Here is a 138,387-nt window from a genome sequence, read left to right as displayed (position 1 = left end):
TAAGAGCAATGGGGAATAAGAACTAAAACACACACAGACATACAGACGTACAACATAAAACAGAAAGCTGGTATCCAGACGACTGCACATTCCTGGCGGGAAATGTGAGCGCCTACCTGAGCCAGAGCGTATATTTTATTAGGTCAGTACAAGGAAAAGACTCAGGTAAAAATCAAGCTTTAACAATTCTTGATACAAGCTGAAAGGAATGAGGTTTGGTGGGCTAATTGTCCTAAGGCTAATGAAGCTTAATTACAACAAACACATCAGTTCTGGAATCATCAAGGCACACAGGACACCTTATCTAAGGTATTGATTAATTTGGCATCACGGAGTCTCCTAAGAGTTCTGGTACTTTATCTAGTTTTGCATCAGGGGGCTGGTATGCAGACACAGCAGGTTGTATTCTTCAAGGAGATGTGAGAACAAAGGTCAAGACACCAGGTACTGGGAAAATTATGGTTGTGCAAACTCCTTCATGGAGAGGCTGTGCAAACTCCATTATTTCCAGTCTAGAGTCATGCCTGGTCCCCAACAACTGAACCCTGGCCATAAAAGTGCCAAGATGGGCTTGGTACACCTGACTCTTGGTCAGGCTACCCTGCCTGCTTCCTTTGGGAGTGTACAATTGTTTACATCTAGTTCCACTGTAATAAAACCTAGCTTTTGCTTAAATAAACCTGTTCTGTTAAAGACTCCTTTGTGTATCCACCCTAAATACTTTCTTCAATGAGTGCAAGGACTTGCCATCTGTTTCCTCTGACATTTTAGCAACTGAGCAGGGCACACTTGGGGTGTCACAGATGCAGAAGTAAATGCCTGGTAAACTCATTTGTCTTTTTTGCTAACTTACGACTAAAATTTGTTTTGAGCCCCTGCCTTGGAGATCTTCCTTCTGAGATTAAAGCCAAAACTGTCACACATTGCAGTCACAGGTCAGACATTTCAATCTCATTAGAGCTGGGTGCCAGTGGCACAGGTAGTTACTCAGGAGAGAGATCAGGAGGGTCATGATTCGAAGCCAGCTTGGACACACAGTTCATGAGACCCTATCTCAAAAAAACCCATCACAAAAAAGGGCAGGTGGAGTGTCTCAAGGTGTAGGCCCTGAGTTCAAACTCCAGTACTGCAAAAATAAATAAATTAATTAAATACATAACTAAATAAATGTCACCAGGATGCCCAACACTTGAAAACCCTCCTCCATGACCAGATATGAGGGTCACAGAGTGAGATCCTCCAAATTTATGCTTCCCACCATAACTAGGATGACAGGTACATGCACCACACCCAGCTGTTGGTTGAGATGGGGTTTCAGGAACTTTATGTCTGGGGTGACCTGGAACAGATGCTCTGGATCTCAGTCTCTCCAGCAGCTGGGATTATAGGCACGAGCCACTGGCTACTGGCTCTGCCACATTTTGACCTCACTTGTTTCCTGACTTTTTTCAAGTCCTCTGATGGATTTTTTAGTCCACTCTACCTTACATCAACCTGTTCATCTCATACCCATTTTGCTACTGTTTCCCTGGTGGAATTGGAAGAAAGTGTGGTTACTCTTGCCATGTGGTAATCAGACATTTCCCTGCAGGGCAACACCTAATTTGCACTGAACATTGGAGTACTTTGTTCCAACCATTGAGGTGCAGAGAACAATGATTTTCTCTCATGGGTTTGTCTTGTACTGAACCCAATCTTTTGCTATCAAGTCCAAAAATGTGGCACCATTCCATTTGGACTGTGAGCTCCAGGAAGTCCAGGTTTATCAAAAAGCTGGAATAAAACCCTTATAGATCAGATCCCTTCCTTAGCAGCATTGGCTGTTTTCAGCTGGCAAAGATGAGTTTCCACTGGGTCCCACTGGGGACCTAGCACATTATGAGATCATGTATCAAGAGAGACATCAGCCTAGGGAAATTCACTTTGGACTCTCAGGGAGAGCCCAGAAAGGCTCAGGCTAGTGGCTGCCAGGTTATACGACAGACTCCAGGACTCTAGAGTCAGTGAGATGGGGTGGGGGGAAGAGGTTGCTCCCCTTGTCATCAAAGGATGGATGAAGGGGCTCCCACAGCTTCCCAGCATCCACACAAAATCACAGGTCCTTGAGATCCACAAACATGAACATTTCAAGGTGTCTCACAAGAAGGAGTCTTTCAAGGTAGAAGTTTTAGCCAGGATTTATTTTAGTATAACAGGATAAAGTATAGACAAGGTTGGGGGGAAGAATAAAAGAAACATTTCCTGTTCCCCAGGAAGGAAACGAGAGCAAAGACTCAAAATGGTGGTTCAGTATCTGTGGTCTTATGCTCTCCTGGAATGGGAGAATCCATGTCACCAGAAGTCTAGTGACCCTAACCATCAGATAATGGTGCTGAGTGCCCAAGGTGGGTGCTGTTTATTATTGTAAAGTATGGAGATGTTACCTAGGTTACCCAAAACAGAGAGACAATAAATGAGCTTTAGGACTTGCTTCTGCCAGACAAGCCTTTCCCTCTACCCATTCAAGGATCCTTGCAGCTTGTTAATATCTCAAAGAGGAAAACAGAAACAGGTAGTTCCTCTATGTCTACCTCTTCCTGTAACTTAGCATCTAAAAGGAGTAAGAAGGGTGCTTGCTGCTCTGGCTCTCCAGTCTTTACTTCTTTGTGCCAATGTGTGAGCCTGGTCCTTTAAATACTTATTAAAATAATATAATTTCCCTGTCTCCTTGAGGCAGGAGTAGGATTAGAGAAAGTTTGGGACTCTTAGGAAAATATTACATTTCAGATTGACCATGTTCTGGTTCAGGGATGAAAGAAAAACAATCTTTTCTATCAAAGTATATGTCACCCTCTTAGATTACTTAAAATTCCTCAGGTCGCCATCTTAGGTGACTCGAGTTGTATAAAGGGTTCCTGTTTCTTCTGGATTCTTGTACAGTCCCATTGCCTATGAAAATTGCCCACCAAATTACATGCCCTAACCCATACCCTAAGCCTTTTAGCTAATTGAGAAAGACTGTGAACCTTTGACCTGGACAAATCCCAGGTGAGGGGCAGGTACAACTGCATCAGGGATATAAGGAGAGGCCACTGTCGACCATTTTGTGCTCATGTGTCTGCTCAGCTGGAGCGAATACGAGCTTGCACCCTTTTGATCAAAAGAAATTGCCTTACCTGCACACCTGCACATGTTTATTGCAGCCCTATTTGTTGCCATTTATCAGCTGGACCTGGGTGACCAGAGCCATAAAAGATGGGGGGACTACTGAGTCTTGCTCAATAGCCACTTTAATGAAGATCATTTCTGCTTTTTATAAACTTCTTTTTCACAGAGAGCATTTGGTCAGAAAAAGCATGCCGAGTATTATGTGTCAAGGTTACATTAGCACAGGGAAGCACAGTTAAAAATTAACTCTTTGTTATGTCTCTTTTAAAACGGGAACAGAGAGGCAGGAGAAGCACACAGTTAGCATAACCTTCTTATTCACATCTGAAGGACATGAAGCCATCTGGGGAACCTTAAGCACTGGACGTCTAGGTCTGAGACTTTTGCCTCAGTTCCTTGGAGCTTTCTCACAAGGCCAGATGCCATATCACACAGGCACAGTCCCACTGCTGACTCCGACAATTCCCCCTTTTTTATTTTTTAAACATAGTAATCCCAGTGTGACTGTGGCTCCAGAAGTTTTGTAAGATTTTAATTGTCGTTGGAGACAGGAGTATCCTATACAAAAAATGACAAGACAAACAGTAAAGGTAATGTTAGAAGGAGAAGGAAATATTAGCACGGACATTGGTTTTAAAGGATCAGATCTTGTTAGAAATGCAGTCTGTAATCATGACTTAAAAAATTGTAATTAATTTCCAGCAACAGGTGTTAAAGTCCAAGGGCTGTCCAGGGCAGTATCACCTTCTAAGATAGAAAACAAATTAGTAAGTTTATAATTTGGTATACCTAAAGAAGGATGAAGCCAATTAATGTCTCCTAGTAACTTTTGAAAATCACTTAGGGTTTTTAATGAGTCTCTTTGTATGGTAGATTTTTGAGTCACTCAACTGAAAAAGAGTAGTAGTTTGTATTTTTTCAGGAGCTATTACCAAACCTCCTGCTTGTAAAGCTTTTTGTGTGGTTTCAAAAATTTTTTGTAATTGTTTAGAACATGCATGAGAAATTAAAATGTCATCCATATAGTGGATGATATATGCATAAGGAAATGTTACTCTAACAGGTTGTAATATTTTTCCTACAAAATACTGACACATAGTGCAGGAATTAGTCATACCCTGTGGCAGCACTGTCCATTGATATCTTTGTAAAGGTTCTTGCTGATTTAAGCTAGGAATGGAAAATGCAAACCTTTCCCTATCTTTGGGATGTATAGATATAGTATAAAAGCAATCTTGTAAATCTAAAACAATCAAAGGCCATTCTTTAGGAATACATGCCGGAGTAGGCAATCCAGGTTGTAAAGCTCCCATAGTTACCACAGATGCATTTACATTTCCTAAATCTATAAGAAGTCTCCATTTTCCAGATTTTTTTCTTAAAAACAAACACTGGGGAATTCCAAGGAGAAAAGGAAGGTTCTATGTTTGTGCTCCTAATTGTTCTTGAACTAATTGTTTTAAAGCCTGTAATTTTTCATTATTCAGGAGGCCACAATTAAAACATTTGGCTGTTTTTTTGTTTTTGTATTGCCATGGTTTCTAAAGCAGCAACTCTGGCTTTATGGTTGAAAGTACCTACATTACAACAGGCCTTTAAATAGTCCATAATATCACCAGTCTCCTTAATTGGTCGAATAAGACTTTGGCAGTCCTCATTAGCATTATGAAAAGCCAATTGACATAGTAGGATTTTTTGTGTTTGATCTCCCCTCACCTGCTTTTCTATGGACTCCTCTAATCTCCCTTTAAAATCAGAATAAGATTCAGTTGGCCCTTGTTGTATTTTTATATAGCTGCCTTGATATTCTGTTCCTGTATTAATTTTGTCCCGTGCAGCCAAAGAGACATCACGCACATGAGGCAAGGCAGCAGGGGGTATATTTTTAAACTGATGGGCTTGTGACAGCCAAGAACCTATACCAGTCAGCATCGCATATGAAATAGCCCCAACATTGCCTTGCTGCCCTAAAAGTCTAACTCTTTCATGGGCTTCATCAGATAACTACATTTTCCATTGCAGAACTCTGTTGACAATAATGTCATTTTTTGCCACAGTATGAAAATCACACGGAATCCACCCAGCGTCATTGCTCCATCCTGCCAAATATTCTCTACAAAAAGGAGAAGCAGGACCATAAGTTGCACAAGCCTTTTTAAAGTCTTTTATAAGATTCATATCCAATCTATTATAAGTGCTATTGCCATTCATATTAAACATAACAGGAAACAGCAATTGCAATTCATGCGGCCATGGGGGGATGGGAATGCAAGCTGCTAATGGAGGGTCATTCTTTCTTTCCAAGCCCTTGTCAGGGCAAATATGTAAATAATGCATTTCCTCTTCAATGTTTCCTGTTTCAGGATATTTATTCCAATCCTCTCCTCTGGAGGAGGAGGATAAAGATCAGCAGTTTCTCTCAAGGAGCATTGCAATTGCCGGTGCTGCAAGCAGCAGCGGTTTACTTTTGGTTTCCTCCAGCACAGTAAAGCCATGACTAAAGCACTTTTTACTTTCCTTAGTGATGTCTTCCATATCTCCTTCATTTAATGTATATTCATGATGGGACGCAACAGTCTCTTTTTCTAACTTTTCTTCCCTTCTCTCTCCCCCAAGTGTAAGAATTACAGATTTAACCAGAGCCCATGTTACCCAAAAATGAACATGTATCTTTTCTCCCTGTCTTTATGCCTTTTCAACATTTTTACATGCTCACTCCCAAACTTCTTCATCTAAAGTACCTTCCTCAGGAAACCAAGGATTATACTCACAAATTACTTCTAAACAATCCTTCAACTATTGTTGAAACTCGAGCTCCTCCTCATAATAAAAAATGATGCACGAGTGAAAGAAAAGACTGGACTCTGCACTGATTTTGCCCCATCTTGTCTCACTTACCTCCTTCTGTGAGGGTCTCTGCGTCACTGTCAAAATTATCCTTCAGGTCCCTGTGTAGGGCACCAGCTGTTGCCATTCGGCTGGACCTGGATGACGAGAGCCGTAAAAGTTGGGGGGACTACCGAGTCTTGCTCAATAGCCACTTTAATGAAGATCATTTCTGCTTTTTATAAACTCCTTTTTCACAGAGAGCATTTGGTCAGGAAAAGCATGCCGAGTATTATGCGTCAAGGTTACATTAGCACAGGGAAGCACAGTTAAAATTAACTCTTTGTTATGTTTCTTTTAAAACAGGAACAGAGAAGCAGGAGAAGCACACAGTTAGCATAACCTTCTTATTTACATCTGAAGGACACAAAGCCATCTGGGGAACCTTGAGCACTATTGTTTTTTCTGGATGTCTGGTTCTGAGACTTTTGCCTCAGTTCCTTGGAGTTTTCTCACAAGGCCAGATGCCAAATCACACAGGCACAGTCCCACTGCTGGCTCCGACACTATTCACAATAGCCAAGTTATGGAAACAGCCAAGATGCCCCAGTACTGATGAATGGATCAAGAAAATGTGGTATCTATACACAGTGGAATTTTATGCAGCCACGAAGAAGAATGAAATGGATGGAACTGGAGAACATCACCTTAAGTGAAGTTAGCCAGGTGCAGAAGGCCAAAAGTCACATGTTTTCTCTCATATGTGAAATATAGACCTGATACAAATACAGTAATTCTATGAAAAACTGGCCATGTTAAGGGAGGTCACATACAACAGGGAGAGGATCAAAGAAGGAAGTTAAGAAGGTGAATATGGTTGATGTATTCGCTATAAAAGAATGAATATAGAATTTTAAAACCAGTTAAAACCATCATAAGAAATGGACTGACATAGAAAGAAGAAAAATAGAGGAGATGAATCAAATTGGGCTATAATACATATACATGGAAGTACCCTATGTAGCTACCTTAAAAAACCAAAAAAATGTCATTTTTTTCTTCTTCTTTTCTTATACAAAATGGGAACAGGAGGGCAAAACAGGTCCTGTTTGGGGGTGAGGGGGTTGGTATCAGTGGGAGAGGGGAAGAAGTGTGGAAATTGTAAAGGAGGGTGAATATGGTGCAAATACTGTGTACATATGTAGGTGATTGGAAAAATGAAACTATTCCAGGAATGGGTGGAGGGAGATGAAGGAAAAGGATGATGAAGGAAAAGGGTGGAGGGGGTGAATTCAAGTATGATATAGTTGATATATTGTAAGAGCTTTTGTAAATGCTACAATGCACTCCCACACAGCACAATTAAATAAATAAATAAAAACAAATGAAAAAATTAATAAAAAATAAACAAAATACCTGAGACTTAGCATAAATGCACATACAGAGTGCCTCATGCTGTGTGACAAGACCTTGTCAATCAAACCGTCAAATACCCTAGTCCATCTTGCAAAGACCACCCAGATTTTTCCTGCAGTTTGCCCTTTCAATTTATAAAGGCCTTTTAAGACAGAGATGGGGGGGTGGTTTCTATTCTCCTGACTGGGTTGCACCATTGCTTTCTCTTATAGTGCTTTCTCCTCACCTTCAATAAATATACTATCACTTTCACTACATTGTCAAGTCTTACCTGAATTCTTCTCTCATAGGACACAAGTGCCTAGGAGTCTCTTGACCAGAGTGTTCAGAGAGCACCCATCCAGTAACAGGTCAATGACCCCTTTACAATGAGGGACAATGGAAAATACAGGGAAAAACTAGGTAGAATCTCTGAAGACCACATCACTTTGTACAGGTATTCGGGGACATAGTTGTCACCTTTGGTTGTGTCTGGAAGGACTTAAGTGTGCTCGCCTCCCATTGTTGCTCTCCTGAGAAGCAGCACCCCATTTGGGATGCTGCACAACAGCTTGCTTATGACCAGCATGCAGTAAATGATTTCTTTCCCTTAGGGTAACCACCACTGAGCCCTCTGGAAATTTCAGTCAAATCAGGGCAACGAAGATGGTTATAAACAAGCAGGGCCAGCTGTCTTAACAATGATCTAGTATCTCCGGAAAGGCATGAGGAGATGTGCCAACAAACAGGTTAATGTTGACAAAGTAGGAGAAATTCAGGGGCCTAATGAAAACCTGCCCCTATTTATTTATTTACTGGGGTTTTAACTCAGGGCCTCATGCTTTCTAGGCAGGCACTCTACCACTTGAAGCCACTCTACTAGCCCTTTATTGTGTTGGGTATTTTTGAGATAGGGTCTCTTGATCTCTGCCTCCCCAGTAGCTAGGATTACAGGTATAAGCTACCAGGGTCCAGCAAACCTAGCCCTCTTTAGGGATGAGCATATAGAAGCCCTTAGAAAGTATTCTAATATAGAACCTGACTATCAACAAGGCCTAATAATTCTGGGAACCCACTTTCTCAGTCAGCTCCTGATATGTGCTGAAAGCATCCAAAGCTGGCTTTGGGTCCACAGACTCCTCCTAACCAACTGATGAAGATTGCCTTCCATATTTTCCATAACTGGGATCAGGTAGAGCAGAAACGGAGAGAGAGAAATGAAATACTAAGGGCAAGCCTGATTTGTGGCTGACTGGCAAGATATCTTGATACCTCCAGATCACCAAATGAGACACCCTCAGAAGACATGTGGAATGGGTGCCTGCTATATCTGCCAGCAACCTGGGCACTGGAGCCAAGAGTGCCTGCAACGACAACCACCTCTAAAAATGCTCTGCTCTATCTGCAAGTAAAAGGGGCACTGGATAAGGGATTGCCCCCAGATCCTAACTGGATTGCCATGTCTAACTGAAGATGTGACATACTCTCTTGACCCCCTCTATGATCAGCCACAGCAGAGGGGAAGAACTCTGGGTGAACATGAATGTGTCTGGCAAGCCCACCTGACTTCTTACTGATACAGGGGTCTTTTCAGTTTTGTTTTCTCACTCTGGACCACTGTCTTCCAAACATTGCAGAGTGGTGGAAATTGACAGAATTAAGACCTTTATCACCAGGAACTTCTGTCCAAAAGGCAGGACTCATTGCTCTTACCAGGGCCCTCAAATTGACAAAGACAAAAAGATAAACATTTATATTGACTCTCAACTGGAATCTTATTGTGAGATCAGGGTCTGAAGTACTGACTAAGTCATAGCTCTTTTTGGCTCAATGGCAGAGGTTTCCCGATTCACAGCCGAATTTTTTGTCTCATGAATGTGAGGAATTCAGTCCATGGACAATGAAGGGTGAGCGCAAGAAGTTTATTAAGAGGAAGGTCAAAGCTCCCATGTGAGACAGGGAGGGGTCCTGAATAAAAACCTAGAGGTTTTATTCATTTACCTGAGAGCATTGCTCAATCTCTATGCTGATTAGGTGTGCAGGAAGCAGAATTCCTGTTGCCTGTGCCTACAAAGTTCTGATTGGCTGTGCCCTTTAAGCCTTGAGGTTTGAAGTTCCTACTAGTCCTCAGGTAGTGTCCTCATTCTGGTCTGTCTTGTTTTTCCTTCTTTCTGCCCATTAAGGTCACAGGGATGTCATAATGGAGTTTTCCAGGGGGCCTATACTGTCTAATTTTAGCTAATTGCTAGCCTACTTGAGCTACTTGCTCAAATCTGAAAAGCCTTCCTAATGACACATGCATGCAGCCATCTAGAGGGAATGAGAATTTTTAAGTTGCAAAAATTCTCCTATTAAATATGGACCTGAAATTTTGGGCTTGCACCAGGCAATCCAAGAACCCAAAGAAATGGCTGTCATCCACTACCGGAGTTACCAGAGAGAGAATTCAGAAGTAACACAAGGGAATAATAAGCAGATAAAGCCACTAAGATAGCAGCACTCACACTAAAACTTGAAAGCAAAGAAACAGCTCACTTTCCCTGCAATCAGGGTTTATCTATAAAATTTCCACACAAAAACGTGATCAGGCTTTAAAAACAGGGATGTAACATAAATTCTTCCAGTTGGTTAGAAAGGAAAGGGATTCTCTTGCTCCCCTAGTCCCTCTGATGGAAGGCCATTAAGATCTCTTGTCACCTAGGCCAAGAGGTACTGTCTAGATGACCAGGAGACTCTTTTCCAGATTAGACATACAGGACACAATTAAAGGGTGAACTGTACCTGTGTTCTGTGTCAGAGCAATAACCAGGGCAATCAAGCAAGCTCCACCACTCCATCTCCTATCCCCAACAGCCTGACCAAAGTACAGGAACTTTTCCAGAAGACTGACAACCAGACTTTACTCAGGCCCCTCATTGTCAGGGATGAATCAAACCTTTCCAACCCACACTGAAAAGGCTACTGAGGTTCCTAACTGCTTGCTCAAAGAAATTATACCTAGGTTTGGGCTACCAAAAGCCCTACAAAGTAACAATGAACCTGCCTTTATATCTAAGATCATACTGTCAGGGATAACCTATTCCTGACACTTAGGCCTGAGACCTCAGTCTTTCATGAAGGTGGAATGAGTTAACGAAACCCTAAAGAAAACTGTAGCCAAGCTATGCCAGGAAACCTCAGAATCTTGGCTTAGGATGCCTCCCATTGCTCTGTTAAGGGTATAGCTTTCCCCTAAGGCCAACATATATCTTAGAGACTTTGAAATGACCTACTGAAGGCCTTTCTTGACTTCTGACTTCCTGATAGATCCAAGCTTTCCTTCAAGATATCGCCAACCAGGGGAAGATGCAACAAGCAACACAACAATATGTCAACCAGGTCTTCCCAGACCAGACTCTAGTGCTTACATATCTCCACTTCAAACTGGAGATCTAGTCCTTGTCAAGTCATACAGGAACAAACACTTGGGACTGCAACCTGTTTGGGAGGAATCACACCAGGTAATTCTAAGCATCCTGATGGCTATTAAACTGAAGTACCTTCACAGCTGTTTTCGTTTACCTGGGGTCAAACCCTACTTTCCAGGGCCTGATCCCAAAGAGACCAGATTCCCAATTTCCTAGAGCTATGAGCTGACTGATGATTTCAAGCTACAAAGAAGACAGTTAACATCCTCCACAGAAAAGTGAAATGCAGAAAAGGGACAGCTCTGTTTTGTTTTTCTTTGTCTGCAGTATAACTGTGCTTCTTATCTTCTGTCCACCTGTGCTTGCTCCCTGAGACATTAATTTGCTTCATTTGTTCCACTCCAAACAAGCAGGCTCCATAAATCATGAAAAGTCTTCTTGTTCTCTGGTGTATCCTCACCTCTGCCTTTGCTCTTACACATCCTTGGTTCCATCTAGTCTGACATGCTCACTCCTTCCTAAATGGAACACAAAATCATGCATCCTGTTGGATCTGAGTTGGTTCCTATTCAGAGATGACCTACATGGCCATTCCAGCCGTGGAAAGGGTTGGACCCTACTCCCCTCCCCAGGCTCACCTCAAACTTGAATTTCATCCGTGTGGCAGGGAATCCTGGGACCTAATGCATTGTCACAAGAAATATGGAACAAGATCCCCCATGTCCCTATATCCTTACATTGATCTGCCACCAAGATTATCTATTCCTGGATGAGGCTCTCCAGCGATTACTCTTTTCCTTTCTGCCTAAAACCAAGTCAAACCCAAAGAAAGTCTTTGGGTTCACTTAAAGAAAACATTGCAAAATAATTCTCTGAATAAATAGTTCTGGGTCCCCAACTTATGATCAGTATATACCTTTCTCCTTCCATGCCGGAAGTCTCCCCTATTGCAACAATCCAAGATCTGTCACTCTGTTAAGAAAAGACCATTACAACACCTCTACCAAAACTGAATTCTGTGACAAGCAACTGCCAGTCGGCTGATCTTCTTACTCTATCCAAGCAAAGTCTTCAAAAATTCAAAACTGTTATTTGTTTAGCTCAAGTGTCTTGGCCTTTAATAGCCTTATTTATATTTCTTGGATTTACTTCTCTATGGGAATAATGTCTACTTAACCTTTCCACCTCGAGGGTCGGGAACTGTTCCTTGCAATACATGTCTCTCTTCTCACAGGAGAGACTCCTATGTCTCTTCCTCTGACTTTATCCTTCTTCAGTATCCTGATATCAACTCAGAGCTATCCAATTAATACCTTTTCTTGTTGCCATGGGAATCACAGCAGGAATTTCTACGGGAATGGCAGGAACAGTTTCGGCATCAATGATATATTCCAATCTCTCGAAGGAATGAAGCCTTAGGATCTAGGAAACTGCCACGGCTCTATTGATTTTACAAGACCAGATTGGCTCCGTGACACTAGTTGTTCTTAAGAACTGCTGAGCCATGGACATGCTTACAACAGCTCAAGGTGTTACTTGCCTCTTCCTTCAAGAAAACTGTTGCTTCTATGTTAACAAATGGGTCATGGCCCAAGACAATGTAAAGGATGTACTAGATCAAGGAGCTCACCTGAAAGAACAGACTTCTACAGGATGGTGGTCTTCTCTGGGGTTGTCATGGAACATCCTTAGATGGCTCTTCCCACTCCTGATACCCTAACCTCAATACCTCTAACATTGATTTGGGGCCCTATAATAGCTTTCACTTGCAGTTAATTGTCCATGAGAACTTTCAACCACTTCCTCCAGTGGAATAAACATCAGGCCATAGTCCTTAGGAATAAGCTGTCACCATCTTTTACTATTTGACTGTATCTTCCCCACCCAACTAACTAGCAAGGAAGATGGACCCTAGGTAGGGTCTACACCATTTTCAGCTTGAGGAAGCTATAGAATAAGAGTTTCTTCCCTTCCCCTCTGTTTTGTAAGCATATGAAAAGATTCATCTCCCTTCAGTGGGGAATGATATGTGGTAGGCAGGTAGAAAGGGAATAATAATAGCCAAAGAAGCCAGGGAACAGGTACAGCTCCATACCTGTGTACATTTTGCCAATTATCCTGTTCCACCATTGTCCTGAAGTAATGGTTGATTTTGGTTGAAGCTACTTCTCTGGTACAACAGCAAATGGTCCTCAGACACTAGATCACACAGCTCACCTGAAGGAACAGACCTCTACAGGATGGTGGTCTTCCAAAAGGACTTTCCCAACTCTAGAGGTTAGCCAGAGGCTTCATTTGCATCTCATTATGTTGTGGTTTCATGCACACACCTCCACTCAAATTGCCATCATGGTCTGAGGACACCTTATTAGGGAAATCACTCCCAGTTCTCTGGTTCTTGAAGATGCCCTCACATTTCTTGAAAAACTCCACAATTATGCATAAATCCTTAGCATATTCTTTAGCAATAATTATTAAATCTTATCCCTAGGCCTCAGGACATTTGACTGCTTAGTCAAGCTGCCTGCCCTCAGTTTCCTTTGGGGGATTACTATCACTTTATAAATACTTCTGCTATAATAAAATCTAGCTTTTACTTAAATAAATCTGCCCTGTTAAAGACTCCTCTATGTGTCTCCCCCTGAGTTCTTTCTTTGACAGGATAAAGGACTTACCCTTTGTCTGTCTTGACATACTCTTTCTTTATTCCTTCCATCCTTCCTTCCTTCCTTCCTTCCTCCCTTCTTCCCTTCCCTTCCCTTCCCTTCCTTCTTTCTTTCCTTTCTTCTTTCCTTCCCTCCCTCCCTCCCTGCCTTCCTTCCCTTGGTACTGGGACTTGAACTCAGGACTTACATCTTGTGCCACTCCATCAGCCCTTATTTTTTGTGATGGGTTTTTTTGAGATAGGATCTCAAGAAGAAGGGGAGGTGGACCCAGTCCCCTGCAGCCCCAATAATAGTTACATGATTTTGTGAAAGGGGGCCCACTGGTTGGGTCACAACTGAATGCCTGTGCCCATGTCTACCATGAGACCAACAGGATGGCCCTCTATCTTTATTTGGACCTTAGGCTCCCAGGGGCCCAGTAAAATGGAACCCAGTCCATCCTATTCCTCCTCATAGCCTTCCAGGGCTGCCAGCCCAACAATATTTTCCTCCCAGGGGCTGGCTTCCCTGTGGGTGGGCTGATATTTTCCCTCAACAACCCGACCTCTGCCCCTGGTCTGGCCCTTGGAGGGACCTCTGTTTTGCTCATGTTCATGGCTTTTTTCCCTTCTTCCTTAATGCCTCCCAATAGTGCCTCCTGGTATGGTTCAAGCTGCAGGTAGCCTTAGTCATCATTAGGGTCCCAGTGGGGGTCTTCCTCAGGGAACTGAACCTGGGCATAGGCTTGGACATGTAAGATGTGAGCAGGGGTCTGATCTTCCAGCAATTTTAGAGCCACCAACATTATATGGCATTGCTCTTCAGTATTGAATAGAGGCAGAAGAAGCTGTTGACAGTCTGTCCAGGTATATTTGTGAGTCTGGATGATAGATAGCATCAAGTCAATCAGAGCCTGAGGCTTTTCCATGAAGGAGGGGTATGATGCTTCCGGTTTAGGAGGTCTGTGATGGTAAAGGGTTGGTAGGCAAATATCTGTCCTGCTCCTTGTATTTGATTATCCTAGTCATAATACATTGGGCCTTGGACCTCCCTCAGGGGCATTTTCAGGGTAGTGGGAGTCTGAGGAGAGAAGGGGTCCTCATGGAGACTAGTTAGATGCTCCCAATTGAATGGGGGATGTGGAGTGAGAACTGGTGGACTCAGAGTGGGCATGGGGTCCATAGGACTTGGGAAGGTCAAGGGAGTTGAGGCCCCAGGGGCTTCTGGGCCATATTTTACAGGTGTTGACTTCCCTTGGGTTTCCCCATTCAATGTTGAAGGCAAGGGTGTGGAACTGGGTGCCGGTGGCCAAGGTGGATAAAGTGGTACACAGGGCAGTGGCGTTTCCTCAGGCTCCTCGGCCAGTATAGGCTCGTTTTCTCCCTATACTTGGAAGTTTTGGCGCCCTAGCTACCATAATCCTACAGTTCTCCTCCAGTCAGGGCCTTAGCCATGTGAGTTGGCTGAGGACAGCATCATGCCAGCAATCAATGCAGAGAAACTTAACTGGCTGCCCAGGATTCCCTACAATGACCCTATAAACATCATTAACCACAGTTTTGTTTAATGACCATTTTTGGGGACCACCCTACACCAGAAGCAGGCCAACCTACCTCACAAAGGGCCTTAAGCTTGTTAGGAGCTAACTCCATAGTCTCCATTAAATCTCTTTTTAAACTGTTCAACCATACACACCAAGGGAGTGTTTTTACTCTGATTTCCACCCATTTCCTCCTGTTACCAGACATCAAGACAGACACAAAGGAGTAGAGGTTTTAGAGGAGAGATAAGGGATCCTCTCCTCTGACACACAGGGGAGAGCAATACGTCACTCACTTTGTCTCCAGCTGTGTCCCCCACAGGAACTTTAGGTGCCTCTTAGCCATAGTGAGTCCATATAAACCCTGGACCTGAGGCCCTGTTAGGGCTCACCCTAGATCATATGAGTTCGCCATGGACTCGAGGTTCAGGACTCTGCACTCACTTCATAGCCAAGCTACGTCTCATTCACACATATTCACAAGCAGGCATTCAACGTTTCCTCTCTGCTCCCAGCACCTAGGAGTCATGGTTTCACTTTTGCTCATGATTACTCGGGTGACTCTGGGAGGTGATCAGGCTCCCTTTCTGCCACTTAGGGGCAGGCCTAATATTTGAAGCCGGGTTCTTACTCGTCTGACAGGCCATGCTCCCCTCACTGGTTCCTGTGCCTCCCTGGGTTCTGTTGTGCATCTGAGGCCTTCACCCCGGCCCACCAGGAGGATGAGTCCCTCCTCTGGATCAAGCCATCTGTTGGTGCCTAGTGGGATCACTTCCCCCAGTGAATGGGGGATACACCCCAGTGACAAGGAAGGTGAAAAAACACCATCTCTGGATCACAGACAAAAGCCCCTGGAAATGTTCAGGATACTCAAGGATGGGGAAACAGCACACTGAGGCGATTCAGCAGAAAGCAGCATTTTATTGTGCTGGCACAGACTCAGCAGACTCATATCCTAAGGCTGAGCCCTGAGAACAAAGGGGCCTTACCTAATATACCCTTGCAAGCAGATTATAGAAGCAAGAAGTAAGGTTTAACCCACATATGATTTCATGTAACTCTATTGGCTACTTCACACCCCCCCCAACAAGTGCTATGTGACCTTCTTTACTTCACATTAGATTCTTTAAGTTTTATCTCTCTGCAATGCCATCCCCTCCCCCCTGCTACATTATCAGAGCACAGACTTGCTTGCTTCTTTTCTGGCCCTCCTCAAGCTACATAGGGGTCAGGTGGACCCAATAATTTATACACTGTAAATCTGTATCTGTATTCACATTCTAGTCTCATGACTTCAACCATGGCTTCAGCCACATAGGCTGGTCCTAGAGGGGACTTAACACTCCCAGCCCCTTCTACCTCAATTAAAAACTGGTGCCTGGGCAAAAATAATTGTTGTTCAAGTTCTCACTCTAGAGACAGCTGGCTTTCAGTCCACTGAGAATGTTTTTCTTCCCTAGTAAACTTTACTGTCACTTTCACCACACTTCCTGTCCTGCCAGAATTCTTCTCTTGCCATATGTATGAACCGAAGTAGATATCTATGCTTTCTGGTAACAAATCCATTGTTAGTGGTGTGCAAGTTCTCTCTCTCTCTCTCTCTCTCTCTATATATATATATATATATGTATATATATATATATATATATATATATATATATATAATGTATATATATATAATGTATATATACACATTTGTCTATGTTGCCCAGGCTGGCTTCAAATTCTTGATCCTCCTGCCTCAGCCTCCTGAGAAGCTAGGATTATAGACATGGGCCCCAGTGCCTGGCTTGAAGTTTTGAGTAAATGGCAGCCCATCCCCAGCTCATTTATCTCCTAATTTCCTGTCTCAACAAGGGGGTGGCCTCTTCCTGCTCTTCCTGCTGGCTTGGGCCAGTTTCAGCTCTTGCCTCTCTTTTCTCAGTCCCTACATCTGGTTAGCTAAAACAGATGGAGCCCCTTACTGTGACAATCTTCTGTTAGCACAGGCAGCTAGGTAGGATGAGCAGGAATGAGGAAATGCTTGGGCTACAATATTCCATTTCCAGATGGCCCACACCCTGTACCAACAATTAAGATAATAGTCCTATAACCTCATTATAGAGCACATTTCCCATATCAAGGTTGTGCATGCCACTTAAGGGTATAATGACTGCTATATGACCTTCCACTGTCAGCATTAAATCAGGAAGGGCAAAGAAGACGATTGACTGGGAAGGGCAAAGAGGACCAAATGCCCAGGCATAAGCCTTACCACATTGGATAGCCATTTTGCAATCAGCAAACCATTTGGGGAGGGACTATAAGGAGAGGGCTTCAGTTTCCCACCACCTACTAACCTCACCCTATAGACTAACTAGTAAAACCACCAAGCCCCAACACCTTTGAAGCAGTTGGCCCACTGCCCTCCTCACCCCTCAAGATGTAATTATGCTTTGCTAGAAATCACTCTTTGCTATCTTCCTCTTATTTTTATATGTTTATTTATTTATTTTGCAATTCTGGGTTTTGAACTCAGGGTCTACACCTACAGCCACTCCAGCAGCCCTCTTTTTGTGAAGGGTTTTTTTGAGATAGGGTCTTGTGAACTATTTGCCCAGGCTGGCTTCAAACTGTGATCCTCCTGATCTCTGCCTCCTGAGTAACTAGGATTACAGGCATGAGACACTGACATCCAGCTTATCTTTCTACTTTCTGTGGTCTTAGACATTGCAACCAAAGAACTGAGGAACATCCAGAACACCAACAGTTGTTGTCACTGGTAAACAGAAATTCCAGGTTCTTATATCCTATGTGGATACACCCAGGCAGGATATGCAGATGTAGTAAGGCCAATGATAAAAGTTTATTAAAGTTAGGGAAATGAGTTACAAGAGCCATCGTGGGCCAGGTGGAAGCTGAAGCAGAGAGAGCTCTGTTTCAAGGCAATTTTAAAACCATGCTCACCTGTGGGATGGAAACACTTAGGTGGTTCCAGAGCACCACACCAATAACGGCAAGCGGAGAAGGGTTTGGGTGGTCCCCAGGCTATGAAGGTGGATTACCCCGTGCATATTTGCAGTTGAAAAGGAGGGAAGGAGAGAGAAAGACAGAAAGAGAGAGAGGCAGACAGGGGGAGGAGGAGGGGGAGGGATAGAGGGAGGATGTTCAATCTGAACAATCTGAAATACATTATGTTAAGATGTTAAGTCATATATTTGAGTCCCAATTTTTTCTATTTTTAGCCTGCCTCACAACCGCCAGTGACACCTCTCATCTTTCCCCTTTCTACTCCCACTGCTGTTCTGCACTCCATCACTTCTTTTCCCAGCAGCTCCATCACTGTTTTTTTTCTATCCATTGCAACTGGTGTAGACTCACACATGAGCTGCAACCTTCCAACCCACCTTCTCCCACCATCCTGTGGTTACTGTCTGACACCAGCTTTGTCCCCTGTGCTTATGCCTGGCATTTTATGCTTGCATAGTCTCATAAGGGTTAGAAAGGTAAATTTGAGTAATATGTACACACATTTTTTTTTTTTTTTTGGTGTTTTGAGACAGAGTCTCAGTATGTAGTCCAAGCCAGATTTGAACTTGCAATCCTCCTACCTCAGTCTTCTAAGTGCTGGAATTACACCATGTGCCACCATACCTGGTTTATATTACATATATGTGAGCATAAACATATTCTTCTGGAAACAAATAGTAATATTTTCACATCAATTGGTTCAGAAGTAGGGTTTTACAAACTAATATAAGTTTTTTTAAAAAGGGTGAGGGGATATGGGCTCTGAGAAGTTGAAGATGTTCTCTAAAACCCCTTTGTGCCTATATGACACTGAATTGTGCTGCCTTAAGACTCTCATGTTGATGTCCTGAATTTGGAGATAGGACCTTTAAAGAAGTAGTTAAGTTTAAATGAGGGGTGGGATCTGAGCCAATATGAAGTGTCCCTTTAAGCAGAGACACCAGAAGTAAATGCACAAAGCCCATGTGAAAACCCAGCTGAGAAACCAAACCTGCAAGTACCTTGATCTGGGTTATCATGGGTTGTTGTCGTTCATTTTGCGTAGTACAGTAGATTGAACCTAGGATTTTGCACATACTAGGCAAGTGCCCTACCACTGAGCTACATCTCCAGGCTGACACCTTGATCTTGGACTTCTAGCTTCTAGAACTATGAGAAAACAAACATCTGTTGTTTAAGCCACCCAGGCCACTGCATATTTTATATTTTTTCATGGCCACCCTAGCTAATATATAGCCTGAGGCCAAAAGAACTGGTACTTTTAATGCTTAAGAGATACCTAAGGTACAACACTATAAAATATGTAAAAATATGAGGAAAACAGAAAGGTTATAGCTACAAGGGAGTTAACAAGTTTCTGATCTAGCCACAGGCAATGGTTTGAAAACAGAACAGAGAGGAAAAACACATTAGTCAAATGATGCTGGAAGCTTTGGATCCCATGGATCATATTAGCATATCTGTTGTGGTTTGAATATGGAAAGTCACACACACGCTTGTTAGGAAAAATGCCACTCACAAAGAAAGCTCATGAGAAAATTCTCATGTCCATAGAGGAAAGTTTAATGGCAGGCCCCAACTGCCAGGCAGGCCGGGGAAAAGATGGCGCAGCCCAGACTCTCAGCAAAGCGTGGCTTTTATAGAAGGGGGAGGTTAAGGAAGTTAGTACAGGTGCAGTAGTCTCTGGTAGGGGTGGGGCTGTCTTAGAGCACAGGAATTTGTTTAAGGGCGGGGCTGCCATTTTGGCCGATTCACAAAATGGCGACATTATTGTTCTATCATTCCCCCATTTTTTCTTTGTTAATGATGAGGGTAAGGGCTGAGGATCAGGAATTGGGGCAAAGCATCGGTCTCTTTAGCTGCTTCCTGCTGGCATGGGTTGCTGTATGGGGCAGGATCCTCAGGCTCCTGTGTCCTGATGAGGGCCCTCATAGCAGTTCTCTGGATGGTTTTGGAGAGGTTGGTATCCCTGGAGGTACAACTGGTTAAACTTTTGATTAGCAGTAGCAGACATATAGTATGATACAAGGGAGGAAGCTTAAGAATAGGAGAGCAAGAAACATAGGCATTAGGATGGGCATTGGCCAGGAGAACTGCGGTGAAATGCTGTTCCCTAGACAATTTCAAGAGTCCTCCAATTCCCTTCTCCATTTTTCTAATTGTTTCTTGAGAGGTGCCACCATTGGGAGAACCCAGAGTAGAAGATCCTTTTTGGAGAACAAGATGCCCTGGTTTAACAGAAATTGTTATAGGTGGGGCAGGATCTGGTCTGCATGCTCTCTGAGAAGTTCCCTGAGAAGGCAGGTAGTCAGCCAGAGGAGCAGAGTCTGTTGGAGGCAAGTTTTCTAAGAGAAATGGGTGGCCATACATTATTTAAAACCCAAATAGGAATATTAGGAGGAGCATAAAAAGGTGTCTGCTCAGGGACTGCATACCTAGGGATCTAAATTCTGCAAAATCCTGTAATTCCCAGGAAAGCTGTAAGCTGTCTTATGGTATGGGGGTTGGGAAACAGAAAAGTGGGTTGATGCATTTATGACTCAGGGAGTGAGTCTGTCCCTTTAAGGCCACACCTAAGTAGGTGACCTGTGGGAGGCAGGGGCTGTCAGGATTTAAATGTAACACTCTTGAATAAAAGAGAGCTTTAGCTCAATATTTTATATAAATTGACACTTTTAACTTTCTAAATGTTTGTACCATATTTAGATAAAGTATAACATAACACTGTTATAAGGTGGTCATTTAAGACACATAAGCAAATATATAAATGAACTCTGATTTAGTAGTACTTAAAGCTTGACAAGATCAGCAGAAAACACAAATAATTTCTTTGATAAAATCTTTCTCTGTAACAGTGTTTTGTAGACCTTACTCAGAGCAGAACAATATTAAGATAACCTTGTTATTTTATAGACATAGAGGATTTGATTTCAGTTTGACACGACCCTAAAAATCTTTTAGGCAACCCTTAGATTATACTCAACTTTAACTTTATTACACACTGAAACTTTTTTATTATACACTTCTAAAACTTACTTAGACCTTTATATAACATACTAAACCCTTTGATGGCTTATCTTTATCCCTCCTATTTGAAACAATCTTTAGGACAAATCCTTCTTTACAAAATCCTTTCTCATCTAAAAACACTTCTTTTTCCTTTAACTTCTCAAAAAAATACATTCACTACCTATCTATATGCTTTCCAGTTGTTTACTTTGTAACTTGTATTTTAAAATTAACTTTTATAAGAATTTTAGGCATAAGGCCTCATCTCCCTCAGGCTTGAGGGGATATTCTTTTGGGTGTGGAAACTGTGAGGGATTTTTGAGTTTTATTTGAATAGGGAGGGCCGTCCTGGCTCACCCTACACTCATCTCATCAGTCCATACTGTGGAATCTCTTTGTTCCTGAAGGAGGAGGCAGCAGAGATAGCTGCCTGGGGGGAGGAGAACTTGAGAGCTTTTAATTGAGATAGTAAATCCCATCCCAGCAGGGACACTGGAGTTTTAGGTACTATGAGAAAAGAGTGACAGAAGAGAAGGTCTCCCCAAGAGCAGACCAGGGGCCAGGTAAACTAGCACTCTAGGGGCTTGCCAGATTTTCCCCAAATGATAACTTTTGTCATTGGACCAGGGACCAGGAGAAAAAGGTAAAATGGAGAAATGGGCTCCACTGTCTAGGAGGAAAGTGACCTTTCATTTCTCTACCATTATGACTACCTGAGGCTCCTCAATATCGATATTAATAAGTGGAGCATGAACAGGAGGCTGGGACCCATCAATCCATAGGAGGTGGCACCTCTCCTTCCATCTGGAGATGGGGGCACTTAGAACTCCAGTGGTTACCCTTGCAGAGGGCAGGGTCCTGGTTGGGGGCAGGGCTGTCTCCTGGGTTGTCCCCCCTTAAGCTTTCTCTGCAGAAGTGCCCCTCCTGTCCACCATGGTAGCAAGTTCAGGATGCAGGCCCCAGTCAGGTGGGGCCCTCTCTGAGAGCACCAATGAGACCATGGTGTCTCTTATCTTTTCCTCTCCTGTTAATAAGGTCCCAGACATACAGACATGGCTAGCTGGATTACTTGGTTCAATGACTTTTTCCCTTCAGCCACAGTCTGAGTTTTTACAAATACCTGGGGCTGACTGTTAGAAATTTATCTTTGAGGAGAACCTCTCTCACCTGTGACTCTGGGTCCACCATGGTATGTTTTCTGATAGCCTCCTTAAGATGTTATGGAAAGGTAAGAGGATTTTTTTTTTTAGGTTGTTGCTGTAAAGTAAAGTTGTTATTTTACATTGACACCTGACACTCTGGAGAGCAGGTCTCTGAACTGTTCTGGTCCTCAGTTTCCTCACTAGAAGAATGAGGGATCTGGTCTAGGTTAAACTACGTTTTTCCACTATGAGATGGCTGAAAGTGACATTAATGCCACTTATCTTCCTTACTATTTTTTTTTATTTAGTAATATTGGGGAATTGAACCCAGGGCTTTTTACATGCTGGGCAGACATTTTTTCATTGAGCTACTTCCTCAGTCCCCAATTTTTTTTTCATTACTTTGGCTGTACTGGGCTTGAACTCAGGACTTTATGCTTGTAAAGTGGCACCCTACTGCTTGAGCCACATAGTCATTTCCAACCTGAGTGGCCTGGGCCAGAGCCCATTGCTTTTCTAATTAGGATAAGAGTCTGGTCTAGTAGAAGCATAATATCCTTTCATGTCAGTTGAAAGGTTTGGATCACAGAGATAAAGGCTTGAATGTATTTGTCTGGGAATCAGTACAGCTGTTTAGATATTTTAAAATTTCCCCTAGATCTGATAACTGAAAGGGTACATAAGACTTGCCCTCTTCCTACCATTGCCTATTGAAGAGGGAAGCACTCATTAACAGGTTCAGAGTATTGGGGTGGCTTAGAAGGTAGAAATTTGAATAGGAGACCTCAGTTTACTTTTTTTATTTTATAGAAAAGGTCTAATTGGAGTATGGTATTGTCATTTAAGGAACCCTGTGAAGGTCACTTCTCTTGGTCACCCCAGGCATATTGAGGCCAGGCCTCAGTACAAAGCTTTTAACATCTACAAGCCAGAAGACTGGAAGGAGCAAATCTCATCTAGAAAGAACAAAATGCCAGGATCCTGTCTTTTAGCTAACAGCAGGCAGCCTCTTTAATAAAGGCTACTTTTTTAACAAAGAAATAAATCATTTGTAAAGTTAGAGAAGGGCAGAGGGCATTTCAGACCAATAACAGTACCATATGGGACAACTAGTGTTAATATTTGGAGGGAAAAATTTATGTTGAGGCCCAAGGTATAGAAAATTTTAAATGAGAAGTTTAGAGACCACAGTAAAGTCTATTTTGTTATTTCTGGAATTATAACCTTGAGCTAACAATTGGCTTACAAGGGCTGGGTCTGATGCCCCAAGGTATGAGGTGGGGCTAGGAGCAGGGTGTGTGTAAGGCACCAATGCTCTCCACACACACCAGGGACAAGCAAGCCTGTCTGCCTAGGCCTGATCCTGCAGCCTGTCACCCCTCCCCCCTTCCAATGTACTCTGTGCACATTTATTCTAGGGGAAGTGGTGGTGGGCTGCAGCCATTGCCACGTGTGGCTGGTGGCCCAGGATGTGCTTGGTCCTCTCTATGGATTTTCTTAGCTATGGCAGGCATTTTTGCTGTGTCCAGGAGCTGGCATCCTGTGCACGAGTGCACCTGTTTTCCCGCCTCCCCTTGTGGGGGCGGAGTTAGGGCGTGAGTGTGGCAGCCACAGTTTTTTGTAAAGCAGCTGATTTAAAGTTACTTTAGACTGAGAGGCCTGGCAAACTAGTTGGAATAACTTAAGTCATTTTGTACCATGTTACAAGTTTTTCATGGAAGGCAGGGTCCTAGTAAGCTCAGGGAGGGGAAGGCAGACAGAGACAAAGGACAGGCGGTGACACTGTGGAGGAAGCAGAAAAGGTGTCCTGACATCTTAGGTAAGGGAGGGGAAGGCAGAGCCTGGAGGCATAACACACCCCTGAGGGATCAGCCATCACCTGTGCCTCTAGGTCACTCCCATTGACTGGTACTGGAACACTTTCAGCAAAATGAAACCTCCACTCTCCAGTCACTGTCTTAGGAAAAAGGGGCATTAGATGCAGGGAGGGGGGAAGAGAAGCAGTCATCAGATGATATAATCAAACAGAACTCCACGAATGTAGCATGAGGAGTACCTGATTATTCTGGGGCTTGGTCTCAGCCCACAGGAAGAGAGCATGAGCTCTCCCAGAGCTGGAACCGCCTTGAGGCCAGAATTGACAAGGAGTGGCTTGCTTAACTCCATGACAGGGAAAGTTTTTCAGGAAGATAGGAGTAGATAGGTATGGTAAGCAGTGCAAGAAGCCTTTTACATGGGGAAGGAGGAGGTTTGGGAGAGGAATTGGTTGATTTAGAAACTGGTTTACAGCCTAATAGAATCTGTGCAAGGGAACAGGAAGTACACAGGGAGGGTTGACACAGAGATAGAGAAAGGATTGGACGTAGGAAAGTTCCTTCCATTTGCCAGCACGCTCACAGAGATTGTATAAATCCCTTAAAATATTGGGATTGAAAGTGCCATCAAGTGGCCATTTGGAGGCATTGTCTAATGGGTATTGGGGCCGTGACTGATTACAGAGAAAAATGAGCTTTTGTTGCTTAAGATCAGGCGTGAGGCGTAGGGGCCCAAGGTTGGCCAGGAGACATCCCAGTGGGGAGTCTGAAGGAATTTTGGACAGTCCAAGTCCCCTGGTGAAGGCCTGACCTGAGGAGAGATATGGCGGGCATCCCCAAAATATCAGGTCCTCAGGAGAGAGAGAGGAATGTGGAACACAATGCCCAGAGGGAACGTCTTCACCATGGGGGTGGGGGGGGGTTCCACAGTCCCTAGTGGGGAACCCAGTTCCCAGGGACAAGAGTGAGCTGCAACCTAGTGCTAGGGTTTTTGAGGAAATGAGAGAGAGAGACCACAGCTCAGCATGCGGAGGATTCACCAAGGGAGAGAGGACCTTGAGGGAAGATTGGCCAGTGGTGGACAGCAGTTGGAGGCGCGCTGGGGTGGAAGAACTTCCCTGTGAGCTAGTGAGGGAGCAGCGTTTTTTAGGATCAGGAGTCCCGGTAAAGCAGCTCAGATCCTGGAGGAAGGGAATGGGAGTTGAGAGAAAGAGAGAGAGAGACTGGGATGGGGTGGGAAAGGTCGGGAGAACAAGGTCAGTGCCAGGAACTCCACCTGATCCGAGTCACTGCACCACATTAGGAAAAACGCCGTTCACAAAGAAAGCTCACGAGAAAACTCACGTCCATAGAGGAAAGTGTAATGGCAGGCCCCAACTGCCAGGCTGGCCGGGGAAAGATGGCACAGCCCAGACTCTGGGCAAAGCGTGGCTTTTATAGAAGGGGTTGGTTAAGGAAGTTAGTACAGGTACAGTAGTCTCTGGTAGGGGTGGGGCTGTCTTAGAGCACAGGAATTTGTTTAAGGGCAGGGCTGCCATTTTGGCTGATTCACAAAATGGCGACATTATTGTTCTATCAAGGTTCAGGTATTGAATACTTGGTCCCCAGCTGGTGGTCCTATTTTGAGGTGTGTGTGTGGTGGAGGGAGTGGTTCCGGAAACTTTAGGAGGTAAGACCCAGCTAGAAGTAGGTCACTGAGGGAAAGAGTCCTTAGAGGTACCTTGTCCCTGGCCCCTTCCTGTGTCTCTGCTTCCTGTCTATCATGAGGTGAAGAAGGTCCTCTACCACATGTTCCAGCCATCGTGATGTTCTGCCCAAGTGCATGGGGCCAAGCAACCATGGGCTGAATCCTCTGAAACCATGAGGCAAGACATATCTTTCCTTAAGTTACTCTCTCAGGTATTTTGTCAGTGACAAGTAACACAACATTGTACACTTGTGTTCCAAGGAATAGAAGAAAAAAATGGGTTTCATGGCGAAATTAGGTTTGGAAACAGCAAGGTAGAACAAAGAGAAAAAGGTTGCTTCATCCTGGATTTCGTGGAGCCTTTCTGAAATCTATGAAGCTCCAAGCAGGAGAAATAGCATACAGGATTTCCCAAACTAATCCCATCCTTCATCTGTGAGCCACTGTAACAGTGATTCTTCCTTGGATCATATTTCAGAGCTGATGGAACAAAAAGAACTTGGCTCCCTTGGACATCCCTTATGTTCTGGTCCATGTGAGCCAGAACTCCACGTACAGCTGTGGTGCCCCACAGAGGGGGCAGTGATGTAGTGGGTAAAAAGTGCAAGGCCGTTAGGGACTAAATGCTGTGTCCTGCCCACAATGTGGTGCTATTGAGAGAGGGCCTTTGGGAGGTGATTAGGTATGAGGCCATAAGGGTGAGGTCATAAAATAATCATGAGGTCATGATTAGTGTCCCAGATACTAACCTATTCAGACTTGTTTTCTCATCCATAAAATAATGACAGATTATGCATAAAAACTAAACTAAGTGAGGATCTGGTGTGGGATGAGCTCACAACATGGGTGAGTACTCAATGGAGAATGAGTTGATTGGGTGAGCCCTCAGTGCTGGGTGAGCACATGGTATGGGGTGATCCTCAGTGACAGGTGAACACCTGGTGCAGAGCGGGCAGGTGAGGACTCAATGCCACTCAGTTCATATAAACCACCACACAAAGAATCAGTCAGTCATAAAACAGCTTTCCCCACCATTGACAACTCTCAATAATTTCAGACAGATGAGAGTAAAGGAAAGTCAGAAACATCAGTCACCGTTTTCAATTTCTTTCTCACTTTTTTCTCACTGTTATCAATTTCTCTCTCACAAATCACCCTCTCCTCTTTCCAGAGAGGTGAAGTTTCACCTCTGTTCACCTGGGGCAGAAAGGCAGGAGTGCACTCACCTCCTCCCCAGCTCCTTTTAGGGAGATTCAGCAGGCCGGCCTAGCAAGCCTGAGGTCACCTTCATAAAGAGCTGAGTTATTTGCACTTCAAGACCTCTTACTGGGTTGGGGGTATAGCTCAGTGGTCTAGCATTTGCCTAGCACAAGGGAAAAAGCCCTGGTTCGAACTCCAGCACTACAAAAAGACACACAGACACACACACACCCTTTACTACCAAATAAAAATGACACAGAAAGTAAGAGAAAGCTTTATTTTCAGTCACTGTCCTACTTTCACCTAAGTGTTGCCAACAACTGGATGGGATGTTTCTCTACATCCCTTGACACCTGAATTGTTCAATCATCAACAATCACTAGTATATCAGCTTAAGGAGTAAACAAGGAGCTTTCTTTAAGGCCACAGGGTACACCTCCATGTCTGCATCAGGTAGGAAGGAGCAGGCAGAGGGCTGAAACAGCACTCTTCTGCAACTGCAGCCTCATCCCAGGATCCTCCAGGATAAAGAGGAAAGAAAATTTTGTTTTCCTGTTTCTCAAAAAGGAAAAATCAAGCAAAGTTTCTGAAACACAACCTTACGGACACAGCTGTTTCACACAGTGTTCCAGCAGTTTTCCTCTTAACGTCCGCCAGAATTTTTACACCAGGGTTGAATTAGATAGAAGAATTAACTGAACGAGCCAGGCGCCGGTGGCTCATACCTGTAAGCCTAGCTATCTGGGAGGCTGATATTGGGATGATTACAGCTAGAGGCCAGCCCAGGCAAAACAACCACAGCAAAATGTACTAGAAGTGTGGCTCAAGCAGCAGAGTGCCTGCTTTGCAAGTGTGAAGCCCTGAGTTCACACCCTGGTTCCACCAAACAAACAAAAGAATTAACTGAACTAGAAAAGGGAAAGTCTACTTCAACAAAAAGCTGTCTTTAGACATAACTCCAGTGACATGAATATTAACAATACAGCACCTTTCGACTCACACTATCCTCTGTGCCATCTGTTCTGGACACATAGGCATCTTGGTCCCCAAAGGCAAGTACTATGAAGTGCCTGAATGCCTTAGGAGCCCTGGAGCTCCTGCGGCCCTTTGGGTAGCAGCAGGGGTTGGCACTGTGGGCACCACCAGGTGAGCCTCTGGAACCCATCTGGGGGCCCAAATGCCTCCTTCAGGACCTGGTGTCCAGCAGGACACTGTTCCTTCTGATAGATCTGTGTGTGACACTGCTTGCCCAGAAACTTGCCCTGAAGCCAGTCTGTACTGAACTCCAGAACGTGATTCACGAGGGCCTCCAACTTCAAAGAACTCAGGAGTGAACCGAGAGAGAGGGGATGGATCCCAGCTCTGTACAAGGCTTCGTTCTTAATGATGTTCCCTGAAACAAAGCAGGAAGAGGATGAAGGAAAAGCACACATACCACCATGAAACCATCCAGAAGTCAGAGCAAACGGGTTGGTATGAGAACAGTAGGACACAGCAGGAAGACCTGGTACCAGTGCTGTCACTTGATGGGGCTCACGGCAGAGCAGTATCTCTGAGTTGAATCCCTGTCTGTAAAATGGGCCTTGTTATTCTTACCTTAAAGGTTGTTCTGAAGATGAAATAACACTCATGTGTGGCCCATGTCACAGCAAAGCGGTTTTAGCAAGGGCCTTGGCACCTACTGCCTGGATTTTTGTTGTTGTTGTTGGCTTTGGGGTAGGACTGGGGTTTGAACTCAGGCCTTCATGCATACAAAGCAGTGCATAACTGCTTGAGGCACATCTCTAGCCCTTCTTGCTTTGGTTATTTTGGAGATGGGGTCTTGAGAACTGTTTGCCTGGGATGGCCTCAAACTGTGATCTTCCTGATCTCAGCCTCCCAAGTAGCTAGGATTATAGGCCTGACTGCATGAATTTGAATCCTAGCTCAACCAGGTCCTGCCAGGTCAACTAGGTCCTGCCATGGGGCCTTCCCAAATTCTTCAGACTCTTTAAGCATCAGGTCTCACATCTGTAAAACAGGCATTTCTTACCTTGCTTTTGTGGGCAGTAAATAAGAATTCAAGATCATTGAGCAAGCTGGGGGTGTAACTCAGTGGTCAGTACTTGGCTAACATTCATGAGGCCCTGAGTTTGATACCCAGCACCAAAAAAAAAAAAAAAAAGCTGAGCAGAAAGGCTGGTACACAAAGTTAATACATATTCACTATGAATTAAAATGTCAAGAGAGATGCCTGTTACATGAAAAGAGATTAGGAGGCATTATTAATGATTTTTTTACTCCTGCCTCATTCTCTGTGAAGCCACCCTTGATCCTTTCTTCCGGGATCAGTATTCTTTTTTTTTATTTTTTGGCAGTACTGGGGTTTGAAATCAGGGCCTCTACCACTTGAGCCATTCCACTAGCCCCAAGAATCAGTATTCGTTCTTCAACCTCTGCTTGCACTTTCATAACCAGTCTTAATACCTGTGAACGAGTCTGATTTGCTGGGCTATGAACTGATGATCTTGTTAAGGACAGAAGGCAAGTCTGCCAGAGGACAAAACCTTCAGCATATTTTGTGGGAATGGATGAAAGAAATGACTCATCTTTCCAAGAGTTTGGTAATCACATTCTTGGTTACACAGTTTCCCTCTAATATCCACTGGCAGCTCATCTGGACTCACCCCGGCTGCACCACTCACTAGCAATGTGTCCTTTGCTGTTTCCTCCTCTGAATAAAGGGAAAGCTAACACATCACTAACTTATGAGCAGCAGTGAGGATGGGACCTGTACCTGAGGTGATGGAGCCATGTGAATATTGTTATGCTATTAGCGCTCAATGTACATATTCAGAAGCCACTTCTGGAAGTCTTTATTTCCAAGGTTCTCACATGAAAATGCAAGCCCAGTGCTAGTAAGCCAGTCCTCCGTGGCCCTCATGGGATAAGCTGTAGCAGGTAAAGTCACACCTTAGATATGGAGGTGTCTTTGTCATTACCAGCCTGCTTCAGCAACCAGTTGTGCTGGCACTTATTTTGGGCCTGCTGTGGGGAATGAAAGGTATATTCTCCTGGAAATGAGGCCAGATCACTCTTGTGGTCCAGCTGGCGCAAGAAGCCATTATACTTTTTCACATTGTCCAGCTTTCCTCCTCACCTGAAAATGCTCAACTTCACTACTCAGATCAACTGAAAGCAGAGAGAAGGAATTTGCTTCTTCCTCATGGCTTCTAAGAGCCTGACTAATCTGAAGCCTATCTGTGTTTTGACAGCAGGAAGCTCTAGCCACTGAGAGCAACATCCATTAGTGAAAGCCCTCCTCTCTGCTAGTGAATGACAGGAAGGACTTCAGTGCCTGGCAGACCCTGGCCCAACACCTCCTATGTGCCAGGCACCACACTAGGTGGTGGAGGACACGAGATGAATGAACACTCTTGGTTACAGTTTCCCTCTAATATCCACTGGCAGCTCATCTGGACTCACCCTGGCTGCACCACTCACTAGCAATGTGCCCTTTAGGAGATCAAGCTCTAATACGGCTGTCAGGAGGCTTAGAGTGGGCAGTCCAATCAGGATGTGAGTGCTGAGGCCAAGAGAGAAGTTAAGAATGTCTCATCTAGCCCCCTCAGTTTAAAAGTAAGGGAAGCTAAAGAGATTAAGTGGTCTCTAACAAGGCTAACAATGATGGTACAATGAGAGGAGGGGGACTTAGAGCTTGTGACTCCCAGTCGAGTGATTTTTCCATTATGCACCTCTGTGGGACTCGTCTCTTTTCCATCAGTCATACCTAAGCCTGAGAAATATCTCTGGTCCAACAGCGTGTAGCACACAGGCTGAGCCTGGCGCAGAGCCTCCATGGCTTGTCCTCGATGGAACTCCTTAGACAAGATGTCACAGGTGGGCTCCACGACTGGGGAAGGGCTCCAAGACATCTGGCAATTATAAAATGCCAGGAAGCCACCACCACCAAAGTGCAGGACCAACCTGGGAAGAAAGACAGATCACAAGTACATACAGTTACCATTGTATAGTCAGTTTACATTCACATTTGATGACCACCATAAAGTCAGGGCACATATGCATTCAACAATCACTGGATACTTGGATCACAGGTACCTACAACAGCCACTGTATGGTCAGGTCACACACAAACACATGCCACCTACTGCATAATTAGATCACATGTACACACAACAATCATTGTGCAGTCCAGTCAGATATACTCACAACTGTTGTACAGTCAGGTCACATGTACACATAACTACCACTGTACTGTCAGACCACTCACATACATTATAACTATACAGTTACACATACATAACTAATACTGGACAGTCAGATCACTTGTACACACAACCACCATTGTATGGTCATGTCACATGTGAACACTAGTCATCACAGTTAAGTCACATGCATACATGATGACCATTGTACAGTCAGGTCACACTGTACACAAGAGAATCACTGTGTAGTCAGGTCACATTCATATGCAAAGGCTACTGTAGTCAGGTCACATGTAAATACCTTGTGCATTATGAAAACAGAACAATGAAACTTGTTGAAATTGTTCTAAGAAGGCGGAGAGTGGGCATGAGTGAAGAATGATAGAGGGGGTGAACCTAATTAAGATATATCGTAAGGACATATGTAAATGTCACAATGCAAATGTATCCCCCCATACAATTATTATATGCTAATTAAAAATATTTAAGGACTGGAGGCGTGGCTCAAGCAGTAGAGCACGAAGCCCTGAGTTCAAACCCCAGTCCTACCAAAAAAAAAAAAAAAACATACAACAGCCACTGTACAGCCAGATCACATGTACACAAAATGACCACTGTTCAGTCAGGTCACATACACAGTGACCACTGTACAAGTCACATATACATAAAACTACCACTAGGCAGGTCACACACACATACACTGTATAGTCAGATCACAGGTACGCATAGCATCCACTCCACAGCTAGGTCAAACATACATCCAGCTTCTACATGTCAGTTCTGATTAACCTGCAGAAGCTAAGGTCCCAAAAGAGAAAGCGATGAGATGACTGTGTCAGAATTATAGACATCTCAGGATAAATGGAATAATTAAAACATATGGATATATTTATTTTATTTTACTTTTTCTGGTTATAGCAATACATGTTCACAGAAAACAGAAAAGTCTGAAGTTCAGAAGGTGTGGCTATGTGAACAAAACGGGGGCTCATTAGAGAGGAAGACAGAGAAATGACTGCAAAGGAGGGGCCACCTCAAGTGCCCCATCCTGGAGACGCAGCTCTGCATACTCCCAAGCCTCCCAAATGCTGAGGACAGGGCAGAGACCTCACAAACTCCGATAAAGAAATAAAGGGCTACTGTGCAGAAGCAGCTAATCTGATGGGGGCTGCCTTCACCTGTGAAAGAGCAGAACCAGAAGAGCCACATCCCACATGTGTGATGTAATTCATGGCCTGGGGGCATGACAGACAGGCCTTGATGTATGTACAGTGCCTCAGGTAATTGCTCAAGGAAAAATACACTGCCAGAAAAAATAAATCAGAAAGGATCTCAAGATGGGGAGATGAAGAGCAGCACTGATTTTGTAATATGTACCATGAGACTGTGATTGTGATAGTGTGACTAAGAACTGTGATTCTGCTGATAGAAAAGCATTCCGGAAACAAAAGATACCCATTTCAATGTTATTTAATATTATTTTAGCTATTATATAATAATATTATTTAATTTAATAACCTGGAATTTAAATCCCAAACTAGTGCATCAAAGACCTTAAAGAAACAGACCTAAAATAAATGAAAATTAAATGGAAAACAAACCTAAAACTAAGTGGAAAAAACTGAGGCGAGCAACCTGAACACTGAGGGGCATATGAGCATCAGAAAAGCAGAATTCAAGCAGGGGTTGTAGCTCAGAGTACTGTGTGTGCTTAGCATGCACAAGGCCCTGGACTCAACTCCTAGTGTAAAGACAGGGGATGGCCATACCGTTTATGAGGATGCTACCAGCCTTGAGATCTTGGAGAGTAACACATAAAACACAATGTTTAGAGATACAAGGAGAAATTCATAAAACCACAGTGACTCTGGACCCTCCAATGCCTTGCTTTCCAATTTTGACATATTTTGTAAGCAAAATACAAGCAAAGAGAGAGAGCGTCTGGACTAGCAAAGGATTAATCTGTTCTTAGCATGTGCAGAATGTTTTACTCTCAAAATTAAGTATGCAAGACACAAGCAAAGATCACTGATGTGTTTGGCCACACTCCTCAATAGATGCCTAAGGTAGACAATTTACAGGTTGTAGGTTCTGACCATATCCAGTTAACAGTTTTAAAACAAACAACAGCTGGGTATGGTGATGCACACCTATAATTCCAGCACTTGGGAGGCAGGGGTAGGAGGATCAAGAGTTCAAAACTAGTCTGGGCTACATGGAAAGACCTTGTCTCAAAAACAGAAAAACAAGGAAAAAAAAACAAAAAACAAAAAAAATTCTAAACACCAAAACATTTGGAAATTACGAAATATTTTTTCATATAGAAACAGTAATATAAAGGTAACATTATGTACTTGAAAGACCAAGAGAGCAGTCCATTTTTTTGGGCCCCTGGGGCTTGAACTCAGGGGCTAAAACTCAGGCAAGTCTAATAAAGAAAAAAGAGGAACAGCCAGGTGTCAGTGGTTCATGTCTGTAAGCCGAGCCACATGGGAGGTCGAGGTCAGGAGGATCACAATTTGAGGCCAGAAAGACCCCATCTTCAAAATAACCAGACAAAAATGTACTGGAGATGTGGCTGGCTCACGTGGTTGAGCACCTGCTTTATAAGTGTAAAGCCCTAAGTTCAAACCCCAGTCCTACCAAAAAAAAAAAAGGAACAAAGCAAGGTATAAAACATGGAAAATAAGAAAACAATAAAAGATTAAAATATAAGAGGTATATGCTAAGTCCATGACAACAACTGTGAATACCACAGGTGAGCTGTTTATGGAGGGCAGTCCAATTCCTCTGAGGTGAGTAACTCAGGAGCCAGCCCTGTACCTGCCTTACATAAGTGAGACTCCTAGGGTCTCTGAGAAAGAGATCCTGACCCTCTCTTCCTCTGGATGCCATTTTTTTGGGCGGTACTGGGGCTTGAACTCAGGGCCTCATGCTTGCTAGGCAGGAGCTCTGCCACTTGAACCACTCCACTAGACCTATGGATGTCTTCTTGAGTAGGTGTAAAGCCTGGCACTGCATTTGCCACTTGCAGCTGCTCTAAGGACACAACCCATGTGTGGGAAAGCACAAAACTGGGAGAGTCTCAAGAACAGGTTGCCAGAACCTTGGAACGGAGTCACCTGCAAAGCTGCCTCCCTCTGACCTTCCAATATGTGAGCTAAAGTCTCCTGAGCTGTCCACATAGCCTAAAGCATCCCAGGGTCCCCACATCATGCCATATATAAAGACTACACTTTGAAACATTAAAAAAGATAACACTGTAGAAAACAGCCAAGCATGGTGGTGCAGGCCTCAGGTCTCAGCACTTTGGAGGCTAAGGCAGGAGAGCGGACTACATAGTGAGACCTATCTCAAAAAACCAAAACCAAAACATAATTAAACAAAAAACTCTTGAGCAAATTAAACTCTGGGATAAAACGGGCCTTCTTTAGTAAGAGGAATCTTAAGAGTGATCAACACCGATTATTGACTTCCTAAAGAATAAAAATCCTAAATGCCAAAAAGCTTCATACACAGAAAGGAATCAAGATCGAAACAATCCTGGCAACACACATCACAAAAGTTACCAGACTTAGTACATAAAAGCTCCAACCAACTGACAGCATTTACACGAACAACCCAATGACAGCGAGACTTCAGCTAAGCCAGCACTTCTGTGAGGCCCTAAGGATGTTCATTCTCTTCAACTAGTAATTCCTCTTCTGGGAACTGACCCTAAGGAAATAATCCTAAGAACAGATGAAATTTTATGCACAAAGCTATTGTTCTCCCGAGAAAACCCTGTTCTTAAATTCAGAGCACACAAGTCAAGTTATAAAATGTTCCTCTGAGACCTTCCACCCTCAAATGCCAGGTTTGTTGGGGGAAAAAAAATGTCCTCTTCTCTCAGCTACCCCAAGGAGTTATGATCCAATTCTGAGTATAGACCAGTCATCTAGTTCCTACTGTGGCCTCTTTTGCCTCCTGGACACAGGGTGTAGGCCCAGCAGGCTATATATACACCAGTGTGAGCCCCCACCCCAGCCCAGTGCATGCTCTGTCACAGTGGGGGCCACAAGAATACTGCAGAGCCTGCAAAGACCCCACTAGGCACACAATTACCTGGGCACAGGGTCCTTCCAGTCACCTCTCTTGTTGGCTTTCTTCGCTCTAGAGAAGTTGTTCACCCAGACACTGCCAAACAAACCAAACTTGACCTGCAGCCACCTCCGGCCACCTGCTGTAGGGCTGTCTCCCAGATACTCAGGGGCACTGAATCCACTGGGATCAGACTTTGTGGATGGGGTGGAGCCAGCAGAGATTTTCTGACTGTTGGACCCCAAGGTCAGCTCTGGGTCCACATCCTCTTCCTTCTGAGCTCCTTGCTGTAAAAACTCTGGCAGTGAGTGGCTGCCAGGCGACCCCATTTGTTCATCTGGATCAAATCGAAGGAATAATTTCTTTCCATGCACCTAGGAAAAAATGAACACTGATCTAAGCCTTAGAGACCCAGAAAGGGCCTGAAGGCTCTACAAACAGCTGATTGCAGACTCCTCAGCCTGAAGCTTTGCCAAATTGCATTTTTGGGCCCTGCCTTTTGCTCTTTTGCTTCAGTGCTGTGGGCAGTTGGCACATGTCTTCCCAAGTGACTGAAAGCAACAGGAGTGATTAGATTAATATTTCAAGACTAGCCTGGCCTACATCATGAGATCTTGTCTCAAAAAAGAAAAAAAAGTGGACACAACTGTTCAACAAGTGGTAAATGGATGCCATTCATCATAAAATGTAGTACATTTACATAATGGAATTTTATTCAGCAGTAAAAAGAAATAAAGCATTAACACATGCTACATTAATGAACCTGACATTATATGAAACTAGTCACCAAAGAAACATGTATTACACGATTCTAGGTATATGAAATGTCCAAAAGAGGCAAATCTACAGACAGAAAGTAGACTAGTGGTTGTTGTGGGCTGGGGTGAAATGGGGAGTGACTGCTAAGGGGTACTGGGTTTCTTTTCAAGGTAACAGAATATATTCTAAAATAGAAATACTCAAATATTCTAAAATCTGTGGTGATGGCTGGATAACTTAGTGAATTACACACCTTAATGGGTGAATTGTATGTTACAAAAATTACATCTTATTAAAGCTGTTAAGTGTTTTGTAATCGGTTAAAAGTATGTAGTGGGGTTTGATCCCTATATCCACCCACCCACAAACAACCATGCAATAACTACCCACCTCTGCACTTCCCACTGTGAGGGCAACCTCTGGGTTATACGAGCCCCTTTCTGAGTCTATTGTGAGTAGTCAAACACAATTCTCATACAGAAAATGGAGAACTGACAAGGAACATGCCAGAAAAACACCTGGTAGAGTGAAATCAATCTTTTCTTTAGCACACCCAAGTCCCTTTTCCTGTCTGTAAGTCACTGCTTCTCAGATTGAAATGCTTTTCCTCTCATTGAGTTCATCAAATCCCCTTCTCCAAAGTCCAACTCAAGCCCCACCACCTCCAGGCCACAAAGAACCCTCAGTGTGTGTGTGGGTAGGCCATCACTGGGGCCTTAACCTCAGCTCCACTCCTCCCCATTTAGCCATGTGGCCAGTTTCCCTGGATGTAAGTCTTTCCTTCCCAATACAATTCTAAGTTTCCCTGTGACAGAGACCCACTAACAGAGGGAGGCAAGATGGGGTCCCTCTCAGCACTGCCAGGTAGCTCCTGGAAGCCACCTCCCCAGGCCTCTCTCAGGGTTACTGCAACATAGACTTCTGCCTGTTTACTGGGAAACCTGCTCCAACTCCATCTCCATTTCCCCTACCACACATTCTTCTGTCCACGTATCCATTTGGTCTCCCATCCAAGTACTAAGCAGGCCTGACCCTGCTTAGCTTCCAAGATCAGACGAGATCGGGCGTGTTTAGAGTGGTATGGCAGTAGAACACATATCCATTTGGTCATACTCTGAGCACCAGCTCTGTGAGAGGCAGTGTCACAAGCGCTGGAGGTCAGAGACTAGGGACCTAATCCTGCTCCTACCAACCTTGAAGAAATCTGTACAAGGCCATGTGTTGGACGGTTGGGAGACCAGAACCCCTAAACTTGGACAATTTTCTGAGCCTCAGTTTCCAAATATTTAACTATGGTGAAGGTCTGTGAAGCCTCTTTCAGTCTGAGAATAGTTTTGTAGCCTGTCTCTCTCTCTCTCTCTCTCTCTGTGTGTGTGTGTATGTGATACTAGGATGTAAGAACTACCAATTATTGAGTGCCTGTTATGTGGCAGGTATAAAATCTACACCTACAACAGGTAGATGGTTTATCTCCCATTTTACAATAGAGTTAGTTAAAGCTAAGAAATAGAACTTGCTTAAGAGCATGCAGCCGAGAAGCAGCAGAGTTCACTGAATTCCCGTGCAAACATTTACTACGCACTTATGTGCTGGGTTCTCAGCTAAGTACTAGAGGCACAAGGTTGGTATGGATACACCCCCTGCCGTTTCTCTGTAGCCTCCACTCAACATGCAAGACAAACTTGGCAACCAGGATGAAACCAGAGGGAGTAAGGGTATCCTGAAAGCACAGAGGAGTCGTTTCTCAGGTGTAAGCCAGCAGGAGAGGTGAAGTGGAAGCCAGAAGACTGACTAGGAATTACGGTAACCTTTAGGGGCAGGGAAAGGGCAGAGGTGGGAGAAAAGGAAGACCTGCCCATGCAAAGAAGCAGCCATCCAAACAATGGGCAAAACCCCCTGAGCTGCAGGCAGCTGGGATGAGTGAAGACAGACTCGAGGCTGGGTATGAAGGTTAGAGAGGAAGGCAGGGGTCAGGCCACAGCGAGCCTCTTGAGTCAATTCTGATTCTTGCTTAGAACAAAGTTGGGCATGTTTGAACCCAGCTCTGCACTGATGCTCTTTCTTTACTTCCCAGCTGATTCACGGGATCCAATGGATCCTAGCTAAGAGTGCACATCAGGCTTTCTCTGGACTCTGAACAGGGGTGTCCAGCCTGTGCCTGTGTGCTCTTCACAGTCCATAGTAGTGTGACTTCTGGCTGGGCAATATGGCACTGAAAGACCATGGTACTGAAAGTCCAGTCCTAGCATGATCATCCTGGGCTCATGGAATGGGGACAGTATAAGACATCCTTGACAGGGGAGGACATGCTGAGGAAGCCAGTGCACCTGAGGGAGCCCCAGGAGCCCACCCACAAGAAGATGCCAAACTTACCTGGGCATCCTGGAGCCACAGAGACTGAAGAGTTGCAGGGTGTAGCTTCTGACTACTGCCCCCTGTCTTGACCACCTGCTGGCCCACAAAGGGGGAGACGAGGTGGTGAAATTTCCTCACAGATGGCCCTTCTGGCATCCCTGCAGGCAGAAGTGGGCAAAGAAGGCCACTGGCTTAGCTCCTTCCTCTCTAGCATGTCTGACACTGCCAAGCTCTCAGCAGACAGTTTTTGTCACCAACTTTAAGCGTATATATGGCCAAAAATGGAGCACAGCGGGGAGGGTGAGATCACAGGTCGAACTTTGGCAGTGTGAGGGCTAGCTTCTCAGGAATGGAAAACTTCCCAGCCCCTCACCTTCTTCATGCAGCAAATACCTATTAAGCATCAAAAATGTGCTAGGCGTTATATTGCAGGCATCATCCAAAGGCAGTGACAGCTGGCCCTTGTCACTCTTTGCCTGGACCTTGAGCCCCTAACTCACCTCCAGGCTTTCTGTCCTCCTTCCCCATCCTACCCCCAGGATAGTCATTCCCACCCTTTGCTGCTGACTCATTCCCCCAGAAAGTGAACCATCCCTAGGTAGGGGAGATGCATATGAGGTGACCTCCATGCAAACAGAGCTCAGAACTGACAAGTGCAGAACCAACCAGGTGAGTTCAGAGCAGGGAGGCTACCTCCAGTGTTAAGTACCTGACCATGGAAAGCAGCTGTAGCCCTTTGAGGGCCATGCAAGGCTTCCCCACCTACCCCAAACAGCCAAGATCACTGAGCGTGGTCTACACCTGGACTTTTCTCTACATAGGAGTCCCTCAGCCTTACCAAGACGCTAACCTACCAGCACAAGATCCTGTAAGTAGCTGGCTAGTGGTAATCGTTGATTGCAATGATTCTAAACGACACACTTTAAAAATTATTTTTTAAACTGCAGAAATGGGGATGCTTCTTACATCCCACGCATTCTCACAGTGCATCTTCAATTCCATGGCACCTTAATTTCTCTGAGTCAGGGAAACATTTTCCCTACTGAGACTTTCAAGGGAAAACTGCTGGGCTGGAAGGTTTGCCAGACACAGCAGAACCGTATCAGCTCCCAGCCTGCCTCTGCAATGCACCCAAACCCTAAATCTTTCAGCTCCTGAACCCGTTTCTCTTAGATATTCTGATGGAGAGGGATGCAAATGAGAACCGAGGGCCTCCTGTGCGGCGAGATCGCCGCCCACCCTGGCGCCCCTCCCGCACCGCGGGTACCCTTCAAGTCTCCAGGCTGGGGAACGGGCCTGCGAGGGCCTCGGAGCTTGTGGCCGCTGTCCCCTCAACAACGAGGGGCTGAGGAGCGCTCCCTAGCTCCTTAGGGGGTGTGGGGGTGGAGAAACGGGCGCGAGGCTCACTAGGACCCCCAGGAAAGACGCGGGACGCCGTGGCCCACAGACAAAAACGAAAGTACAGTCCGGGTGTGGGTGTCCTTAAGTTTTAGACAACGGAGTTTTCACTACGGAAAAACCGAGCTATCAACGCGCACGTGCGGCGACGCCGGGACTCGGGGGGCGGGGAGGCCCGCGAGCCGTGCGGCCCGCTCCGCGCAGGGCAAGGGGATCAAGGCGGCCCCCGTCGGCCGCAAGGGGACTGCACTCACCGCCAGAGCCCCGCCGCGCCGCCGGGAGGAGGGGCCGCGCTCGCGAAGCTCCGCCCCCGGAGAGCGCGGGAGGCGGGGCCCCCGCCGAGGCCCGAGGGAAGGGGGGAGGGCGGGCTCCGCGCTCAGCGTCACCAGGACATTCTAGGGCAAAGCCGATGCTCTCCGAATACCACGGCCTCGGATGGTGCAGACCGAGGCGGGTCTCTCTGTTCTTCCAGCGCCTTCATGAACTTTTCAAAGGGGAATTTTTTTTTTACTTTGTTATTTGAAGATTGTTATTTGAATTTTCACTGTAAGAAATTTGATTTGAAATCGTGCGTTAAATTTTATGTGAAAGAATAAAAGCGATAGAATTAAGAGAACACCTGCTAGGTGTCCCGGTTCCCTGAACATTGCTTATTTCCTGATAAGTGCTGGCTCTTCATGTCCTTGGAAGAACTAACGATATTTTTATCTTTTTTGTTATTGTTAGTACTGCAGTTCGAACTCAAAGGCATCCTGCTTGCTAGCCGGCACTCCATCGCTTAAGCCACACCTCTAACCCAGCATTTATCTTTGAATACCTTCGGACTTTATTCAGTGTGCACGAACCACCTGGAAACTGCTTAAATGCAGATTCTGACTCGGGCAGGGTCTTGCTATGTAGCCCAGGATGGCTTCGAACTTGTGATCTTTCTGCCTCAGCCTCCCCAGTGCTGGGATCACAGATGTGTACCATTACACCCAGCAGATTTCCACTCTTTAGGAGACATAGGGATGGGTGTGAAGACCCCCGTTCTGGAGTTCAATAGACTTAGTTCGTATCCTGATTCTGCTTCCACTAGTTCTGTGGCCTTCAACAGCCCCTTAAAATTCATGGTCCATGTCTTCATGTACAAAATGTGATGCGAAAGTATAATTATTTTCTGTGGCTGGATAAAGCTACTAATAGTGTCTGATATGCAGTAATTCTCAATAAGTAGTAGGTGATTTTTTTTCTCAAAGAGTTTGGGGCTGATCTCAGATTGAGCTTGAAAAATCAGGCTACAATGGAGATGGAAAAGGAAGAGAGTGCGGGCGCCCCCACACGGTGATACATTAACTGCAAGCACCATGCCGGTGTCAGTCTCTGAGCAGCCTTCCTAGTAAGGGCAAGTGGTAAATATGCGCCAGCTCTGTGTCATTAGGCCAGTTCTTTGAATGGCAGGACAAGAGGATTTGACCTCTCAGATGATCTCTGAGATCCCTTCATGATCCGTGAATGAAACAGTGAGCTCTTTCAATCTAGACTTCCTAGTCCTGCTAGCAGCAGAGTTGTTTTCATTCTGTTCCACTCAACTTTCAGACCAGCTGTTGGAGAATTCAGTGACACTAACTTCCCCAACCCTTTGCCACTTGTCTCCTATACTCCCATAGGGTCTAGCCTTGTACCTTTCGAAGGAAGTTTACATGAAATTCTTCAGCCTTGTCCTTGGATGACAATGTTAACAGATTTTCAGCTGCAGAACTTCCCTGCAGCTAAGAGCCCCTTCAGAGGCCTTGACAACTTCTCTGAGACAGGCGGACTGCTAGGTTTCACAGCTAGGCAGGAAAATTTACTCTGCCCAGCATGTGCTATGCAGCACCATGGCACTATAGACAGAGCTGAACTGGTCAATTGGACAGACCCAGAAGCCCTTCACCAGAACCTCAGAACAATGATGCTGAAGTGGGGGATGAAGAAGCTTCTAGAGGCCATAAAACCCCTAAAGTGATGAGTGGTTTGCAAACTCTCATGTCATGTGTACTTTTCTAGGGAAAATGGGCACAACTTCTGTACATTTGCAGAGAGGTCTGTGACTCCCACAAATTACAGAAATGACTTACTCTGAACATTCTGTACCTGGGGCCCTGCAGGAAGCCCCAGAGTTTTTTAGTTCCTTCTAAACCTGTCAGCCCAGTTGGGGAGCAAGGGAGAATGCCAAGGTCATGAGGTGGGTTTAAGAAAACAACTGAGCCCAGTGAGGGTGGCTCATTCCTGGCAACCATCACAGGCTGTTTACAAAATAGGAAACATTTACAGAGGAGGATGCCAAGGTGCCTAAAGCCACAGTTGGCCCATGGACAAACATGGCCTAGAAGTCAGGTGTTAGAATTCCCAGGTAGGGGCACTCATTCCCCCTTATTTGAGGAATCCACAGCAGAGAGTTTTGGGTACAGAATCCCTCCCAGGTGTGTGTCAGCAGGGACTCAGAGATATACCTGTAAGGAACCCACAAGCTATTTGTCTTTTTTTGGGGGGCACTGGGGTTTGAACTCAGGGCCTCATGCTTGCTAGGGAGTCACTCTACTGCTTGAGCCACTCCACCAGCCTCCTGCAAGCCATTTGTAAATAGTCCCCAAACCCCTGTGTTACTATCTATCACAAGACCATTAACTGAAGCAATGCCTCTGCCTCACGTGGAAACTCAGCTTAGTGATCTGGTTCTTCTGGTTTCCCTTAGCAAAGATGAATAGTTGGGTTTTATTCTTTCAAAAATTGAGAGCTGGGATTGGTAGCTAGCATCTTTAATCCCAGCACTTTGGAGGCTAAAGCAGAAAGAGCTGAAGTTCAAGGCAGCCTGGGCTAGATAGCAAGAACCTATCTCCCCACTCCCACCCCCAAAAAAGAGGTGTCGTTTACCAGCGATGTTATTTTGTTTATTTCATTGTTTGTGGGACTGGAGTTTAAACTCAGGGCTTTGCGCTTCTACCACTTGACCCATGCCTTCAGTACATTTTGTTCTGGCTATTTTGGAGATGGGGTCTCGTGAATGTTTGCCTGGGCTGGTCTCAAACCTTGATCCTCCCCATCTCAGCCTCCTGTGTAACTAGGATTGCAGGCATGATCCACCAGTGCCCCACCATGCAGTTATGTTTTGGTGTGTGAAAAACGAGGAAATCTCAAGCAATTGTGTAGCCTGGGAATAATGGTGGGGGTGGGAGAGGGACAGAGGGAACTCAGGTTGTGATAAGCCTGAGGCTGCTTTAGGAAATCTCCAAGTAAAGGTGCACAAGATTGAGGGTGTCATGAAGGTGGGGTGTGGATCTGATGGTTACCTAACCTACCACAGCCACACCTGGGGACACCTAATACAGCCACTCCTTGCACTGAAAGGCATGTTATTAGATGGCAGAGTCCCGGTCCTAGGCCCACACAGGATTCTGCTGTTTTTCCTTTCTCATCCCATCTGTCCTCCATTCCAGTTCAACATTTTCAGATTATCAGACCCTAGAAATGTCAAGTATTTTCCATTTTTACCAAGTTCTTTTTTTTTCCCCATTTATTCAGTATGTGCGTATCATTTTTACCAAGTTCTAAAGGAAAATGACAGGGAAAGTTCAATCGCAAGTTCTTCATCTCCCATTACAACTTACTTCACTTGAGCAAATTCATCTTCAAGACAAAGATGCAGGACTTGTGAGTGCAATCTACCAGCACTGCAGAACTCAGTTGCTCCCCTACTAACACCTGACAGGCAGAGATTTGCTGACCAGGGATTTCTGCAAGTGCACTGATCTGAAACTGGTTAGAGCTGCCCATGCACCAGGTTACATACCCCTTAGAAAGCCAGTGGTATGTGGGTGACAGGGTCTCACTTATCTGTCTGACTTGGAAGGGGAGCTATTCCTTTTCCATATCTGCAGGGTCTGTCTGCTAGCAACAGGCTCTTTGGGATTCCTCTGTGTTCTCATTAACAGAGGACACAGCTGTGGAATCACTGCTGTATAAAAGTAAATGCTGTCCCACAAGTGTCAGCCAGGGGCTAGCAAGGCACAGGCCAACCAGAACAAAACTAGACTTTGGAACTGAGGTGTATTCTAATGTTGCCTTGGGTTTGATCATTTTGTTCTCACTCCTTTTTGAATAAAGAACCTTTTTGCAAATGCCACTGCAACAACTATCAAGAAGGAATGCAGAAGCAGCATGCAAGCCAGAGGTTATAGGGTGCCTACATCCCCCACAGGGTAAAGGAACAGAAGCCACGGTAACAGAAAGGGAGCAACAGTGCTAAGGGGCAGGAGGACCACAGAAGGGCAAATTCCTGGAGAGTCTGATTCCCAAGCTACACCTTGAAGTTTCTGAGACTGGCCTTTACTTATGGGTGACACAGATTTGTGTTGTTACAGGGTGCTGCCATATTTGTGTTTCAGCTTCAAGTAAGAATGAAGTCCAGTCAATCCCACAGGGATGGAATCAAGGCATGTCCTTAGGACCATTGCTCCCCTCTCCACATAATTATAAGATGAACCAAATAAGCAATCCTGTCACCTCAGATGGTAAAGCCAAAATGGGTAAGGAGACAAAGTTTCAGCCTCCTGTCACTGGGTGAGCATCATTTGCCCCTTTAGGGCCTGTTTGGATTAAATCGTACAGGAAAAGCAGAAGACGGCAGGAGCTCTTGGGGCCACTCTCCAAGACACATCTTAAACCAGGAGGCACTGGAGAGATCATCCAGCCTCCAGGTGAATGGAGTCTCAAGTTTCCACATGGGGGCTATAAAAATTCCCATCTAATAGGGAAACACCTGCTGTCTACCTAAGAAGGTGGAGACAGCATCAGTTAGCAGTTGGTCCAACCCTATCTAGAAGCTAAAGCCTAGAGGTGGCCTGTCCAAGGTCTCCTGTTAGAGCAGGGCTGGGATGAGCATTCTTCTTACCAACCACCACCACCTCAAGGTGCCACTGCCTACAAGATGAGGAAGAAAACTGGCTAGAAAAAGCCTTGTGAGTGGATCTACAGAGAGGCACTGGACCTCCCAGTAAAGATCACTGAGGAAGAGGTGAAAGAGGAATACAGATAAATTTATTAGTTAAATACTGATTTTACAGCCATTTCACCTTAAGACAATGTTAACAGGTTTGTGGAGTAGGGAAGATAGGGGAGGGCTGCCTTCAGGGAGAAAACAGTGTAAATGATGATTAAAACAGAATCTTGGTTCAAAGATATTCTCTGCTACGGCCAGGAGGATCTGGGGTTGGGGGCTGGAGGTTTGGGGGAGGATGGAGTAATGCCATAGTCAGATACAGCTCTATTGATAACAAGGACAGGAAGAAGTCTTCACGAGTCCCAGTGAGCAAAGGAGAAGAAGGCCAATTCCAGGACAGCTCCAAGGGGGACATCCCTCAAGTCCCTCCTCAATGTCTCCTGTCAGTCACCTTCTTTCTTTCCACAGGTTTCTTCGAATTTATCTTGCAAACTCTCTAGCTTTTCAGCTCTTGGATAAAGGCTTCCTGCTGGGGAAGGTGCAGGTCCAGGTACTGGTGGACTCAGGCTGCTGTCAGGCTAAGAGAGCAAGCAAGGTGGAGTCCTGGGAGCAGGACAGCACCCACAGATGACCTGTAGAAGGACCCCGAGGCAGAGATGAGTGTTACCAAACTTGCTTTAGCAGCAGGTTTTGTTCCTCCTTGGAACCCCTCTGTGTGGGGTAAAAGAAGGATCGTTGGGAGCAGACCCGAGGAGCACTGTTTGGCTACACTACTGAACTCTTGTTTGGCAGAGGGAGGGATGTGTTCAGGCTGAAGGCAGAGCCGAATCATTCCAAGTAACAGAGGGGTTTTTATGTAAGAGGCCCTGGCAGGGCTGCCAAGCTGTGATTTGACGGAGCAGTCCTGTGCATTCATGCAGGGCCCTCTCCTTCATCTCCCCAGGACAGGCTCAGTAAATCTGCATTGCACCCAGTATTTGTGCAGTCAGATGTGGCACCGGGCATGCAGGGAAGTGCCATGCCTCAAGGGGAGTGTTGGGCAAGGACAGGGCTGCCTGGAGGGGCCAATGCATCCAATCCATGCCAAACAGACGCCCTGTGAAGATGCAGATTGCAGCAGGGTCCTGGAGCCTTGGACTCTCCAGATGTTCTTGGGCCTCCAGTGCTCTGAACACAACGGAAAAACCACCGCCTTGGCCACAGCGGTGGAAGGTAGGGGAGACGGACATCTTGTCCCTGTCAGGGCAGTGGGGTGGAAAATAAGAAAGAAGTCTCCAGCTCCACAGAAGAGATTGGGTGTGCTTGCAGCGAAGGTGGGCTCATCTATGTCAGAGCACAGGCTCTTTTTCTAGCCCACACTGGAAATGTTATCTGAGGAAATCCAGCACCCGGTGCCCCTAACCCATTGCCGGCTTCAAGTTCTTCCCAGTTGTTCTTCCCAGCTGTTCCCAGACAGAGGGGGCAGTCCAGGAGCCCCAGCTTCAGTCTTGGCTGGCCCCCAGGTCCCAGGTCTGAGCAGGAATTTGAGGAGGGAAGGAGGGGAGATTACGCAGTGATTATGTCCCCGTGACTATCAGCCAACACCAGGCTATTCCAAGAGTCCTGCTTGGAGGTGGCCTGTGGTGACTGGCTGACAGGAGATGCGTAGCCTTGTGGGGAGAGCTTTAGGGCAGAGAGGACTGGATGGATGGAGGGTCCGTGTCCAGACACCGCACTGACTGAGAATGTCTGAAAGGTAGAAAGCACAGTGAGGCCGATGGGATTCTCTTAGAGGGATAGGAGGGCAGGGCTGGGGAGGGGGGCAAGGAAGTAAGCCCTTCTCTCTGTTTCCACCCCTATGATAGGGATGCAAGGGGTCTGTGTGACTCACCAGCAGCCCCTGAGTACAACATAACCAGGGCTGCGACCCAGTAGGTTTGCTAATGCCATGGTTTTTCAAAAGGGTCTAATAGCCACAGCAGACAGTTTCCATATTCTTATCACTATCTCCATGTCAAAAAAGAGGCTGTTCTCAGTCAGGCACCGGTGGCTCATGCCTGTAATCCTAGCTACTCAGGAGACAGAGATCAGGAAAATAGCAGTTCAAAGCCAACCTGGACAATAGTATTTTTGAGACCCTATCTCAAAAAAGCCTCACAAAAAAGGACTGGTGGAGTGGCCCAAGGTGTAGGCCCTGAGTCCAAACCCCAGCACTGAAAAAAAAAAAAAGAGGCTATTCTTCTGGAAGGCGCTCCTGGCACTTCCGGTTCTATGGAAGCAAGTTCTCCCAGGTTCACTCCAACAGTTAAAAGCTCCTTAGGAAGTGGCATCTCTCAATCAAGAGTAGAGAAGAGATCAGAGCAGCAGGAGCAGCAGGGTGGGTGGGACTGTGAAGGGAGACTGACAGGGAAGCAGGAATGCCATGATACTATCAAGAAGGGCATGCGGCCACTACTGGGCCACCCTCGGAGTCACATGAATCTGGATTTCGTGAAAATGGCATCCTGCCTGTCACTCATTACCCCAACCTTCCCTCTTCACTTTTGAAGGCTGAACCTATGCCAGCATAGGTTCTTCCCTTCCTCCTCCTGTTAAGACTCTTCAAGGCCAAGCTCAAAGCACTCTTCGCTCTAGAGAGCCCTACTCTGCCTCTAACTCAGTACTCACAGTCTGACTCATTGTGGTCATGTTCTCTTCCTCCCCCTCCAACCTGAGTGCCAGCCCTTGGGCTCCTCTCCTTGTCCCCAGAGCTCACAAGCACAGAGCATGTTTGTGTGTCCTGGTTGTGCCCAAATCATTGCAACTGGGAAAGAGGTGCTGAGGGCACTGAGCAGCTCAGAGCCCAGCTGGTGCAGCTGCTTACCATATTCAGTGGCCACTGCTGGCCTGGCCTCCTGGGATCTGGGGATCGCCTTCCTATCAGTCCTGTCTTCCCACCCATGGGCATACCTGGGACATGGAGCTGCTGTGTCCGTAGTGAGATGACAGCCCAGGCTCTGTCTTGATGGGGCGCATCTCTTCACTGCTGCTGCTGCTGGTGGCGTTGTTGGAGGTGCTGGAGGTGCTGGTGGGAGGGAGGCTCTCACTGCCCGAAGAACCTGAAACAAGGCAGAGTCAGGACACCCAGCCCAAGGGCAGGGGCAAATGGAGGATGGCCCTCCTAGACAGCCTGGATAGGTCTGTGCTAAAGACCTTGTTTACATTAGCTGAGGAGAGAAGCACAGTTCTCAAAATGGGGCAGAAGTGTCAGAATTCCAAGGGATTCATGTTCTGAGGATTGGGATTTAAAACTTTTTGGATTTCAAAAAGTGCAAGTTCATTATAGGATACCTCGTCAGGAGTCTGGGACAACAGCCCACAATCAAACACATTGGTATCTCTACAGCAAAATGCAAGCAGTCATACTAATTAGTATAAGTGGAGATTGTAAATGACCTCCATTGGTTCATAATAGCTTCAGCTGCCAAATTTGGCTTCCTGGATCTGAAATTTTGGATAGAATATCAAACACCTGGGCCCAATGCCTGCTCTGCCTGTGCATGCAACACTGGGGGAAATTAGGCTAGCCAGGAGCTCTGCTGTACTGTGGGGAAGTCAGGAGAAAGCAACAGAACAAGAAAATTCTAGTAGGAATTTCTGCCAGGAGGAGCAGGCCATGTTGAATCTAGAAAAGGAGAACTTTGATGGTATCTTTGGTTATGGAAATGGGCAATTCATCTGACTCTGTTGTGGCCTACTTGAAAAGATAAACTTCCCGTCAGATCGGCCCACTTAGGGGCTACGTCATTGACTAGTCAAATCCTGATCTTGGTAGCAGTGCAGAACGGAGAATGTTCTGGGTAGGAAATATTAATAACCCTTTTTTTTTTTGGTGGCACCGGAGTTTGAACTCAGGTCCTCACATGTACTAGGCAGGCACTCTACCACTTGAGCCACTCACTAGCCCAGTAACCTTCTTCTTAATTTAGAAATTAAGATGGCAGCAAGGTGTACTGAATGGAGTACTGACCCTGCAGTGTGAAAATTTGGATTTTCACTCCAGCTCTACCGATGAACAGCTTTGACTCTCGTTAAATCACTGCCCTCTCTGGGCCTCAGTCTGCTCATTAGAAAGATGGGGACAACAAAATGTCTTTCTAGGGTCTTATAAAGATTACCACTTACAAGATACTTTTTACAAAGGAGCGCTCTAAAGCACAAAGCACTGCATGATGAGAATGATGCCTTGGTTGCATATCAATCTGTTGGGAACGTGGTTATGGGGACCCTGTCCTTCAGACAGAATTGAAGGGGACTGAGGTCTTGGTGACCACGGCACCAAAGACAGACGCAGCAATGTTCTTCTCTCCAGCAGCCCACTGCAATTAGCAATACTCAGAGTCTAGCTGCTTGAGTTGAGCCTGCTTCAAAGCCCCCAGTAGGCTCTGTAGCAATGTTATTTCTTTACTGGGTCATTCATTCTGTCCTGAGAGCTCAGGGTGGACCTCAGCAGCCTGGGCTGGCCCACCCACCCAAGAAGACACTATTTTCACACACTCCCAGGGTTACTGATGTAGCCACCTACTTGCACGTGTATCTTTTTCTCACCTGCTGGTGTTTTAGATTTATTGAGATTCTTGGGCTTCCGTTTTCTGGTTTGAATCCCCTCTTTCCGCATCGCAAGAGGTCTGGGGACCTAAACAGTCACAACCATGAGTCAGCCAAAGCAGCATTCCCAGCCCCATCTAGGGGAACTCTGTAGTCATCCCCACCCTTTTCCATTCTTTCTCACCTACCTCTAGCCCCCAACCTCCAACCCTCTTAAAGCCCCATCCTGACTTCAAAAGAATCTCACCCTCATGTTTATCCCCATTCACTTCAGCACACACAACATAAAATCTCCCATCTTAACCACTTCATTACTCCACATTGCAGTATTACACAATTCACACTGTGAATGCAACCCACACCCGATATCTATCCCCAGAACTTTTTTCCTCTTCCCCAAACTGAAACTCTGTACCCGCTTAAACACCAGGTTCCCATTAACCCTTCTCTAGTCCCTGGCATCCCCCATTCTACCTTCTGTTTCTATGAATTTGGCTGCTCTATGGACCTCATATAAGTAGAATCATACAGTATTTGTTCTTTTGTGACTGGCTGATTTCAGTTAGCATAATGTCTTCTTCAAGTTTTATCTATTTTGTGGCATGGACCAGAATTTTTTCTTTTTTTTTTTGTAGATGGGGTCTTGCAAACTATTTGCCTGGGCTGGCTTCAAACTGTGATCCTCCTGATCTCAGCCTCCCAAGTAGTTGGGATTACAGGTGTGAGCAACCAATGCCAGGCAAGAATTTCCTTCTTAGCTGGACAGTGTTCTACTATATGTATGCATGGCATTTTTTTTAAGCAGTACTGGGGTTTGAACTCAGGGCTTCACACTTGCTTGGCAGGCACTCTACCACTTGAGCCACTCTGCTGGCCGTTTTTTGTGAAGGGATTTTTTAAGATAGGGTCTCATGTGTTATTTGCCCCATGCTAGCTTAGAACACAATCCTCCTGATCTCTGCCTCCTGAGTACCTAGGATTACAGGTGTGAGCCACTGGCACCAGGCTATATATTGCATTTTGTTTATTCACCCATTGATGGACAGTTGGATTATCTTCACCTTTTGGGTATCATGATGTTATGCGTATATAAATATCTCTTTGAGGCTCTTCCTTTAATGTTTTTGGGTATACATCAGAAGTGATATTGCTGGGTGGTACGGTAAAAATCTTTTTAATGTCTGCATAATATTGCCCTGTAAGTCTACTTTACTGTTTTCTGTTGAAGGATTGTAGCTTCTGGAACCATTTTCCTCCTGACGGTTTCTTCTCCATTTTCATTACTACAGTGACTCAACAAACTTCCTTGTATACACGTCTTTGCAGAAAGAAGTGTGTTTTCTTATGAGGAGTGTCCTTAACTGCTTTTAAGGCATTTTGTGTTCATTTTAATATGAAACCGTACAAAGATACATGAGAATGAAAACAAGACCTCTCACCCTACTACCATCAATCCTATGCCCGTTAGGCAAGTGGATTTAACAACCCATTATGTATTCTTACAACGTAAAAATGCTCAAACGTGATCACACACATATGTACATATGTAGGTGTGCATGTATTCAGCCATCCACTTATATTTATGTGTGCAATTAACATACTCCAAACTCCATAGTAAGGGGTCAGGCTTTATGTATTACTTTGCAATGTGCTTTTTATTTTTCAAGTCAAGATAAATGGCTCTAGATTATTATTTGTAAATTCTTTCCCACAACCCATATTATGGTATGTACCATAACTTACTCAGCTATTGCTTTAAGGAGTTTTAGGGCTTCTAGTCTGGCCACTATAAACACTGCAGCAATAAATGGTTCAAGCGCCATCGTGTCCTGGTTCCTCTCAACAGTAGAGCTGCCAGATCAAAAGGCGTGGGGTTTTGTTTTGTTTGGGTTGGTTTGATGGTATTGGGGTTTGAACTCAGGACCTCATACTTGCTAGGCAGGCATTCTAGCACTTGAGCCACTTCACCAGCCCTGTTTTGTGTTGGGTATTTTCCAGATGGGGCCTCTCAAACTTTTTACCTGGGCTGGCTTCAAACCTCGATCCTCCTGATCTCTGCCTCGTGGGTAGCTAAGATTACAGGCATGAGCTCCCGGCTAAGATGTGTGTTTTTAATCTTAGTAAGTACTGCTTGGTTGATTGCCTAAAAGAATACATGCAGTACTTCATATACAGATCAATGATACATGAGAGTGTCTATTTTCGATTTTATCATGCATTTAATTTTTATCAAAAACATGTACAAAATGTGGAATCATATGGTTATTTCCATTACACTCCCTGATTCCCAGTGAGTTCCAGCATGTCTGCACATATCTGATGGCTGCCTGGGTGGCTCCTATGGGTTGTCCCATCTGGGGAGGTTGGGAGAAGCTCAACTGTACTTTTCTTATTAGGTTACAGAATTTCTGGTTTTGGTTTGCTTGCTTTGTTTTAGTTTAACTTGAACAAGTAATGTTTGCATATGGACCATCTAAAAGGTACAAAGGGTGTACACAGTGAAAAAAGTGCTCTGCTAATCCTTGCTCCCATTTCTTCTCCTACAGGCACCCTGTGCTATCAGTGTCTTATGTATCCTTCCAGAGGGATTCTATGTACGGATGCGCATAAATTATGTTCTTCCTCTTCATCTATAAAAATGGTGCCATACCTTGTACAGTGCTCTGCATCCTGCCATTTAAAAAAATGTAATGGAGATTATTCCAAATAACAATATAAAGAGCTTTATAGAAATGAACCTTTTTCTAATACACATGTATCTATTTTTTCTTTCTTAGGGTGTCATTTTCCATACACTAACCTTAAATGCTTGTACACATATCTAACTTTTCCTGCCTAGCTTAAGAGTTTTAAGAACATGTGCGTGAAGTTTCTCTACCATCCCAAGGTTATGTAAGTTCTTCCCCTTACATTGTCCTAGTATTTTTTATTACCTGGTATTTTTATTGTATTTATTTTCATGCTTGGTGTTTTTGTTGTCTAGTACTTTTATTTTATTTTATCTCAAGTGTACCTTACATTTCTTGTCTTTAATTCATCTGAACTTATTTATTATTTATTTATTTCTTGGTGGGGCTGGAGTTTGAACTCAGGACTTACCAAGCAGGCACTCTACTGTTTGAGTCACACCTCCAGTCCATTTTTCTCTGGTTATTTTGGAGATGGGGGTCTGTCAAACTATTTGCCTGGGCTGGTCTCCCAATCTCAGCCTGTCAAATAGCTAGGATTACAGATGTGAGCCACTCTGCCCAGCTAAATTTATTTTTGTTCAAGGTAATGTGGAGGTCCTGCTCTGCTTTGATTTCCCAGATGAACAGCCAGTTGCAATAACAGGTTTACTCTTAATAAGTTGTTGTTTTATCCATCGAACAGAAGTGTTCAGTGTTGTTATCTATTACACGTGTATATACAATATGTATGCATATGGTCTCCTCCTCTGTAAACTAGGAATTAAACTTACACAATGTGAAAAATGGAAGCGACCAGCAAAGTCACTAAAATTCCCTTCCAAATCTAGGTCTCTTTAAGAAGGAAAAGATGAATTCTAGTAGAAAGGGAACAAGTAAGAACTGAACAGTGGAGCTGGAGTGTGTGTGTGGAGGGGCACCTGGCTGACAGGAGCTGGAGGCAAGTTGTGGGCATGGTTAGGACTGAGGTGTGGTGTGAAGTTGGCGTGGGTGTGGCATGGACAGGGCACACGGCCGGCTGGCAGGGCGCCCACTCACCCCGTGTAGCTTCATGTAGAGGCCGCAGGCGTTGCACACGGGCTCGCCCTCAGCGTTACGGCGCCACAGTGTGGTGGTGGTTGTCTGGCAGTTGGCACAGGAGAGGCCCACGCGGCGGGAGGCAGACTGCAACACAGAAAGCAAACCTTTGGTGTCCAGGTGGAATACAGGCCTAGCAGGGTTAGGCCATAGTGGCCCCGCGTGAGCTCTCAGACCAGCTTCTGTGCCTGACTGATTACCTGGGCCACACCTAGGAGTGAATGAGAACAAGACCTCTGCTGCACTGAGGCCAATAGGAGAAGGGGACCAGGAACTAGAGAAAAGGTTAGATCAAGAAGAATTAACCTAGAAGGTAACACACATGTACAGGAAATTAATGTGAATCAACTCCCTGTATAGCTATCCTTATCTCAACCAGCAAAAACCCTTGTTCCTTCCTATTGTTGCTTATACTCTCTCTTCAACAAAATTAGAAATAAGGGCAAAATAGTTTCTGCTGGGTATCAAGAGGGTTGGGGGAGAGGGAGGGGGCGGAGTGGGTGGTAAGGGAGGGGGTGGGGGCAGGGGGGAGAAATGACCCAAGGTTTGTATGCACATACGAATAATAATAATAAAAAAAATAATAATAATAAAAAAGACCTCTGCTGCATGAGGAGACTGAATTTCAACACCCAAAACCTGATTTCTAGGTCTGTCCCAGGACACTGCACAAATGACCCAGCAAACACTGGGCTCTGCAGGCCAAGAAGCTTCTACCAAAAGTAGAGCGCAGCTTCTGGTGCCTGGTGTGTGTGGCAGGTGAGGAATTTGGTGGACCTCAAAAAGGGAGGTATTAGAGTTAGTCCTCTCTGTCCCTACCTAACAGACACAAACGTGAGTGGTGTTGGTCAAAATCAAATGACATGAGAAAGAACTCAGACTCAGGAGCCAAACACCCAGCTCAGTTGCAGGCTCCCCAGCCACAGGCCAGCACCAGCTGCTTAACCTTCCTGGGTGCTGAGTTTTATTAACCAATCCACAGAAAATGAAACAGCCTCTGGGTTAGCCTCTGTCATGGTGGTGAGTGAAGGTAGGAGGCCTTCAAGAGAACAGGGACTGGGAACCTGGACCAGCACCAGATGGAGACTTTGACAGTCGTGTCAAAGTCTGTGCCTGTGGGCAGCCCATCCATTCTCTGAGTGTCACTTCTACACCTGTACAGTGAAGGGGTGGCTAACTGGAGCTGAGCTGACCCCAAAGGCACAGGAAGTACCCACCCATCCACCCAGCCCCTCAACCCACCCCCTAAAGTCCACAATTCAAAAGCAGGTAAGTGTCCTGAGGCAGATGAATGTGAAGAGGCCAGGAGACGCTGGCTGCCCCCAGGCTGCTGGGCCTGGCTGTCCCAGTGCTTGCTTACCAGCCGGCGCTGAGGTTTAATGAGAGGCCGGTTGATGCCGTTCATCTTGTGGTAGAGGCCACAGGCATTACACAGGTAGTGTCCTGTCCCGTCCCGCCTCCAGAGTGGGGTGGACATGGCCCCGCAGTTGACACACTCTCTGCCTTCAGAGAAGTCATCAAACATATCTACTGGGTGGGGAAACAGAAAAGAAAGGACACAGAGGATTACTTTTGTTGTTCTTGTTATGCCCATAAATCTTCCACCTGAGTCCAGAGAGCACAGAAATCCGCACTTGCCTTAGGAGGAGCGCAAGACACCCTGGCGGCTCTCTCTTCCTCACTCAGACCTCGCACTGGGGCAGCAGCTCAGAGGACTGTGTGGGAAGTACGCACTTTTACTCCCACTTCCCTAGACACAGCAGGGCTCTCCCCTGAGTAAAGGAAGAGTCACCAGGCCTGGGCTGGAGGGGACACCTAGACGTCAGTCTAAACTCACCTGCAGTCTTCACCTAACTCCGAGCTTTGCTCAGATCTTTCTCTCTTTCTTTCCCCTTTCAAAATTAAGATTGTTTTCCCATTGAATAAAAATATAATAAATATTTCCATTTGGAAAATTAGAAAACCTGAAATGTGTAGAGAGACTGTGGATTATTACTGGTATTATATACATTGCTTTACTACGTTCTATATTGACACGTTTCTGCCTACTCGAGGTCAAACTATAGAATTTTGACCCTGTTTTGTTTGGTTTGCTTAATACCAAAGCATTTTCCCATATTAGAAATTCTTTATAAACTCATTTTAGTACAGTGTAATATTCCCTCATATAAATGTGTCATCTTTTAACTATGGTTATTCAATAATTACTCGATCTTTATCTAGTTTCTGACTTGTATCCGCTTTGCAAGTAAATCTGTGTTTCTGGTTATTTTGTAGGATACTGTCCTAAAACTAGAATTTCTAGCTTAAAGGGACTAGATTTCTTTTTGTATTCTTTTTTTTTTAATGGTACTGGGGTTTGAACTCTGTGTTTCTCACTTACAAAGCAGGCACTCTACCGCTTGAGTTGTACCTCCAGTCCTCTATATTCTTGAAATTTTCTAATTGCCTTGGAAAGGGGACTTTATTCACTTTTCCCCTAACTTTAATATTTCTGCATATGTCTTCTGTGTCATTGTCCTTCCTCCTTGCTTACTGGTGCATAAAATAAAGGTACATGTGATAAGCAGTAGCATCTTGGAGTTGATCAAAGATGAGTGCTGACTTCCACCAGAAGGTTGCCATCATTTCTCATTCTTCCACTCACCCCTCCCTTTCTCTTCCCTGTCTATAGAATTCTACGACTGACAAATTCCTCATGTCCCTTCTCATTGCCTAGGTAAGAGAGGTGAGGCCAGTTTTCTCATTCTTTGTAACCTGTATAAAGTCTGGCTCAGAACTTCTAAAAATCTCTCTTACTCCATGCTATCCAAACTTCCTGTCCCTAAGCACAGCCACCTTGATCTACACATTGTTCTTGTCCTAGTGCCAGAGAAAAGGGTAGATTCTTCCTGAGTGAAGGGGGAGCACTTTTTCTTTGGGAGGGGGAGCTAAAAACCTCTCTCCTTCTGTCCCAACCCTGGGGTTTAGGGCTGCACATTTTGCTAGCTCTGTGGCCCAGCTGCCAGCTCTAAGGGAATGTGAGCTGGAGGAGGGATGGAGCCCTCCCCACAACTCTGGGTACACAAACAGTCATTTGCACCTGCAAACAGGTAGCTGTGTGTCCACACCAAGCAAACAATGTGCAGGTGTGAGGGGCTGTTTGCTCAGGCCAGGGAGCTGAGTACAGCCGCCAGCACAGAGAGGCTATTTTTACACCTGGGTCACGCTGAGGCCCCTTTATCAAGGTCACCTGCCTCCAGAGGTGACTCCCGTCCACAGCTTGCTCCCACCTGGACCAACACCATCATCACCGCCTCCAAAGCCCTTGCCTGTGGTCTGTCAGCCCTGCTCCTTCAACCCAGGCCTGCCCATGAGGGAATTTCCCATGAGGGAACTTTGACCAAGCCAACCCCAGCACCAGGAGGAGCAGGAGCTATTGTCATGGCTTTGCTTGCAATGAACACTAGATGGCACTACATCCTCAAAATTGAACGAAGACTGCGCATGCATCCTTGATGCTTGGGGATGGAGGAATTTTAAGACCTTCTTTCCAATCAAATCTACTGCAACACTTTTAATTGTTTTTTTTTTAATAAGAAAATTTAAACATATTCAGAAGATTACAGAATATGAAATAAACAGTTAACTATTAATCAGCTTCCAACAATTTGTGGCCAATCTTGTCTCACCTATTCCTCTCCCCTAGTCCCCATCCTGTGCTATCAAAGAAAATCTTAAGAGATTCTGTCATCTCATTGGTCAGTATCTCAGTCCATTGCTCTGACAGGTAAAGACTCATACCCTTCTCTTGTTAACGATAAGCAGACCAGCTTCTTCCCTAATTCTGGTTAATTTAAATTGACAGTGACAAAACCTCATCGTCTGTTCCTCTTCTCTTCACACTTAAGTGTTTTACCGTGGTGAACAGACTCTTATCAAAGGACCTGGCAGTCCTTGGCTGTGTCCTGTGCTGGTCACTCACCTTTTCTGTCTTGAGAACCACACAAAAAGGTTTGTCTCAGCAACTCCTGCAAACTTGCCTCAAAGAATGGTCTACACATTCAGGCAACTATTTTCCTGGCCAGGTAAAGTCACTGGAGGCTGGAGAATATGTATTTGTCACTAACAAATATTTACTGGACATCTGCTATTTAAGCTTCACAATAGATGTCACAGGAGCTAAGAGGGTGCCTTGTTCTCAGAATGATAATGACTTAGTGTGACAAATTGGACCTAAATATCAATAAGTAACAGAATTATTCAATCTATTTTCAGAGCATACCCTCAACTGAATCCAGGACTGGTGACAGACACTGCTGTTCTAGGATAGGAAGTATGGAAGTCCAACCCAGATAGAATGGTCAGCTCTTAAGCTGCAGCCAAAGGAAAGAGCTGGACAGATGAAGGCTATGTTTCCTCAAGGTGCCCAGACAGACCTACGTCTTCCCACAACCTAGCCCACACTTTCAAAGCTGCAGAAGTTTCTGTATTTTCTGCACAAAATCTTACCATCCAACCTGCTCAATAATGTTACATTTAAAAAGTTTTAAATGGTTAAATGATTATTACAAAGGCAATGTAGCCACAGAGGAAAGTGCTGACCTCATGATGTTAAATTGAAAAACAGAACATACAAAATGCCATATACAGTGTGGTGGTAGACTTTGTGTCTTGAACTCAGGGCCTTGCACTTGCTAGGCAGGTGCTCTACAACTTGATCCACACTCCTAATCCTTTTATGCTTTAGTTATTTTTCAGATAGGATCTACTATTTTTTTGCCTGGGGTCTGTTTTTGTCTGCAATACTCCTACCTATGCCTTCTGAGAAGCTGGGATTACAAACATGTATCACCATATCCAGCCCAGAAAGTTGTTTAAAAAAAACCGTAAAACAAAAACACCATGATATCATAATTGATATCATTTAAAAAGTCTGATTTAAAAAAGCTAAGGAATCTGATCACCCCAAGCAGCTCTGAATCCATAATGAGGAAAGGACAATTTTATCCTCTTACATCTGACACAGATATATTCCCCCACCTCATCCTTGGGCTGAAGAATGGAGAGCATGAAGTTCAAACCCTGCTGCTTAGCACTTCCTCTGGGGGAAGAAGGGGTGAGCCCCAAATGAGCTTTAACATCTGGCGGGAATCTTGGTAACAACCTCTTCTTATTCCTTCACAGGGAAGGCCCTGAGTAGAACCTTCCAGTAGGAGGTGTGGGGGAACCGCCCCACTATCCAGTGCCAGGCACTAGGGACACTGGTTCACCCCCTGAGAGCAGTGGGAACCCAGCCCTGGGAAATGGGTCAGCATCTTCCCACTCTGAGAGGACAAAGATGTAATAATAGTTGTAAAGTACTTTGCAAACAAGAAGGAAAACTTGCAACAATGGCTGTCGAGTGCTTTGCAAACACCAAATGAGATAACGGTGATGGATTATGGCTAGGAGGCAGGGGAAGACCAGGACAAACCTTGGTGAGGGTTTTGGGGAGGGAGCAAGGACAGATAAAAGAGCTAGGAGATTTGGGAATCTGGCCTTTTCTCAAACTATGGGGCCATAATGAGAATTGTGCATCATTCCCAGATGTAGCCAAGCTTGAGACTTGAGACCAGGAACCAACTGAGGCGAGGCCGATAGTGTGCACACAAGGTCTGGGAGCTGCTGCTCCTGGGAAATACTAATTAATGATTATTTTTGCAAAGATGGGGTTCTAATTCCTTACTGCCATTCCATGCCCTATTTTAAGCCATTTTAAAAACAGAGGCAGCTTTTCAGTCAGGATGGCTCATTCCTAGGAATTATGGCTAACTTGTCCCACCCAGGTGCCTGAAAGGAAAATGAGGCCAGGAGGTTGGAGGATCCCACCCTGACTTCCCTACAGAGACTGGTGCAGTCAAAGGCTCGACCTCTCCCTGACCTCCTCCATCCATCTTGGGGAACCCACCCACCTTGGCTCTGCCTGAGGGACTCAGGGCAAGCAAGTCAGGGCGGGGAGAAGGAAAGGCAGGGGGAGGAAAGGAAGGAGAAAGGGGAATCAGAAGCCAGGGTCATGGCTGCCAACACCCTGTGGGCACTGCCTAAGAACAAGATTTGTCTCACAACTGCTGGAGAAGCCTGACTAGTGGATGTTGAATGCAGCTCACCCCAAAGGTGACACATGCCAGGTCCTGCCTTGCTGTGGATGTGCCTTCCTTCCACTTGCTAAGGAGAACAGTGTTCTCCTCACTCACACACACACAGAGCTGTGGAGTTGATGGGAGTCTCTGCACCACAGCTCAAACATCTACAGTATAGTGTCTGCTATATTGGTATCTGTGGTGAGTACTGGGTACTCAGGTATAGTGGTACACACCTGTAATCCTTGCTACTCAGGAGGCAGAGACAGGGTATCTAGAGTTCAAGGTCTGCCTGGTAAAGTCAGTAAGAACCTGTCTCAGAAACAAAATACAGAAGAAGGAGGAGGAAGAGGAAGAAAAAGAAAAGAAAGGAACACTTGTAGCAAAGTTTCTGCTCAAAGGTACACTGGTCTAGCCGAGGATATACAACTGAACACAAATAATTGTATTAAATGTGACACACTGCAGCAGGCCTGGGCTTTCGCTCCCTCTCTCCACTTCCCTCTGTCCTAGATCATTCTGTAATCTGTTTGGAGAGGGAAGACATACACACACAGGGACAATTAACCTACCCAGGGCAGCTATTGAGGGGACCAGAAGGGAGGAGGGAGACCCAGAAGGGAAATCTTCTGGGAAAAGCCAGTGAGAGGGAAAGCCACTTGCTCAGAGGCCTTCCTCCAGAACCTGAACCGAGGGGCTTCAGATCAAAGTCCCCAGCCCCATCCAAATATCCCTTGCTGAACCCCAGCTCCATGTGGCATCCAAAGTTCACCAGAGATTGGGCCTGGATTTCCTGACAGCCCCAGATCCATCCCTGTGGCTGGCGCCTGGGTCTGGGGCACGAGGTGCAAACAAACCCTGAGGTTTTTCTGGCAGCTCTAGAGCCTTAGCTCTTCTGGGCTTTGTCATGCTCTGGGCAAATGCCTGTGACAGGAGGCTGGCTGGTGGAGAGGGCCTCTGCTTCTGCAGTGCTGAGGACAGGATTAAAACACCTATTTTGGAAGCTCCTGAGCTGCTGAACAGAAGTGGTTTCTGCAGCCAGGCCTCGGGGAATCATTCTGAGCAGCTGAAGCCTCTGCTTCTGGCTGCCAAGGAGAAGAGAGTGCCAGTGTTCTGCCAGGGCTGGCTTCAGGCCTGATGGGGAGTACAGAACATGACTTGGGTCCCAAAACAAACCACAAACAAGCAAGGACATTCTGGAAGGAAGGGAAAACTCTAGGAACAAGAAGGAAGGAAAGAAGACAAGGAGGAAGAGGAGAGAGAGAGACAGAGAGAGGAAGAAGAAGATATTTGCAACACCCTGTCAAGACCTATTCCCAGAAAAGCTTGAAGACCAACAGGCAAGCACTGCCCTCTCACTGAAGCAACTGTGGTAAGAGTCAAGCACCTGTCTTTTCTCTTTGTGGCCAATTGCTCCTCTCCTGGAAGGTCCAACAGCTCTCAAATTATCTACTTCTGCTCCTATCTGGTCTATGTCACAGTAGGGTCAGCGGGGGGTGGGAGCGGGGGGTGGCCCAGGAGAAGGAGTGCAATAGAGATGTGTTTGTGTGGTTTAGAAAAGAGGTCTTGCCCAGGACCAATGTAGCAGAGCTGGCACTGAGCCCAGGGGAGAGCCATCCTCCTAACCACAATCTGGAGTCCACCAGCACTGTCTACTGATGTCTTGACCATCCCTGGGGGCATAGCTCAAAGTTGGGTTGCAGTAGGGCATGTTAGCCTTAAGGACCGTAAGAAGGTCGGGTCCCACATACACTGTCTTCCCAGCTTGCCTGATCGCAGAAATCTCTGGCGGCAGATCTGTTTCAATGCTCTGCAGTCTATGCATTGGGGGAATGTTTCCTAGCCTTCATCATGGTCAAGATTAGATCTTGAAACCTTCAAGAATGCCCTCATGTGGGGGTATAACTATAGCATAAAGGTTTCCCTATAAAATGTAGGGTCAATATCAAGCTCCAAGAGAAATGTCTTAGGGATTTAGAACTTGCTCTTGAGCCTCACGTGCTCTGTGCTTTGCAGAGCTGATGCCATGCAGGACACAAGCTTCTGAGTTGCTAGGAAAAGTACTATGATGTTCAAAAATGTGACTTTGTTTACCCCGGATGGACACTCCCAGACAAGGTACTTGTAAGGTGCTGGGAATGAATTACAGAATGACACCAAACGCCAATTCTCTTGTGCGCACCGACAGCTCGAAGCTCCCTGTTCTTCAGGCTAGTGGCCACACAGCTCTAACCATAAGGGCCTTGATGGGGACATCAAGTGAAAAGCTGGCAGCACCCTGAACTCTGGGGACTGGGTCCAAAGGTGCCCTTCCTTCTGTGGACTCAGCCTTGCTCAGTGACCACAGACATCAGTTAACTTTGCACCTCCCCACTCCTCACAGTTAAGCGCTAAGGCAGCTGGAAGGCAGTGCAGTGACAGTGGTCCAAAGACCTGCAAGTGGACTATAGGCAATCCCACGAGTATTCAGAGGAGGAAAGCAAGGTTCAGAGACGATGAGTGACTTGAAGCCAAGTGACACTCCTGTGAAGGTCAGTGACAAGATCCCCACACTCACCTCCACCACACTGCTCTCTGCTGGGCCATGGCTCCTGCAGTGCTCTACACATAACACAAATTCAAATGAACACTGACCCCTTGGACTTCAACAAAATCTGCACCCCAGAGTGTCTTGTGAGCAGAAGAACTGACAGTAGGATAGGGTGGACCTGAGCACTGTGCTCCTCACCTACTGGGCACGCCCCATAACTCAGCTGGGACAGTAATCCACGTGGGGCCAGAGGTTTGCAAATGCACACCTGTACGTGTCTGTATATGTAACATGTATGCACACGTAATTCTCGGTAATGGACAAATGTCTATGGAAAACAACACTACTTTGCATTAACAGCCAGCACGCTACTGCTAGCAAAAGCCACTCTAATAATCCACTAGAATATATGCTTTTCTGTTTTTTGAGGGGTGTTTAGGTTTGTTTTTGGTTTTTTTTTTGAGACAAAGTTTCACAATGTAGCCTAGTCTGGCCTCAAACTGGTGATCCTCCAGCATTTGCCTCCTGGTAATAGATTCTTTAAAAAGGGAAATTTTATTTTTTAAGATCTTCATGGCAACATACTAGAAGTAATCCAAATGCTCAATGATGGGGAAAAGAAACTGCCACAAAGAAAGGGGGTTTGTGGGTTTTTGTTTTTTTTGTGGTAGTGGAGTTTGAACTCAGGACTCCTTGCTTGCTAGACAGGCGCTCTAGCCACACTTCCAGCCCCTTGAGTTGAGTTTTTAATGACACCTATATTGGACTATGTTCTTAGGATTTTTCTCTTCCTGAAACATCGTGTAAATTAATTAAATAACCACTTAATTAAACAAGCATTTCTGACCAGGACTTAGAGGATTAGAGATGTCTACTTTTTCCCCTTCAATTTCCTGGGGTCCCTTCATCTCCAAAGAGACCCTCAAACACTGTAAAGTATCTTGTTCGCCCTGGGCCCAGGTGCCTCTTCTCCAGAGGAGCAACCCTATCGAGCATGGTGTTCAGGTGTTCTTCCCAACCCACAGATGGAAAAAGAAAGACCCTCCCTATGCGGTACAGACCCGGAACACGTCGGAAGGGACACAGAGCTTATCAAAAGTTGCTGCCAACCACAGTGTGGACAAAGTCCAGCCCTGGTCCTGTCTCCTCCAGTCTCCAGGCTGTGCCTCTCCAGGCCTCCTCCCAGCTTGCCTCCGTCATTTCACTGTGCACTGAGAGTAGGGCACGTGGGGAAACGAGCGCCCTGGGCGTGACGAGGAGTGTGACACAGTTCAGCCTATGGGGAAGGCAACTTGGCAATATCTTATCAAAAGTAAATGCATGTGCCATTGGATCCAGAAAGTCCACTTCCAGGAATTTCTGCTATGGATGTACTGGCCTCTGTGTAAAATGGCTTCCTTCTGTATCAAGAGATTCACTGGGACACTTTTTCCAATAGCAGATAAGTGGGAAAACAACTCAAATGTTCCTCAGTATGAATCTGGTTCATTCAATGAGGGTATACTACACGGCCATAAAGAACGAACTTCTCTATGTACTGATAAGGAAGTCTTTCCAATATATGCTATGAAACATTAGAAGCAAAGAACAATTCCAAAGACACCTCTTGAAAAAAGGGGAGAAAATTTATATATGGATTTGTTTGTGTATAAAATATCTCTAGGAGGAAAGACAAGGAGCTGATATGACAGGTTGCTTCCAGAGAGGTGTCTTAGTGGTTTGGGGATACTTTCCACCATATGCATTTATGTACCCTCTGTATTGTGTGAATTTATTTCCCATGTGCAATAAATAATTATTTTATATGTTCAGTAAAGCAAATAATTACATTAGCATCAGTACTGTTTTATGTCATAACATCTTTAAAGTTGGGCAGTTTCCAGCCAGATATGGTGGTACACACTTGTAATCCCAGCTACTTAGGAGGCAGAGGCTGGAAGAGCTCAAGTTCAAGGCCAGCCTGGACAAAGTTACTGAGATTCTATTCTCGAGAACAAAAGACAAACAAAAGGTCTAAGTCTAGGGGCGTAGCAGAAGTGGTAGAATGCCTGCCTAGCAAGTGTGAGGCGCTAGGTTCAATCCCAGTGCCGTAAAAGAGGAATGGATGAATAATGAATTACGCTGGGTAGCTTCCATCTTTGGAGTTTTCCCTACAAGCATCTTCTCTCCCATCTGACCTTCCCACAAAAGCATCTTATCTCCCAAATGGATTCCATTTTCCAGCTGGGTTCTTGGCTCACCTACTCCAGATCCATGGGTTGGCACAGGCCTCAGTGCTCTAGCTCTGCTTGGCTTCTCAAACTCAGTGACTCATGTGCCATGGTCCTGGCTCGTTTTCTTTACCAGGAGGTCTGAGACAGGGCTTCACTAAGGGAGGCTTCAGCCAGACCAGCGTGGCCATTTGCCTCTGCACTCCCGTCCAGCATGCTACAGGTTGGCAGGATGGACGGAAACGCTAAACAAATTGCCTGGGCAGCTCCCTCGGGGATAAGACAATGGGTCTGCAGGGAAAGGCTTTTCCTTACAGGCCCTTGGCCAGTGTCAGAAGGAAACAACTTCCCCTTCGCAGCAGGAATGGCAGCAGCCAGCCAGCCATTGAGGAGATTTATGGAGATAAAATGTGACCTCTTTATTGCCCTGAATGCTAGGGAGGCATTTCATGGGAGATTTACGCCTTTCAGAAGGGGAGGGGAGCCAGGGTGTAGAAATGTGTGCATGGGGACTGCTTTCCCCTCTTGGGGTTTCTACAGGATTACTTAATCAAGCCAAGGTTAAACTCCAATCACCAGCACTTAACATCTTCTTCTCCTGCTAATCCACCCGGTTACTTTGCCACCTATACACACTTTTTGCACGAAATGTAAAGCCTAACATGAGTTACTAGGGTTCTGTTGAGCTCTGAATGCAGTCAGCAGGAAACAGAACAAAAAAATAAGGATGGAGACCACATTCTATGGGGTCAAGAGACGAACCCTCTCTGGCAATGGACCCTGGGCAGTTCATGGTTTGCCTGTCTGGACCTGGCACCTTCTTTGTAAAAGAGAGTGTATCACTACGTGACTAAGGCCCTTCCCAATTTGAAAATTATCCAGATTAATATTGGATCAAATGCTTAATCTACATGTTGCTCATGTAGCCATGATTTTCTGTCACTAGTTTCTTTTAAGCTGTGGAACCCTTTGAACCCTTTCTTAGAAAAACTTATTTGAGGAAGTCCAACACAATGAGACAGAGGGGTGCCGCTGATTGGCAAAAAAGACTCAGTCTCTTCCTCAGCCTCCCTCCACACAGTCACATGCACACAGCCACGGCTGCCACGAACTGCAGAGTATCATTCAGGGCTTTCTACCATCAAGGTTAGTGGCACCCCACCCACTACTTCAATATCAGAAACTACACTTACCAGACTGAAAGGCGGAGGTGGGGTCATGGGAACCAAGTCCATAACTAATCAGAGGTGCAAATGCTCACCAAGTTATTTTACTTCTGGTCTGGTATTCAGAGCTCAAAAATGAAGTATTTGGGCCAGGTGTGGGGGCAGCTACTTGGAAGGTGGTGGTTGGAAGGATCAAGGTTCAATACTAACCTGGGCAAAAAATATTGAGACATCCCTCCCTGCCATCTCAACCTAACAAGCCAGGTATGGTCTGTAATCCCAGCTACAAGGGAGGCAAAGGTAGGAAGATCAAGGTCCAAGGCTTGGACAAGTTGTTGGGCAACAACTTAAGACCCTATCCTAAAATAACTAAAGCAAATAGGGGTGAGGTATGAATGAAGTGGTAGAGGGCCTAACAAGTGTAAGGTCCAGAGTTCGAATCTCAGGACTGCCTATATTTGGAAAAGATGAGCACTGCATTGCAACTCTCCTCATTTATATACTTTTGGGTTTTCTTCCCTTGATTTATATTTAAATTTTATAATTCATAATTTCTATAAAAATTCACACAGTACAGGAGAATGTCACATGAAAACAAAAGGTGTCTACCATCATCATTATCCATCCCCACAGGGAATGGTGGCTAAAATTTTTTCAGACACCTGTATCATTAATTAGAATTTTGATTTTTTAGAAATTTAAAAATTACAGTGAAGTACAAAAGAATATTGTACTTTGATTCCCCTCACCATCTCCTATCCAACCATATTTTGAATTCAGTGTGTAACATTCCAATTAATTCTTATGCTTTCACACACACACATACACACACACACACACACACACACACACACACACACACACACACACCCCTTTGAACAACATAACTATTATTTTGTGGCTTCTTAAACATTACATGAATACCTTTATACTGTACCTTAAATTTGCAAACTTACTTTTCCAAAAATATTAACTATTTTGGTCACTGAGAAAAAGAGAAATAAAAACCATCCAGATTAATTTTGGATCAAATGTTAAATCCACTTGTAGCTCATGTACCTGTGATTTTTTTGTCACTTTGTTTTTTAAGCTGCAGAACCCTTTCTTAAAAGAAAATCTTATTTGAGGAAGTCCAACACAACACAGAGGGGTGCCACTGACTGGCGAAAGAGAATGTAGCAAATACTCTTGAATTTACCACCAGCTTTGTCAAATCTTAACCTTTTACTGTATTTGTTTCAATTTTTTTTTCAGTACTGGGGATCAAGCCCAGGGTCTCAGGCATACTAAACACATGCCCTACCACTGAGCTACACCCCTAGCCCTTGCTTCAAATATTTTAAAGAAATAAAACATTGCTGGTACCGTCAATTCCACCATATAAGCCATCATTCCAACCACCTTCCTTTTTGTTTATCACTGTTTCTGAGTTTTAATGTTGATACATGTGAACCTACTTTATCTGTACTGAGTTAGTTTTCCATTATATTAACCCAGAAATACTTGTTTCTTTATTGTGATGGACTGAATGTTTGTGTCTGCCCTTCCCCATTTATATGCTGAAATCCTATCCCCCAATATGGTGGCATTTACAGATGGGGCCTTTGGGAGGTGATTAGAGCATGAAGGTGGAACACTTGTGAATGGAATTAGCACTCTTATAAGAGACAAAAGAGATGTCTCCCTCACCTCATGTGAGGGTACAGGGAGAAAATCACAATCTGATAACCATGAAGAGAGCACTCACCAGCTACCGGATGTGCCAGTGCCTTGATCTTGGACTTCCCAATTTCAGAACCGTGAGAAATGAGAGTGTGTGGTTTAAAACCACCCAGTCTATAGTATTCTTTCCCAGCAGCTGAACCAAGACACTTATTGATGAGTATTCTGGTTTCTTTTGCCGTAATAGCAATGCTTCAACAGCCATCCTAGTATATGTCTGTTTATACACAAGAAAAGTTTCTCCAGGATTTATTAGACCTGTGACCTGTTACAGCCATGTTTGAAAGCTTATGCTTGGTTTTGGTGCTGTTCAACGCTGCATCAGTCAGTAGCTGCTGGCATATGCTGCAGCATACATCCCCTAAATCTCAGTGGGTTGCAATATTGAGGATTTTTTTTTTTTTGCAGTTCACATTACAGTTGCAAGTTGACTATAGTTCTGACATGTGTGCCCTTCATTCTGAATTCAAATTGAAACTAAAGCCTCTAGTCTTGTGGAAGGGGACAAACGTGATGGCAGAGCCACACAGTGCCTCTTAAAGCCTCCACCTGGAGATGGCATGATGACTTCAAGTCTACGTCACTGATCAAAGTAAGTCCCCTAGCCAGGACCGTCTTAAGAAGGGTCATGTCATACACATGTGTCTGCAGCCGAGTTTCTTTGTGGAAGCATTTTTCCATATCTGCACACATCTCCTTCACTCTTTTCAAGAGATTTATTAGTTGTACATTGTAAAGGGACAAAACATTTACATTCTACTCCATAATTCCCACAGTTGTTTAGCTGTTCTTGGTATCTGAAAGGATCCAATGCTAATGCCAGCCTTTTTACACCATGGCTTCCCCATTCCTAATGCCTTGGCGGTGTTCAGCAAGTAATTTTTCATTTCTACATACAATTGGGCCATAATGAACACCACCGCATTCGTTTCTACGCCACTACCTCTTAACTTTGTTTTGATTTCTGATAAGGCAAGTTCCCCGTTCTTAAGTCTTCTTTTTTAAACTTATCTTGGCTGTTCTTGTACAAAAACTCTTCTATATAAATTCTGTAATCAACGTGACAAGTTGCATTTAAGAAATCCTGTTGGGATGTTTCCTGGGATTGCATTAAATTTATAGATTTATTTTGGAGAATTTGGAATAAAGAATACTGCTAAGTTTTCCACTCCAAGAATACAGTATCTTCTTTATTTCTGTCTTCTTTTATGCCCTTCAGTGAAGTTTTATAGCTGTCTCCATAGAGAGCTTACATATTTATTTACTGAGCAGACCATCTTTCGTCTGAAAATAATGAAAACATCACTGCTTCATTTCCAACCTCATTTATTTTAGTAACAGGGAAATTTACTCCCAGTTGGAGAGTTGAGAAGTATGGACCAGCTATCAAGGTCTTCCCTGAAATGTGGCCTGAATTCTTATTACATTTGGCAGTATTTCCAAGTTGGGGGCATGAGCTGTCTCCTCATTTCACTGGAGATGAAATTTTTACCTTATTTGGTGGGTTTTCACTTGATGTGGTGATCTTCAGAGAGAAAGGGGAGAAGGAACACCTTTCCTCTGTCATCGTGCCCAGAAAGTCTACATAAATCCTGAGACTGTAGATACTTCCTCCTCAGGTTCTGTCCCCTGCCCTTCCTTGCAGCCTTCCTACTAGGGCTCGCCCAGTGTTTGCATGGGTTCACAAGCCACTCCATCAGTTCTGTCTTGGATTACCTGTTTCATCCTTGCTGTGGAATAGCATTTGGAACTTTTGGTGGTATCTCACTATTTTCTTCCAAACTCTATTTTGGAGTTAAGCCAAATTCTAAGTGTATTAGGATATATTTTATTCTTTTTATTGTATTTACATTTTTTTCTCTTTTATGTAACTGTAGCCTCAGAACCCTGTTCCCTTTTTTTTTTTTTCGGTGGTGGTACTGGGGTTCGAACTCAGGGCTTCATGCTTACTAGGCAGGGGCGCTATCACTTGAGTCACTCTGCCAGCCCTAGCCTCAAAACTCTTTAGCTCTGCAAACATTTACAAGCCAAATATAAAGCAGATAGAGTGGAGTTCCTCCACCATGGGAGCCATACCCTGCCAGCGGTCACCCTCACCCCTACCCCGGGTCTCCAAGGCACCTCAGCTGAACCTCAGCCCTCCAGGAGCAGTCTGATGACAAAGGGCCCCCCACCTCAATCCATCCTTTTACAAATAACTGTCAGTTACTGGCAGACATCCTAGGAAAAGTGTGGAGTGCTACAGAAAAGCAATCTTCCCATTTTATGTACAAGATTTTCACTTCATTTTGATTCCCATTCCAAAGGAAACTATAAAATAGGTTCATTTCTATATAAAAATGTGACTTAAAATTTTAATGCAAAGTATAAAATATAATAAACTTACATCTTGAAATTGGGCTAGTTGCTTGGAGTAACAAGTTTGGTGTCCCCTGCAAACTGATCATACTGGGGTTTGAACACAGGGCTTCACGCCTGCGAAGCAGGCACTCTACTTGAGCTGTGCCTCCAGCCCTAGATTAATGTTTTTATATCACCATTTTCCCTCTCTGCGTCAAGGAAAACCTTCTAATTAGTGACCAGCTGTAGCTGTGCTGTCAAAGTAGGATACCTGAGACTTGGGGAAACAGAGAAATGGAAGAGGCAGAAAAGCAATCTCGCAGAATAAACTGTGGAGAGAGAGCTCTACCACCAACTCTTACAAGAATGCTCCTACATCTTTGGGAAGGAAAGAGGACAGGTTATTGGGAGAGAAGTCATTACTTTGCTTAAGCCTTGGCATTGTATCTCTTTTTCTATTTAGCTTTTTTGGCAGTGCTAGGGATGAACTCAGGCACTTGTACATGCTAGCCAACTGCTCTACCACTGAGCTACATCCTCAACCCTAATTTAATTGTGGTATAGCATGCATAACATAAAATTTACCATCTTAATCATTTTTAAGGGTATGTTCAATGGTGTTACATACATTCACACTATTGTGCAAACAATATCTAGAGATGTTTTCATCTTGCAAAACCAAAACCCACTAACCTGATCCCCCCACACACACTCCCACTCCAGCAACTCCTATTCTTTCTAGTCCTATGAATGTGACTCTCTCTGCACCTCCTAGAGGGGACCATATAACATTTGTTCTTCTGTAACTATCTTATTTCACCTGACATAATATCCTCAAGGTTTATCCATATTGTAGCATGTCACAATTTCCTTCTTTTCTAAGGCTGAATAATATTCCACTGGGTGAATACATCATATCTGTTTCTCCACTCATCCATTGATGGACACTTCTGTCACTTCCACATTTTGACTACTGTATCTCTCTCTTTAATCAATAATGTATTCATCTTTAAAAAAACTAAAAATTAGGAATGAATGTAGCAGCAAAATAAATTTATCAAAGGTTAGCTAGTATGGTGATGAATACCTGTAATCCCAGCACTGGAGATGTAGAGAAGGAAATCATGAGTTTGAGGTCAGCCTGGGCTACATAGTGAGATGCTGTCTCAAAAATAAAATGAAAGCCAGGAGCCAGGGACTCACACTTATAATCCTTGCTGACACTGGGTTAATGCTAACCCGGACAAATAACTTGAGAAACCCCATCTCCAAAATAACTAAAACAAAATGGACTGGAGGCATGGCTCAGTGGTAGAGTGTCTGCTTTGCAAGAGCAAAGCCCTGAGTTCAAGCTCCAGTCCCCCCCCAAAAAAATAAAGGGTGTGGGGCGTGGCTCAAGTAGTAAAGCACCTGCTTAACAAGTTCAAGGCCCTGAGTTCAAGCCTTAGTACCACCAAAACAAGTAATAAATAAAAAAATTTAAAAAATCAATCAAATCTTGACCACAGTGGACCCCATTTGCTGATCCAGCCAAGAAGACTCCTAGGAACAGCTGACTATGCAATGCACAGGACAGTGGCCCAGGAAGTCCCGCTAACCTGAGTCCCACCAGCCTCAGCCCTTCTTTGACCTTGGGCAGGTCGTGTAACCTCAGTTTCTTCACCTGCCCATGGATGTTGCAACTCCTACCAACAGGACAGTCACCGGAAGTAAACAAAACAATGCCAGAGAAGAGCAAGGAGCACAGTAGGCACTTGTCTGCTAGGGCTCGATGCCACCCTCAAATGCCGAAACTTTCCCCAAATCCCTAGCAGGCTGAAGGCTGGCTTCATCCTCCTTCATCCTGTAACTCTGCCTGCCTGCTATCCTCGGCCCCTATGGACAGCAAAGCCTTCTGCTCCTGACAGTCATGACCTTCTACTTTCCACATTCTATTTCTGTTTTAGTAGGGGGGTCATTAAAACATCCCCACAAGCCTTTCCCCTCCCTGACTCTCACAGAGGTCAGGGATGGAAAAGCCCCCAGACCAAAGAAGCATTGGTTCCAATTCATTCCTTTTTACCAAAGACTGGAAGCAAGGGCTGGCCCATAAGTCTCCTCCAAGATGGTCAGCAAGTCGTTCCCCCCCAGCCCCCACTGAGTAGAGATGGAGGCATAGAAACCCTGGATCCTGACTCCATAAAAAGTCAATGGTAGGAAGTTTATATTGGGTAATTTTTCAAAATACTCAAACCCCACAATGACTAATAAGTAACTCTTCTTCTTTCTATCCTTCTCCAAATCTATTCAGAATGCAGCATCACCATGGGACTGATGCACTTCCCAGCAGAAGCTCACAAGGCAGCAGATTTGCCTCAAACATTTTAGCAAACCACATCAGTTAGCACCACATGTTAACATCAGTGTTGCTTAGCGCAGATCCTACAGAAGACTCCACCAAAATATTTCCAGTGGAAGGGGGTCTCACTCATTTTCAGAAATTCTCAGGAACTGACCCAGAAGGGCTTTCTCAGAACTTACACACCCTCCACAACTGAACCACACAGTCCTTTTCCTTCTGGTTCAACCCAGGTAGCTTCTGTGTTTTTTCTTTATGTTCAAAGAAACAGAAAGGAGGCAAACAGTTGGCTCCAACTCCCTTGGAAGAATCTTTTAAAATATTCTAAATCTAGGGGGGGGGGAAGAAAAAATAAAAATAAAAATAAAAAAATAAAATAAAATAAAATATTCTAAATCTAGATAAGTCACTCTTCAGATATCTACAATCCCAATTAACTTTTACTTACACTGATGTGTCCCTATGAAGAAGGAATTATGGACAATCAGTTGACTGTGGGGTGCTACCCCATATGTGAGGAAGGAGACAAACTGTAACTAAAACAAAACCCTAACTTCATTCAATTTGCCAGCCTCTTGCGTATCCTAATTCTCTAGTAGTGAAATCCCCATATTTTAAATAGTCCCTCTTCTAATGTTAGTAGTTAATTTTTTTTTCCAGATAGGGTCTTTTTATGTAGCCCAAGCTGGCCTGGAACTCAGGATTCTTTTGCCTCAGCCTCCCAAGTGCTGGGATTACAGATGTGCATCACCATGTACAGCACAATAGCCAACTTTTTAATGGGTGACCAACGGCTAACATTTACACAAATCACATGCCAAATACTAGCTTTCTGAACACTAGTGTAAAAATTCCACGAAATGGTTTCTTTTTATTTACTTTTTCCACACTGGTGATGGAATCCAGGACTTCATGAATGCTAAACAAGAACTCTAGGACTCCCTCTAGCCCTCTACTCAAATTTATAGTTGTGAAAACTGGGAGACGTTATATATAAAGAATAAAGCCAGAATTTTAAATCTGTTGTTTCTCCCCAAACTGGTTCACTTAGCTAGAAGACTACCATTTCTCCTTTTTCAGCTCCCAAATAATAAAAAGGTAGAGGCTCCAATAAGGAAAACAAGCAAGAGACCTGGAAATAAGGACAAAAATCTGGCTCATGGCTGTCCCTTTGCACACACAGCACGTTATGTGGTCTATTTGGCCAGCTCTCCCCTTCTTTTTTCTTCCTGCTCTGCCACTACCCCTCTGCTCTGTCTGGGGAACGGGTCCCCATTATTAATGCCATTCCTGGAGATGTGTTTACACAGGGCAGGAAACTTAATATCAACATTCCCCAAAGGAAAGTGTCTTGTCACTTCTGTGAAGCACTTCAGGCAGGAGAGCCTATCCTCCAAAAATCAACAGGCACTTACACGCTTTAAACAGAGTCTGACGGAGAGTTTGTGTCTACAGAGAATCTGTGAGCAACGAAGCCCGTTTGTTATGATGAGGTTGAGAGGCAGTGACCGGCAGGCACAGCTCTCTCCTGGTGCCTCCAGAGGCTCTCTCTCCAGGAAGGAGTGAGAGTCTGCTCATGTGAAGAGGAGGAAAAGTGTGGACATAGGCCCTGGCCAGGGGGAAAGGACAAATTTGATGGGTAAAAACTCTAGGTCTCTATAGACTGGCAGCAAAAGATTGTAGAGGATCTGGCTCCAGGCCTAGAACAGCGACAGGATGTGAAGGCTTCAGAGGGGGCCTGTAGAAGCCTAAGAGGGCACCATCAGGGCCCACAGACACCATGGGACCAAGGAATGCACCCAGTTGATTTTTACGAGGTAAAAACAGGAAGGGTACCTGATTTCTTTATCTGCCAGCAGGTGAGCTGTTGTTGCCTGTGCTACCCCTCCCCACACACACCTTTAATAGCAGCCGGCTCTACAGCGGTGCCTCAAGTCACCTCCCCACCTTTCTGAAGGTTTCAGACAGAGGCAATAATCAGTGCTGCGTGGTCACCATCACCATCGCCACCACCACCACCCATCCTCCCACCATCAGGTCCCACCCCAGGCACCCTGTTCCTTTGCAATGGTTACCTTTATGAACATTCCCTGGGAGTTCCCACTCTCTCTCATCTCCTAACCTTTATACAATTCTTACAACTCGCTCAACCTGCCCCCACCTGTCTCTCAGAGTCCCTCTCTTATGTAAACTAATCATGAATGCAGGCAGGCTCATCTCCGGACTTCCTCCTCCCTGGCCCCTTTTACAAAGATAGCTCCTCCCCTCCCTGGAGAGGTCTCCATAGGGCCATGCATGCAGATATGAATAGGGGACCAAAAGGGGCCATCTACTTCTGGCTGAATTCCAGGCTTTACCTTTTTCAGTTAACGAACATTTATCTGGAATTTTTCTAGGCAATTATATGAAGGACTCAAAATGACACAAAGTGTATTTCTTGTCCAGAAGCACTTTCAGTCTAGTGGAAAGTCTATTTTCCACTAGAAAAAAAAAAAGCCTATTTTTCCTGACAGAAAAATAGCAGCATGCAGGCAGACCGTGGGCTTTCTCAGGAATTCTGCCTGGGGACAGATCAAAAGCTGCTTGCAGATTCAGAGCGGACCCCATCTCAGCCTCCATGCACTCACAAGGTCTGCCCTCTATACCTCTCTTTCAACTGAGGGCAGTAGGAATTTGTATTTTTTGACTCTTCCTCTTGTTTGCTTCCAGTTCTGCAGTCAGGTAGGAGAGAACGCAGGGTAAAGGGCATGCAAAACACTATGGAATTATTAACAAAGGAAGGAAAAATGGACTGTGGAGTACCCAAGGGTCCAGAACTTCCTGTGACCAGATAACAATTGTGCACACCCTTAAGTCACCTCAGGTAGAAGTTTCACTTGTCCCAACAGAGATCAAGACTCACCTGAGCTCAGATCCAAAGGGTTCTCCAGAAATACGGTAGAATTTGCTCTTCTCTCAGGAGCAAGTTTAAGAATTAAAAAGCCACCAGTTATTGTATGATGGCTTCTGCCAAAGGGCCATTCATCCCCAGCCCATCCCATCAGCTGGGAGACTGCCAGGCAGCAGGGGCAAGTGCTCCAAAACGTTTCTGCCATTGGGCCATGATAGAGGTAGAAAGGGGACCATGAGGTGATCAACTCTTCTGTGATTCCACAATCTATTCAGATGTACTCAACTCACTGTTCAAAGGTTTACCCAGACCTTTTCAACCCAGCAAGTTAAGCTCCTGAAAAAATGAGTCTGATGGGTAAGTGGAGTCCCTGAGAAGTGAGGAGGTAGCATTGGCCGGGAATCATGATAAGTCAGTGATGGACCCCAATCCAGGATTCTGTCATTGATCCAGAGTCTCATTACCACAGCATATACCCACTTCCTCTCCTTTACCCCTACCACAGGGAGTGCACCAGCCATGCAGGGGCACTCCCCAGCACCATGAGGGACTCTTCCCATGACAACAGAGAAGGACAGCCCAGAATCCAAAGGCGAAGAAGAAACTTCAGATGCCAGCTCTTGGTAGGTAGTATCACAATGACTCATCCCAGGCCATGTAAACTGGGCATGGAAGGCACAGGGAAGGTGTCTTACACAAGCTGTCCACAGCTCTTTCCCCCCACACTGCAGCTACAGGGGTTCAAGAGAAAGATAATGATCATGTCTTCACCCATGTATTTCCTTCCTTGCCCCATTTGGCTTGGCAATTTCCCCTTGGCTTTCCTTCTATTTCCATCATCTCTCATTCACTGCCAAAGCCAGATAATGCCCCTGACTGCCCCTACTGAACCTTGCCTTCAGCCTCCATGCCAGTCATGTCTCTCTCTCTCTCTCTCTCTCTCTCTCTCTCTCTCTCTCTCTCTCACACACACACACACAAACCCTGATGTATGCACATATTCTCATTTTTACTGCTTTTGTCAGACCTGCCTCTATTCACAAAGCCCCAAACTTCTCTGCCTTATTTTCAAGGTCCTTCTTGTCTGGCCCCAGTTGTGTCTACCTTGCCACCCCTAAAGGGGAACCAGGCTGCTGAGGAGTGGAGGAGGTCCAAGACTTGGTGGTGATGCCCATGATACACACCTGGGGTTGGGCATTGCATCAAGTCTGAGAATTGTGGGTGACCAATTTGTAGAGGATCCCAAAGCCACAAAGCTAAAACCACTAAATTCAAAGTCAAAAGAAAGAAATGGTCTGGGGATATAGCTCAGTGATAGAACGTCTACCTAACATGCAGGAGGAGGACATAACTTTGATCCTCAGCACAGCAAAAGAAAAATTAAATAAATAAAAATAAAGATAGGGAATAACTGAAACAGGCACACAAAATGAGCTTCAAGAATAGTATCACTGGCGATAATGTTAGTATTATTACGCTGAGGCTTTGTGGATGTTAATGAGAAATTATGGTGGACTTGTCAAGAATGGGATTTTTGGTGTGAACTGATGGATGCTAATATGCCATGGAGGATGTAAAATGTAAAATGGCTCGGTCACTGTGGGAGACAGTATGGAGGTTCTTCAGAACTACCACATTATCCAGCAATGCAACTTCTGGCTAAGGACCCAAAAGAAATGGAAGTGGGGACTTGAGCAGACATTGTAGACCCCTGTGCATCTGCAGCAGTGTTGACAACAGGCAGAGGGCAGAAGCAACCTAAGAGCCCCTTGAGGATGGACGGATAAACAAAATGTGGTCTATCCACACATGTCACCCAGCCTTGGAAAGGAAGGAAATGCTGACACATGCTGCAGCATGGAGGAATCTTGAGGACATTATATGGAGTAAATTAAGCCCACCACAAAAGGACAAACACCTGTATGCTTCCATTTACATGAGCTATCTAGAGAAGCAAGTTCATAGAGACAGAAAGTAGAATGGGGATTGCAGGGGCTGGAGAGAAGGGGATGTGGAGATTTGTTGTGTTCTGATTAGGAGTTTCAGGTAGGGAAGATGAAAAGCCTGTGGACACGAATGCTGTGATGGTTGCACGACAATGTGAATGCATTTAAAAATGTCTAAGATGTTGGAAACTGCATATTATGTGTATTTTACCACAACTTTTAAAAGATTATGAAGCAAAGCAAAAATGCTTTAGTCCCCGATTTCAGTTGGAAACAGGGGTATGAATACATGATATGCTTTTTCCTATCCTTGAGCTGGGAGGAGTGTATTTCCTAACTGCATGTTCAATCACTAAAGGCTCAATCACAATAAGCACAACAGCAGAACTAGCTCCAAGAGGGGTCTCCAGGACCTCGCCTTACGAAAAGAAGCCAGGGTTTCTGGGAAAATGGCCAGATTCAGGTCTGGAAAGTAAACATGCATAGGAAAAGCTTGGAACGTTTTGTAGCACAGAAAGCAGGAAAGTATTAAAGTAAGATTTTTGTCACAAGACCTCAAGAGACAATCTGAACTTGTTCCACTGGTAAAGATGCCACAATCTGAGCGTCCACTAGGGCATGGGGATAAAATACGTCATAGGTATTTGAATCCCTGAGTCCACAATAATACTAAAATAGTCTCATTTTATGGGGAATTTCTGAAGGATGTAAGAGAGAGAATTCACTATTTTGAGCACCAAAAAGTAAAATGAAAGTAGCAAACATTAATCCTGCCTCTCCTATGCAAACTACCTCAGTGCAACCAAGTATTCAGCAAGTTGAAAATTGGTTTGTTAGGAAGAATTCCAGCTGATAAATGAAGAAGGAATGATAGCATTAAAATAACACCATTTAAAATAACACCATTTGCAACCCCTAATACATCTAGGCAATGGCTGTCCAGGCATCACAGACCTGCATCTGATTTTTCCAATCATTGATTTACATGAAAAACAGGGGGTAAAGGAACAGGTTAAATAAATGTCAGGAAGAGAATGAAGTCAACAAAATCCAGTCTTCAGAAGAGAAAACTCTCCTTTCTTTGGCAAACATTGCAAGAAAAAGAAAAGGAGGAGAAAGGTGAACCTTGAGATTAAAAGAAACTTGAGACATGTCTACAGAGGAGACATAACAGGCCTTAATTTAATCCTGATTTGAACAAGTTGTTAAAGAAAATTAGACGTAATGATACCGAAGAGTGACAGTTCATTTGTTTCAGGCAGTGGGACTATATTTTTAAGAACAGTCCTTATATCTTTCAGACAGATCTACAGAAGTATTTGAAGATACACTGTCTCATATTTGCGTCAATATATCACAGTACAGGGGAAGTGAGCCGGGATGTAAACCAAACAACTGGTCATGAATTGATACTGTTGAATCTGGGGAATGGATCTTCTAAACTCTCCTTTTGCCTATGTTTGAATAGTCCATATTTAAAAAACTCATTTAAACGATAAGAGCTGGGATGGGATTATAGCTAATTGGCAGAGTACTTCCCTAGCATGCACAAGGGCTCGAGTACCCCACCCACTAAAGCTAGATTTGTAAATTGATAAATAAATACATAAATAAAAGGGAAGAACTGAACTTAAAATTAAGGAATGACAGATCAAAGATGAAGAGGTTCAAAATAAGAGAGAAAGCCAGGTTAACTGGAACACTTCAGCTTCATTTCTGGACTTCATGGCAGGGAGGTGCTCTGGTGAATCCATCCCACAGGGCCTATGATAACGCCTGCATAAACAGTCCTTTCCCTGTAACTACTGCTATTCCTTTTAAGGCCACTCCCACCATCTATCTCCCCTTTAGAGAAAGTATGAGAGGGGGGTTAAAAAAGGCTTTGCCTCCTGGGTCACATTAACCGTGCAGCAATTCCATGCCAGGTTGAGGACCCAGGTTTGGGGACTGAAACTGGCCTGGCTTTTTTGCCCCCTCTTCACTCTTAGCCTGACAGAAGGCAATCTGTGCTTCACTCAACCTGTGACTGTGCCCTAGCACTATACACCATGCACTGCTAAAGCACGTACACTAGAAACTTCCCCAAATATGCATCAGCCACCGAATGAGTCCCTGCTGGGATGGAGAACAGAGCAGGATGGGGGATGGCAGTCACCATCCTGCAGGAATAAGACAAAAACAAAATCAACAGGCTTTGCACTACATCATAGGCCCCACGTGCTACTTGAATCCCACTCTACTTCCAAGACTTCTGACTCCCCCAGGCCAAGTCTGAACTCTTGATGTATCTGCTTGCTCTTCAGCCTTGTTTCCTCCACTTGAGATCACCACAGAAGAGCGGCACGAGCACCATCCCTGGTCAGTGTTGCCCTCCCCACGCAAGCATCCACTCAGCCTTCAGGACTCCACAGAAGAGGCCCTCTTCTCCAACAAGCATGGCCTCTACTTCTGGCGCCAAGGCAGGTCTAGGTGTCCTGTGTGCTCCTACAGAATGGAAACTCACCCTCTGCAGCACAGCCCTGAGAGTGCACACTCCCTTTTTATCTTGTCTACCAGACGGTGAGGTGCTGGGGTTCAGAGACAATCTTGCCCTTGTTTTTATCTCCAAAGCTCAACTATGCCACTCACAGAAAGTGGAAAGAAATACTTTTGGCTTGACCAGTGAAGAAAGGACATGTCTGGTACAGATGTTTGTAACCAGCTCTACCCTCTATTAATCTCTGCGCCTCCCAGAACCTCTGACACTGAATGGGTTTATCAATAAACCAAAGAAACCATAAACCAACACCACTCTGAGGTCACAACCCATGGTTTCCCAAAGTTGAGTTTACATTTTAGTAGCTAAGTATTTTATTATGTGTAAGAAAAAATTGGTTCATCAGAGGTAAAATTTCACAGGGAAACTTGTGAAATTTTTCTTAATGAAACCTACTTAACACAGCTGATGTGAATGCTGGTGATTTACTTTCCATTTAGGCTCATTAAGGTCAGTGTTAATACCATAGCTACAGTCTGGGCTGCTGTCAATCTGAGTTACTCTCATGGGGGATATTGGATTTTAAAAAATCTCCAAAGGGCCTGGAACAGTCCTCCTCACCATTTCTGTACCTGGTTTTCCTCATCTTGCAAATGCAAATACACAAGCAGAGAGGCCTACTGAGTTGCCCAACATCACACAGCAGGAGAATGAGGGCAGGACCAGAACCCAGGGCTCCTCAGCACCAGACCAATGAGCCTGCACCTCCCTGGGGCTGCTGGGTTCTTGGATCCCTTCTAAGTTGCAGATTGATAGCCTCATAAATCAACACATCCTATAATGGTGGCCTTTCTTCAAGGGGCACCAATTTAAAACATAAATATACTGAGGCTGTAGCTCTGTGGCAGAGTGTGTACTTAGCAGGCTCAAGTCCTGGTTTCGATCCCCAGCACAAAAAAAAAGTTATTATAAATATGCTCTTACCTTTCAATTGCCTATATCAACAATATACTGTAAGATTGGAAAACATTTTTGTTTTTTGGCTGTCCTGGGGATTGAACCCAGGGCCTCAGCATGCTAGACAAGTGCTCTACCACTTGAACTATACACCCCAGCCTGAAAAACATCTTTTGATCTGTTATTACTGCCAGTTCTTTTAAACAATTTCCCATTTTTACTTTATTTAAGATGGGAACAGCTTTAGGGAGCCAATCTGGCTCACTAATCTCAAAGAAATTATCTTCAGTGCTGTGTGACTTTTAACAGTAACTTTTATGACTATTTTAAAATATAGACATATACATACCTGAATATGTATGGTAACGAAAAAGTCAAGGGTTAATGTTTGGCAGTGGTTATCTTGTGATGGTAAAATTACCAATTATTTGTACATTAGTTTATCTGAGCTTTTCAGTTTGCATATTAAACATACATTGAATTTAATAGAAGGATAATTAAAGTTTTACTGACACTATCTGAAAAAATTTTTTCTTGTTTTCTTGAAGCCACGTTTATCTGGAAAACATTTTCTTTTCTAAATAAGCAGTATTTCCCTATTAACTGTGTACTCCGTGGGAACCACATTCTTTATTTAGGGTCAAGTTAAGTTCTCGCTATATGCTAGGGAAAGGTTTTATTTGTTGTTTGTTTTTCCCCGCCTACTCAATTTTGAGGGGCAACTTGCATTATTACCTCTCTTTACCTGGTTTGATTTATGATCTTGGAAGTCAGGTCATTCTTTCCTAGGTGGAAGAAAGAAAGAAAGAAAATGCCTCCACCTAATACCTGATAAAATATCTGAAAAGGTCACTGCAGACTTTGACAGAGACACATACAATTTCAATCCAATCTGATAAAACAACTAGAAAACCTTTATCAGAAGAAAATGTAACTTGCCATTTCCAGCTCAATTGATGAACTTTTTTTTATCTGAGATGACAGACATCATAAGATAGGAAAAGCTGCAGATAAGAAACCAAATTGAGTAGTCATGAATCGGATCTGATTGTCTGTCCCTGGTTCAAACTCCCACACCTGCTTCAATGGGTCAATGCGCACCTCTTGGCAAGGTCCCCAAGGGGTTTGAATACATTGCAAAAGTGGTGAACTTTGAGACTTCAGCGTTTATTCTGCGATTATAATTAACCTGCTCACCAGTTGCTATCGATCACTTCTAAATAGAGGTGATAAAGTTTGACTGGATTTCTGGAAGTAAAAACGGAGATTTAAACTTGAGAGGAGAAAAAAGGAAGCTTAAGAAATAAGAACTGAATTCAGATTTAAGCTGTAAAACTGGACCTGTTATTTGGGGATCCCAAAGCCCATGATTTCATGACTCTCACAGATTCCCTCCAAATTTGGGTGGTAACTTCTGGATTTCTCATCCTCCAAAACAAGCATACCCGTGACCACTCAATGCCACATGCAGAGGAATGGCTTACTTGCCTGGATTATACTTGTCTTTAGTAGGAAAAAGATATTTAAAAACATCAAGTCATTTATTGGGCTCCTGCAAAATGCCAAAAGCAGAAATCCAAATTCCCTTCATTCAGATTAGAAGCTTGAATATCCTGGCCCAATTCTGATTAGAAAGCAGTAGTAGATAAAACCATAGGCCACCTGCCAGAAACAAGAAAGCTTCCACTGAGCGACTGCTGGCTTCATCACAGAACAATTCTTCCCAGCTCTTTTGACTGAGGTGCATGGAGCCATGCCCCATGCTCATCTTTATTAAAATATTAACTAATGTCCCCTCCTTTCTCTGCTCCTACCACAACAATATTTGCAATCTTCAGAGAAAAGAGAGTAAGTCTATGGATTTCTCCCAGGAAAGGGATTTCTGAGAGAGCTGTGAGGTTTCATTCTTCTTAAGCAATCAAATGTCTGGCTAGAGTTAGGGGAGTCCTTTAGTTTGGAAGGTCTAAATTCAAGGAGTCTCTTTTTAATTCTCTGCACACCAGGATCAGGAGGCTGAGAAGGAAGCTTGTGCAAGGCTGAGATTCCTACCACTGCATTCCCAGCTGCAAGCTCTGCAGGATGGGAATGATGAGGAGGGTGACTCAGGAAGACACTGCACCTGCAGAGCCACTGGAGGGCAGGAAGCTGTGCTGGGGAGAGGAACCTGTGAGACAGAGTTAGTTGGAAATCTGAGCTCTCATGGAGTCCTTCAGCTGCCACTCACCTGAAGGGCTAAGTGTCCTCATGTCAATGTAGCAAATGCAAAGTGTAGGAGGGGGAGCTACAATCCCAGAGGCTGCATTTCCAGGGGTTCTATGCCAGAGTTGGTGCTTACCCCTTCCCACCTGGGCAGATCACTTCATCTTTCCAAACATCAATTTCCTTCCAGCAAAATGGAGTTCATCATCCCCACCTCTCAGGAAAGACTAAAGTCCCTCCACTAAGCTGTGACAAAGGACTCAACAAAGGGATATCATGTAAGGTACAGGCTACCCTACCATTCCTTAAAAAAGTCATTAACTGGTATCAATGTACCAAAACTATCCATTTATTTTATATAAATAAGATTTGAGGCTATTCCTATTATAACCACACTCATATTATCTTCCTGTGTTCTTTAGAAGATGACAAAGGAGTAGCTCTGTAGATAGCCAATAAAATGTTGGAGTAATACATTCATGGGGTATTTCCATGAGGCCTTGTTAGGGTGTATCGAAGGTCAATCTGGTTCTTTCAAGTTCTGAAAGTAGCAGCCCCAGCCTGCAAGAATTGCTCCCTTGTAGAATAAGGCAAGGAAAACGCAGAAGCCTTTGTCCTTCTTGGGCAAGCAGAAGCAGCACCATTTGCAATGGGCTTCAGTTCTAAATTAATTACACTCCATTATTTTAAAAGGATAGGCTTGAAAGACAGACTTAAAAGAATCACCTTGCAACCTGGAGGAAGGTAACTAGGTTACTTGTTTTCTAGCAGGTTCTAGTCCCAATACAACCTGGAAAAAAAAATGCCCACAAGGAGAGGACGCAGACTACCGGGTGTGTGCCTGCCTGTTTGTGCCCATGAGGGAAACTTGGGAAGTTTATTAGCATAGGAGTAGGGACACCTGACAACTGCTGGCTTATCTACTGCCAGTACTGAAAAGAGGAGAAAAGTAGCCTCTGTTGATTGATAAAAATCAAAAACAAAATTTAGGATTGCAGGTAAGTTTGGCATTAATCTGCCTGGCAGGATTTTGAAAAAGCTTCAGGACCATGGAAAACCCCACAGAGTTTGTAAAACCATAGGCAAAAACCAAATCCAATAAACAATAATTTGTCTTAAAGCACTTTTCTTGTGTATCTATAAACACCAAATATAGGAAAAAAAGGAGAGAGACTTTCAGAAGTTGATTCATGAATAACATATGTCTGTTTTAAAAGTTTAGTTGGAGATATATATATATATAGTAGTGGGTTTGACCTCAGGGCTTAGTGCTTGCTGGGCAGGCACTCTACTGCTTGAACCGTGCCTCCATCTTTACACTTTTGAAAATTGGTAATAACAGTCACATTCTTCAAAATTCAAAAGGTCCCATTTGCACATTCATGCTCGCAGCAGCATTATTCATAACAGCAACAGGTGGAAGCAACTCAAGAGTTCTTTAAAGGGTAAAGGATAAACAATGAGGTCTGTACTTACAGCAAATACGATTCAGCCTTAAAAAGAAATGAAACTGACACAAGCACAGCATGGGAGAACCCTGATGACATCATGCTGAGTGAAGTAAGCCAGACCCCAAAAGAATACTGTGTCATTCCACTTATGGGAGGTCCCTAGAGCAGCCAAATCTACAGGGACAGAGAGCAGCACGAGGGTCACTAGGAACTGGGGCAGGAGAGGAGTGGGGAGTTGGTGTTTAGTAGGCAGAGAGCTTCAATTGTGCAAGATGAAAAAGTTCAAAAGACCTGTTATATAACAGTCTGAATACACTTAATGCACTGAACTTCCCAGTTCGCAATAATTAAGATAAAAATATTTAAACCAAACATAACTTCAACTTCCCTTTACTTAAACATATTTTCTCATTATTAAGTGCATTGATAACGAAGCACATAAATGAATACAAAAATGGTTAAGATGGCCAGTGCTGCGGCTCACACCTGTAATCCTAGCCACTCAGGAGGCAGAGATCAGGAGGATTGCGGTTCAAAGCCAGGCCCTGGGCAACTTGTCTTTAAGACCCTATCTCGAAAAAACCCGAAACAGAAAAGATCAGACAGCGTGGCTCAACTGTTAGAGCACCTGCCTAGCAAGCATGAGTCCCTGAGTAAAAAAACCCCAGTACTACCAAAAAAAAAAAAGGTTAAACTTTTTTTTGTAAGTTTGAAGACACATATCCTTCCACCCTTACCCTCACTAACCCCTTCTGCCCCTTCTCCTCCTCACAGGCAATCGCTGTTGCAAATCCCATGTGAGAATTTGTATTTACAAATTCTTTAGCAATTATCCAAAGATAATTTGTGGATTTTCAAGTGAAATGAATTCTGTTTCTGTGTTTTTTTTTTTAAACACAAAGTGAAGATGTGTTACACACACCTTCTGCATGTGCAAATGTCTTGGGAAAGATCCCCCTTGTCACCTAATGACCTTTGTCATTTTTATGCCTACGTGACAGTTTATGGTTTGTAGGTACCACATGCATACAGTCCCAGACACTGTGCATTGAGGTTGCTTTCCATTTTTTGTTTTATTTGCAATTTTTTGTTTTCCAATTTTATTTATATGAACAGTGATGCGATTAATATACAGCAGAGAATGGATTCCTAGAAGTCAAATTTTCTATGTTGAGGCTGTCTACTTTGTAATTTGACTAATACTGCCAAGGACTCTACAACTCTATGTAAAGGTTGCACCAATTTACACTCCCACCCACAGGTATCAGAATTCCTGTTTCCCCACACCTCAGAGTGTGTTTGTTTTCACAGTGCATATAAAGAAGGAAAAAAAATCAGGGAGGGTTACAGAATAAAGTGTTATCGAGAACTGTCTCCAGCACGTCTATCCAACCAGGGCTTAGAAAATGCCTAGCAAATGTGGCCTGACCTTTTCTTGGGACACAATTGGGCAAATGACAGATCTCACTAGAAGCAGTGACACACCCCAGGCCACCCCAACACACCTTCCTTATTAATTGGTTCTCCACTTAGCACCACAGAGCAGTTCCAACTCAACTGACCTGCTCAGGGTGGTAACCGGAAAGTTAAACAACTCCAGTTTTCCTGAAGACTGCCAAATCGTTCTCTAGCCAAACAGGCTACTTCAGAGTTGGTCTCACAAAGTTCCCTGTCTAAATGAACTGGCTCTGAAAGCAATGAGCTTAATTGATAAGCCGTCCCCAAAAGAGCTAGCAAACACTGCAGCACTTTCCGCTGACCTTCGTCATAAACTCTGAACACCTTGAATGCCCCACCCCACACATGATGGGGCAAAACTTGTAAAGATTAGTAGTTCCAATGGCACTGATTGATACTCATGCATTCCATTGTGTTGTTAATTTCAGTGATCGTGCAAAGCGTTAAAAAATTCTGAGCTTCTTTGAGAATACCAATGGCTTGTTTCTCTATTGTTCTTCAAAAGAACAATTATTCCTTAGAATAATCCAGTAACATCTACCACCATGCGGTAACCTTCAAGACATATTTATATATGGTTGCCATTTCAGTCTCCTTTTGAGTCTTAAGTGTACACGAGCATCAATTGATATGAAAATCAACTGTACTGTAGTGTGATGTCCATACAATGAGACCCCATCTTAAGAGTCTGCTTCCATGAGTTTTACCGAATGTACACATTCGTGCAACTGGGTTCTTTAAATGGAGGCAATTTTATCCTGCTTCAGGCACTCTGCAGCACACACAGGTCCTAGTCCTCAAAATGTAAGAACCGTGGGCACAGCTCCACTGGCAGATGGTCATGAAACCTCCCTGTAAGCACTTCCAGTGTCCAGTCTATCATAAAGACAAGCCATAGCCAACACTGCATTTCCAAATAAGCACAGTCATGCACAACAGCATTTTCAAACCTAGGATCTGCTCATCTAGAGCAACAAGAAAGAGACCATAGACTTTCAGAGCCCCACTTTCTCCAAGGGTTTCCCAAGGACCCCCTCCCCTCTCCCATCCTGTATAAACTCTCCAGTTTGCTCCTTCTCCTTCTTCTAGAACTCCCTCTGTAGCCCAGCCTGATCTTGAGCACAAAATCCTCCTGCCTCAGCCTTCCAAGTACACCACACCCTGCTGCTTAAAGGACTAAGCAGCCAATCTGTGTGGTTTGACCAGGGCAGGGCAGAGTCCTGGGGCAATTACCTCCTAGATCTCTACTTAAATATTTGCTAACTGCCCAGCATGTGCCAGGCACTTCAATGTGAGTAAGACTCTGCACCTGCCCTCAGTAAGGTCACAGAATTCCATTAATGCACCCAATTCATGATTTCAACAATTGCTCAGGACCACAGCCTATATTGAACTTGGAATGAATTAAAGTTCACATGCATTATATTTAGGGCAAAATAACTTCTTCCAACATAAGTGAGGGACTTTTCAGATGCCCCTGAGGCTTTTATCATTTTGATTTTTGCCTTATTTCAATATAAGAGCTCTAGCAAGGTGTTAACTATTAATACTAAGGCAGTTAATATTTCTTAGAACAAAGGTGTTCTCTTATTTCTCATGAAAGTAAAGACATGTTCTGAGTTCAGGGTGAATTCCTCTGTGTGGTGATAAATATATTATTTAAGCAAAAGACAAGCCATGTTCTATTATTTCATAGTACTACAAAGTATATTTAAGTAAAAGGGGGCATATCTTCTTTTCCTTGCCTTTCTTCTTTTAATTGTAGGGTCTTTTCCTGGCAAACTTGTATTCACCCTTCAAAACCCAAAGTAGATGTCACCTCTCAGGTGAAGACTTCCAGAGTCTCAGACAAAAGGAAAAACCCTCTCTACTTTCTTTCCTCTGCTCTCAGCTCATTGTCCCATATTCATGTTGACTCAGGTTGACCAGTTATCCTGGTACACTGGGGATTAGGCTCAGTACTAAAGTTGCCAAATCATAGGAAAACCCTTAGGCCCAGGTAAAAAGAAAAACTGGTCACTCTACATAACAATGAGTGACTTTAATAAAATAGCCATCAGTATGAAGGCCAAAGCCAAATACTGTATGTCACAAATGTGACCTCACCTGATCCCATTTTACAGAAAAAGAGGTGCAACAGAGAGAGGTAAGCAATTTGCCCAAGGTCCCACGGGGCACCTGAAACTGAAGGGAGGTTTGCTGGGCTTCAAAAGCCTATGATGTACAGCACTCTTAGGGCTTGGTGGCATTAAGTTCCCACAGGAAATGCTCTATAAACACCATGCGATCAGTTCTCCTCCTTCCTTCACTCAGTGTCAGCTAGTACTTAGTCTTGGGTCTCTCTAAATCTGCCAGACATCTACCAGGGAGCCCCCATGATGGGCAGAACATATAAAAAGCACATTTAGGGACTGGGATATTAGCTCAGTGGGGTAGTGTGCCTGGCCAGCATGTGCAAAGCCCTGGGTTTAATCCCCAGCACTGAGCAGCAAACAAACAAAAGCACATCCATGCGCACGTCCATGTGTGCAGCTTTTAACTGAAGTAATGCTTTTATGTAAGCAGCACCACAGATGCTGAGGATCTGAGTTCCACCAGCGTCAACATGCCTCACACTCCCTGAGAGACAGCATGGCACCTCTCCTGGCCTGACCATTTAAAATGCTTGGCTATGGAGGAAATTTTAAAAATCCAGGGACTTCATGGGTTGACTGGTCGGGTGGAGTTGGCTGTTCTAGAAAGCTCCTTAAAAGTCAGCTTGTCCTGTGTTGACACTGAAATTTGGGGAACGTTACTTACTTCAGCACCCACTGTGTGCTCTCACAGTGTCATTTCATTTTTTACACTGCTGTAAAAAATGAAAGACCAGAAGGTCTCTTCCATCTTTCGATTCGAAGCTCCTCCCTTTTTCCTAAGCCAAACACCAAATTCTCACTCCAGGATTACAGGGGGTACAAAGCAATTGTCCTCTCCCACCAAGAATTTAAAAGAAGTGAAACTATGGGGACCATGCCTCCTCTTTTTCGTTGTTGTAGCTGACCTTTTCTCCCCCCACCCCAGGTTCTAGCTAGCCTGGAACAACTGGTCCTCAAGCCTCAGCCTCCTGAGTGCTCGGGTTACAGACCTGCCCTACCACACCTGGCCCATTCGTTCCTATTTTAAGCCAGAGGCTCAGAGAGCGTCCTGAAGAGAATACAGACTCAGATTGCAGGATCACAGCGCCCTGTGTGGATAGGCCGCTAGGCTGCTCTATCTCAAAGGTTCACCCGCAGAGATCCGCAGGCCACCCCTCCTCCCCCAGGGATCCCTCCTGGTTTCCCCATGTGGAGAGGAGGGCTCTGGGAGCCACAGACACAGCCCGGGCGCCACCTCCATGGTTAATCAGTTTACCTGGGACTTGTATTTGGCTGGACCCCTGTTGGGACCTTCCCTAGCCACCCAGAACAATTTAAAAGCTCTTCAAAGCCGGGACCCTTCTCCGAGCCAGTCAAACATGGCAAACAGGGAGGACAGACTTTACTCTTCAAAGTGAGAACAAAAGCAAAAGGATTTAGCACTTAGTAGGTAGTCAATAAATGTTAACTTTGTTTCTCAAGTCCGGGCTTCCCCTCCCCCACAAGAACCAGCTCGATCCAAACACGGTCTTCCGACACTTCCCGAAATTCCTCAAGACCAGAGGTCGTTTGCATTTTGAACTAGCGGGTGCCACTGTCCTTTCTTTCTCAGCCCACGTGGCCAGGCTCCTTCGCAGAGCCTCATCTGTGGATTCGAGAAGAGGGACACGTTTGCTGTCCCTCCCAGGTCTGACATGCGATGGGAATATTAAATCGCACCCATCATGACTGCTTTTCGACTCCCAGGCCTGGGCGGAAGAGGAGACTCAAGGCATGGTAACGCGCGCCAAGACGCTTTTTAACTGCGGGTTAGAAAGAAGTCCTTCTAGGTCTCCTGTGTTCCCAGACACTGACCAGAGGTGTCTTCCAGGCACCGTGCGACCACACAGTCTGCCCAGGGGACCCATTAGAGCCGCCCCAGTTTAACCCATCTCCAGGAGGTCTCCTTTGCTGCTCCCTTTTTGTTGCTGGTGTGAAACCCCCCACAGGAAAATCATCTGCCACTCCGAGGGCTCCTCCAACTGGGCTGCCAAATGGCCCAGATCTCAGGTCCAAGCAATGCAATCGAGGCCGCAGAAGCCCCCAGGGGAGGGTGGAGAGGAAATGCGAGCAGCACCCCAGCTTTGCCAGCGCCATCCACCCAGGGCTGCTCCTCCTGACCCCCTGCGAGCCCATCTACTCCCGCTGGACCGACTGCCAGGTGCGGCCCGACGGACCCCACGACGGGGACTGCGCTGGGGCTGCACTCAGACCTCGCCACCCTTTTACAGAAGGGGACTTGGTCAGCAGGCAGGCAGCCGCCTCATTCAAACAGAATCCTTGGGACTGGGATCCTCGCCGTCACCAATCGCTCATCGCTGCCAGCTTTCAGTGGGCCTTTCTTGGACACTCGATGGCTTCAAGCACCCTTTCCCCGCCATACACTCGCGAACCATTCAATGCCCCCAACAGGGCTCAAGGCAGCTGTGGTCCGCTCCCCACCGCCTCAGTGCTAGCCCTCCGTACTCACCGAGATTGGGGTGTCGGGCGGGGTTGGCCCGGCCAGGCAGGCTGTGCAGGACCGGGCTGTCGAAGGGGCCGGCGGAGGCGGCTGCAGCCGCGGCCCAGGATGCGCCCACGTCGGCCATGTAGGCTGGGTAGGGGCTGGAGTAGGAGCCCGCGAAGCCCGCGCGCCCGTACTGCTCGCGGCCCGCCAGGCCCGCGCTCCCCGCCCCGCTGCCACTGCTGTAGGCCGCGGCTTCCCGGGCGGCGGCGGCGGCAGCGGCGGCCGCCAGGGACCCGGTGGTCCCCGGGAAGGAGAAGCGCGGCGACACCGGCGGTGGGGTGTAGGCGGCTCCCTCGGCGCCTGCCTGGCTCCAGCCTGGGCTGCCCTGCTGGGTCCCGGGCCCCGCACCCGACGGGGCCGCCCCGGAGCTGCCCCCCGAGCCAGCACCGGACGCAGCACCCCCGCCTCCGCCCTGGAGGTAGGACAGGCCCAGCACCGAGGAGGGCACCCGCGGCGTGGGCACGTAGACTGGCGAGGACGCAGCGCCCGCGCCATGCATGAAGGCGCCGGGACCGCCCGCCTCGTAGGCCCCGGGCGGGGGTCCGTGGTTGGCGGCCATGGCCAGGCTCTGGTACATAGCCCCTGCGAGCGAGCTCTTCGCTCCCTTCCCTCTCGGATCAAGGAGCGACAAAACAAGAACAGCGATAATAATGTACGCGTGCGGGACTGTCACGAAAACGAAGGTCAAAGTCAAAGGGAAAAACCCAAATCGCTCAAAAATATATACGCATCAAATCCAGAATGGAGCTCTTGTTTACTCAGGAAGATCCCGAATTGAATTTTTGGATGTTCCGGAATGAAGGTGGTGCTGGCGCGGTCGACTCCACCCCAGGACCTGCAGGTCCCGAGCGCCCACAGGCCGCAGAAGACGCGGGGGTAGTGGCCGGCCAGGCCTGCGGGTCACCCAGTCGTTCCGCCGCGAGGCCTTTGTCTTGCCCCCGGCGCCGCGCACTGCCTCCAGCGCTCCCGCGATGCGCGCAGAGTCCCCTAGGCTGGCTCCAACGTCGAAGGCCAGACGGGCCCCTTCCTCTCACTGCGGCCGCAGAACTAAGGGAGGAAGGACAAGGAGAGAAGTTCATGCCAGAGCTTTTAGAGTCCCCTTTCCCGTGCTCGGTGGCTCCTCCCGCTCGGCAAACGAAATCCTCCCTCTCGGTCCCAGCTTCGGAGACCGCGCGCTACCGCGGGAACAGCGGCCTTTGTTTTGCCCGGGACGTGCGGTCAAGTTGCCCATGGCAAGCACTGCGGAGCTCGATGAAGGGGATGTGGGATCTAGGTTCTTGGGAATGCAGTTATTGCTTGTGATCTGGGTCAATTATTTTTCTATTGCTTATCAGGAATTTTACTTTATTCTTTAAGCATACTTTTGCTACAGTATTGTACAAGGGTTTCGGTTTCCAGAGAATGACTGGGATCCAATAAATCTCACCCATCTTTTCTTCATTCCCCTCCCCCAGCATTCCTGATCAAGAAAGTTTAGATTGTTCATGGGGGGGGGGCAATGCCAAATGCCAAACTTTATAAAAACCAGCAACTTAAAGTTTTGTTTGTAATCTTAAAAAAAAAAACCACCTAGAGGCACAGTCTGGATGTTTATAAATGAGCAAGTGTCTGTTAAACTTCGTAAAAAGCATTGTGAAACCTCTTAACCATATGCTGTACCAGTGGATGTCAAATCAGACACTTTACATGTTTCTTGCAAATAATTACATTTTAGACGTCTTGCAGTTGCATACGAGTACTATAAAAGTAAGAGGAATGTACAAGGTCATTTTACAGAACTCAAGGAACCACTCTAAATCACTGAATGGTTTTATTCAGGTGGAATCACAGGTCCACCCAAAAGCAGAATCAGCACACCAATGAGGCTGCTTAGGGAAAGGGCAGCTTCAGGGCTTCATTGTCTGCTTGCTTCCTAGCATCCTATGGGATTTTTCTAAAAAATCCTAAAAGCTCCATTTTCTAACGCACCTGCTGTGCTTCAAATCCTTTTCGCCATACCCCCACTAAATAAAGGGGTTTTGCCTTGTTCACAAAAGAGGGAACTAACACATTGGTAAGTTTTGAATCCTGTCTGTGATTAAAATACAATTAGAGGGTAGAGTGGAGGGGTCTCTAAAGTCCCAAAAGTTTGAGGTTGCCCACCAAACTTTAAGAAGCAGCAGCTACACCTGACACGGGTTTCTTTTTTATTGCAACAGTACACTTACAAGGATATGAATACAGTTTCTGTCACTTTCTGAGTAAACAGCTTTAGAAAAACCACTTAACCTCCTTGTATCTCAGTTTCCTCATCTGCAAAGTGCAAATATTAAAGATACATGTCCCACGGGGTCATTGTGAGGATTATGAGTGGAGATTATAAATTTATATATATACAGCATTTACAACAAGACCTTTATAAGGCTGTTACAACAGGCTCACAAAAGTTCTCCAAAATAGTTGACTGTTACTACAGATTTCTAATGTAGCCTAAGAATGTACCTGGGATGTAATATTACTATATAAATCATCACCTTTATTACTGTAAATTTTATGGAAATGTAATCTTTAATATGTATATACCATATAATACTTTTCTCCATTTCACAATACAACTATTAACAGTAATGGAATTAATAGCATTATATTATATAGCCACGTGGTAATTACTAAATGATTTTATTACTTGCTTTCAAAATATACAGTAAAACACTGGTTTGATGAACACTGTCTTCCAACAAGTTTGGTTAAATGATGGACACAATACATTTGACGGGAGGTCAACTAGCTTTTTCCTTTGAAAATAAAGGTGAAAAATTAATACTCCCTAGTAATCTCAATAAGTAAATAAATATATATATTTGCCTTAATAAAATTTTCAGAATCTAATTTCTATTTCTTTGTATTTCCCGTAATGCTCCTGCAGTTCTAAAAGATAATGCTGTAAACTTTATTTTCTCTCATAAACTGTAGAAAGAGAAGGAGATTTAGAATTTTGTACTCTTAACTTCCAACCTACATACAGGTGCTAATTTGTAAACTTTACAATGAACACTGCTAAAAATGTCGCAAATCTCACACTTGTGTTTAGTATCTTTTCTGCCTTTTCAAGTGGCTGATAGATTACCTGAGACTGGATTACTGGAACAATAGCAAGGCAAGAAAGTATTCTGGCCGATTTCTGCAATGGGGCTTGGTCAGGCCCACCGCAAACTCCTGAGACGCACTGAGGCTCCTGAGCAGTGAAGGATCGCCCAGGTTACCACCTTTTCCTTCGGATCACTCATCCCAATTCACCCCAAGTTCGAAAGTAATACTTTTTTCCTTTCATGATTTACCCACCAACCCTATTCTGATCTATTTTTGATCTGTCGCTTTACAGGTCATTTCTTCTCTTTCCACTCAGCTCGCGCCATCGCGCTCGGCCTGCGGCGCAGAAAATTCACACAAACGAGCTCACACCCTAGCCAGTAAGAATGAAGCTTCCCCAAATTCTTCAGCCCCGTCACCCCATTGCAACTTTTCTTTCTTTAAACGCCCGGAAAGAAACTTGCTGCTGGCTACCTTCTAGGGGCACAGGAAATACTTCCCCGAGGTGCTTCCCAACCTTCCCAGCAGCGGGGGCCATGCTGCCCGGGCCTGTCACTCGCCGCGGGTCCCTCGCCACCCTCTTCCCAGTCCCAAAGTCCCTCTTTTCCTCTATCTGGTGGCAGTTCACCATCCGGGCGTCTCTCTCTCTCTCTCTTCCTCTCCTCTCTCAAGGGTAACCGCTTCCCACTCTTAGGCCGCAGCAGAGAGCATAGCACAATCTCGTGGATCCCGGGAGCTAGCCTTGGACAGTGGAGGCGTCACTGCTGCCCGCGCGGGTTCCGGCCTCCGCCAGGGTCGCGCAGAAGTAGTGTGGGTGGTCGAGCTTAAGCTGGGCACTGATTCCCCAGCCCCCAGTGTGGAAGATGAGGAGGCTAGCTAGAAATGACATAAAAAGGCCGGGGTTCTGCGGTCGTTCAGACCTCAAAGCACCTCCGCCCGCCCCCAGGTCGTGCAGCGCGGCCTCCCACTGCCACTCAGCGTCCCCGACTTCACTGGCGGGCGACGCCCCTCGATGTTCGAGCTGCTGTGCGGCCTGCCCTAGATCAGTTGGTCAGAATGATTTCCCCCGGTCACCTTCGCCACCCAGGCCCAGACCAGTGAGATGCAAACAAGGGCTGGGGGTGGGAATGACAAAAACTGTTCAAGTTCACCCAAAAAGGATCCAAACGCACTTCGAGTATCCCTCCCTGCTTTCCTCCTCCCCCAATCTTACTTCGATCTAAAGAAATTGCTATGCCAAAGTCAAAAGCAGGGCAGGCTTTGGCCAATGTGGGGACGGGGGAGTGACAAGGTCTCTGTTCCACCTTCTACTAGCTGCCTCTTACTCCCCAGCAAACAAGGCGGAGGAGCACCGAGTTCCGCAGACCGCGGTTAGGGTCAGGGAAAGGGAAGAGAGAAAACAACCCTACCTGCAAGGCCTCGTGCTCCCTGGAGAGCGGACGCGCGCTCCCGGGGCGCCCCCGGAGCTGCAGCGGCGGCTGAGCCTCTGGCGGCCACGGTGCCGGCCTCCGGCGAGTCCCCCAGCTCACCGCGCGGTCCCCCTCTCCCCTGCGCTGGGCGCGCGGCCGCTGAGTGGCCCGAGGGAGTCACGTGCAAGGGCGGGGGGAGGGGGCGCACCGCCGCCGCTGCACCTCTGCCGAGCGCCTGCCTGCAGGGCTGTTCAAAAAGCTCCGCCAACAGGCAAAGTCCAGGAGCAGGGATCTCCTCGGAAAACGTCAAAGTACAGTCGCCAAGGCACAGGGCACTGCCCACCGCCCAGCGGGAGGTCGATGTGGTTTGCTATTTTTGCCCAGGGACAGCTTTATTAATGAGCTCCCTCTCACACTCCCCACCCCTCAGTGGTTCCCGTCCAGCCGCGGTGGGCGAGGGGCGGGGCTGAGAGAGAGGAAGGTGACCTCTCCTGCACCGCTCCAGTTCTCCGGCGGGGCACGGAGTTACCCCCGGAGCTTCAGGTTTCCGGGCGGGAGTAATGGGGATCCTCCCTGACTCGGACTCCGGAGAGGCCCAGGAGACACCAAATCCCGGACTGGCCCCTCGAGACCGAGCATGGAGACCGAAGCCTCCCATGCCCTTTCCCAGCAGCCTGCGGAGACTACAAGGCGCCGAGAACTCCCGGCACCAGCCCTCAATTTTAATGTATTTATGCAAAACTTGCACCCCTTCCCGTCGACGTTTCCCATTTCCTGCGGCCTCCTCCCTTCAGAGCTCCCCCTATTTTCTCTGAAGCCTGCAGCAGCCACCGCACCAAACTAAAGGACGTGGTGGGGGCTGGGGAGCCTGGCGGTCCTGCAGGGCTTCTCCTCGGAGGGGGCTCTTTCCGGACAATAGTCCCCTCCCTGGTGTGGGGGTAGGGAGGGTGTCAGACCTCAGTTTGGAGTCGGCGTCAGTGCCTGTAGGCCCTGGCGCAGTGGGGCCGTGAGCCGGAGAGTCCCTCAGACAGGTCTAAAGGTTAATAGAGCAATCACAGGGCCCTATTACTGCGTAAAAATAACCCATCGATTACCGCAGCCTTCAGCCCCAGATAACAGCCTGCCGGTGGCTCTCACACTCTCGGTTAAGCTTTTTTTTAAGGCCGAATTTCTTTCACTGAGCACAGATTTCACATACCAGATTAGAGAGATCGGGAGGGGGCTAGGATACCACCCTGCAAGAAACCTGTCCTGATCGGAGAAACAAGGCTAGGGATGACAATCACTTCCGCAGTTGGAAATTAGTTGTGGACTCCCCGCCCGTGCGGGGCGTTGAGGACCAGGCTAGGACGCGGGACTGATGGGAAGGAAACCCCCCTCCATGGGATCTTGGCCAACTCCTGGGGATTCTCAGGAAAATCCCAGAGGAAGAACTGAGCGCGGCTGCGCGGGGAATTTTCTTCCCTGAACGAAAGGTGCGGAGGTTCAGAGGAGAGAAAACTGAGGCCAACAGGGGCGCAGAGCTGCTGAAGGCCCGCGCGCCAGCTAGACTCACTTAAGCCCGGCACCAAAACCCTGCCTGCTCACGTACCTCCGCACCGCGATAGCTGGGGGCCTGTATGCTTAGGGTCACTTCTCCAGCTTCCCCCAACTCCTATCCAGAGCATCGGCAGAATCTGGCGCCGCATATTCCAGGCCTGGTAACTTAAAAGGCAAGGCTTCTTGGGTATCTTGGAGACCTGCGTTGGGTCACAACGAATTCGCAAGCACGCCGTGATCCGCGCACCTTGAGACGCAGCTGAGAGAATGGTACCATCCCTATCCTATATTGAAACGGGTTGTCATCCTCTTTGGGGTGAGCGGGAAAGGCACGCAACCCAAGGCTTGTGTAAGGGGCCTGGGAGCGCTTTCTGGAGAGCTGAAAGCTGGGCTTGGGAGAACCTCGTGAGGATTTGTGGCTCCCCGAGCTACCTTCAGAGAACAAAAAAGACTGAGCCTGGGGAATAGGCAGAGGATTTTTTTCCCCCCAACAAGCTAGGGGCTTGGGGCTCAGAACCTGGCCGAGTGGCCATCTAAGTGTTCTCCCCATTGCCAAGTTCCAGGCCACTCCCAGGCAGGATTCTTCCAGTAGTGCAGGAGTGCGGTGTTCTGCCGCAAGTCTTCTCCACCCCCCCTTCCCCGCACTGCACCAATCTCCCCAATTCATTCAGTCTCTTCCTGTACACTGTCGGGGCAGTAACAGACTTTGCTTTGGGTGGCCATTGTGAGACCACTGGATGGAATAGCTGCTGTTTCTAAACTTGCTTGCCACGAACCCAGAATTCGATTCCCTGGGTCGCCCTCCTTGCCAGGACCTCCACCAGAGGTCCTTACCCACACTTCCTGCTGGGCTGAAAGCCCGTAAGCCCGTGGCCCGGGAATATTCTCTGCCTCTGGAAAGTGACTGGGACAGAGAGAGACATTTGTTTATGGTTCTGGTCGCCCCCCGCCCAGCGCAAAATTTCTCTCCTAAGACTCAAGGACCGAACAGAGATGGTTGGCAAACGCCTGCTCGTTGCGGGTGTTTGGTTTTCCTTCCCTCCCTCTCGTTGCCTCCCTCCTTGACTCTTCCCCTTCCTCGTTGAGGCGAGAAGGGAGCCGACGCGTCCGCCGCGCGTTGCCAGGAGCGGAGAGCATTTCAGGGCCTTGCTGGAGGGGGCTGGAGGGAGTTTATCGGTGGTGGCTTCTAGGTTCCCAGGCTTCTCTTGTGCTCAGGAGGCCGCTGGTGTGTGTGTGTGTGTGTGTGTGTGTGTGTGTGTGTGTGTGTGTGTTGGTGGGTGCTCTGAGGTTCAGACTCAAGGATATTTTTAAGGAGGATGTTCGTGGGCTGGCCTGGGGAGGGTAGCCCAACTGCACTCACGTCCTCTTTCGGTTTTCTCATAGTCTGTGGAGGAGAGTTTAACACTGAACATCTTCAATCTCGTTTTTCTTTGATGTCTTTCTACTTAGGGCCTGGGTCTAATGACCGAGCATCAAGTAGTGAGCGTTTTGATAAATGAGAATTACTTAGAGGTACTGTCCTCTTAAAACAGACTCTCTCCAGGACACAAGAATAAATTGCGTTTCCCTGTTGCATGGAGGCCCCGGGGACTTGAGTCGGTTCATAGCCTGGTAGAGACGAAATAGTAAGCCGAGCGTCTGTATACAGCAATCTGAACTCTAATTCCGTAGAAATAAGTAAGCAGCGGATGGTGGAGTTCACAGTGAGACGGGCGAGGGTTTGCCTCCCAGCGCCGGGGTCCCGCTAGTTCCCGGTGAGATGCACTCGGGTTTGCTTTAAATCAAGCGCGATGTCGGGGGGCCACAAGTTCAAATTTTGGGGGGCGGAGGCCCCTCAGCACCAGGTGGGGATCGGCCTCCCAGGCCTCCGCATCCAGAGAAAAACGACGCATGAAAACTTCTGGGGCTCCCAAGGTGTTCAGAGCCTTCTAATGAAAAATAAGAACTCCTTCTCCCCAGAGCGAACCTGAAACGGGACGAAATCCCCTGGAACGAATTCCTCGGAGAGGCTGACGCGCCTCCTCGGACCTGTGCACAAGGGCCCCAGGTCAGACTTGCAAAGTGACCCGCGCTGAACGAATGCTGGGTCCGGTCTTCACAGGGTCCTTGAATTGCCTGGTGGGGCCCTGGCCAAAAGCACCAATGTCTTTCCTTTTGCGACTGTACCCTGAACCTGCGTGGCCCAACCTAAAAAATCAGGCGGGAGGGGCGCCAAGGTGCAAAGCAAGAGAGCCCGACCTTGATAATGGAAAAATAGAGAACGACTTAAACTGCCAGGCCAGGAAGACCTACCTTTCTTTCTCTCCGGAGCCGGACGCCTCCACATTTGGAATTCTTGGGGGGAGTGGGGAAGAGGGTGGATATAGAGACTCCATCCCGGTACCTGCGGGAACTAAGCTCTGCACCAAGGGTTGGATCTTCAACCTCCTGCCAATAGACGCCAGGCGAAGAGGAAGTAATACGTTTTAATCGTCTCACTTTAAAGATATTGTTTGGTGCTGCAAAGCGAAGCCGTGCTCTCCCCACAGACCTCCACAAATGCTCCTGGGTGCCTCCAAGCAGTGGACCGGAATTTGAGGCACACCCCCTCATATTTTATAGTCATTTCCAGGTTATATGTTACACTCAAATTACATTTTTTTTCTCCAGAAAACACCAAAGGGCTCGCGGAGGCCCAGAGACGTTAAGGAACTAGTCTCAGGTGGCAAAGCCAGCCGGTGGAAGCAGTTAGGTCTCCAATCTCCATTCTCTTTTCTATTCTATTTAATGCCAGCCTTCTGACATGAAATACTTTTTTAGAATTGTCATTTTTAATTTCTAAATTTCCTTTAATGAGCATGTCTGACATTTAAAAAAATTAAAATTGATTTAAAATGAAATAATTTGTGTCTCATAATCTAAGCACCTGTGGGAAGGAAAAGAAAGGCAAAAAGCAGTGTGTGAATATTTTTGCTAAGTTTGGGAAAGATGCCAGAGCCTTTTGGAATAAAGAGAGCACTCTGCAGGTCCCAGGGCAGCGAAGGCCAGAACTGAACCCACTCTAGGCATGGCTGCCAGTGAATGAACTAGCCCAGAGCTCTGGCTCCCCAGCAGCCTCAGCAGAGTCACTGAGCTGATGCAAGTGTCCCATCTTCCTGTCCCCAGACTCCTTCACCCCTCCTGACACAAGGACCTTGGGAAAATAGTGACAAGAGGGAACTATGGTCACCCACTTCCCAGGCCCCAGGCTCTCAGCCTACCAGCAGAGCTGCCTGTTGGAGCCCTTCCCTTTGGAGACAAAAGTAGCCACCTCTGAGATCTCTCTTGATGACCTAATCCCGTTATTTCATTTGTAGGACCTTCCTTCTCCCCAGTTAGACTTTTGAAGTCACAGCCCAGCAGTGCTGAGGGCAGAGCAAGAGCAAGTTTGCTTTCTTTGGATAATAAAAAGGTTCATTTGCTCTATCCATAGATCTTTTGTCCCCTAGGGTTATAAATTTGTTTTTCTGTGGTTGGTTGTCCACACTCCCACCCTACCACATACATTACGAAAGGTAAACTCTATGAAGAAGCAACCATGACCCCCATAGTATGTGCTCAATAAATGTTGAGTGATTGAACTTACAAAAGGGGTTGCTAATAGCATCTCTCCAGGTGCTGGACACCTCTCAAAGGGTATTGCTCCCAGGTGAGCAGCATCCCCACCACTTCTTAGAGGAAGACTCTGAAGTCAAAAACAGATGCAGAGGGAGTGGTCCACTGCTGGTTGCACAGCCAGGCAAAATTTAGACCATTCCTAAGGAAATGCTGGGGTCCCTGAGGTCTGCAAGTAGAAGGGATTTCTAGGTGCAGCCAGGATTTTAGAAGTTGAGTTCAGCCGGGAGAACCCAGGTAAGCTCTGTGGCAGCAGCAGTTGGAGAGGAAGGTAGTAGGGATCCCTGGGATGCAGGTACAAAGGAAGCCAGGTGCACATCTCCAACATTTGGGAGGACTCAGACTCATAAATCCTGGAAGGACAGAGGGACTGAGATGTCAGACACCAAGACTGAGGTAAATGGGGAGAGGGGAAGCACATACAAACAAGAGGAAGGAGAGAAAAAGAGGAAAGACAGAGGAACCAGGACAGAAAGAAAAGAGCAGATTGGTGGGCAAGGAGGAGTGAGTCAGACCTCAGAAAGCTGGAGAGTTGTGAGGATTCTTTCATTCATTTGTTCATTCATTAAATCTGTGTTTCTTGAGCACTACTGGGTGCCAGGAACATTTTGGGTGTGGGTACTCAGCAGGGAACTAAATAGAGAAAACGTCTGTCCTCTGGGGGGCTTATATCCTATAGAAGGAAGGTAGCCAATAAATGAGTCAGTATATAGTGTTAAATGATGAAAAGTGCTACAGGAAAACAAAGCAGAAAATGGGTAGTCAGAGAGAACCGAGACCAAGAAGGACATAGAAAAGAGAGAGACTCACAGACCTTGGGAAAAGGGGTGAGCCAGGAGTCTAGGGGAGGGAGGAGAGAGAGAAGGAGAAAGGAAGGAGGAAGAGAAGGAGGGAAGGGGGGGCGGTTGCGAGCCCGTGACAGGGTCATCCCAGAGTGGAGGACTCCCCTTGCCAAGTTTCAGGAAAGGCAGTGGTAAGCAACAGGGGACTCCAGCGCTGCCAGTCCCCGACCTCAGAGGCCAGGTTCCCGGCGCCAGTTCGAGCCTGCTTCCCTATGGGCCGCCCGTCCCTCACCCTAAGGTGGCGGAACAAACGCCCTCCGGCCCCAGGACCCTTCGCCTCCAAGCGAAACGCTAGGTGACCCCGAGCTGGGGAAGCCGCCCAGGCAGGCGCCGCGACCTGGCGCGGCCCAGCGAGAGACAGGAAAGTGTCAAGGCAGCGCGAAGCCCAAGTGCGAAAGCTTCTCGCCCAGTCAGTGTCGGGCCTGGGGTTCCGTCCTAAGCGGGAAAGGGGAGCTGCGCAATGGCACAGGAAGAGAGGACTCATTCCAGACGCAGGCTTCTCTCTCCTGGACAGCAACCTGGCCTCGGGCGACCACTTCTCCCGCCCACAGCGGCAGGTGCCACAGAGCTCCAGCTCCCGGGCTGCTGGGAAGTAACTGGCTTTTTGCCCCAAGAAAGGGGGCATGGGGCTTGGAGAGCTAGACCACCTTTCTTTCTTTTCTTTTCTTTCTTTCTCTCTTTCCTTTCTTTCTTTTTCTTTTCTTCTTCTTCTTTTTTTTTTTTGTCAAAAGGATATTTATTGTATTCTGAACCCCATCAGTGAAAAGCTGGAGAACCTCGCATCCCGCTCCTTAGCGGCTTTCAACTTTTCCCTAGTGTTTGCTTGGTGGAAGGACGGGGCGCTGTCCCCTTAAAGACTGACTTCTTCTGCAGCCACCCCCTCTGAGCAGAGGCGCTAACGAACAGCAAATTGCCAAGGCGCAGGGAGCTAAAGGGAGAACAACCGCGTAGAGAAGAGAAGAGTCGGAGTGAACTGTCACAATGGGCATCAAGATAAAGGGAGCTGGCAGCAGTTCTCTTAGGAAGGTTTAGCGCTTCGGGACTCTCTGTCCAGCCGAATCTCCGCTTCCCTCCCCTTTTCACACCACTTCACCACCGAGGCCCGGGGCCTTCCTCAATGAGGGGCCGCACGATGTCTCCAGCGATGCCCGGTTCCAGCTACCTACTCTTTCCTTCAAGAAGGGAGGCTCCAAACGGGTAAAGAACTTCCCTCCTTATCAGCCAAGAGCAATCAATTTCTCAGTAACCGAGTCAAGTAGTTTGTCCTTAAGCAAAGGCTTTGGGGTCATAATCTCTCTTTACACACATTCACCTCCACACATCATTTTTTTGTCCGGACCCATTCTTTCAACAGGTCCGATTTGCAATCGCCCTCAGAGCAAGAAGAGCTCAATATAAGTTGTGTTTTGATCTATATAAAAAAAAAAACTGTTGCTCAAATCTTTTAAAACATACAGCTTTGTTTATGATTGTCCCAAACTTGGAACCACACAATGGTCCTCAAGTGGGATCTGGATAAACAAGTGAGGCCCTTTCACACAATGGAATATTACTCAGCAACAAAAAGGCATGAGCTACAAATGGGCGCCGGTGGCTCACACCTATAATCCTAGCTACTCAGGAGGCAGAGATCAGGAGTATGGGGGTTCCAAGCCAGCCAGGGCAAATTGTTCTGCAAGACCCTATCTCCAAAAAAAAAAAAAGAAAGAAAGAAAGAAAGAAAAGAAACCATCACAAAAATAGGGCTGGTGGAATGGCTGAAGGTGAAAACCCTGAGTTCAAGCCCCAGTACTGCATGAACTACAGCCACACCCAACAACATGAAAGAATTCCAAATGCTTTCAGACACATGAAAGAAGACTCAAAAGACTCTATACAGAAGTACCCATTTTTATGATATTCTGGAAAAGGCAAAACCACAGAACCACAGGAGCTGAAAGCAGACCACAGGCTGGGGGTGGAGGGGGACAGGAGATAGGGGTGAGCTGAGAACAAAGGAGGCAGGGAATTTGGGCAATGATGGTACAATTGCAATATCTTGATTGTGTTTATGGTTACACAATTTGGGTGTTTGTTAAAATTAATAAAACTGCATATTAAAATTAACAAAAACTGTATATTATGAAGTGCAGTTTACTGTATATAAATTGCACTTCATAAATCTAACTCTGTAGCTGGGTGCCCAGTGGCTCAGCCTGTTTTCCTGTCTACTTAGGAGGCTAAGATCAGGAGGATAGAAGTTTGAGGACAGCACAGGAAAACAGTTCAAGGGACCTTATCTCCAAAATACCAGATCAAAATAGACTTGAGGTGTGACTCAAGCAGTAGAGCACCTGTTTGCAAGCATGAAGACTTGAGTTCACCCACCCTCAATATTCAACTATAAAAAGCAGGGGAGAAAAAGAGTTCTGCTGGAGCAAGAGAAGATTCTTCAGTCCCCCTTCTCTTCACCCTTGTCCTCAGTCTTTAAGGAGCCTCCACATCCCCGGTACATGTTTGACTCCCACCTAAAATGCTTCAGAAGAGTGATTTATGTACAAAAGAAAGCCTTGCATTTATTTTGAAAGACTCTAGCTTCCAAGGTTGGTCCTCCCCCATTGCTCATCCTTGCTCCATGGAAATGGCTACAAGGGTCGATCTGGCACAGTTCCAGTGCCTATCAAGTACGTGTGACACTACTGCTCCAGCACAGGCACACTCACGTTTCCCAGCAGACTCTGGGGAGGGTGACATGGGAGCTAGCGTTTCCCTGCTCTAGCATCCTCAGGGGCCTGGAGCCAGGCAGCAGAAGCTGCTGGCTGCCAGGGAGTAAGATGACCCAGCCAGTCACTCAGTCAGTCAGCAGATACTGCTTTTTGTGCAGCTGGTTTTAGGAAACAAGTTTAAGCCAAGTGCTCAGTTTGAAGAAGGAGCCAGTTTGCCACTGAGTACAGGACTGAACAGACTAAGGGAAAAACATTTGTTAAAACACAGCCTTTCCAGTGTTCAGGAGGGTTCTGCAGAGGTTGCTGTGGCTCTGACTTGGTCAATTTTCATTGCACTCAGGCACAGTTCATGAGACTCCCATGGATGGGTACCCTGCATGTAAAATGTGGCAGGAAGAAAGTGCTCTGGTGCAAGATGAAACCATGGTTACAGGGTTACAGTTGCACTTGAATGTATCAATATTATCTTCTAATGGACATCACATGACAGCCCAAAAGTCAATTACTACCTGGGTCATGAGATGGTTTAGTTGCTTCCTCACCACCCCCAGTGCCTGGCATCAAACTAAGGACCTGGTGCATGCTAGGCGCCAATACAAGCTATGTCTCCAAACCCCCACAGGACGACATTTATTTCTATCTTGCCTCCTCCTCAGTAGAAGGTCTGTGTGTGTGCGTGTGCGTGTGTATGCAAAAGACAGATATTATTGTTTCACACCTCTGTATGACGGAAGAATGCATGTTCTGATGTTCTGGTTAAGAGACGCCCATCCCTTAGTGGTTTTAATTTCATCCTTTACACTTGAATTAAAAGGCAACATCAGCAAAGCTAAGAAAACACCAACATAACAAAAACAAGCCAAAAACTCAAACAACACTGTTTCCTGGTAGAAAAAAAAAAAAAAGAAAGAAACAGTTTGGCCTGGTTGGGAAGCGCTCATCTCAACCCCTAGAGAGCTTGCTAATGAAGCAGGAAAAGAACAAAAGGTGAGAAGGGAAAAACTCAAGTGGAAAGGTTGCAGGGATCCACAGCTAGGAAAACTTGGCAGCCTGGCAACATTGTGGGGGATGAAAAGGAAGGGATCCCTGGCGCCACACAAGCTCCATCTTACCCCAGGAAGGGCGGGGGAAATCAAGCCAATACTATGAGCCTTGGTCTCCCTTTCAGGGAATGAGGTTGATGAACTCGTGATCTGTGAGTTCCTTCAACCTCAATGTTCTCCGAACCTGAATTATTCGAATTCCCTTACAAGAGTTGCAACTCATGAATGTTTACCCTGTGCTAGGCGCCATGCAGACTTTGGAGGTGCCAAAAGGAACTCAGCTTCTACCTTCAAGCTGTTCAGATCAGTGAGGAATTGAGCTCTGCAAACAAAATCAGGAGTAAGCGTGGATCAGATAAATTCATAAGGGAAACCATGTTTCCTCGATGAGGAACGGGTAGGTGGGATCGGAAGTACTAAATGAAATCAAGGAACGTGTTATGCTTTAATGTGTAGCTCTTTCCCCCTATTTTACCTTCTCTTCAGTTCTTTTTCCCGACCCAACACACATAAGCGCGGGATGGGGCGCTCTCTCTCTCTCTCTCTCTCTCTCTCTCACACACACAGACACACACACACACACACACACACACACACACACACACACGCACACACGGTGCCTTGAGTTTGGGGCAGGAATTGTGGGGACCCCGTGTCGCTCATGCGTTGACAGGCACACCTAGAATCTCCGACATGTACGATTTCGCCCATTCCATACATTTCATGGCAAACGTGCACATTGGCCATGGGTCGCACCGAGAACCAACGTGAACGGTGTTTCCGTCACCATGTCTGGTTCCAGGCAAGCCAGCTCCCACTCTGGCCCTCAGTTTCTTTATCTGTGAAATGTATGGGCTGTGCTGATAACTGCTAAAAGCCTTTACTGCTCCTTAAAAACCAACACATCTTTAAAAGACACTAGGATTAAAAAGTGGAATAAAGTCAAATGTTTGTTGGTGGGTCAACACACTGCCTGGGAGCCGGTGGGTCTTTGAGCGCCGGCTCCCGGGTGCACACGGACTTGGTGCACTCGGCGCAGACGCGCACTGCAGGCGCCTCCCGGAGCCTCGGGTGCGCGGCCAGGCGGGGAAGGGGGGGGGGTCCCCGCTGGCTCTCTCGGGAGTGTATGTGGGGGGGACATCGGCTCCTGGGCCCCGCGTGCCCGGCCCCGCCCGCAGCCCGCGCCGCCGGGCGTGATGGATGGCCGCGGAGCCGGCGGCCTGTCAGGCCTTATTGATGAGGTGCGCGCTGACGGCCGCCGCGTAACCCGAGGCGGCAGGAGGCGAGCGCGGGGCGGCGGGCGGGCGCAGACTCGGCGGCGCTCGGGGTCAGCCCCCGGCCGGCCGCCCCCGCCCCCCCTGGCGCGCCCGGGCCCGGCTCCACCGAGGGGCGGCGGGCGCGGAAGCGCCTCCCGGGCCTGGCGCCCTGCGCCCCGGCCCGTTTCCTTCCCTGCCCCGCGCGCCCGAGCCCTTTGCGCGCGTCCCGGCGCCGCCACCCTCAGGCCGCCTCGGCGGGCGCCTCCCCCCGTCCGGGACCCCCCATCCGCTCTTACCCCGCGCGAGATCCGCAGGAACGCAGAGGCCGCGGCGCCCCGAGCCCTTGCATGCAGGAACTCCGCGGCCGGCAGGGTCCAGTCAACGCAGCGCCAGCGCAGAGCAGCCAATGTCACCGGTGACTGACGCTGTGCGCGCGAGCACAGCAATCAGGACACCAGTGACTATTCTATTAGAGTTCATTTGAATGTTTATATAGTGGCAGATAAGATAGGTAGATAAATAAAAGTGAGTACAGCTACATGGCAAGGCGGTAAGGTCCTGCGTGCTCTTCCTTTTTGTACATTTCTGATTTTCTCATTGACCGCGTCTTCTTTTATTATAGCGAACACACTTTAATTGCTCTGCTGGCAAAGATGCGATCGAGCCTAGTACGTTCACAACCTCTGTGTCATTTCTCCTACTTCTACCTTCCTCCATCTTGGTTTTGCCTCGTGTTTTCTTCCCATTGCCCTTTCAGGAGGAGAAAGCCTGTCGGGCTGTTATCTGAGGTCCGACCTACTGGAGAAGTTGCCTCAGCTCCTGCCTGCTTTACCTGCCCTTTCTTTGGAAAGCCCCCAAGGCCACCTTCTCTCTTGGTGACACAATGTGAGGCTCATGAACATATCACCTTTTCAGTTACTGAGAATTAAAAGGAGAAAGCTCTGGAAACAACATTTCAGCATGGGCTGAAGGTTTTCAACTTGTTTTGTTTTACACTTTGCGTTAAGGGCTACTTCTGGACAGGAAAGGGCTGTAGCGCTACCTGAGATAGGACCTTAGAAAGAGAAATCAGGTTTTTCTCTGTGACACAGTAGAAAGAGAGGAGACAAGGATCTCGGGTCATTGTGACCCAAGTGACTCATTGTAGAATGCAGCTTAGTGAGAAGGATCAGGAGCTAGGCATAGAGTAGGTAGTGAGAGTTCATTGGTCTGGGAGTCAGGACTCCTGGGTCTACTCCTGTGACTGCCACCTGACCAGGGTCATGATTGGAAGCAAGTCACTATTTTGTGCCTTAGTTTCCTGTCTGTAAAAATGAAGAGACTGAACTAAATCATCTGTTGGGTCCCTTCCTACACCATTTTGTGACTTGAATTCCACAAATTGATTTAGCCAAATTGAATAAGTTAAGTGTGTCTATGCCATGGGATTCAATCCTGAAGGCTGGGAACACCTGATCTCTTGGTTTCCAGCCTCTAGGTTTGAACCCACCCTTAGCCATAGATAATGAATGTGTTCCATGAGGAACTCAAAATGGGAGGTCCATTTGAATATGTAAGATAAAAAGGTTTGGACTGTAGGTGAAAACTACAATCCATTCACTAGGCAAGCATTTATTAAGTAATAGCTAACTCTGGGCATCACGTATGCCAAGTATGGAGCCAAGTATATTGAAAAAGTATCTCATTTATCTACACAATCACTCCATTTCTCCCATTTTACAGGTGAAGAAATTAAGGCACGAGCTATTAAGTAACTTGTTCAGGTTAATAAGTGGCAGTGCCAACCACTCAAGTGGTTTGATTCCAGAACTCAAATCTGCCCCTCTGAGCAAGGAATACGTTCTGTGCTGTGAGAGATGCAGAAGGAAGGAAGATGAGACTTTTACTCTAACACCTCTCTCTCTCTCTCTCTCTCTCTCTTTTAAGCCTCTATCCCCATTCCAGAGTCAACTCCCCTTCCTGCTCTGGTTCCTCAGCTTTTAATATAGTGTGTTTCAGTTTAGTCTCATCACACTCTGACTGCATACATTTCCCTTGCTCCAAAATTTCAATCTCTTTGAGGGCAGAAATCCTATGTCTGATAATTTTGTATTTTCCTATTTTTAATATGTACTGTCTTTTTTAAGTTTATTGAATTAAATTCAGAAACTTGGAGCTTCCAGCTTGTCTTATACCATGTAAATCTCATCGTGTATGACTGAAGATGCAGTGTCAGGGATTGGCTGAAACCCAGGAGAGCTATGGTCCCTGCCCCTGTGTGCAAGCACAGAGAGGCTACATGCAAGAGGATGCGAAGTGATGCCTCATCAGCCCCTCAGCCTGAGTCCCCTGATGGGGTTCAGGAACCATGACTAGAGATACCTTTGGCCCACTTATCAGTTATGGGACATTGTTGTTGAGCACTGGAGTTGCAAGGGACCTGGAGGATTCTAGTCCAATCCAGATGAGGCAATTAGCACCCATACAGGGCTACAGACTTATCCAGAGTCACAGAGCCATTTAGATGTCCTGAGTGGGCACAACCAGCTTTTCCATTTCAGCATACTGCCGTAGGTACTAATATCTCCCTCTATAAATCTGAATGCCAAGGCCAAACTTTCTTCACTGTGGTGCAATCACAGGGTGAGAGGATTGGTGATAAGGCAGCCCTGGGCTCTGAGGTAAAACCTGGGAACGTGGATTGGCTCCTACCCTTTGCAGGGAGCTAGAAACAGTGACCTTTGCCTAGCAAGAGGTGAGGGTGAGTGAGTGTTTGAGAATATAGTAGAGCATCAGGAGTCACAGACCTGCAAAACCTCAGGCATTCTATGCCTCCTTAGACTGGCAATAAACCTAGCCAACATGGGTACTAGGGCCATATTACATTTCTAGATTGAGAATCTTCCCAACTGTACTGTGGATGCTTAATATTCCAGCTTTCAAAGTAAAGAAAATAAGATAGCAAAGCAGAGGTACATAAGGGCAAGGGTCTGGACTTGATCCTTGTTCTCATTCTCATTCTCATTGTTGAATAGGATGACCCAATATCCTGATCACTGTGACAGGCCCAGTGGATACCTGTTGTTCTGTGTAATTATTAGTGGCAAAGGCAAACACTTGTAATTTGCATAAATAGTCTCATCTCCCTGTGTGCAAGTCACTTGAACTCTCTGAGCCTCAGTGTCTCTGTGAACAAAGTAAAGTTTTTTGAATAAGTATCTTCTATGTTCTCTTTACACTGGATCTGTTTTATGGATGCAGGTCTGAAAATGAGTGGTCATGTGTCTGAAGACCAAAGTCAGCCACTGGGGAGGGAAGGCAAATGAAGCCATACCAGGTGGTATCTCACAGCTTCTTGCCTAGGCGGCTAAGAGCAAAGTCATTTATTGGATTCCTGAGTGTTGTGTTAGTGACATTGAACTTTGGGCCTGAGGTTCATTGGCAAACTAGAACTGATTGAAAAAAAAGAAAAAAAGAAACCAGCCCTTCTGAATAGCATATGAGACTTCATTAGAGCTCACCTCCCAAATAAGCAAATTATTTGTTGATTTTATTCATTTTCAACATGTTATAAACATTATAATAATAGACAGATAGACTCCATCCATTTTTCTACCAAGTTGTGCTTCACAGGATTTTTGGATTAAGTTCTTAATTGGGGCCATCAATTCACTTCATTGTCTTACTTTCTGCCTTCGATGTTTCCCAGCACAATTCTAAATATACAGAGATAGGGTTGTAGCAAAGCCACCTCCTCAATATGCTTCTGATGTGACTACCCCAACCTTACCAGGCCACCTTTCCTTCCCTCCTATTCATTAACACACACACACACACACACACACACACACACACACACACACACACACACTGGGCATTATACAAAATGCTTATCCCAAAGGTCTATGGGGTTGAGGTTCAAGTGTGTGTGTTTGAATGCTTTGTTTTGTCACCTCTTTAAATTTAAAAGATTCCTGGTAGCTGGAATAGTATCTACTAATGCTATAATTCCCCCACAGTGCTCTGTACACAGTAAGTGCTCAATACTTATTCAGAAAAATTAGTTAGCGAGTAAATACACCTGAAGACCAAATACAGAGCTCTGTATAAGAAATGTGTCTATTTGTGAAATGCAGATAATTTGCCCAAATGGTTTCCTTTTTCACATCTCAGGAGACCTTGGGCATAGATGCATTATAAACAGATAGCATTGTAAACTACTTTATTTTCCTGGTTTTGATCTCACATGTGTGTGGGGCGGGGGAGGAGCTCTTGAACTGCTATTTGCTTCACTTTATAACTTGCACTTTGGAGAGTCTGGATGATAAATGGGAGATGAATAATTCCTTATTGCTACTTATCTGCACAATCTATAAACTAGTGTCAGCATTTATTCAGTTGGGTTTAAACCTGTGTCTGGTATACTTATTAACCTGCTTAAAATAAGCCATAAAAATGGGCTTGGTAGGCAGTTCTTTTAACTAATTTTTAAAAATTGACATTGGTCATTTCCCACTCACTCATAGAGTGACCTTTGGCAAATCATTTAACCTCCCTGAGCCACACCTGCAAGATGAAGGGGGATGGGCAGGGCTCCACCAGCTTGTAGCTGTGTCATTCTTTGATTCCAAGATTTTTGGATGGGTAAATTGAGGGATCCTGATAATACCTATTAGCAGTTCATAAGGGAAGGGTGAGCTTATGCCCTGGAGGGTGGGGAGGCAGCTCTTGGTAGTTAGAGCACAGCCTTTGAGTTTAATTGTTACTTATTAGTGACCTTTGGCAATACAATACCTCTTGAGTCTCAGTTTCCTCAACTATAAAAGGGGTGTAATACTCTAATAATAACCACGCTGAGTACCCCGGCGGGCTGCTGGGAGGATCCAATGTGATGTACATGGAAAGCCCTTTCGTACACCATAAACATTATTCTTTGTTCTCAATGGACAGAGGAGGGGATTTAAGTAAGTACTGTTTGGCTAAACAGTTTGCACCAGGGCCAAGAGGATTGTTTGGCTTTCTCCACTCTATTTTGATTATGGGTGAAAATTATACTTAAAAGTATCTTTAGGGTGTAAAGATGTTTAATAAAACCTTGTGCTTAGGAAACATTTCCGGAAATGCTAAATAGTACAATGATGAGAAAAGTACCCTATATTACACGGACCTACTACAGCCCCAGAATTCCCAGCTAGAAGGGAATGAAGTCTTTCTCCAAAGCTCAGGAAATACGTCTCCTCCCTACTCTGCTCTCCTCCCTCCTCACACCGCTTGCTTTGGGGGCATCCTGGTGATATCAAGGGCAGAGATGTCCTGCTCAAGGGTTTGAGTCCCTCAGGAAAGAGGGTGCAGAAAAAGTGCTTGTTGTTGAGGATTTTGGTTGTTGAGAATTGGGTCAGCAAAGGTGTCTGGAACTTACCCCTGTGAGAACCAGTATCCAAGAGAGTACCTACCCTCTATGCTGTGCAGAGGGCTGGCGATTATGGCTGGAAGAAAGCAGTATCTGACTGCACTGTTTGCCTCCACAGAGGACAAACACAGATGAGCTCCAGTCTTCAACAACCTAAAAATTTGCAGTTTGCAACAACCATCTACACCCAAACAACAAAGGCTGACCTCAAAGTTGAAGAAACAAAAAAGTTGTAGATCGTGGAGGAAGAGGAGTGGTGTTTTACATCCACATCTATTAATATGTTCAGAACACAAGTTAGTTGCTAATTTGCTAATTAACAAATGTGAAACTGGTTGTTATCTCTTGTTACTTGTACCTCTGTTCACTGGACATGTTACATTAACACAAAAAACAGCACAAGATCTTTTGAAAGTTTCCTAAGTTTTTGGTGAGATATTATTAGTACCATACTCCCTCAACCCCTCCCACACTCTGCAGACAAAGTGAGAGAAAGGTAGCCTTAGTCTCTGTAAACTGCTAAAAGGATTTCAGTTTCAAAAGCGGCACCCAGCACTTATTAATAGTTGTCTTGTAATTCATTTGGTTTCCATTCTCTGGAGTTCTGGCTGTAACTCTCTGGCCTTCACCAAGGTCTTCTTTCTGAGCAGCCCTGGGCTTCTTGGCTGCTGCTGAAGGTCTGACTTTCCTCTCCACCCCCACCTCCCTCCCCCCACCCCAGGCTCCCTCCTCCTCCTCTTCCTGGGTCTGAGCAGGAATAATCAGCTTGCTTTTGCAGCTGGTCCAGCACCTGGCCTTCCACTCCTGCATCCTCCTGCAGCAAAGGGAGTTGGGAACCCAGGGAAAAGTTACAAGAACTTTGACTATTGTCTTCAGTTTCAGAAACACTCAAGGTTGCAAGGGAAGTTCTAGGCCATCTGGATGGCTGTGAAATGCTTCCTACAGGGGGAGAAACTACCCTGTAGAAAGCCCCTTCCAAGGTAGCAGCAGCTTCGGGACAGCTCCAAGAGGCTGACACCTCTGAGTGTTGGGGACTGTCAGTTCAAATTCCCTGAATCACTTAAGCCTTTGTTATGAAAACAAAACAGCCATAAAAATCCTAGGAAGCCTGGCCCATCCCGGATCCAGTCTGTCCTTCGTCATCCCTTTCAAAATATTTATTTTTTTCTAATTTAAAATAAACATGAGTTCATTGTAGTTCATCCGGAAATACAGAAAGGCATAACAAGGAAAACAAAAAACATTCTTAGCCAGACCCCTGAGAAGAACCACTGAGAAAATTAGGCTTCTCTGCTCTCTCAACAAGAGTTTCCTACTATGTCAAGTGTCTTACAGTCTACTTTTATTTAAAAAAAAAAAAAAAGCTGGGCGTGGTGGCAAATGCTTGTAATCCCAGCACTTGGGAAGCTGAGGCAGGAGTACTGTGAGTTCAAAGCTCTCCTTGCTACATGGACAGACCTGTCTCAGAAGCAAACAGCAAAAAATGTATTATGAAGAGCTGGGAGTGGAATTCAGTGGTAGCTTACGCACCAAAAGACAAGCAAATGGGCTGGTGGAGTGCTGCCAATGAGGGAGCATCTGCCTAGCAAGCCTGAGGCCCAGAATTCAACCCCCCAGTACTGCCAAAACAAACAAACAAAACCTTAAAAATAAAGTAAAAAAAAAGGGGGGGCCCTCTCTGTGTCTTTATAAAAGAGCACACAATTTAATGAGCCCATTAAGAATTTAGCATAATTTTTTAAGTAAACTTGAATTGTTCAGAGTTTAGGTTATTACCTATTCTTCATTACAATAAATACATTTTCAATGTGTCATTGTGAAACCATAAATTCTGATAAGCAAAGCATCTTGTAAGACTGATTATTACCTTAGAGTAAATTTCGATAAATGGAAAAGGATAGGGAAAGAATCAAACACTCTGGGGTTCTGGATATATAGTTGCCAAATTGCCTTGCAGAAGGTCACACCCACAATTCCCACTACCACCAGCAGCTCTCAAGTATGGGCAAGATAAAAAAAAAAAGTTTATGAGCTTGTCAAGTAAATGTATACCTCTTAGACATTTAATTTCTGAAGAGTTTTGGGCTGACCGAGGGACAAAGCACTTGGTGTTGCATTGGACCTAAAAAGCTTCCAGAATGTTCTTTGTGGTAAGCTTATTTTCCAGAAATTCTTTTTTGTAATTTCAATTATTTATTAGCGGCAATTTCACCTTTGAAAAAGGTGGCATTCTAAACCATTGAGAAGCACATTCACATATCTTATTTTTGGAATATATGTTATATATGTATATATTTTAGAAACAGAAGTATTATGACTAGTTCAAGGTCACTCAGCTCCTTAGCGGTTGTGTTAGAACTAGAATACAGGCTCTGATGATTCTTTGGCTCCTGCCTAGTGTGTTCTCTGGCCTGGCAGCAAACATCCCCTATGGGCAACTCAGGAAGGTCATCTTAGCCAAGGTCCATAGAGCTTTCACGGTTTTCAAGACACTTGGTGTTCAACCATTTGGACATCTCAATTTCCAGGACAGGGTGTAAGGAGAGCTACCGGGCACAGCTGGATTATAGTCCAGCTGTGATTGAGTGGGGAGGGGTGGTCCCTGGGCAACTGAGTCCTGGCTCTTGGAGTTTTAAGTCAAGCCGGTCACCTGGAAGTCACAGCAGCATGGAAGTGGGATTTAGCACTCTGAGCTCAGGCTTGGGCAGGCTTAGGCCATCTCCCCCAGAGAAGGACCTTCCCTGTTTGCTATGGGCCACTTTCCAATGTGAGGCCCATGCTGGAGCTGGTAAGAGGGAAGAAGCGGGAGAACCTGGTGGCTGGCCTTTTGGGGAGGGGATTCCTGCATTGAATGGGACGGCTGGACCAGATAACCTCTGGAGCCCTTCCCACTCCTATGTCTCTCCGATTTGTGTGTCTTGGGGGAGAGAAGTGAGCAGTCATGGGACTGGAATAGTTGATTTAGGTCCCGCCCGGTCGCCAGCATAGCCCTCATCTTGGGCAAATAATTTAACCTGTCAGTACAAGGCACAATGCTTGGTACAGAGTAAAGCTTTGTAAATGTTTGCTGAATGAATGAATGAAATAATTGGTGGGTGAATTTAAGTCTCCAGGAATACTAGTAAAAATTGGAATCTTACAGTGCTTTTTGGTGAGTTTGAATGAGACAGCATAAAGCATATCGAACTTTTGAAAAGAAAAGTGATTTTACCAACCCCAAAGGATTCTTATTCTTCCGTAGACAAAGGAGAGCTAGAATTATAATTTATCAGCATCAGAAAGCATAATTCGGATGGCTACATGGCTCAAGTGGTAGAGCATCTGCCTAGCAAGCCCAAGGCCCTGAGTTCAAACCTCAGTACCGGAAAAAAAAGGGAGGAGGGGAAGCATAATTCGCAGTAGTGAGTTTGTAGTCTGCACAAAACTGTTTCATTAATCCCCCCTTCCCCATTGGGGCAGCTAGGCGTCTTCTAGGCCGGGTGGGACACTCCAGCCCCTTCCCTCCATCCTCCCCCGCCCCGGATAAATGCCGAGGTCTAATGGATTGTTCATGCTGCTGTCTAGATTAGATAGCAGCCCCTCCGTTATCGCGGCTGGAGCAAACCCCAGCTGCCACCACGCCGAGTTTTCCAGGGCGGCCCCGCGGGAAGGCTGGGGAATTGAGGGGGCGCCGAAGCTGAGAGAGCTGCGGAGAAAGCCTGGAGCACCCGGCTCTTTCTACCTGGTCCCCTTCTCAGAACTTTCCCTGAACCCTACGTCGTCCCCCACACCCACAGCAGTTAATGAGGCAGGTACCCGGTGGGGTCGGTGACTGCTATCTGCTGAATTCTAGGGAGTACTTCCAAGACAGTAACTCTTAGGTTCTGCTTGTCAACCTTTAAAAAGCTAGAAACACTTTGAGACACTCCTTTCCTTAATCACCACGGGGGATTTGGCCCAAACAGGGACGACTAATCCCAACAGTGGATAGTAATTTTCCTATTTTTTGCTGTTCTTGAATCATGATAGAAAAGGCAGAGCTGACTTTCCCACCCCCTTCAGAATTTCCCATGGTGAAATTTTTATCTGTTAGTAATCTTGTTTCTTAAAGAAAATTCATCAGCATTTTTTGAAGTTAAAGTTTTCTTTGTTTCTTAAAGGAAAAATTTGGTTTTCTTATGATAGGGCTAATTTTTCTGTCTCCAGTCATTTTCTGAAAGCAAAATCATCTACCACCTATCAACACTATTACATAAAAAAATCCTCAAGTCTGATCTAACAACAAATCCTACATAAAGCAAATAATAACCACTCAAAATCATTATTTATCTACAAGGAAAGACTAATTGTTCTATCATTATTATGATAGAACTGCTGAGATCTAACAGAAAGCAAATAAAATCTTAGCTAGTGAACAAGGAAAAGTTATCTATTTGAACCCTATCAATTTCCTGCTAAATCTTTGGAGTTAGTAGAAACCCGTAATAAATAGTGTGGCAGGATAAATCATTTCGCTCAATGTGATAAGTTTCTACAGCATTTAAAAAACCCTATATCCCGATTTTGTTAGAAACCCACCTAATCCTTGAAAAATTATTATAGTGCAATAATTATTCAGAAGCGAAAATTTAGGAAACTCCTTAAGGGCAAACGAAGTAGCTACTGTGTAGCTTAATAATAATAATTCACCAACAGGAAGACTTCTAATTCGTTCAGAAGACATCTTTATAGAGCAATTTCTGTATGTGAGCACTGCACCCGATGAATAAAACGAGTTTATTATGAGGTTAAGAGCCTCGGTTTGGAATAGAAAAAACCCAGACAGATGCAGAGGAAAAAATTTAAAGGCGGAGAGTATATTTTGGGAGCATCGTGCAGCCTGTAAATGAGCCCGATCTGACAAGAACAAAGGCAAACTGGCAGAGCAGAAGAAAAAACCAGATGGATAAAGAACAAGGGGGGGGGTGATTAATTAAGCTAGAAAAAGGAAACTCCACAACAGAATCAGGGAGGGAGAGAGGAAGAAAGAGAGGAACATAGGAAAGGAGAAAACGAGGACAGTTAACAAGACAGCGCCAACGAATAAGACAATCCCTAACGGCAGCGGGTGGGGAGGATGAAGAAGAAACCACTTTCCTCTGAATGTGAAGAAACGCCTCAGCCATTCCAGCCAGGAACGCACGGCGCCGGATACCCGCACAAACGGCGCACATTGCGCGGGATTGCAGCTACGGGTCCCAGAGTTAAGCGACACGTGGTTCTGCAAGGGTCTGTCAAGCGTTTTATGTATTTTTTTAGGGGGGGTACTGGGGTTTGAACTCACGGCCTCGAGCTTGCTAGAAAGGCGCTCAACTACCTGAGCCACCCCCCAGCCCTGTGGAGCGTTTGTAAGATGCGGACTGGGGGGTCGTCGAGTTCGGGACGCGGTGGAGACACGTTTAGACAGCGTCCTTTCCCTGAACCTCGGAGTGCGGAGGCCTGGGAACCTCGTAGCTCCTTGACAAGCCCTAGGTCTCCAAGCTTCAGGAAACCTCCACTTCTAGGTCCCATGAGGCCCTAAAAATCCTCAAGCCACGCGAAGGAAGCTGCAGGAGTCTCCCTGGGCCAGACTTCCGAGGCAACGGGTATCTTCGAGCCTGGGACGTCAACCATGCCCCCTCCATAAAGTCCCAAACCCGACCTAGAAAAGAAAGCATTGAATCTGAGCCTTTCGGACTGGAGCCTGGGGTGGTTGCGACCCCAGCCTGCGGAGGCTGGCGAGGGGTGGGGTGTACTGCAGTGCAGAGCTGCCCAACTGAGGGACATCATAACTTTTTTTTGGCTAGGCCAGAGCTCTACCACTCCAACCCTAAGGTTTCTCTGCCCTCCATTCTTTGTTGGTGCCGGGGGTGTCCGTAACACTGAGCTGCAAGTTAATAGAACATCCTGGAGCCTTGGCTGTTTAGGGACGCCGCATATGGAGAAGAAATGGGGACCGGACTTTGCTACTCGCCTTGCTGCCCAAGCCGTGGTGAGCAGGTCCAGGAACCCCCAAGTGCCCGTCCCAGGGGACTCATCCCAGGCGGCGGACACAAGCCCTGCTCTGCTCTCCGTTCCCGGCAGTCGGTGCGCGCAGGCACGTGGACTCTGCTTGGCGACCTGTTCGAGTGGCGCCAGGTCCAGGTCAGAGGTCACGCGACTGGCCGCGGCTCGGACCTTGGCTTCCTGGCTCATCAGCCCTGCGCCGAGAGCGCGGACCCCCAGTGATTCCCTGCGCCGTGACCCTGGAAAACTCGGGCGCGACATCCGTCGGAGGTGACCTGGCCTCGAGGCGCCAGGTTGGTTGAAACGCAATTCAGCCTCTGTTCCTCCTGGAACAGAGACATGAGTGAGAGCGAGCTCCGCAGCCTAGTGGACCAAGCAACGAATCCAAGGGGTCTGGTTATTTATTTGCAAAATCTGCTCTAGGGTGCGGTGTCGTGCCTGTCGGAGGGACCCTCCGCGTCATCTCCGATTTGCTGAAGGAACCCCTTCCACCGCCCCCGCTTGGCCTCCACCTGCCCAGTAGGGCTTTGTACTGAAGGTCCGGGCCCGGGGATCCCGAGGTTCAGGAGGTTGGCGGCCCGGCGCCGCCCAGGTGCGAACTGCGCCATTTCCAGGCTCCAGTGCGCGTTTTGCCCACAGTCTGTGTACTTGGGATTGTGGCGGTCTCTCCAGGAGATCTTCTCTGATCCGAGTCATTGAGCAACCGGACCAAGCCCCCTTGCGAGCGTGACTTTGGATGAATTTAACTTCTCCCTATCTTTCTCCTTGTTATGCGGGGAGTGGGAGAAACCTGAGTACAAGCGCAGACAGTAAACGATCCAGCGCTTTAAGAAAGGGGTGAAAACTGATGGCTAAATAATACTGTCATCCTCTTCTTAATTTTTCTCACTTGGGGGCAATTCTTTGTCTCTGGCCGAAGTGTGTTCCCATTCTGGGGGAGTCTCCATTTCCCTCCTTACCCCACTCCGCCCCTTTAAAAAAAAAAAAAAGATACTTTCCCTTCCTTTCTCCAAGATTGACAGTCGCCCAGGATCCGACCCAACAATGGCTCTCCTGGGCACTTTCAAGGCTAGGCCGCGCGCGGCTTCCCAAGACCACCTTGCTCCGCCGACCCCCGCCCCGGGTCCCCGGCTGTGCGCCCCGCACTCCGGCCAGAGTCCCAAGGGATCTGGAGCCCCCTGTCCCTCCGTTCCTTTCCATTTCGCCTCCAGCCTAAAGCGCGGCTTTCCTGGGCTCCGGCCCCTGAGCTTTCCGACCCTCCGCCCATGCCTGACGCCGCTTGGTTTATTGACCTTAGATCTGCTTGGGGCTTTATCAGCCCCAACCATGGCGTCCCGCGGCGTCCCCCACCCCAATGGCGCGGCGGGAGCCCCTTTTAAGCTTTTCTAGAAAACCTTGCTTTCCTACTCCATCCCAGACTCTGATGCCAGAACCTACAGAAAAGTAGCCCGATTCGATTCTCAAGACCGCGGAGAACCCAGAAGAGCCCTAAAGTTCCACGGGGATTTCTTTGCGTCGCACTTTTATCTAGATAATTCAGGTGAAAGTGCCCCCATCCCAATTATTCGGATAATTGCCTCGAATCTGCACTTCGTGCTATGTTTAGACAACTGGAGATTGATGGCCTGGATTTCCTTAGTCTGTGTACTTCCTCCAGCCCTGAGCCCCCTCCTCTCTGGGTCCCCAGCTCTAAAACATCTCTGGACTTCACACATGCAAACTGTAATTTCTATCCTGTAAATCACTCAGCAAATATAACGAGGCATTAGAAAGCCATTTGAAATGGATATTTTATGAGGCTTGAGAAACACAACAGGGATAAAGAGAAACTTACTACCACCTTCACTATACCAATCACAGAAAACTGTCTTCAACTTTTCCCTGCCAACTGAGCTTAGTGAATGCAAAAACATTTTCAGAGACATGTTCTTAGAAGAAGGAAATCGGTGGCAATGTCTGTGTGGCCAAAACTGAACCCTGTAAACAAGTTCATAAAGAGGTACTTTTAAATACCCTTTATCGAAATAAAGGTGGCAGAAACAAAACATTTGCTGCCATTGTTCTTGCTGCTGCTGTTACTATAATAATATAAAATTTTGTGATGATAAATATGGGATTCTAGCAATCTTACACAGTGGGGTTTAACCACAATTCAGATTAGCACTTCTCTGCTTGCTTCCCCCTCCTCCCCCCCAGCTAAAACCTTTTCAATTTCCCTTAATTTTGGAGAACAGAAGGAGGAATTAGAATGCCGGCACTGGAGAAAAATGAGCTGGAGTATGGAAGTTAGAGGGACAAGAAGAGTGTACATTTTGAGACAGTTTTTGAATTTATCCCACTGGAAGTCTGCAGGGTTTCTGAAGGGAACAATATTTTATTCTCTGCTTTGCAGAGCTAATATTTGTAGTGGGTACATGGGGACTGAGATAGAGACTTTGCACCAAATCCTACCCAATGCCAGAAGAGCACTTGCTGGCTTGCACAGTCCTCCCAAGACTGGAGTTAAAAATCCATTGTCGTCTTCAACCTTTGAGCAAGGGGAGGAGGCTCAGACATCCCATGGGCTGCAGAGCTTCCAGGGCCTGAGCTGTTAGGCAATGCTTTAACAGGGCTTTCATGTTCTCCACCTGGGTCCTCTCAAAGCTGTGCTCTACCTCTACCATTGTGTCCCCTTTTCTTTCAAACTCAGTCCTTTTCTCAGCTTCTTAGCTCCAAATAAGATTCAAAGTTCATTTGTCCACATTTTCCTCCAAAATTTTTCTCTCTAAGGAGAGGCAAAATTGACTCTCCTGCCAAGGCATTTGCAGCTCAAAGTGTGGGTAACCAAGTCCTTCCCAGAACATAGTAGGCCCAGAAAGTAAACACACTGGCCAAGGTACACCTGCAAGACCAATCACGGCCCTCTTCCCCCGAAATGAATAAATGAAAATTAAATACTACACCAAGCCTGTAGTATTTCACAAGGATGACCCTTGGCCTGTCAACAAGCAAAGAAAAGTGTCAGATCCTGAAGACTGGGAGACCCATTCACTAATGAACCAATGAGGCCAACAGGAAATAGCATGGAGACTCTCTGGCCGGAAGCAAACTGGGTCTGGAAGGGTTTGCCTGAGTTTTCCAACGACAGAGGCAGGAACCCCAGAGAAAGCAATGTGATTTGAATTTACTGGAAGGAGCAGAGGCCCAAGGTCCAGTGACACCTGGTCACATCCGCTTGGTTTCTGCTGCGGTACATATTTATTCAGCATTTGACAGACCCACCATTTCTGACTATTGGAGTTGGGCGCTGAACCAGGAAACAGAGAAACTAAAATGCCAGCCAATCCTAAGAAAGAGAAACAGAGAGAGAAGGAAGCAGAGAGAGAAAGCGGACAGGAAGCTGCCTCTGTGGGTTGGCCTTGAAAAATCCTATCCTTTCCCTCCTTGGCAAAGGCCAGAGAGCCTCCCACATGCCTGGGTGCACCCAGCAGAGGCCTTTCCCTCCCCTTTCCTCACATCCTTCTCCTAGTCAGATACTCAGTGAGTTCCTGCTTGCGGCCAGCCTTCCATTCCCTCCACCCAGCTACTCCTGGCCTCCCTGGCAGAAGGACTACCAGAGGGCCAGAAGGGGACTCACCCTTGGTGGGAGCGACTCTTCAAGGCCTGGTGTAGGCAAACTCTGAGGAAGGGGATCAGTCCCTCGGCCCAGAGATTCCAGGCTGTTCTCAGCGGGGTGGGAGGGAGACTTTGTGAGCTGCGTCTCCCAGCTCCCAGCTTTCCTCTCAGAATTAGATAACAGGAGAAATAGATAAGAGAAGTGGTTCATTAATTCAGCAAGCCCTGTGGTTGGTTTTTTTCTTTTTGGTGTGTGTCGACGTAGAAGGAACCCTGCTAAAGAATGGAGCCCCCTGGCTGGACATTTTTTTAAAAGTCAGTGTTCCAGAGATGCTTCTTAAGGTCACACAGAAGGACCTAAAGAATCACCAGGCCTGGGAGAAGTGCTCAATTCATAAGCCCTTCCTCCATCCATTGTCCTGCCCTTTGACAGGAGCTGGGGAGGGAAGACTGCTTTTTGGTGTTTCCATATGTGGTGCAATGGGGATAGAAATAACAATAACAGCAGTGCTACTCCTAGTATAGGAGTAAACAATGACAGCTTTTAATTTTTTTTCCCTAGAGTACTGCTCATTAGCACTTCAGGGCTCGCTGCAGGGGCAGGTAGGTAGGCAGACTACATGTACAAAACCCTGAATGAGTTCTGAGAAGTTAGGAACAGGCCTGGGGTTAAGTCACATAGCAAGAAAGGAGTGGAGCCCATACTGGATTCCAGATCAATTGAATTCTAATCCAGTAGTAAAGAAATCAATGGATCCTTAGAATGAAACCTCAAGATTCCAGTCTCCTACCCAAAGCAGGGAACCCAGAGGTGATTTTCTTCACTGATTGAATACTTTTGGTGACAGGGAGCTTGCTCTCCCCATGCTATGCGTGTCAGCTCTGCTGGCTCCAGTGATGGCAGGACCAGGCCCACAGAGAACCATGCAGAGAGAAAGCTATGGTGCGATTTGAGGATCCAGGAAAAACAGCTCTCTGGACATGCCTGGCTTTATTTACCGTAGGAATCCCCTGTGGAGAGGGTGTCTCCCGGAGGCAAGTCTAAATAACAAGAAGATAAGCCCAATGCCTTTGCATTTTAGCACATTTCCAAGTTCTTAGCCTCTTGAGATCCTTACAATTCCTGCAAGATGGGGAGAGACCAGACAAGTTAATGCTTCTCTCCAATGTAGACAAGGAAGCTGGAAGAGAAAAGTAAAGGGAACTGCCAGGTATCAAAGAGCAAATGTGTGGTGGGAAAGAAACTAGAGAAAATATAAGAGGCACGGGACTATTTTTCCCTTCCAAGAAGCTTAAGTTATGAATATTTTCTAGTGATGAATAAGGTGTCACTATTGCTCTTTGTGTCCACACTCTTCTGCCAGATGACTCGTAGAAACTATGCCACAGGAAGACATTCATGCAGCATCATTAAAATTCCTGAAGAGTGAGCAGAACAGGACACAGTGCAGATGCAGACGCCCAGGGGCCCCCTCTGTCCAGCAGCCCTGCCAGTGTCACCAATGAAGTGCCTTTTTCAAATGGGGGTTCCCTTGCTAGAGTTGTTGCTATTGTGGTTATAAAATACACACAACAGAGGACTTACCACTTCAACCATTGTTAAAGTCACAGCTTAGTGACATTAAAAAGATTATCTTGTGCTGTCGTCTACCATCACACTCCCTTTCATCTTCCGAACCCAAGAAACACCAGCTTCTCCTAGTCCCTGGAAGCCTCTGCTCTACTTTCTTCTTCTTCTTTTCAATGCTGGGGATGGAGCCCAGGACCTCAGACACGCTAGGCAAACACTCTACCACTGAGCTATACCTACAGCCCCGCTGCTGTTCGACGTTCTGTCTATGAATCTGCTCTAGACAGCAACCAGTGAAGTTAAGCAGCGTTTGTCGTCTTGTGACTTCACTTAGCATCACGTCCTCAGAATTCATCCACATGGTAACATGTCGGCATTTCTGTCCCATCTGTCTCAAGTGCAGACCCCATCCATCCATTCATCTGTTGATGGATAGTTGGTTTGGTGCCACTTTGGCTATTGGGAATAAGACCGCTATGAACACCGGTACACGGTATCTGTTCCAGTTCCTGCTTTCAGTTCTTTTGGTTGTAGTCCCAGAAGTAGAATCGCTGGATCATACAGCATATGTTTCATAAAATAATTTTATGTTTCTTTCTTTTGAGGAACTGCCGTAATGTTTTCTACCTTTTATGGAGTTTTGAGCTAAAATTTGGAGAGCAGCAATGTCCACTAATCCAACTGGAGCGATCTCGAGGGACAGATTTCCCTGTCTGCTCAGAAGTTTCATAAAAGAGAACAGCTTAGTAGTGGGGAAGATGGCCAGATGTGAAGTTCTCTCCAGAATTACATTGGAGCAGAGACAGTACCCACATCTTCACTAAAAGATTCGGGAGGAAAACTGCTGGCATTGTTTAACTCAGCTCTGACATCTCCTTGCCTTAGTCCTCTATGTGTGACCAAAGGAATCTGAGGTCCTCACAGTATTACAGGGCCACCAATGTCCAGGAAAAAAAAACCATGAGTGGAGAACACATTTTTATGTTGCAAAATTAAATTTTAAAAAAGGCAATTGTGGGAGAGTTAATGACACCATGCATTTTCATTTCTCTCTACATTTATGAATTATTATTTTTTGTTCTTGACAATACTGGGGTTTAAACCTAGGACCTCCCACTTGCTAAGCAGGCACTCTACCACTTGAATCACTCCACCGGCCCTTTTTTGTGTTGGGTATTTTCAAAATATGGTCTCTTGAACTATTTGCCTGAGCTGGCCTAGAACCTTGATCCTCCTGATCTCGGTCTTCTGAGTGTGTGAGTCACCAGCACCTATCTTATGAATTATTTTGTAAGGCTAAAGGGATCCTGATTTTGTCCCCTATTTGGGGAACCTGAAACTCCACCATCCTGAGACCTGGCTTTGGGCCCTGTTAATCCAGTCAGACCAGCAAGAGGCCTAGTGGACAGGGAAATTGCAGTCCTGGTCCCCTCACTGCTCAGGGAAGCAGAGGGGAGGCCCTGAGATGTACCAGGAGGGCCAGGCAGGCTGGCACAAGACTAGTAAAGCTACCTCCCAGCCACTCCCGAGTATATCTGTCCTTGGCAAAGGCTGGTTGTCTCCTGGGCTCCTGTGCATGTCTTCTTGGGTCAGAGGGTCAATCCAGAGACGAGGATGATGACGGAGGCAGAGCTATAGCTACTGAGCACCTAGGCAGAGCTGGAAGTCTGACCCACAATCTTGACAGACCAGAGAGATTGTTGAAGGACACTTGTTTGAGGTCCTCTCTTCCTGCTCTGTGAACACACATCTCCCCCCGCCCCACACGTATACACATACTTTTTATTGTTGTTTTCTTATTGAAGTGTTACACATTCATTGCTAAATTAAAAGTAGTGTAGGGAGTAGAAGGAGGCAGGCTCACATTGTTCCCTTTCCCTCTACCTTCTTTTCTGAGGAGTGTCCTTTTTCTGGAATGTTTGACACTGCGCAAACATTGTGTGATTAAGAGAAAACCTCTGGAAATTACATTTCTACCTCTGGTGTAAGCAGATTAATGAACATCTTTAAACTTAGCTTTCAAGTCTGTAAAATGGGTGCAGTAACAATTCTTACCGCACAGCCTTCTTGCCAAGGTCATGTAAGAGAACTCCAAGGGAGTCACATAGTGTGATGCCTGGTATTGAAAAAATGAATAATTGCTATTAATATTATTAGTATTAGCTATGGGCAGGATGGGAGGCTTCCCTGCAGCCCAGTGACCCTGCTCTGGCCACCCATGCCAACCAGAGCAGGAAACCCATGGACAATCACCAGCAAGTGTTGGCTGACCCTGACCACTGCAGGCCTAGGAGCTCGGGGCTACACCATGCTTAGCAGGCAGTTCTCCATGCTATGTTGACATGACCACAGGAAAGCATGCCCCTTGGGATTAGGATGCTTGAAATGACTAAATCTTGGTGGATGGCACTTTGTCTGCACCCGTATCTCTGGAATAGCTCTGGCAACTCTAGAAATTTTCCAAAGTCCCTGTGGTATGGGTAGAGGTGAGAATGACTTGAAAACAAGCAGCTCACAAGGCCAGGTTCTGATTGAATTCCACACTTCTGCCCTGTTCTAGCTTCTGCTCTTTGCACCAGCCTGCCAAGCTTCCAATTTTCTATATTGAGATATAATTTACACACTATAAAACCCACCCTTTTACAAGGTATGATTCAGTGGCTTTAGCATACAGGCTGAACAGCCAGCATCAGTATCTAAATCCAGAACATGTTCACCCTTGGGGCTGCAATTTGACTGGATTCAATGAATGTTTACCAAAAGTTTCTTATGTGAAATCCCAGGCATCTAGTTAGAGAGTCCTTGGAGTTTTGCTAGTCTAACCCAGCACTGGCTTGGTTTTTGGGTCAGCACCCATGACTAGTCATACTTACTCCCTCTTATTTCTGTACATTGTGTCATTGGTGAGCCAGGGCTGGTGCCACTAATGGTGACCACTCCTTGGATTCTCACTAGGTACCAGGCACTGCCCTAAGGGCTCTATGCATATTCTCTCTCTCTCTCTCTCTCATATATATAAATATATATAGAGATATATATAGATATACACATGATTTTTATATATATCTTAGTTTTTTTTGTCACTGTAATAAATACCTGAGAGAAACAATCTAAAGGAAGGAAGGATTTATTTTGGCTCATGCTTTGAGAGATTTCAGTCGGTGGTCTCTCAACCCCATTGCAGTGGGCCTACAATGAGGTAGAACATCATGGTGGAGAAGGTATAGTAGAGCAGAGCTGCTCACCTCATTGGGGCTGGGAAGCAGAGAAAGAGAGAGAGAGAGAGAGAGAGAGAGAGATATCAAGGGGGCAGGGACAAGACATATTGTCCCAGGGCATGCTTCCTCAATGACCTACTTCCACCAACTAAGTTCCACTTTTACTTTCTTCCACCTCTCCAGAATGTCATCATATTAATCCATCAAGGGATTAATCCATCCATGAAGTCAGTGCCTTCATGTTCCAATTATCTTTCAATGACTGGATCCACCACTTGGGGACCAAGTCTTCGGCACATGAGCCTTTTGGCAGGATCTTTCCTATCTAAACCTCTACCTTCTCTCTCTCTGGTGCTTGAGATGGAATCCAGGGCCTCATACATACTAGACAAGCACCCTACCACTGAGACACATCCCCAGCTCCATGTGTGTTGTCTCTTTTCTTTGTGTCTAATTTTATAGGAAGACCTTGAATTCAGGTACCCTGGCTCCCATTCTTACCTTCTTGCTGTGCTAGACTTACTGTGACTCCTTCATCTTCCTCAAGTCTGGGAGTCTCTGCTCACGCTCTTTGCTAAGTAATACAAATAGCTATTTGTGCTGCCGTGGACAGTTTACAAAGTGTTCACATCTGTTTTTCTATTTGATCCTCCCGTCAACCTGTGTGTTTGAGGGGCAAATATTTTTCATACTTTTCCTCCTTTGAACCCGCTCTTGGGAGTCTCCCAACACCAGAGTTATTCTATCCAGGTCCTCCAGTCACCTGAGAGACCAGCTCAACATTTCATTGTTCACACTTTAGAGACACCCTTATCGAATCAATGTCTTTTCATGAGGTTGAGGTTCAATGTGTGTGAATTTGCAATCCACTATCTCCTGTGCTTATAAATTGTGCATTTGGGATCATCTTCTTATCACTCCTTTTAGACTACAGGATTTGCAAGGGCAAGGAACATCTAGAATTTCCTTTGTAAGGGCCAAGAGGACTTTTTTGGGGGTTAGGGGGAAGAAGACTGGGATTTGAACTCATTGCAAAGCAGGCATTCTACTTCTTGAACCATACTTCCAGTCCATTTTGGTCTGGTTATTTTGGAGATGGGAGTCTTACAAACTATTTACCTGGGCTGGCCTTGAACCACTATCTTCTTGATCTCAGCTTCCCAAGTAGCTAGGATTATAGGTGTGCGCTAACAGCACCTGACTCAAGAGGACTTTTTTGAAGGACTGGTCCTAGGACATGGTCTCTCCTTGGTCAATGGCAGAATCTTCTCCAAGAGATGGAGACATCCATTTCTAGTAGTGTAGGGGCAAGAAGTATCCAAATTTGGCCAACTCGACGGTCCACTCAGAATTTTACTGGGACTTTCCAACCAGGGATCATAATGAAAAACCACCTGTCCACTGGGATTCCAGAGTTGGCAGAGTTGGTGTGGCTCACCAGGGGCACTGAGCCTGTATTAGGTTAATTTGAATTTTCTTGACATTTAAAACTGAAAGAGTACTAACACAGGGCCACACACACACACACACACACACACAGAGAATAATTCATGATTCTGTTAACTGATTGACCCATACAAAGGGGGAGATTGTGACATTGGATACACTGGAACTCCTTTCTGCATATGGTTTGGCAAATATTTTATATCAAATTTTCAATGACCAAGCCTTCCTTTGACATTGCATCCTTCAAAAAGGAACAATCGTTTTCCTCATCCCTGATCATCATTTGTATTTCATTAAAAAGAGATGTGCTTTTAAAATGAGAAGAATAGACTCTCACTAAGGCTTAAGCACTTCCTTTACAGCTTGGCTCACAGGCAAGCTCATTGGCTGCTATTCACATCAGTTTATATAAATTTTTAATTTTGAAATAACTAAAGATTCATAGGAAGATACGAAGATAGTAAAGATACATTCCATGTACTCTACAGCTTAGTGATTACATTTTATATATTATTTACACACTCAAACCAGGATTTTGACATTGATACAATGTGTGCGCCAAGTTCTGTGTCATTTATCACACAAGGATACATGTAACCACACTGTGATGAAGGTGCTAAGTTTCCCCAGCTGTGTTATAGTCACACTCACCCCTCCTTTACAACATCCCTAATCTCTGGCAGTTATGCTTCCTCCATCTCTATGATTTGGTTATTTTGAGAATGCTATTAAATAGAATCATGTAGTATGTGACTTTTGGAGGCTTACTTTTTTTCTTTTAGCATAATGTCCTTGAGATCCATTCAGGTTGTTGCCGTGTATCTTTAGTTCATTCTTTTTCATTGCTGTACCATGGAAGTCTGTATCACAGTTCCTCATTCACTTGCTGAGAGGCATTTTGGTTGCTTCCAGTTCTTAGCTAATACAAATAAGGCTGTTGAGAGCAGTTGTGTGAGGTTTTTTATGTGAATGAAACTTTTCACTTCTCTGGGACAAATGCCCAGGAATATGATGCTGGATCATATGGCAAGTGTATATTTGACTTTTTTTTTTCACTTCCAGGTATTGAACCAAGGGCCTCACACACACTAGGCAAGTAATGTACCACTGAGTTACACCACAGCCCTTTAGGATTTTGTTTGCTTATTTGTTTGTTTTCTTATTTATTTTGTGGTGCTAGGGTTTGAACTCATGGCTTCACACTTGCAAGTCAGGCACTCTACTGCTTGAGTCACACTTCCAGTCTATTTTGCTCTGGTTATTTTGGTGGTACTGGGGTTGGAACTCAGGGCCTCATGCTTGCTAGACAGGTGCTCTAACACTTGAGACACTCTGCCAGCTGCTGTGGGTGTTTTGGAGATGGGCTCTGGTGAACTATTTTCTTGGGCTGGCCTCCAAACTTGATCCTCCTGATTATAGCCTCCCAAGTAGCTAGGATTAAAGGCATGAGCCATGGGTGCTCAGCAGCCGTTTAGTTTTCTTTAAGAAACTGGTGAACTATCTTCTAAAGTGTCTGTACCATTTTTCATTCCACCATTCACACATAAGAGATCCAATCCTTCTGTATCCTTGTGCTGGCATTTTGTATGGCCATTGTCTTGTTCTGTGTTTTTACTTTAGCTGTTAGAGTAATGTACAATTTATTATGGTATTAATTTGCATTTTCCCAATAGCTTTTGATTGAAAATCTTCTCATAGGCTTATTTGCCATCTGTATGTCCTTTGGTGAAATGTCCTTATGTCTTTTGCTCATTTTTTAGTTGGGTTGTTTATTTATTGTTATTGAGCTTTTTGGGTTCTTTACTTACTCTAGATGTAAGTTCTTTGTCTGATACATGGTTTCCAAATATTTTCTCCTCATTTGCTGTAGTTTCTCTCTCTCTCTCTCTCTCTCTCTCTCTCTCTCTCTCTCTCTCTCTCTCTCTCTCTGTTCTGTGGTTTGAACTCAGGGCCTCACACTTGGTAGGCAGGTGCTGTACCACTTGAGCCACACCCACCCTTCTTCCATCTTCATAAGAGAATCTTTCATAGAGCTTTTGGACACCTCCTATTTATTGATTTTTCTTTAAATCAATGCTCTACTTTCTGTCTTATGTCTAAGCAGTTTTCACCAAGCCCTAGGTTATGAAGCTTTTCTCCTGTTTTTTTTCTAAACTTTTATACTTACTTACTTTAAATCTACAATCCATTTCAAGTTATTTTTACATAAACTGAGTTTCTGTCAAAGTTTATCTCTAGCCTATGGATATCTTATTGTCCCAGCTTTCCTCTGCTAAATTGCTTTTGCAAGAATTGTTTGGCTATACTTGTGTGGGCCTAGTTCTGACTTCCTTATTCTGTGCCATGGGTGTATGTGTGTGTCTGTCTCTCTGTCAATGCTGCGTAAGCTTCATTCCTAACAGCCACATAATCCCACTTGTTATTCCTTCACAATTTCTTTTAGCTATTTTGGTTCTTGTGCTTTTCTTCATAATTTTTAGAATGAACTTGTCAGTATCTAAAAAAGTCCTGCTGAGATTTTTGCAGGATTGTATTTTGAGAGAATTTACATATGAGCCTTTAGCCATGAATGGGATGTTACTCCATTTACTTAACTCTTCTTTAATTTCTTCCACTAATGTTTTTCAATTTTCCATACGCAATTCCTATACATGTTTTGTTAGATTTATACTTAAGAATCGGCTGTTTTTGGATGGGAGCTCACTATCTAGCCTCCCGAGTGTTGGGATTACAGATGTGCCCAACCATGCTCTGCTCCAGAAACTACTATTTTGAGCAATTACAAATGACATTGTACTTTTGATTTCAGTGTCCATATGTCCATTGCTAGCTTACAAAAATGCAATTTGCTTTTGCTTGTTAATCTTGTTTCCTGCAATCTTGCTGGTCTCATTTATTAGATTTAGGGCTTTTAAAAAAAAATGCAGGTTCTTTGGGGTTTTGTAGGCAGGTGACCATGTTACGACAAATAGGTATAATGTTATTTCTTCCTTTCTGACCTGCATTCCTTTAATCATTTTTAAAAACTTGCCTTGTTTTTCTGGCTTGAATTCCAGTACTGTGTCAAATAGAACTAGTGAGAGTGGAAATCCTTGACTTATTCTCAATCTTGCAAAACACATTTAGCTTTTCACCATTAAATGCAATGTTACGTGTGGGTCTTTTGTAAGTTCTTTTTGTCAGGTTATAGAAGTTCCCTTGATTTCTACTTTCAGAGTTTTTAATCACAAATGGGTATCAAATTTTGCCAAAATCTTTTTTTCTGTACCAACTGGTAGGATCATACTATTCATCTTTAGCCTGTCAGTGTGGTGGATCAGATCCATCGATTTAGATATCTCACACAAGTTCTGTAACCCCTGAACTAAATCTTGTTAGTCATGCTGTAAAATTCTTCATATGTACTGCTACATTTTATTTGCTAATATTTTGTTGAGGATTTGCATTTAAATGAGAGATATTGGGCTGTAGTTTTATATATATATATATATATATATATATATATATGTCTAGTTTTGGTAACAGGGCAATATGGTCTCATAAAATGCACTAGGAAATAAATGCCCCCCCCAATATTTCTACTTTAATGGAAGATGTTGTGTAGAGTTGACATTATTTCTTCTTCATAAGTCTCTGGTAGAACTCTCCAGTGAAATTATCCTGGCTTCAATATATCTGTTCTGGAATTTTAAATTACAAGTTCAAATTTCTTCAAAGTTGTAGTTATTTATATAATCTATTTCATATCAGGTGTGTTGTGGTAGCTTGTGGTTTTTTGGAATTGGTCCATTTCATCCGAATTGTTAAACTGATGTGTGTAAAGTTAACCACAGTACTATCCTTTGATGTCTTAAGGGTCTGACATGATAGTCCATTTCATTCCCAATTTTGCTGGGTGCCAGTGGCTCACGCTTGTAATCCTAGCTACTTGAGAGGCTGAGATCAGAAGGATCACAGTTTGAGGTTAGCCTGGGAAAATAGTTTGTGAGACCCCATCTCCAAAGTCACCAGAGCAAGATGGACTAGAGGTGTGGCTCAAACAGTAGAGCACCTGCTTTGCAATAGCAAAACTCTGAGTTCAAACTCCAGTCTCATAAAAAAAAAAAGTTTTACTAGAATTTTATCAATTTTTCTGACCTTTCTGATGAGGCAGACTTTTTTTTTGAAAACAAGGTCTTGCTAACCCACGCTAGCTTGGAACTTTCTATGTGGCTCAGGCTGGTGTCAAACTCATGATCTATTTGCCTTAGCTTCCCAAATAATGGGATTACAGGTATGTGTCACCACACCTGGCAAGAGTCAACTTTTTCTTTCATTGATTTTTCTTTATTACTTCTTTGCTTTTAATCTCATTAATGTCTCCTCTTGTCTTTAATTTTTTGTTCCTCTACTTGCTTTGGATTTATTTTTTCCTTATTTTTCTAGTTTCTTCAATTGGGAGCTTAGTTTGAGCCTTTTCCTCTTTTCTTACGTAAGCATTTGATATGACAGTCTTTCTTCTCAGCACTGCTGTAGCTATGTCCCTCAAATTTTGTTATGGTGTACTTTCATTTTCATTTAGCTCATTGTATTTTTAAATATCCCTTGAGACTTGTCAAGCTGTGGATTATTTAGAAGTTTATCAGTTTCTAATGGATATGGATCGTCGAGCACTAATTTCTTGTTTGATCTCAGTGTGGTAAGAGGACCACAGTGTTAGGTAAGTTGAGGTCTGACTTCTGGTCTAGCATACAGCCTGTACTGGTTTTATAACATTTGGAAAGAAAGTGCATCCTCACCCATGTTTATTGCAGTGCTATTCAATAGCCAAGTTATGTAAACAGCCAAGATGCCTCACTATTGATGAATGGATCAAGAAAATGTGGTATCTATACACAATGGAATTTTACTCAGCCATGAAGAAGAATGAAATCCAATCATTAGCAAGTAAATGGATGGAACTGGAGACCATCATCCTGAGCGAGGTTAGCCAGACTCAGAAGACCAAAAATCATATGTTCTCCCTCATATGCGGACTTTAGATCTAGGGCAAATGCAGCAATGTGGTCGAACTTGGGTCACATGATAAGGGGAGAGCACATATGGGAAGTATGGGGATAGGTAAGAAACCCAAAACATGGAAGTATTTGATGTCCCTACGATAGAGGAACTAATACAGAAACCTTAAAGTGACAGAGGTCAACATGAGAAGGGGATCAGAAACTAGTGAAAGAATCAGTAAGAGATGAATCAACTTGGGTTGTAACACACTTGTACATGGAAGCGATGCTAGGAATCTCTCTGTATAGCTATCCTTACCTCAGCTAGCAAAAACGCTTTGTCTTTCTTACTATGCTTATGTCTTCTCTTCAACAAAATTAGAGATAAGGGCAGAACAGGTTCTGCCTGGAAGCGAAGGGGGTGGGGGGTAGGGGGGAGCAATGACCCAAATAATGTATGCACATGTGAATAAACAAATATAAATTAAAAAAAAGGAAAAAGAAGAAAGTGCATCCGGCTTTGCTGGGTGGAGTGGCATGCATGCTGATTACAGTGTGTTGGCTGATGTCGCTCCTCAGGTTCTTTATTTGCTTGCTGACTTTCTGCTTAGTTCTTCTAGCATTTCTGATAAAGAGGTGTTGAAGTTGCCAACTGTGATTATGGATTTATTTTGTTTTCGTTAGTTTTTGCTTCACATATTTTGGAGTTTTGTTATTTGGCATTTATAATTTAGGCTTGTTATGTCTTCTTGAAAGAGCGTCCCTTTTAATCAATATGTCTTGACCTTCCCTGTGCATGGCAATTTTCTTTTCTTTGCTCTGTAGCGTACTTTAGATCATATTAATCTGGGCATTCTTTCTTCCCTCCTCCCTCTCTCTCTCCCTGGCTCTCTCTGTCTCGGATTGAACCAAGCACCTCATATATGTGAAGGAACTGCTCTTCCATCGATCTGTATCCCGTGCACTCATTCTCTCTTCATTAATGTTTTCACAGTGTGTCTTTTTCTATTTTACTTTCAAGCTATTTATTTTGTTATATTCAAAGTGAGTTCCTTCCAGACAGCAGTTAGGTCATGCTTTTTATCCAGTCTGCCAAGCTCTGTCTCTTAATTGCTCTATGACATCATACCTGTAAGGTAATTACATTTTAGAGTCTTAGCTCCCTTTCCTCCCTGCCATTATTACTATGTTTCATTTGTATTTTTTTTTTCTGCCTTCATGTGAACCACTTGAGCACTTTTTAGAATTCCAGTTTGTTTTCTGGATAGTGTTTTGCATGTGTCTCTTTGCCTAGCTTTTTTTTCAGTTGGTGCTGTGGATATTGCATTTTACCTATCCTATCTACTGACGTCAGCATTTTATCTGTTTGCGTGAAGTGCAGAAACCTTAGTTCCTCTTTATGCTCCTTTCTTCTCCCTCACTTACAGCATAATTATCTCAAATACTTCTCGTAGCTAAATCGAGAACCACGACTGAAATGTTATAATTGTGGCTTTAATTTCAGATATAACTTTTAATTAAAAAAAAGATCAGAACTCAGGACCTCATGCTTGCTAGGCAGGTACTCTACACCTGAAGTCACTCCTTCAGCCTTCAGATATAATTTTAAAAACTCAAGAAAAGAAGATACTGTATTTACCTGTATTTTCCTGTTTATGTTGTTCTTCATCCTTTCTGATGTTCTAAGATTTCTTTTGTTATTTCCTTTTTGGTTAGAGAATATCCTTTAGCCATTCTTTTAAGGTAGGTCTTTTGGCAACCAATTCTCTGTTTTACTTCTTCTGAGGACGTCTGTTTACACTGTATTCATGAAGAATATTTTTACTGGATATAGAATTCTGGATTTGCAGGATTTTTTTCTGCTGACAAACCTGCTGTCATTCCAGTTGTTTCTCCTCATGGTCAGGTGTTGTTTCCACTTTTGAGACGTTTTTGTTCTTTTGTGTGTGTGTGTGTATGTGTGTGTGTTGTTAGGGTTTGAACTCAGGGCCTGACTCTTGCTGGGCAGGTGCTCTACCAGTTGAGCCATGTCCCCCACACTTTTTAGTTTAGATATTTTTCAGGTAGGGGCTCCCACCACCACCACCTTCACCGGCTCCAGGTCAGCCTCAGACCGAATCTACTACCTATGATCTCTGTAATTGGGGTGACACAATTACAGAGGGCCACCACAGCTGGCTTATTGATTGAGATGGGGGCTAGGTAACTTTTTGCTTGTACTGGCCTCAAACTTCAATCCTTCTGATCTCTGCCTCTCAGTTGCTACCTCCTGAGTAGCTGGGTGTGCCCACCTCCCCTGGCCGTAAGGAGTTTTTCTTTCTCGAAAATCTGACTATCATGTATCATGGAATTAATTCCTTTGCGATTATCCTGTTTGAAGTTGATGTGTCCTTTTCAATTTGTAAGTTTATATCTTTTGCCAGAATTCTAAATTTTCATCCATTACTATTCTTTCAACACTTCTTCAGCTTTGCTTAATTTTCCTTTTCTTCTGGGAACTTAATGACAGGAAAGTTAAATATCTTGTTTCAATCCTATCATCTCTGATTCTGTTTATTTTTCTTAGTCTATTCTTTTCCTGTTGTTCAAATTGGGTAATTTCTTTCCCTTTTAAATTAAATTTTTTTTACAATTAAGAATACCATTAATAGTATCAGGGAGTTTCACTGTGAAAATTTCACCGACGCATATAGTGTACTCTGAACAAGTCCACCCCTCTCTATTGCATTATTATGTACCCTTAGCCCCTCTCTCTTTCCGCCTTTTACATATAGATTTTGGTGGGTTTCATCAAATTAGATAAGTTTTATTGCCCAATTTTCAATTTTGCAGATTTGTACCCGGTCCCTTCCATTCTGCTGTTCAGCCAAAACAAATGAATTTCTTTGATTTCAGTTACTGTATTTTTCAGCTCTGAAGTTTCCATTTGATTCTTTATATCTTCTCTTTCCTTGTTGAGAGTTTGTACTTCTTCATTTGTCTCAAGACAGCTTGCAACTGCTGACAAGACTGTTTGCGTTTATGATGACTGCTCCAAAATCTTTGTCACATAATTCTAACATCTATGTCACCTGACTTGGTTGTCTTTTCTTACCCAGTTGAGGTTTTGCTGGTGCTTGGTATGACGAGTGATTTTCAATTAAAACCGACTCCTAGCTTATTATGATATGAGATTCTAGATTTTACTTAAATATTCTGTTAAAGTGGGTCCCTAACACTACTCTAGTCATGGAAGAGGGGGCTCCATCCTATTATTTCCAGGGCGGGTGGTAGTTCAGTTTCCATACTCGGTCTCAGTTGATACCTGGGAGCAGGAGGGGAAGAAGTTGCTCCTTGTTCTTCTGGGCAGCACTGGGAGTTCAGCTCCTCACTAAGCTGTTGAAGCTACCCTGTCAGGTAATGTCGGAGGCCTCCACATACACCACAAGAAGGGGTGGCTTCTTACCAAAGTGCAGTGATGAAAGTCCTGGCTCTCCAGTAGGCTTGTAACCACACCAGCAGAGTGTGACTGCCTCATGACTGCTGGGTGGGGTTGTGAGTCCAGACTCTTTATGTGGTCTTTATTAACGATGCAGAGAAGGGAACCTTGTTGCCACCTTATGGGATAAAAATCCCATTTCCTTTGTTGGCTGGACATCACCCAGTTGCGGGAGGGTGGCTCTTGAATACAGTATACTTAAAATTAATGGCCAATGGGAAGGAAGAGCCAAGAGCATTTTCTAAAGCAAAAACACTCATCTGGATCCCTTTAATTCAGGGGGGAAATTAAAGCCTCCTCTGTTCTGAGATCCTTGGGATGCTAGCATTTGTATGGTGTGATTTTTAAACTGAAGAACAGAAAGGATCTGCATTTGTAGTCTTTGTTTTTATGCTAAGAATGGAACCCAAGGCTTTGTGTGTGTTAGATAAACATTTTCCTACTGTATTTTCAGCTTCTTGTTTCTGTCAGTGTCTCACCCCAGCTTCCCCATCCTGACAGCCACACTTGATTCCTGGAGCAACAGTGGAATCCAGTTCTTAGTTTTCCTATCCTTGCAGTCTCTGTAGTGATGCCGTGGTGCCTCCTCAGAGGTATGGGTCCAGTGTAGGGCCTTTCCTGTGTCTAATTATTAATAATTGCAGCTTTTTCTTTTCAGTTTCCCAGCCCTAAGGGTCATGAGCAATGGTGGACTCCCAGAAATGCTATTTACACACATTTAGTATAGTGAACATAATGTCTGCCCCATAATTCTTGTCTGTCTTTACAGTTTCTATCATCCTGATATCTTAGGGTTATCTTGCTGCTTTTCAGTTTTTCAGATCTACTTAACAATGCTTTTATTAACATGACTAATATAGATTCCCTCTCCTGAATAGTCTCTGACTGTACAGGAACCTACAAGAGCATTCAATATGTTAGCTGGTTGCAAAATAAGTATCAAACCAACAAAAACTAGTTAAGAAACATAACTTGTTGTTTGCTAAGGCTGGCAACCCTATATGTGGAGAGGCTGCTATACGTGTTTTTTATGGGGTCAAGGGATGGAGATGGTGTGTGTGTGTGGGGTCCTGCACAGGATTGCTTGCACCACAAATATATTCTGCTATTTTAAGTATTCAGAGTTGAAAATATTGAATGTATTACAAAGATGGGCTTTAGCTGGTTATGGACTCCCAGAAACACTATCCATACATATACCAATATAGTGGTTATAATGCCTGCTCCACTAACTGCCCCTTTTTTTTTTTTGTTTTGGCAGTACTGGAGTTTGAACTCAGGGCCTCATGCTTGCTAGACAGACACTCTTACTGCTCGAGCCACTCTACCAATCTTTTTTTTTGTGTGTGATGGTTTTTTTCCAGATAGGATCTCATGACAACCAGCCTGGGACTGGCTTCAAACCACAATCCTCCTGATCTCTGCTTCCTGAGTAGCTAGAATTATGGGTGTGAGCCACTGGCTCCACCATAATTCTTGTTTTATTATTTATTTTGTCAGGTCACTCACATTCACTGACTCAATGGTGTCTCCAAGCCTCCTTCCATCAAACTGACCTGTGATCAAACCAGAGGTGGCTGAGTCCATGAGGTTAGTGATCTGGGAGGCTGGCCACGAGGAGCGATGCTGAGTCAGAGTCTTTCTGGGAGTAAAGTCCCACTGTGGAGGTGTGCACTCTGTTCTTCTGCAGCTTACAAGGCACGTCTCCTGATGGCTTGTGTGTGTCTCCCCCACCCCACCGAGTGACTTGTCATTACAGCACAACTTGTTCTTGTTTGTTGAAGAGTGATATCTGAGAATTTCCACTGCCACCCCATTCAAATTAACAAAACACTTAAATACAAATACGAATGTTCAGGGTTGTACCTAAGAGCTGGTAAGACTGCAGATTTAAAGCTGGTTACCCTGGGAGAATGGGCTTAGGAAGTTTAGGGAGTGAGAGTGTGGGTGGATTCATTTTTCACATTTTATATACTTCTTCACTGCTCACAATAATTCTTTTTATAAAGAAAATGTAGCATTTGTTAAGACCAGTAAAAATGAAGTATCATTAAAAACAAAAGGTTAAACTGAAACTTCCTACCCCAATACAACTATTTTCACTCATTTCGAAATCAGGAGTCCCTATCATAGGGGATATCATTCCAAAACCCCTAGTGGGTGCTTGAAACTGCAAATAGTACCAAATTCTACATAGGTACTGTTTTTCCACATACATACATACATACATATCCATAATAAAGTTTAATCTATAAATTAGAAACCATAAGAGGTTAACAATAGCAAAACAGAACAATTATAACAGTGCGATATAATAAGAGTTATGTGAATGTGGTCTCTCCCTCTCAAGAGATCTTACTGTATTGTACTCAGCCTTCTCGTGACAGTGTGAGATGACACCATGCCCTATAGGATGAGAAGAACGAGAGCTGAAGCGAGTTGGGTGGAGGAGGCACTGTGAAACAGCAGTATGGTACCTGAGCGTAATCACTGTGGTACCTCCACTGATGGTTGATCTGATAACCAAGGCAGCTTCCAAGTGGCCAGGAGGATGGTGGGTGGTGTATACAGTGGATATGCTGGATGAAAGGCTGGTTCATACCTAGCGTGGGAAGGAATGAGCATCTCATCATGCTGTGTAAGAATTTCTTATTTCTGTAATGTTCCATTTCATATGATCCTAGTCAATCATGGGTAACTGAAACTACGGGAAGTGAATGTGGATAACGGGAGAGCACTGTATTGTCTTTCCCACACACGCCGTTTTCGCACAGTTGCAATCATAGGATGTGAACTGCTTGAACTACTTCATCTTCTGCTAACATACTTCATCTTGTGCTAACATACTAGCAAGACCGTTTCTGTGGGCTGCATCTCTGGTTCTCTTTGCAAGCATTGATTTTCAGGCTGGAAGGGCAGCCATGGTTACCCGGCTCAGAGGAGTCCTTCCTGAGCCCTGTCCTAACCAGCAGAGGAAAGGGGAGTGAGGATTTAGCTCATACTGGATAAGTTCCTTTTTTCCTTTGGGCCTCATTTTTTTTTTTTTTTCGATCTGGAAAATGAGGCACTGGAAGTAGGCTCTCCCTGGGGTCTCTTCCAATTACCATCCATTATCGTCATAGGCACATCATAAATAAGGATCATTTGGACATAATTCTTTGTAAATCTTTATTTAATCCACCAGCCTTCCTGTTTTAATATCACTTGGCGTAATGTGAGTCATTTATCCTCATGATAGATACGTGGTGGTGGATATAATTTTTTCTTTCGTAGATGGAGAAACTGAGTCCAGAGGTGTGGGATGATTGACCACAGTTTTGGCCTCTTATCAGGGCAGCTGTGGGTTTGGGCTTCCCCTAGTTAGGACTGATGGAGAACAGAGCTCTGTGGTGTAGACAACAGGCGGTGGCGTCATTCTGGTTATTGAATAGATCCATCACTTTCTGCCACCTCCCTCTTTTTCCTCTTTGGTCTCCAAGTCACCATATTTCTCTGTGGTATTTCTTCAGGATATGTTCATGAACAGACCTTTGGAGCCCCACCCACCTACCCACGTGTGCGCACCACACACATATGCACGCACGCCTGACAATTTGGTCACACCTAAGATGCAGATAAAGCTGAAGGGAGCCTGCAAAAGGATCTGTAGATAAAAAGTCCAGTATCTGGGCAGGTAACACCCAATTACAACAGAGCGGTGTTGACTTACACTTTTCCTTATCGGGGGAAATCAGGTATTCGTGTAAATCAGAAAAGGATTTGATGGATGACAGTTCATTGGCGTCTCTAGCCAACGGGCAGGTTTGGTTAAACAAAATATATATTCTCCTTATCTCCAGTGGCGACTATCGCTACAACTCTCC

The 138,387-nt window shown here is 45.3% G+C and overlaps 2 protein-coding genes across 6 annotated transcripts; both read right to left on the bottom strand.

The window, feature by feature from the left end:
* Positions 1-27,083: 27,083 nt before the first annotated feature.
* Positions 27,084-39,942, bottom strand: Neil2 (nei like DNA glycosylase 2). Its single transcript, XM_020174896.2, has 5 exons — positions 39,873-39,942; positions 38,239-38,378; positions 35,131-35,480; positions 30,591-30,787; positions 27,084-28,214 (listed from the first exon to the last, which is right to left on the bottom strand). The coding sequence occupies exons 2-5, from the start codon at positions 38,374-38,376 to the stop codon at positions 27,901-27,903; spliced, it is 999 nt and encodes a 332-aa protein (XP_020030485.1). The 5' UTR covers positions 38,377-38,378; positions 39,873-39,942; the 3' UTR covers positions 27,084-27,900.
* A 4,712-nt stretch (positions 39,943-44,654) lies between these two features.
* On the bottom strand, positions 44,655-119,981 carry Gata4 (GATA binding protein 4). 5 transcript variants are annotated; one of them, XM_074055285.1, is made up of 7 exons: positions 119,856-119,981; positions 89,316-90,398; positions 54,269-54,438; positions 52,870-52,995; positions 49,145-49,232; positions 47,507-47,655; positions 44,655-46,306 (listed from the first exon to the last, which is right to left on the bottom strand). In XM_074055285.1, exons 2-7 carry the CDS (start codon positions 89,926-89,928, stop codon positions 46,124-46,126), a joined length of 1,329 nt encoding a protein of 442 aa, XP_073911386.1. In that variant the 5' UTR covers positions 89,929-90,398; positions 119,856-119,981; the 3' UTR covers positions 44,655-46,123. The 5 variants fall into 5 exon arrangements, with proteins under 5 accessions (XP_073911386.1, XP_073911385.1, XP_073911387.1 ...); XM_074055284.1 differs by lacking the exon at positions 119,856-119,981 and adding an exon at positions 105,144-105,613; XM_074055286.1 differs by lacking the exon at positions 119,856-119,981 and adding an exon at positions 97,661-97,907.
* Between the last annotated feature and the right edge of the window lie 18,406 nt (positions 119,982-138,387).

Source organism: Castor canadensis, chromosome 14 (genome assembly GCF_047511655.1).
Source record: "Castor canadensis chromosome 14, mCasCan1.hap1v2, whole genome shotgun sequence".
In the NCBI taxonomy this organism is placed as follows: Eukaryota; Metazoa; Chordata; class Mammalia; order Rodentia; family Castoridae; genus Castor; species Castor canadensis.
Note: the sequence above shows the minus strand (reverse complement) of the source record. Positions and strands in the feature narration are given on the sequence as shown.

Excerpts from the sequence above, each read along its gene's own strand:
- Neil2 (XM_020174896.2), bottom strand. The coding sequence starts at position 38,376 with ATGCCAGAAGGGCCATCTGTGAGGAAATTTCACCACCTCGTCTCCCCC. Across the intron at positions 30,788-35,130 it reads TGGAAGGACCCTGTGCCCAG|GTTGGTCCTGCACTTTGGTG; the intron begins GTAATTGTGTGC and ends CTTTCTTCCCAG. Across the intron at positions 28,215-30,590 it reads GAGATATTTCTCAGGCTTAG|GGAACATCATTAAGAACGAA; the intron begins GTATGACTGATG and ends GCTTTGTTTCAG.
- Gata4 (XM_074055285.1), bottom strand. The coding sequence starts at position 89,928 with ATGTACCAGAGCCTGGCCATGGCCGCCAACCACGGACCCCCGCCCGGG. Across the intron at positions 54,439-89,315 it reads CGCCCGACACCCCAATCTCG|TAGATATGTTTGATGACTTC; the intron begins GTGAGTACGGAG and ends TTCCCCACCCAG. Across the intron at positions 46,307-47,506 it reads ACAGCAGCTCCATGTCCCAG|ACATTCTCAGTCAGTGCGGT; the intron begins GTATGCCCATGG and ends TCTACCTTTCAG.